This window comes from Cinclus cinclus, chromosome 1 (assembly GCF_963662255.1).
Source record: "Cinclus cinclus chromosome 1, bCinCin1.1, whole genome shotgun sequence".
In the NCBI taxonomy this organism is placed as follows: Eukaryota; Metazoa; Chordata; class Aves; order Passeriformes; family Cinclidae; genus Cinclus; species Cinclus cinclus.
This window is the reverse complement of record NC_085046.1, coordinates 56,916,214-57,060,392: the sequence shown is the minus strand read 5'-3', so window position 1 is coordinate 57,060,392 and position 144,179 is coordinate 56,916,214. Positions and strand designations below refer to the sequence as shown.

At 39.0% G+C, this 144,179-nt stretch overlaps 1 protein-coding gene across 1 annotated transcript; it reads right to left on the bottom strand.

The window, feature by feature from the left end:
• Positions 1-37,322: 37,322 nt before the first annotated feature.
• On the bottom strand, positions 37,323-141,443 carry TNS3 (tensin 3). The gene is made up of 26 exons (XM_062498303.1): positions 141,279-141,443; positions 137,268-137,318; positions 135,971-136,093; positions 134,433-134,497; positions 130,563-130,646; positions 127,285-127,397; positions 125,658-125,718; positions 125,421-125,496; positions 117,439-117,568; positions 116,434-116,499; positions 113,577-113,681; positions 91,218-92,468; positions 80,944-81,116; positions 80,486-80,603; positions 80,298-80,381; positions 59,309-59,480; positions 56,300-56,940; positions 55,585-55,671; positions 51,527-51,655; positions 49,121-49,216; positions 45,601-45,678; positions 43,861-43,938; positions 39,634-39,802; positions 38,589-38,657; positions 38,423-38,449; positions 37,323-37,467 (listed from the first exon to the last, which is right to left on the bottom strand). The coding sequence occupies exons 1-26, from the start codon at positions 141,426-141,428 to the stop codon at positions 37,323-37,325; spliced, it is 4,341 nt and encodes a 1,446-aa protein (XP_062354287.1). The 5' UTR covers positions 141,429-141,443.
• Positions 141,444-144,179: the final 2,736 nt, after the last annotated feature.

Genomic DNA, 144,179 nt, shown 5'->3' with positions numbered 1-144,179 from the left:
CTAAATAAATACAGTTCTCACACTTCTATGATACTGGTTTCACAGTTTGACAATTATTTGTAAAACATTTAATTGTAGACATGTAAATCCCATTCCATGACCTTTGATTTGACCCAGTCATTGGGCCCCATTTGTGATAGTATAATTTGATGCCAAGGCCTCTGTAAACATTTCCATCAACTGATAGATGAGCCATGAAGATTGAGGAAAAATTATTCAATTTTACCTTCAGGCTGAAGGTTATTCTCTTTTGAAGATACTGTTAAATTATGTGGATGTATTTGCTCTCAGAACCCAGAAAAAAATTAAAGCTTGAAGTAACCAAAATTCTCAGTCTTCCTTCCTCTGCAGAAAATGGCATGCTTCTCAAAAGTTGTTCAGTCACATATATAGACTCTTTGAAACATTTAGATTGGAAAAGATGCATAAGATCATTGAGTCCATCTTTAACCTACCACTGCCAAATACACCATTAAACTATGTTCCCTAAGTGTCACATCACCGCATCTTCTAAATATCTCCAGGGATGGTGATTCAACCACTTGCCTAGGGAGTCTATTCTGATGCATGACATTCACAGTAGCCTCTTTATCATCCAAAATGATCTGAAAAATAATATTCATTATGATAAAGTACTTTTAAGTGAAGCAAAATATCTCAATTCCTTGCTCTTGTACAATCTCTCCATAGTAAAGTAGCTGCAAAGCTATAAAGTGTCTTAAAAAAATGTAGGAGAGAACATGACACCATTCTGGAATTTCCAAGTTAATTAAAATTAAGTTAATCATTAAAATCAATGCTAATGAGCCCAGTAATATATCATGTTGACATGCTTATTTATCTACGTAAATCAAGTTGCCATCTTTCCCTTGCACCGTGCACCATACCAGACATATCAGGGGTTTTGGCACCTTCATTATCATACCTATCACAGAAATGCAACCCTTAGAACAAGCTCCTGAAAAGATGTGAGAAATGCTTTAACTTCATTTTTTTTTCAAAACTAGGCAGTTGCTATTACAGAAATCTTAATTACAATCCACAGACAGGCTCTTCCCTTAGGTCCTGTAGCAGGTTGTTCCTGCAAGATATGTTCCTGCTGCAGCAGAAGTACAAGTAGAGGACAAATACAAGATTAGAGGGAAATTGGTAAGGAAGAAAGAGGGAGGTATAATTATTTTGAGTCTGGAGACAGGGAAGTTATACAGGTGTCAGGACATGGAGGGGAAAACCATTCAGAAAAAAGTGCTAATTGCTCCCTAGCTGACAAAAAGTGCAAGGGAGTCTGAAGAGGAAGTGCTTGCAAGGGATAATTCTTTAAAGCAATTAATATATATTCTTCCCAGCTCTGTAATATTTTAGATTTAGCTGTCCCTATATTTGAAATATATGCATGTGTGGAGGATGGGATTTGACTACATTTCAGAAATTATTTTCGTATGTTTATAGAAATTGCGGGTGTTCTTAGAGAGGAAGAGGGGAGGATGTAGAACAGAAGAAAGCAGAGATGTATTATTCTAAAGGAACCTGCCCTTTATTTCTTTGGAAATAAACAAAAAATAGACAGGAGGGGAATGAATAGATAACTAAAAATAGAAAGAAAACTATAAGGCAATAAAGACTGTTGGTTATCCTCACTTAAAAGGGAACACCGAGCAACTGCGCCTCAGCAGCAATGGAAAGGCATACATTAAAAGTAAATTTTTGAACCTAAGCTTCTTGCAGACATTTTGAGAAAAGAAATATAGAATTTTATGTTAGATTACAAATCCTATTCCAGTTTACCGTTCACTGTCCTTTTCAAGTTTTCCCAGATATTTAATGTGAATCTTCCTTGCTGTAATTACATTCTTTTACAGGTAGTTCCAATTCACCAGGGTCTTAAAATTCCTTTCTCTTTGCACAAAGTCTTGGCATATATTAAGACTATTTTTCACACCTTCTGCGAATGCCTTAATAAACCTGTGGTCTTCCTCTTAGAAATGTTACCAACAGGTTAGGGCTACAGCCTTCTTGAAATATGGGAGATCAAAGCAAAAACAAACCAAAGCCAAGAGATAGGAATAATGCCCTAATTATAAAGGGATTTTTAATTTTTCTGTGGGGGGTGGGGATGAATGTTTTCTGTGGTTACTTGTAGTAGCTCTGAGGGTTAGATTTCTGCTACAGGTTTTTAATTACAAATTTAACTAGATTAATCCTCATTTCACCAATAGTGGCTTCAGCAAAATTGTAGACTTCTGTAATTTTAGCTCTATCACTGGCTTAAAAAGAGGTGTTCACTGAGGGGGGAAATACTCCTGTTTGTCTTACTTTTTACACAACTTCCTAAAGGTCTGTCACATCTAAGCATGGTTTGCTAAAGTGACACCATATTTAATACCTACAGAGTACAAAAACTTTCCAGCTCTGGACATAAAATTTTAACATGTGGGAAGGTTGCTATGAACAGTCAGCTGGCCTAGTATTAATTCTTTCAGTACAGTGCACAAACAAAACAAGTCAATGGAATTATATAAATATGTATAAACCAGGAAGATTGGAAACATATGAAACAATTAGTTAACAATTATGAGTAAATTGCTCCCAACACACAGTGATTTCTTCGCTGCTTCATATTAACTATCATGTTGCCAAGTAGAGATGGCAACACAAGGGCCTTGGCAGAGCTTTCTCACAGTTATTTACAGTAAACATAATAAACATCTTTCTGTCCCTTTTTTTCACTACCCCAGCACAAAGAAAATGTACTTCCTGGACTTACTGTGTATTAACATTCTCATTTCTTACAAAATACTTAATTTTATGTCCATTTTTAAGAAGGCGTGAAATCTCTTCTCCTGGCTAGAAAGTGTTTATAATAACCATAGAATATAAAATGCAGCTCTTCATGTCTTCAACATGATTGGTTGCTCAATCATGTTGAAACCTGATGTCAGAGTCTGACTATGTGTGTACAATAAACTGCCAGCTGGGAGGCATTTACTCAGGCCCATCTTGATCTCAGCTAGTAGTGTCGTTGATACCTCTGTGCACCTCTTTTCCTCAACAGGCTTACAGAGTATTCAGTTGCAGAAGTACCTAAAATAAAAGACTCAAATTTAAACTGGAACACAAGTTCTAAATGTTATTCTTGTAGAAATGCTATTGTAAGGTACATGAATATCCAAAGCCTCCAATCCATTATGCACAAGCCATAAGGATAGACAAGGTAAAAAATCATAGACAATTTGGTGGATTTATTATTTGAATATATAAGGCAGGTAAAGAGTGAAAAGTCAAATGACTGAAGCCATAAAAAAGATCAGCAAAGTCTCCAGAAATAAAAAACAGACTCCTATCCACAATGTAACCAGCACTGAATCCTTTAAAAACTGTATGAATTGTCATATGAAGTGAGATTTGATAAAAGATTAATCTAGTACTCATAATAATAATAAAAAATACCATATTGTGTTTCCTAGGGAAGGTTTCCTATAAGAGTTTGAATTAAGTTTTCTAATGAAGCAATTACACACCAAATTTTTATCATATTTCCTATCTTTACAATCTGCAGGGAACATTTAAACTATCAAATTTATGTGACTAAATTAAAATCTTTAAAAAAGGCCATGCTGTATTTGTTCAGACCACAGTTGTATTCCTCTCAGGGGCAATTTGTAGTACTGGAGATATTTACTCTCTAAGATTTTTCCTTCTCTTCATCTACATAAATGCAAAAGTTTCCTGAACCTTAACAACAGTTACTATAAGGTAGTGATTGAATTACAGTTTCTCTTTTAGTACAAATTATAAGTACATAAACAGCTATTTTTGTACATTTTCATTTGCAAGAAAAAAATTGTATATATTTCTTAAGGAATAACAACTCTTTTAAAAAGTCTTCTATCACCAATTAAACATCAGGCAGTAAAGGGCCATTTCTCCAAGGGCAATTGCCCAAAAATAAATCTGTGAAAGTTAAACTGAAAGGAAGTGGTATCATTTGGCAATTTTAGATTTTATACTTACAAAAAATATAACTGCGTATAAAATTAGCACAGTACCTTTTGGAACCATAATACTTCAGACAGAGGAGAAGTTAAGATTTTATGGCAATACTTGGAATGTCTTCTCACAGCATATTTTTAAATGTTTGCCAGTTTGTGCAATGTCATTTTAAAGGAAAACAGAAGAAATGCTCCTAAGTATTTTTATGATCTTTAAGAGATGAGCTGTATCTGGCAGAGAAAGTTTAGCTCTATTCAAAGAGAATGGCAAAAGACTGAGTAATCATTTTTACTTCTTCACTTCCTTTAGATGAAGGGATTTTAATGTGAAAGCCCAAGAATTGTGTTCAGCTCATCTCCACACTCAGCCTCAGAGGAACATGCTACAAACAACTGCTAGACCAACTTATGCTCTCTTCATCCTCAAGCAAGCTCCTTACACCAGAATCAAAAATCTCCTTTCTTTTATGTTTATTTCAGTTAATTTTCCTAAATATGAAGTAAATAAAACTACATCAAAATAGGTTTAGTTTGAGGTCAGAGGTAATACAAATGGTAAGAGTTACAAACCAGACAGAAAAAATAGATTCCAATTTAAATAGCATTCTACAATATGTCTGTATGTCACAAAATATGTCCAGTGACTTGTCATTCATATTCCCTGCTTCAGTAGTACATTAAAGACAACGATTGATGTCTTGGTTAAGATACTTGATTAAGACTGAAAGTGATTACTGTTTTCAACCTCCCAGTAAATCCTGAGCAAGTCATGTAACGTCTAAAAAGTCACACAATAACAACTTTATATCAGCATGTTAGTACATAACTAACTGGAAAACATAAATATTTTGTCCAGTGTTCTGACAAGTCATTCATTTTAGTCTAATATTTCTCGATTGTGTATCTCTCAGAAACTTGGTCCAGTCCAGGTATTTCAATCACATCAGAGGTCAGAATCCTGAACCTTATGATGTCTCATATTATATACGAAAAACATTTTGTGCTAAACAACATTGTGCCAGCGTCAATAAAATAACTATGTGAAAATCGATTTTTGTTGGAAGTCTACTAGTGGCTGTGTATAAGTAACTAACTTGTGAAGAGCAGAAGAAAAGCAATGGAGGCACAGAGGATTTTCACTGGCTAGAAAGTCAATCAAGATCTGTATAGAAATGATGGGCAAATTTTTCCATATCCTTTCAGTATGATTAATGTTCCACTATCTGCCTCGTGACTTGCAATTCTACTGAATGGTGTTGCTTCTTTGAAGAAAACACAAAGGAACACACACTGAACAGAGACAGAGGACCAAAGATTATTTTCTGAATACCTTACTCTAGTATGCAATTACTTAGCCTCCAAGACACTCCAAGATTATCTGATCATTACCACTGTAATAATAGTTGCTTTGCAATATAACACCTGTTGAAGAGAGCACAAAAAAAATGACCATGCAGTTTTAGAAACCTTTTTTCTTTTTTCCACCTTGGCTTTCTAGCTTTATTCTATACATTCCAATATAGGCTTCAGCTAAGATTTGAAATGCAAGAGACAGGACATTTACTGATTCTGATAGCTTGAATGAGATTCTCATGAGCTAGATTTATCTCAGTGCTGCATGCCAATTCTCTTCTAATGTGACCAAAATGGTTTCTTTCAGCCATAGCTACTTTGCTTTGCAAACTTCCCGCTGCCTGCTCCTCAACAGATTACCAGCAAAAGATGGAAGCATCTCCAGGTTCCATAAGTGCCTCTGGTTCTTGGTATTTCCATGCATAGTATTGCACTTGAACTCCAGTGCACAAAGTGCACACACATTGCACAGAAACTTGTGGATGAAGGCTCTTGTTACTGACAACCTAAAATAATTGCAGACTAAATCTAAAAATGACAATTCAGCATTTTCCCTGCCCTACAAAGCCTATTAATTACTATGTTGCTTTCTTCTGTCAGGTAGAGTTGGGTTTTTATAACTGCAGTGAAGAGTGTCGCTGCAGAACAAGTTTTAAATATGTGGCATTGTTATGTATATAAAGCTGCAAGCACAAGAAAATACTCTTTTTTCACTAAACTTCCATAGTTTTTGGCAGTCAGAGTCATCAGCACATCATCAGCACACCCCAGGGAAACAGAGTGGATATCTACTGTAAATAGGAACTTACATAGTTCTTTGGCATTACTGAAGCCATGTGCTATGAGTCTGTTCATTATAAAATAGATATTTACCCATGGGTAAAAGGAAATTAAAAATAACATAGAAAATCTTCTCAGTGGCAAGCAAGAAATGCATACTTCATTAGTCTGTGGCTTCACAAAGGAATACGTACTTCAGTCTACTTAACCTGGCCTTCAAATATAGCCTGATGCCTAACTCCAAATCAAGATGGAGCTCTAAGGCTCAGCTTCCTTTAACCTCTTTGTTTAAACTAATACTGCATGTCTCTTATTTCAGCATTCTGTCACAATTTCATAGCAAGAAAGAAAACAATCAGACACAATACAGTTTTTTCTGTACTCATTGTCTCAGTGAGTTAAAAAATAGGTCTGTACAGAGGACAATATTAATCAACCAGTACAACTTTAAAGAAGCCCGCTTGAGTGCCAATGCTAATTCACATCACATATAAGTTAATTTGCCACAGTTGGGCGTTTTTTAACATTTACATTTAGCTCTGATGGAGCCGAATCAGATAATATCCATGCTAAGCTGTCATTTACATGACAAATATACACTCAGTTCTGCTTTGTACTGTTTAAGAGGAAACAGACACACAAATCTGCTGGCGGTGCTTACCATGTGCTGGTGTGCTCCCTGAGACAGGAGAGGGTCGGGCTATCCCAGGCCAAACACAACTGGTTCCAGGTAGCTCCAGCGGCCCCAGTGCCTCCCAGCTCTCCAGCCTTGAGCTCCACAGGGGAAACACAGCTGAGAATGGGCAGAGCACTGCCCAGCAGGGGGGTGGTGAGGGAAAAAGGAAGAAACAGGAAGAATTAACTTTCCTCAAGTCAAGTCTGTTTTGCCTGTGATAGTAATTAGTATGTGACCTTCTTGTCTTTGCCTTGACCCACAATATTTTTTTCTTATTTTGGCCCCCTCTCCACTTAAGGGCAGTGCACAAAAAAGAACAGCTAGATGAGGATTTGGCAGCCAGGCAATGTCAAAATACATATATTGGAAAACTGATTATCTAATAAAATGATTCTGTATTAAAAAGCAAGGGCTACATGTACACATAGAAACAGAACAACAGGTATTTGCCAGGGTTGCTAAAAAAACTATTTTGTTTTTAAATTATGTGTTTAAAAAGAAAATTCCATACTCAAATAATAGACAAAGGAAGAAACTATTGAAATAAAAGGAAAGGGAAACACTCTACCAGGTTTTAGGTTAAGAGGAGGACTGACACCAACAATTACCAAACCACAAGCCTTGCTGGAGAATCAATATTAGAGAAGAAAGCCATTATTTTGTACTCATGCTCCACAGAGCCAATATTCATGCATAGTCAGAATAAAAGAAGAATGCCTCATGTGATGCTAATGTCTTCCAGGTTTTTTACAACACAGTTATCAGGTCCATACTTCCAGAACAATGATCAGCAAGTATAGATCCATAAGACTAGGGGGAAAAGGACATGTATCAAAGAATAGCTGATTTAAAATTAAATACATGAGGCAATCTTATACTGTGTAACTTGCATAACTAATTCAGATTGGCATGGCTATAACTACTAAGTAATGAATACACCACGAATTAACTGAAGAAAAGCAAGAAAGCTCCCAGTTTGTAGAAAGAAATACGGTATGCATTTAGCTGCTGGACATCCCTATAGTGCTCATTCTGTAACAAACGGGAGGAAGAATTAACTATTGTATTCCTAAATGAAGCTGCTGTGCATAAGTGTCTGGTCAAAAGAGGCAAATGGAATGTCCCAGGCAACATACAGATCAGTAGAGACACATAAATTCCAGCCTCAGGTTTGCAATTGCCTTGTCGGACAGGCAGATGGACTTAAACAAAGAAATGTGATTTGGGAAAACAAGGTTAACAATAAAACAAGTGTTTGGCATAAAAGCAGCTGTATTAAATGTGTTTGGCAGAGAAGATGTGAAGCCCTTACAATAAAGAAAATCTCCATTTTGGGGATGCCCACTCCACTTCAGGCCACAGAACAAGAGAGCAGAGAGTCTTGTATATCTCAGCTGAAAATGTAATTTGTGGAACAATTGGAAAGGGAGACTAAAATACAATAGCTAAAATGCCTTCACTTCCTAGTGTTTGGGAAGGAAACAATAAACATTTCCTTGCTTGAGATTTACAGCAAGATAGTTCATACACTATTTAAAAACAAATGTCATTCTTCACTGGCAACAGGGTATATGGGAAGTCACATAGCAATTTTTATTAACTTTACTGCATATTTTCACTTTTTTTAGAGTGGAAATTATATCCACTATTTTTTTTTATTCTTCTACTAATCATTTTTGGATTACTATTTTACAGTAAGTAATTGTACAAGAAATTAAAGATGGAAAACACATTACTCTCTGCATAGTCTAAAGTTTTCCCTCTCCTTTGAAAAACTGCAGAAATCTCTTCACAGTTTTTCTGAACACTCAATGATTTGGTCAGAACTTTGCTAGGACCTGTTGGCACTTACTGTTTTAATCACCATATAAATGAGGTTGCAAGGGTTCTATGGTAGAGGGCATTATCCTATATATGTGCAGCTACTCAGCCTTCAATGCAAGGTCAGCTCTCAGACTCATACATCAAAAACAAGCCAGTGTTGGCCTAGTCTCACCCTTATTTTTGCAATAGGAGGTCACTGACTTCTGACTCATTTATCAGCTGATGATGATTTGTTTGTTTGTTTTTCCTTGTATTGTACCAAATGTTTCTTAGATGTCTGTAAACTTTGTTTTCATTTTGTTTATGTTTTTCTGGAAAAGTGTTTTCCCACAGAGGTTTCTGAAGCAGTCATTATCTCTCCTTTCCCAGATCTCTGTGTTTTAGGACACAGAACTCAAGTAGCAACCTGTCTGCTGCCAGATGTTGGATATCACATTATGTGTAGCACGAGGGAAAAATATGCCCAGAACCACAGATTTCTAAGAACTTAAGTCACTTATTCCAGGAATAGTATTCCTGGTGTACACCATTCTGAAGCAATGGTCACTGGGTGCTATGTTTGTTCACATATGTTCACAGCATGGATCACAGTACCTCAAGCTGTGTGTTATTAGATCCAGCCAGTTTATTCACTTACTAAGTAATATTTTATGGTTTGTGCCTGGCACAACTAGTCCTTGAAAAGCCAGTATCCAACATTTGTTTCATGTCTGAAATTAAGCAGACCTGTAGGCAGTTCGCTTTCTGTGACATCCATTATGCCAACCAGTACTGCTAACAGAAGTTTAAGGCATTTAACCAAATTTCTATGGGAAGAAAAGAATGGCAGTTCAGTGACAACAAATAAGACACAAATACACAAAACATAAAACAGGTACTCATTTGCTTAGTGTTACAAAAATGGTGTCTGGAACACAATTAACTCATGAATTAGCAATATTACTATGCAACAGTGTCACTTACTTAATGGATTATTTAAAAATTAATCTGATCCCAAAGATTAAGACAGCTAGAATGTCTTTCTAGTTTGTAAACCTTGTTGCTCCCAGCTATGCCTCATATTCTGGTAACATCTGTGTGATAGAGCTATGCTTTTTCAAGAGCAAAATAGCATGCTATCAAGTTTACCTCCCTTAGGTTCAGCTTTGTGACTATCCATTTTGAAGTTACATGGCCTCTGAGGTTACTGTATCTAATAACAAAGCCCTTAGAATAAAGCCGTGATCTTCTTTTCATAATACTCTTTTTAAATAAACAAAATCTGATTATTTCTTATGTACATAGTAAGGGAAAAGAAAGCCAAAGGAAACACTGTTTCACTCAGGAAGTTTACGGTACAGTTAAAAGCTTAAACCCAGTTTTCTGCCAAGCCGCTGTTTTGAGCCTGAACCTCATAGGCATCCTTTCAACTTCCCATTTATAGTCAAAAGTATAGTCTATTTACATACTTAGCATTTATAATACTTGAGTTTGATCCCAGCCACAACTCTCCCCCCACTCCCTCCATGCTGCCATGACCACACAAACAGGGACAAAATGTTTCTTTTAGTTTAAATCAAATTAAGGAATGCTTAAGCATAAATGAGTATGTTTCTGACTTGCTCCAGTGGGATCTGTCTGTGTGGAAATGTGAACCTACATCTTCTCTAATTTGCTTTGGCAAATAAACACCTCCCCTCACATCTCTGAAGAAGCAAGATGTTACACATACCAATCAGATACACTTTTTCTCTGATGCCTTATTGTGCATTAGAGATTTGTTTTTAAAAAATTGACATGGTTCTTTTCCTGTCCTGCTCACTTATTCACACACAATTGTAGATAATTCCTGTGGTAAAGCATTTTTCAAACACTAATTTAAAGTAGCAGCATCCAGTTCTGTTCAGCTACCTGAGGTTTGAATAGAAGGGAAAAAAATTAAAAAAAAAAAATGGAGCAGTATTTGCTGAAGAAAATTAATAAGATAAGGCAAAAGAGGACAAGTGATTCAGGACTGGAATTCACACAACTAAAGCACAGCTGTGTAGCAATCTGCCACCAAGAATAGTGAACAAGATCACGTGCGAGTTAAAACTATGCACTGCCATATGGCAGATTGAGAGAACCTAACTGACAAATATCTGAAGTTTTCTAATTTTTTGCACTTTTGGAATATTTCTATAAATGAAGATAAATGTAACCCAAGGAATAAAAAATGTTACTTCTCTTTCCGAAATTGGGTGGGACTTTGCCCCCACACTGTATGAATAAATTTGAAAAGAAAAGGTTAACTATGAGAAAGTTTTCTGATAATACAAGGAAAATTCCTCATTTCAAAATTGCCTTTCCCTTGTAATCAAATTCCACACAAAGGCTGTCATAGGAATAACCTGACAGCCAAATGCTCACATGAGAGAATTCTTTGTAGGAGTTTTGCCTGGACTCAAAAGCCCTCATGTCTTTAATCTACTGCCATTGCTTTGATTAGCTGTTCTTTTAATCTCAAATTCTGATGATATCAAATTCATGGAAATAGGTATTAAGAAAGGCATGGGGTTGTGGGAGAGGGTTGCTTGCTTGGGCGAATTTACAGTACTCTTTGTTGAATTAAAAATATTTGTATAATGGTAACTTGCTAGGAAATTGTTTGTAAAAAAAAAAAAAATTGTCTGCTGCTTTCTAAGTGCTTCAGACTGTAGACTGCCAAAAAAAGTAGGGGTGGAATGAGAGGAGTTCAGCTGGCTAAAATATGTTCCATGGAAAAAAAAAAAATCTTCATTAAAGCCTTAATTTCTTTTTCCTGTTTAGTTCACTTTTCAACTTCTGGAAAAGTAGTCAGGGCTACTTTCCATTATCTGACCTATTTGTAATGTCCTGGAAAGATCTCTGCGTGTTGGAGGTTAAGATTTTTTCTTTTTTTTTTCCTTTCTCTCAGGGAATTTTCTCCCATGTGTTGTCTAAGAGATGATAACTACGACACTTAAGAGACAAGAGATGTGGATGGGAGGATGGGGAGGGGAAAGGGTGTAGTTTGCTACTGTCTCTTAACTGGGCAGCTTTCTCTTAGGAAGTGCAGATAAACCACGAGATTTTGGCTGGCGGGTGAGGGGCTGGGCTTGGCCCTCGCTCGCTCTCTTGCTCTCAGGATCACACTGGGGACAGGTGGGGTTTTGGTGCTGCCCAGAGGATTTGCTGCCACCACAGAGTTCTGTCCTGCACAGAGCTTCTCCTTACCGTGGTGAGCCTTTGCTCCTAACAGCAGCCATTGAACTGGGATCTTTCCAACACCTGATCTCCCTGGGAAGGACCCAGGGGAAATCCTGACCCCTGAACCCCTCTGGAGGGGACTTCTCCTGAGTGCCTGTGGGAGCCCAGACACCACTGCCCAGCCCAGCTGCTTTCTGCCACTGCTTCAGGCTTTTATTTTTTTTGTTGCACTTTAATCCGACACCCTTTATCCACCGGGACACCCTGCAGCTCCTGCTATGGCTTCAGAATTTTTGCTACACTGTATTTGCCACCCTGGGTGTGCCGGCCTCTGCTGCTCCGAGGTTCCTGCTACAGCCCATTTCACCATCCGTAGGGGCGCCGGGCCCAGCTGCCCCCCGTGAGTTTGTAAAGGAAGCCCCTTTCCATCTCTCCCGCCGGCCGTGCCACCGTTCCCGTGCCGAGAGAGGCAGCGGGGCTCGCGCCACAGCGCCCCCTGCAGGCGCGGAGGAATCATCGCACCTGCCCTGCCCGGCCGGGAGCCACCAGCGCCCCTGGCGGCTGTGACTGGAACTGCACCAGAGGGGAAAGTGCCCGACAGCCGGGAGAAGGATGGAACTGCCTGTGTGGGGTTCTGTTTGTTGTTAATGCTGTAGCTGTTGCTTGCTTGCCTTGTTAAATACGCACACACACACACACAAATACTTTTCCCAGGAGATTGCCCCACATTGAGTGCAAAAAGTATTTGTACTGGTTTAGGGCAAATTCTGGGAGGAAACCTCTGAAGGGGTCCCTCTAGAAAGACAATTCAAATGGCCTCTCCCATCAGTTCAGGAGACATAAATGTCCTTTGAGAAAAGTGGAAAAAACTCTTTATTTAATAAGTAAAGTACCCACAGTCATGGAAAAATGAATGATATTAAACAATTTAACCTCTCGTTGTTCTGGGGATATGCAAATTCAGAGAGAGAATCCTTTTTGTGGGGTGTAGTTTGGCTTGCTCGGTTTCTTATCAGTCCCTTCTGCACTGGAAAATGCCACATCCCTGTCCCTGGTGGGCCACAGGTGTGAGCTCCCGGTGTGTTTCTCATTATTCAGTCCAGGGCTGATCAGTTCCAAGAAAAAGAAAAGCCACAGTCCAGGGAACTTCTCTGCCTCAGTTAGCTAAAAACTACCTAAAAGCAAAAGAGAGTTCTCTCCCACTCCCTGACCATGCTGCAGACAGCACACAACAAGAGAAGAGGAATTCCAGGTGAGTGAAAATGAAGCTTCTGCACACACAAACTGTGCGCCACTACTTCCCCCACCTTCACTCTCTGATCTAGTTTTAAAGGTGCAGAATTTATTTCTGGGCTAAATAAAACGGACGACTGGGAATACAAGCAATCATAAAATCACCCTAGGACACACGGTCACCTGAGGCAAGGAAAGGACAGGCAGGTGGGACTGGGCTGAAGGCATCTGCATTATTGATGGAGCCAGCATTCTCCATCACAGAAGAGAAATAATACCATTCTGCTCATGGAGCAACAAGGCCAAATAGGAAGGAGACTCACTCAATATCACACCAGTTCAACTTTCAGCGCACATTATATGTAAACTGGGAGAATTGCAGAAGGAAGTTCATGCCATTTTATTTGAACTGGACTACCTATCTTAAGAAATACTAGTGGGTCTTTAGTATTTGTGCATAAAGCTAAAAGCATAAAAAGATTAACAAGGCTGAGATTTTTAAAACTCCATGACTACATGGTTCTCTCAAATGGGAAAGTTGCTATTTCTAATGAAATTGTAGGGCACTAACACAAAGATTTTATTCTCCTTCAGCAGTGCAACTGAAAATATCTTCCATTATAGATTAGCAATGGGTGGTAAATATAATGGTGAAAGCTAGAGGCATGCATGGAGGACAAAAGCAGATATTAAGAAAACTATGCATTAAAATGAAATATAGATTAGCTCACTAAATTGAAGAAAAGCTTTAGAAAATAAGACTCTTGTAAAAATCTAAAGCACAGCCCCAACCACATATCAATTTATCACAAAAGAGGTCTTGTTCAGCCTTTGATATAAAAGTAAATCCATCAGTTCCACCAGGACTACAGCCAACCCTGAGGACATGGTGACTATTTTTCAACTGAAATCATTACCTTTTGGAAGTGATCTGTGTCCCAGACTTGTGCATGACGCATACAGAATCAGCAGAAGAACTGGTATGAGACAAAAGTCATTTGAGTCTGGTATCTCAACTGATTTTCAGGTCAACTTTACATGAGTTACTTCACCTTCTTCTTGATATTTACTGTACAATTTGAACACAGGTTTCAGAAATTTGTTGGCTTTATTGTCTTGCTTTAATATATATCTCTAAAAATTACATTCAAACAGGCTCTGCCAAAACCAAATATTTTTCAACATACAGCTAAGAAAAAATTTTATCTTTCTGAGTCCATTGAAGAAGAAACAATGAAAGTGACATTTTCCCCCTAGCAATCTTAATTAATTACAATGATATGCACATTCTTTTTTAATTACAGTATGTCATCCCTGTGCTGATGTATACTGTCCAATTATTTCTTTGTGCAAATAAAAAGATGGATAAAGAATGAATCACTGCAACAAATTCTGAGAATAGTATTTTCAAAAAGATGGTTATCTTGCACACAGGAAAAGAAAGGTGGCGGTGGGTGATAGACTCTAAAAGCTTGTCAAATAAGGGCAAAGTTGAGCAGCTTTAATTAAAATACCTTTTATTGACTTCTCTGTGGTAAGACCATCAGTCTTGGGCTGGTCTCCACCTTACTTGAAGTGCATTTGTTTCTAATGAGGTACTTACACATTACAGTCCATGTTCTCACAGTTACTTTCAAGTGAACTTGGCAGGAGGTGGAGAGTCCTATTGTCACTACACATATAGCATCTGGGGCACATTATTCTTGCAAAACCAACATTCATCTTTTAAAAAAACTATTGTAACAAAATTGTATTACTTTATTACTTAATCAGCTGCAAGAGTAGTAGAGCAGTGGAGAAGACTGGCTTTGAAAAGGAATATAACAGGGAAAACATGTGATTTGATTTGGGGGCATTGTTTGTTTTCTTGTTTCTACTTTGGTATTATGGTAATCAGCTCATTTGCTCTAATCCACCGAATATGCAATCCTGGGGAAGGGCACCCTTTGAAGAACACATTTGGCATTCCTTTAGCTTCATCAAATGCTCTGGGCCAAATCGTCATACTGGCAGATCTTCAGTAGATCTTAGCAAGTTTATATTCAGCTGAGTACTCAACCCAGTTAAAAGTTTGATTAATACCATATTCAGTGTTCTTATACCAATGCTAAGGCACATTTGCACAGAACTATCATTTGTAAAATAGTTATTCTGGGGAAAAGAAAGGATGTGAGTGAATTAATTTTAAGAAGTCAGTATGCACAATATCTTCTGTTTACAAGTAAACAGTAAGACCAACTGCTTCTTACAATAAAGAAGCATTTTGCAATAATAATAATTGCCATTGACAACCCTGACCCAGTTCATACTAAAAGATTAATGCTGCTATCCCCCACAACTGCATTCTACTGACTATTGTACAACTGAAGAATCTTCTCACGGTAAAGGTTTTTGTGAGTCCTCTAGATGCTGCACTTTATGATAGAGTTCTTTCCTTTGTGTAAAAGGGGATATTCAAGCATAAAAACCAAAAAAAATATAAAGTATCACTGGTGCAATATTTTATAATAAAAACCCACTTATTATCAAAGTATCATTTTGAATTACATTAATTGTCCTATTTTTAAGAGCTTTTTGTCTCTTACACCTCAGTCATCTCTTTGGAAAAATAAAAGTAAGGACAAGATTTTAACGTCTGTTTTCATCTCACTGCCTTTTTATTACAATTCCTTAGCCTCTGCTATGTCCCTTTGAAAATGGAATGTCAAATTCTGCATTTAGGATGGAATAGCCAACTCTCTAATCCCATAATATAATTCCTTCATTGCACTACTTCACAAACTGTCATTTCTATTTGCTGTTGCACATTGACTAGCCCCTTCCACTAACCTACCTATAGTGTGCCACCACTGTGAGCAGTCAGACAACATTTACAGCTATCCAAAACGGGAGAGCTGAAACCTCCCTCTGGAGGCTGTAACAACTTCTCTGAAGTACATTGGACAAAATACTGTAGTTTAATGGCTATAACACCATTCTTCCATTAGGCACATGTGAAAAGTAAATATGAAAATTTTCTGTGATTTTCTTTGCTGATGGATTTTAGCTAATTTTACCAAATGACTCTTCATATTTACATAAACCCTTAATGCTTTCCAAAATTTTTGTACAAATAAAGTAATTCATTTTCATGTGACTCATGCTCTCAATATGTTTATCTTCCCTTTTAAGATAAAGATTTTAATAAGATTATACTTACAAGTTGATATCTCCTATAAGCAGACATAAAGAGTTTGTTTTGAGATTATTAAATTTTAAATATTAGGAAGAATAGGAAGAAAATAATTCTATTTTACCTATAAGGACCATTTCAGGCTGCTTGATGCATCTTGCAATTCAACTTTTATGTCAAATCTTCACAAAGAAATGCCCATATTTCTGGAGAAACAATTGTTTAATAACTTTGAAGACATATTTTTGGAAAACTTCTTTCCTTAGCTCTGAGGAAAAAGGACTATTAAGTCTAACTCAATCCAAGTACTTTTCTTCATATTCAAAAGAGACTGTAAATATACATCTCCCAGAAAGTTGCACTTCAGATAGATAGAGATTATAGAAATTATAAAGTAGATTCTCTACCTTATCGAAGAAGCAAGAAAGAACATAAAAGAATTTATTTAATGGACCTGAGAGAAGAGTGAATCTCAGCAACAACGTCAGAAACCTTTCATATACGGAAACTTTCATGCAAATGAAAAATGATCTGTTGCTGTGGCCTTTTCATTATTCATTAAGGTCTAATCCATTGTTTCATGTAATGAGTGGAAATACTTCCACTACAGTTATAACTGGGAAGCAGATTGGGAAAAGCACCTGCAGCCACACTCAATGGGAAAAGCTGCAACCGTCCCAGGAGCAGTAACTGTGCAGCCTGGTTGCCAAAGAAACATCCACTAATTTTACCACTACCAGGAGAGTTTACAGGGGGAGAAACAAGAGTGTTATTCAATTAAGAGTAGTTCTGCAGACATACCTAGATGAGAAGGGATAAAAAAAAAAAAATCTCTAAATTGGCAACTTGCCAAACTACCTTTTTAATCTTAACATTTGTTCCTGTGTTTCCTCTGAAAGAAAAAGCAAGGCATTCAGATGTGGGCCTATGTGGAATCCAAAGAACTTTCATTTCACTATCTAGAGTAAACACTAGAATTGTGCATTGATCCTCAAAAGTATAATCATTAGCAAAATTGTCCATTGGTAGGTAAATGTCCTTTCCTGGCCTGCAAGGCTGAAGTGCAGGGGGAAAAGCATTTCAAGCAAGAGGTTGCACCTAGCATCAGCAGACTTGCACCAATCAGTAGAGTAGCTGCAGACCAGAGGACTACACTTCCTGGGTTTTAAGCTCTACTGATCTCCATTCCAGAACCAATACAAGCCAGCCAAAGTTTCCTTTAGGAACACCAGCTATAAGATCTTGTCTAAATAAATAGATGATCATCTATGGCTCTATGTGGTTTTAAAATAAAGTTTTCTTGGCATAAAAACTCCTAGTAATGGTGATTAAGCCTGTCCAGTTTTGAAAATTATTTATTAAACTATTCTAAAAGTTGCACAAAATACTAGTCTACCTCCTTGTAGCTAATGATGTCATGACTCAGCTTCTGTGCATGGCTGAATGAGCAGCTATAGGAGAAAGTGATCTGACTTATGGAGCTTCCTGGCAGATGAGTAACACATCAAGCAAACAACAGTAATTCTCCTCCAATTGGGAGCTCATTACAGTACAAAGAAAACAAACTTAAAATCCAGGGGAGGATTAGGAAAACATCTTCTAAAGACATTGCCATGGATTTAACAGAAAAGGAGAACAAGATGAGGCAGCCTTGAAGCGGATCTCTAAGGGTCCATTACAAAGATTAATAGATGCTGAATTATTTTAACCTAAAACATGTGTATAGCAATGTAGATGTATAAAAATGAAGCCAGCTCATGAGGCACTGTTGGACAGCTGCAACCAAGGGTAGTTTTTTTGATGTACACAGTATAGCTGTATTTTCACTAAGCAGAGTAAATTCTCCCCTGCTGCAACTTCTCTATTACTGCTGTTTGGGTGAAGTGGAATAATGACTATGTATCTAATACACACTGGTCTGCAGCGTATGAGTACAGCCAAAATTAAAGACTTGCCTGCAACCAGGATATTTGATAGTTTTTTCAGGGTTACTGATCATTCTGACTATCAAATCTGATTATCTTCCAGGCTTGACCATGGACTTGCAGTATCAGCACAAGCACTTTCTGAAAAGCTCAGTAAGAAATGTTACGTAGTAACTGCACCGTTTTTCTCCTTAATTTACCCACAGACTGTACAGACATCTTCTATGAGAGAACCATAGAAACTGTAGGGGTATGGCTTGGACTACAGTGCTCCACTACAGTTTTTTAGATGTGACAAAGCTGGCGAGGTTCCACTCATGCATCTGCATTTACACATGGAATCTATCTTCACAGATGACAGGAGTGAGTGAATAGTAATTTCAATGTTGTGAGCTCACTGTTGAAAAAGCTCATTATTTCCCTATTTCTTCCAAGAAAAGCAACAAAAGGCAGAAGCTGGATTCTTCACAGAAGATTTCTTTACTTTCCACAGTTTTGCTATATAGTACGCGGACGAGGAAGAAAAAAGTTTATGCTAGCCAGGAGCAAGTTTTTATATTTGTAATTCCATACTTAATAAAAAGCACCTCAAAATATTTGCAAAATCAAATGGAAATATTTACTCTGATCTGTGTAGATGGAAAATATCAACATTAGTAGGGAGAAATCAATCCTAAAAAACCTAAATATCAGGTTTTCAAGTTTTTCACAGATTTCCATAATTGTCATATTTAGTTACCATTACTGTAAAGTCATTAGAAATAGTAACTGATAAAAGAAAGGAGTCTTATGCAAGGATATTCAAACTTTCCAATTTCAAGTGAAAGAAGAGACAGTTCTTAATACATGAGAGTTCACAGACGTGTTTATAAAGGCCTGCTTGTACAACTGGGAGCTGGTGTTGCAGTTTCTTCATTTCAGCATCAATGTATTAAGATACATATGAAGATTTTTATTCATAATCCAAATCCCTTATAATTTCTGGATATTCTCATGGGAAAAAAACCAAAACAAAAAACAAACAAACAAACAAACAAAACCCTTAAACCCACCCAAACCCACCAACCCACAAAAGCTACAAAACAACCCCAACAAACTATGCTACAAAATCCTCACCAGACAAAGCAAAAAAGTTTGCCTAGGGAACACCTATTAGGAGCAGATTTGAGCTGATTTCATGGAAGCCTTAGGACATTAGAACCACATTGTGGTTTTTCAATGCTAACTACACATGAAATATGCAAGTTCATAACTGGTTTCTAATTGCACAATAGAATACAGGCATTTTAGAATGACATTATGCACAAATTTTGCTAGAAATTCACTTACCATGTGTTATTTTCACATAACTGTAAAATTAACTGAGAAATGAGCTATACTAATGTCTTAAAGAAATGTCTGTGTCAGGATATGCTGATGTAGTCCAGGAGGGAGGTTAGTGATAAAGCAGGTAAGGGTGGTACGCTGTCTCACTCACAGTTCTTCATATTTCCCTCTGGAAACTTCCAAGTTTAATACTGAGCAGCAGGAAGGAGGTATAGAGAGCTATCAGAGGGGCCATGCTGCGGATGTGGAGGTACAATTCCCAGGAGAGGGGCACCAAGAAGTCAGTGTTCTCCCTGGTAGGTTTCCACACCCAATTCAGGTACTCTTCATTGCCCACATTCACCAAAATCATCTCTATCATTTCCTGCATTTTAGAAACAAATTGGCACCGTTCAGTTTGAACAGATGACTTCAACTTTAGAAGAAAACAAAGATGAAGAACTTCCAATGTTCAAAAGAACCATCTCCTCCAAGGATACTGACAGACACAATATGTCCCTTGTTTTCTGTGGAGCAAAACGTGTACATATCACTCCACAATCACTCTGTGTAATCTGAACAGCATTTAGGAAAGTTCAAGATCAGAGAATTAGTTTTAGACGCTCAAGCTGGTCTCAGGCCCTGTACAAATGCGCCATCTGCTGGGCAGAAATTTTCAGATAAATCACAGGAGGAACCTGGGCATTTTGGGAAACATTCCAACTACCGCTGCTGAAAACAGAGATGAAAGAGTTGACAGTGCTGGGAGGTAAGGGAATACCAGTTAACCAGCCTGACTCCACCGTGAAGAATTTCTTCATGGCTGCTTAATTCCAAAGGCCTTTAAGCAAGAATCAGTGTCCTTGAAACTCCTAAACACAATTCCAAGTACTTCCAAGCACAAATAGTAAATTAAATGAAAAAAAGAAAAAAAATCCCAACAAAGAGCTCAGTTTCCATCCCAACCACTCTCTCCAAACTCTGTTCTCTAAACAATAATAAAAGCAGATTCTCCCAAGGAAATGAGCCAAAATAAACTTGAGCACAGCAGTAATTTGATGGCAATTGGGACTGTTAAGAGTTCTGAAATAAACTTTGCTTTTGCTTCTGTTTTGCTTCTGGTCAGACTCCTTAAATTTTCCAGGCCTTCACTTCCCTCCATTTCAGCATATACAAAAACATAATACAGTGCACATATATGAGTATATAAACATATAATACACTCATTCATGATAGCTTTGATTCTGGAAATCTTTGGTTGGTATTTTGGCTATTTAAGGAAAATCTAATTCTGTACAAAAACTAGGCAAAATGACTTGCATTCTCCTCACAGATCTAATTAAATTCTGCCAAGATTTTACCCATGTTTACAACTCATTATGTCAATCATTAAGAAACCAGTGGAAGGTAAGAGAACCCATTGTCTTTCCATTCTCCTGAGCCACCTGGTCATTCTACACTTTACCCAAACTCTTCACTGAACATACCAGCATCCAGCAGTTAAATCCACATTTTGCTTGCTTTAAAACTAACTACTTCTGAAACTCAGAGTTCCTGTGAGTTAGTGTCATTTCTGTAAGAGCAGATATCCTTCTCAGACATCCCCCTTATGAAAAATTCTAAGAAAAGGAAGAATAAGGTAAAAGTTCACAAACTGAGCTTGACTATCAGATACAGATGTGTTCTTCTTGTCTATGAGAATGCAGGAGAAAAAGTTAACCATGTCATCTAAGACCCTTCTTTACACAAAGAAATTTTCTGTCTGCATCACATGTCCCTGAAACAGTAGCCCGTTTCTGTTCTAACCCTTTTTCTACCACTAAGCTGTCCAAGATGGAACGAAAAATTCTCCATTCCTCTAGACAACTTACAGCTGTCACACAATAGCTGTGTTTTCAGTGTCACATCCTTAAGTACTTATAAACATGCCACTGATCAAGTATCTAAAGTACAATCCGCTGCTAATAACAGCAGGGAGGCCTTTCAGTTTTAAGCATAGTTTTTAATGAGATATTGGAATCTATGCCCACAGCAGAAATAGCTATCACATGCACAGTCTAGTAAACTGAACAGGTAAACATACAGATATATGCATATAAATTACATATTAATATATGCATGTAAGATTGCTTATATGGCAGCAAAATAATATATTAAAATTATTTCTTTGGCATTGTGAAATTTATATTATTATATGTATATACACACACACACGTGCATATAAATAAGACATATACTTATGTATATGGATGTGTATTAAAGGTGTTCAGATAACTTTCCCTGATATATTCAAGCAAGTCATCAGCTAAGACAATAGTCATATCTTACTTCAAAAATGCTGCTTTTAGGGTTATGTGCATGCCTCATGCAGGGAATATTAAATTGGCAAGAAGAGACACTAAGGATGGCACCAAAGCTGACTGTAGCTTGGCTTCAAACAGCTGTCAATCAGGCAAGTAGACATAAGCAGATTTGGCAATAGGAAATAAAAGCATTCTATTTCCTGGTTTATATATATGTGTCAACTTTCTTGCTCTGCAATAAAAGCATCACAGAAATTATTACAAACCTACTAAAGCATTTAAGCTCACACCCTTGCTTAGGCCAATTTAACCCTGCAAGGAAGATGCAAGTGGGCTTTAGAGTTCTAAAACATGGAATCTTAGAACAGACCAGGCTGCAATTCATCTGGACCAACTTTATTAATGGGAAAGAGCCATGACGAGATTATCTACAACCCTATCCAACCCATCTGAAAACTCTCTACCATATCCCTGGGAAGGTTGCTCTGGTTTACTCCCTTCTTAGACATGAATAAAAAAAAAACAGGAAAAAAAAATAAGCCATGTGTCTATGCCAGTCTAGCAATGCCTAAAGCATAGGCATCTTACCCACTACCACAGCAATCCTACAGGCTCTAGCTGCAGGATCAGGGTTCACATTATGCCACAAGCAATTTCCAGACACAGAAACTGTGCAGTTTTGTGAACCATTTCTTAACTTTCCTTTTTTTCTAAACTGCATATCATTCAAAAAGTAATCTTTTCCCCACTTCACACAGCCTCCTAAGTGCCTTAAGAAGCTAATGCAGGCTTCTTAGGACAGGGAGAAAAAAAAAATAAAACTATACTTTAATTCCTTCATTTTTTCCTTTCCCTTTTTTTGCAGGGGATTGGATAAGTTAAGGAAACATTCATGTCTGACCATTCTGATATCACTCTAGCACCACCCCAGACTTTAACTACTGGGACCAAAGCCCCTTCACAGCAGGTAGCTTCAGCAAACCAAAAGGTGTCCCACTTGACTCCCTACACACACCTCTCTCACACAGTCAGACAGGTTTCCCTCACCACTGAGCCCCAGATTTCCTGGAGCACAGTCACAGAAGTCTGGTTCCTTTAAGTCATATAATCATGGTGCAGAAGCAACAAAACAGCTTGAGCTGATGACTCTGGGAAGTGACCCCAAACAAAGGGACCTCTGGACTTTTGTGTCCCTGGGGTCTGTGGACATCTTCCTCACACACACTCACTTCATGCCCTTTACATGTGCCTCTTGGCCGTGATAATTTGTCTGGGGTCAGACCTCTTTGTTTTTTTGGCTTCTACAGAGTCCCTTAGTGACTGCCACAGACACCACACGCCCCTCTCTGTCTGGTGCCCTTTGTTAGGCAAACAGCCAGTGCCAGGTCAGGGCTGGTGGCCAGGGACCATTTTCCCCCCACCCAGGGTACAACCCACAGCTTGCACTGCAGCTGCTCACAGAGCTGCCTGCACTGGGAGTATTCCTCAACTCTGTAGCCGCCAGGTGTGTTTTTTTCACTCTCCTGTCTTCCTAGATACGCTTTGCCTACCAACAAGCACTGAAGTGCTTATGGTGTAAGGTTATTCTCTGGGGACTGCTCCCCCTCAGCAGCTGCCCAACATGCAGCATGCCTCGCCATTAGATATCTGGTCAAGTGTTTGCATGATTCTTGCTGTTGAGGGACACCTGTCTGGCTCCTTCCTCACCTTTGGTGCCTGCCCTAGTCCTTGTGGGGTCTTTGCCTAAATGGCAAGCATGACTGCTAGGATACAAAAGTAAACACTAGGAAACCTCCAGGGCCAGGGCCAACAGCCCCCAGATGATCTCAGAAACACACATTGTCACATACAGATCCCAAACTGACTCAGATATTTTATTCATCCAAACTACCCAAAACTGCACTGCAAAAGACCATGTGGACACCCCACAAATATATTTTCATACAGTCAGACAAGAATGTCACATTGTGGTACATTATCAGAGCCATAATCTAGCACACAGATCTGGTATAATTAGTTATCTCCATACTTCTAAATATGTTCCATGAGATGCGCATTTGCCACTCGCAATTCTTATTGATTGTAAAAGTCAGATGATTCTTTCAATCTTATCTAATACAGATACAGAAACTGATTCAGCAAAGAAATTAAGTTTGCTTATTATCTATGATTCTCTCTCCATACAACAAAGCACTGAATCAGAAGCTTCACTAGTCCATGTATGTATCTTTACATACATAGGTGGTAAAATAGTTGTTATTTTAATTGAACAACCAGCTGCTGAAGTAATATACTTATGAAAATCTTCACTGGTTTAATTTTTACTCACATAAGTGTATTTTCAGATTTTATTATGCTAACATTCAGAAAGCAATTGCATTTTTTCAAAGCACTAACATAATCTTTAACAAAAACTCACAGTAATTATTCCAAGACTTTTTCTGTTTTTAAACATTAAGATACGCAGCTATGCATGACACATTTCATCATAATACATACGCAGACTTTTATATATATCTTAATAAAGACCTCACTTTTCAGTGCCTATAACATTTAGATTTGGAAAGAATATGTATCGGCAGACATTGTTTTTCCTAAATAGTTTTTTGAAATACACAATTTCATGGCATGTCCAGCATTTATAAATTATTATCAAGACTCAAATACTAAGGCTTTTCACTGAAAATTGGAAAGCTATAACCTTTATTTTGAACAAGAAATAAAAGTGAGCTACTAACTTGATTCCAGGTCTTGAAGCCTTAAAAACCACAACCAACAAATGATGGCCAGCTCTTCAGAGAAGCCCAAGAGACTCAGCAGTACTGATGGCTTCACTGTGAAGAAACTCAAGTTTTCAGGGGTGAAACAGAATCTGTATAATTTACCTGTGGCACATAGGGCCCATTTTAACACTACAGAGGTGGCAAAGTACTTTACTAGATAGACTGGATGTTTCACTAGCACTTAGAGCTTGGGAGGATTGGCATGGGAGGAAGGGTTGAGTCTTTTTTGTTGGTGAGTTGGGCTATGAAAAATGTAACAACTTACTGGATAGGGAGCACAATAGCTGTTGTATGCAAATGACACCAACTCCTGAAGTACTACAGCTCAGCTACATTCTATATTATAGGCTCCTCAACAGGTGGAAGCGAAGTTCATCTTGGATCATTGCTTGTAGTAAAACTCAAATGAGAATTGAAAGATCTTTTATATTATTCTAGTAAAGTAAAGGGGAAAAGATTCTTCACATCATGATGGGAAATGCCCGGAATGAGAAAATTTTACTTCAACAAAAAACTGTGAGGTCATCAAAACGCTTCAACTTCTATCACAATTGTTATGAGGAACAACAAGACAATATTGAATCCTGCTAAGGTGAAATTTGATCATCTTCCAGTTTCTTATTTTCCTATTTCATGCACATACGGGAATAGACTATCTCAGCTGGAAGGGACCCACACTGATCAACCAGTCCAACTGCCTGACCACGTCAGGGCTGACCAAAGGTTAAAGCATGTTACCAAGGGCAGTGTCCAAATTACTCTTAAATGCTGAAAGGCAAGGCCAGGCATGACCAGGTCTCCAGGAGGACTGTTCCACAGGGTTTGGTCTTGGTAAAGAAATGTTTCCTTACATCAAATCAAAATCTTACTGACTGAGACAGCTTTCAGCCATTCCCAGTCTTAGCACTGTGTACCAGGGAGAAGAGATCAGCACCTGAGTCTCCACTACCCCTCCTCAGGAAGCTACAGAGAGCAGTGTAGTCACCCCTGAGGTTCCTTCTCTCTGAACTACATAAGCCCAGTGTTCTTAGCTGCTCCTCAGAGAAAATACTTGCCAGTCCCTTCCCCAGCTTTGTTGCCCTCCTCCAGATTAATTCAAGAACTATCACATCCTTTTTATATGGTGGGTCTCACACGATATCCAGTTGTGAGACTGTGCAAACAGTGAATACAGCAGGATAATTGTCACAGTTTTGGAGACAGGCACATGACTGAACACACCGAGATCACACGACACAGCCCACATTTATTGCTGCATACCCTCTTCTGTAGGGGGTTCAAAATTCCCACACTTTAACACCTGATTGATCAGTCTCAACACCCAGCTCACTGCCCAATTAGTCTGTCTTCAGGATTGCATGGGATTGACTGGGGTCCCTGCTTAGAACTCAAATCTAGCCTATCATTGTCTTACCCCGGGACTTGTTCACTTATATTTTCTTATGAACTAGGCTGGTCGAGTTGGGGTCTGTTATGGCCAATTTTATCTGTGCAGCTACATACCTGCTGCAGCTGTCAGACATAATCACCTCTTTGGACTGACTGTGTTTGATGCATGCCAAGACATGGTTTGCTCTCTGGGCTGCCCAGGCTCACACTGCTGCATGATATTGAGCCTGCTGTCAATCAGCAGTCCTAGTCCCCTTCCTGCAAGGCAGCTCCCCAGCCACTCCTCACTCAATTTAGACTTGTTCGAGTGCTACGACACCCTAGGAGCATTTGGGCTTGTTAAATTTATTCCTTTTAATCACTGTCCAATGCTCCAATCCCTCTGCAAGCCATCTTGTTCCTCAGGAGTGCCATCAGCACCTCCCAGTTTGGAACCATAGCAAACACTGAGAGATACTGAACAGAACTGGCCCTAGGATTGATCCCTGAAGAACACCGCTGGTGACCAGTCACCAGCCAGATGTGGCCCTGTTCACTGCAACCCTTGAGCTCTGCCCTTCAACCAGATCTTCACCCAGCACACCACGAACCCACTCATCCCACAGCTGCACAACTTGTCCGAAGAACAGCCTTACCATGTGAAGGTGGAATTCGTTCATTCATTCACTGAATGCATTCCTTATTTATCTTTGCTTTTTCATGCAGCTATTGCTTTACCTACTAACATATCTTTATCAACTCAACCCAACCCATGAGTTTTCCCACTTTCACTCTTCCAGATCTCTCCCCCATCCCACTGCAGGAGAGTGAGATGGGGTTGTCACTACTTGCATTGCCAATGCCACTCAGCAGGTCCAAGGTCAGCTGAGGAAGAACAGCCTCCATTCAGACAAGCTCTGCCTTCTCCATGTGTGTCCCTCCTCCTGTACCTGCTGCTGCCCTTTGTGTTGCTCCGGTGTCTGTCACAAACAGATAAAACCAAGTAGAAAAACAAAGTAACAGAGCTGCTCAGGAAACCTCCATAGGGCTGTGGTACTGTGTGCTGCATCACTACAGCTTTGTGTCTACATTATTTCTTCAGCTGGCAAGAGGTCAGATCAGGAGGAAACAAAAAGGCAAAAAAAAAAATAGCATTTCTATTTATTTCTATTTTTCACTGCACTTTGACTTGTATTCTCATAAAGGTCTCAGACATGGCTAATTACATGAGAAGCTGAGCTGTAAGTTTTAAAAATAAGCATGTTTCTAACCCTGAAGAACTTCTGGAGGTCTAGCACCCAAGAACCCTGAAAACCACGAAGCAACCTTTGGGACATCTTTCCTGATTTCTTGAGTATTCTTTGCAATTTTTCATTTCTCAAGGTCATTTTTTGTTAACAGGGAAAAAGGATTTTTTTACATTTTCCTTAATGACCTGTTTTTGTCTAGATCTTCCACTTTTCATGTTTTTCCTGTATTGCTGCCCTTATGTATACTTAAATTTAAGGTAAATGAAAGTCTCAACCACCTATACTTTAACTAGACTAGAAATAAGTATTAAAAAAAAAAATCCAATTAAATTCCCATTTATTCTCCCTGTTCGCAATATCCCACTTCTCAAAACCCCTAGATCTAGTTCTCCAGCCTCCTTTTTTTCCAAGGCTCACATTTATATGGTTTTTTTCATAGCACACCATACTGCTACCTTCCTCTCTAGACATGTTGCTCTTCCTTTCTCAGTACAGCCAAAAGAACCTTGTGGATAATTGGGAAGATTCTACATGGTTTTAAGAGCACACAAGTTTAAGGACAAAGACTGCAAAAAAAAAAAAAATAAAACAACAAAAAACCAGCTCTGGAATGTTCCAAATACATACAATCAGAGATACAGACAGGTCCAGAGATACTAAGTCAACTCCAGCTACTACAATTAAGTATAGGAGGAATAGGTAAAAGTCATGATTTTTTGGACACATACCCTTACAGCTTTACCCACCTAAGAAATCACAAGTCACATATTTATGGCAGTATTAATGATCATAGGCATTTGCCAACAACTACTTGTCTAGTTTAAAGACAGAAACTTGAGACTGGATTTTTACATGCAAGCATCTACCATTTTAAAAATTATTAAGCACCTCCCTAAAACAAAAATAAAAATCATCAAATCAGGCCCTGATTTTACACTTTTTCTCTTTTACAGTGATTCTGTGATTTCAAACTCGTGGGATTTTTAAAATATTTCCAATAGTTTCTAAAAATCTTACCTATTACATCTCAGCAACATCCTGCCTCAGCCTGAAAGTACACACTTAAGATAGTCCTACTGTGAACACAGTGCTTTTAAAAAGCCTCTGTGTGTTGTGGTTTGACACTGGCCCAACACCAGGCACCAACAAAAGCCACTAGCTTGCCCTCCCCTGCCACAGCTGGGCAGAGAAGAAAAAAATTAATGAAAGGTTCATGAGTTAAGGACCAGGAGAAAAAAACTTCAAGGGCAAAACAGGCTCAACATAAAGTTGCAAAGTGAATTTATTACTAACTAAATCAGAGGAGGACAATGAGAAGTAAAATAGGCCCTTAAAACACCTTTTTCCTCCTAGCCCCTCCCTCCTTCCCACTGACATTGCAGAGAGTAAAGACATGGTGGTTTTGGTCAGTTCATTACCCAGATCTTCTTCCACTGCTCAGGGAGAGGAGTCCTTCCCCTGTGAGACTGTGGGGTCCTTCCCATGAGACACAGTTCTCTGTGAACTTCTCTGCTCTGGTTCCACTCTCATGAGCAGCAGTTCTCCCAAAACTGCTGCAATGTGGGTCACTCTTCCATGGGGTGCAGTCCTCCAAGGACAGGATGCTCCAGCCCGGCAGCACGGGGCCCCCTCTCTCCACTGGGTCTCCCACTGGATCTCCCACTGGATCACAGCCTCCTCCAGGCTCTGGTGTGAGCACCTCTCCCACAGGCTGCTGGTGGATGTCTGCATCCCCTGTGGATCCCCGTAAGTTGAGGGTGGATCCCCATGGGCTGCAGGGGCACAGGTGCTTCACCATGGTCTCACCACGTTCTGCAGAGGAATCTCAGCTCTGGCACCTGGAACATCTCCTGCCCCTCCTCCACTGACCCTGGTGTCTCCATGTTGTTTACCTCACATGTTCTTACCTCCTCCTCTTCTCTGTGATGCCCAAAAGACAGGCTGGAAATAAATCTCCATAGGCAGATGTCTATAGAGCAGGTATTTGTCTATTGCAGTGCTGGTGGTGAAGGGGATATCTCTGCCTAACTCACCCACCTTTGACAAGTGCTGTGGTGCATTTATACAGTAAGTATTGCTCAGTGTCACTATCTCACTACAACATCATCACGTACCCACCACAACTAATTCACATAGCATGAGCTCATGGTTATTAGATAGTTCTTTTGCACTGTGCTTGCATCTCCCCAATTCAGGGCTCATTGGGGGTCTTTGATGAAGTCTTCCAAGGTCTTCTTCTGAACTTTTCAACTTTGTCTTTGAAGCATGTGCAGTTATGGTGTTTCTTGGTCTGTCTGGTCTTAACTGGCCTAAATTCTTTGTTTTGTGGCTAATTGGCTTTGCACTTGCCAATTTTTCATTATACTTACCTGTCTCTAAAGCTATCCACTTGGTGAGTTTTTTCTTCTTTTTTTTTGTCTATTCAGCATTAAGTAACTAGTTAACCATATACTAGCCATTACATTGTATGAAAAGTTATTTATTTCAGGTTATGAGGCACAGAAGTCCTAAGTTATAGTAAAGGTGACTAAATATTACCACTGAAGAGATTCAAACCATGTTAATTCCATTTTTTACTGAGAAACAGGTATGGCTATAAGAAGTAATACAGAAAAAACCCCACAAATTTAGATGTTCTACAATTGGTGCGAGATCAAATATATATTCGGCAGGAATAAATTCACATACAGGTCTCAGCGCATGTAGTTATGCCACTACATGATCAGTACCACATTTAGGGATTTTTTTCTTAATTGCCTTGTGAAAAAACATACTGACACATGTTAAGCCACATTTCCTCATAAAAATCCTTAACAGACTTCTAAGTGCTATTTCAAATACCTCATACCTGTACTTGTTATGGAAAGAAAACTGAAGTTATTTGAGTGCTCCAACAAGGAAAATTATTTCATCTAGCAGTTACTTTCAGGGGTTGTTGTCTTTTTGTCAGTTGGAGCAAAACATGCTTATACATGAGAATATGACTCCAAGTTTGCTGTAGAACTAGGTTACACAAATGCATTTGAACTATTTTCATATGCAGGGAGAAATCTGTGTGCCATGAAGCTTCCTGCTGAAATCTGAGGGCCTCCTCTCATCACTCATATATCCTAGATATAAACAATTACCATGTACTTCAGTGGGAGCTTCACATTAGCTTGCAAACAGAAAGCTTGAAACTAGTACTTCAATCAGCAGAGTTTTGTTTTTAAAGCTGGATTATTCTACTGCAGTGATCACAAGCAGGCAGGTCTCCTGGGCCAATTCCATCCCACATTTTGATTTCCCATCCAGACAGCATTTCATCCAAGTTTGTTTTCCTGTATTTTCACTCATACCTGCTATCTGCTTTACAAAAAAATCATGACTTGTATGTAATACAGGTGGCAACAGAAAAAAATCCATAAATCAGATTTAATTAGACTGGATACAATGAATATTGTAGATATTTAAAACAAAATTTGAGGATAGTATGTAACAGAAAGTCATTGTTACATAAAAAGCTAGTTGTTCTTTTTAAACAATTCTTTGAATAACTCTACCAAAGACATTAGAAGATTTTAACAATTATGATAATGTATTTTAATAATTGTAAAGACTTAGTGTTTTTAAAAGGTCATGCAGAAATTTGAGGTGAATCCACTTGTAAACACTACTTATCTTACTGTAAAGGCACCAGTGGTTAGCTGCAACCCGGGACACCTTCCATAATACACTACCAAAATTGTGCACCTAGAGAAGAAATCTTCACACGGCAAAGCGCCACCTTTCTGTGGGTCACAGAATCATAGATTATAGAATGGCTTTGAGCTGGAAAGGATCTTAAAGATCTTCCCACTAGATCAGGTTGCTTAAAGCCCAATCCAACCTGGCCTTGAACACTTCCAGGGATGGGGTATCCACAGCTCCTGTGGGCAGCCTGTTCCAGTGCCTCACTATCTTTTGACTCAGTTCTAAACTTAACCCTCTTTCTGTTTAAACCATTATTCTGCTACCCATCATCCAATCACTACAATGCCTGATAAAGAAGAGTCCCTTCTCTTCTTTGCTGTAGGCCTTCTTTAAGTACTGGAAGGCAGTGGTCTCCCTGGAGCCGTCACTTTATGAGCACAAACCATCCAAATTCACTCAAGCCTGTCTTCACAGGGGAGATGCTCCAGCCCTCTGACCACCTCCATGGAGTCAGCATGGCTTCATTAGGGGGAACTCATTGCTGATCAACCTTCTCTGATGAAATGACTGGCTTGGCTCAAGAGAAACCAGCAGATATTGTCTTCCTGGACTTCAATATGGCCTTTGACACTATATTAGATAACACCCTCATAGACAAGCTGTCGACATAGTGTTGGGGGGTTGGTTCTTCCCCTTTTCCCTCTGTGGAATTTTCCCCATTGTCATGCTAAGATACCTGTTGACTGGGCCCAGGTGGCAAGGGGGAGGGGAGAGAAGAGGGAAACCCCTCCATATCCAAACAGCTGAAAGAGCAGACAGAAAGCTCTGGCTCATCCCATTTCCCCCACGGAGTTTGGATGAGAAGGACGATCGCCGCCTCCATCCCATCCCTGCCATCCCAGCGCTGGGAGCCATCCTCACTGCTGTCGGACCCTGCCCTGCTCCCTTCTCGCTGTAACCTGCCACCATCCAGCACTCTGCTGAGCACCAGGATCCACACTGTGAGCGGAGGGCTCTCTCTCCATCTCTCTCTCTCCCCCTGGGACAGCGCTGCCATCACCCCCAGCCCTCCTGCAGCTCTGCGGGACCCGACTGCCCCCAGCACCGGGAACTGCAGCTCAGGGAAAAGGTGCCTGCAGCCAAAAAACACTGGGACTGAGTTACTGTTCTGTTTGTGGGTAATTTCATAGCTGTTGTTGTTCTTGTTTGTCTTGTTAGATACACTAGTAAAGAACTGTTATTCTTACCCCCATATCTTTGCCTGAGAGCTCCCATAATTTCAAAATCATAATAATCTGTAGGAAGGAAGGATCACATTTTTCAGTTCAAAGGGAGGCTTCTGCTTTCCTTAGCAAACACCTGTCTTTCAAACCAGGACACATAGCTAGATGGGCAGACAGCAAAGTGGACTGAAAACTGCCTGCATAGCTGGGCACTGACAATGCTGACGAGCACTGCAAGATCTAGTTGGAGGCCAGTAACAAGTGGTCTACCCTAGAGGTCCACACTGTGTCCCGTCCTTTATAACATGTTAATCAATGATCTGGACAGAAGATCAGGCAGAGTGTATCCCCAGCGAGTCTATCAATGACAAAAACCTGAGCCTGTGGAAGCTGTTCAGCCTGGCAAAGAAGGCTTGGGGGAGCTCATCAATGTGTATAAATACAGGGAGGGTGCCAGGCTCTTTCCATTGGTGCACCATAACAGGACAAAAGGTGATTTGCACAAACTGAAACTCAGGAGGTTACCTCTGCATATCAAGAAACACTGTGACTGTGACTAAGAACTACCACCAATTGACCAGGGAGACTGTGGAAATTCTACCCCTGGTGAATTTAAGCTGTTTGGACAAATGTCTCTAGATGTCCCTCTTTAAACAACAGAGCTGGACTAGATGATGTCCTTAGGTCCCTTCTACCCTCAACCACCCTGTGATTCTGCAAATAATAAAATATTAAAACAAACATTTGTACATAGTGAGACACTAAATGTCTTCAAAGGCAAGGAACAGTTCCGGTCTGATATCCATTCCAATGACATGTAATACAAATCCCTTCTCAGTTTTTTCAGCAAGATCCTTTAATTCTCTAAAAAATTCCCCTTTGCCCTCTGGTAGTTTGCCAGATGTTCTACGTCTCCAGCAAGCTTCCTGTTTCTGACTTTGGGTTTCAAAAATTTCTTTGGCTATTTGCCCTTGTAACTTCCTTTGTCCACACCACCTAATACAGTTTACAGTACTGTAACCTTTATTCTATGTATCAACAGCAGAAGCAGATGAGGGATTTACTCTGCCTGCTAGGCCACGTTTTCTTGTTCCAAGAGTTTTCTAACACAAACATTTTAAAAATTACAAGGTAGCAGCTCTTGCCCCTTTTATGAAGAGTCTGGCTGTATACTTAAAGGTCTCTCCAAAGAAATTACATAACTGACAAAAAACAGCCTTTCAAACACAAAAACACATAAAGGCCAAGTGCTGACTTGTTTAGTCTTGCCAAAAGAAGACTGAGGGACACAGGGGGAAGCAGATCTCCTGCTATAAATATCTCAAGGAGACAAGAGTTATTCATACTAAGAGAACACTGGCATAAACTAGTTGTGAATATATCTAGGATGAATTCTGAAAGCAGATTTTCTTACACTGGAGCAAAGAGACCCCAGAGCAGCCTTAAAATGCACCCAACAGCACCACACATACAAAATGGCATCCAGGTTCAAGGACAAGAGTTTAACAGGAGAGACTGGAGTCTCAACACATTAAGATCCATTTTACTATTGCATCCTTGTCATCTGCTCCACATTATAATTCGTTCTAATCAAAGACCAACACTGTTCTTGAGTAACTGTCACTTTACAACCATGCATAAACCTCACAATGTCCTGTAGCGGTGAACGACAGTCAAGTCCATTGAATGAAAAATTCCTGCCAGTGTATTTCTCACAGAAAAGACATAAGCATGACATACCAGAGTTTATCAGGCTCAGAAATAATCCTGATAAAGCATCTATACAACTCAACCTTCACTGCGTGTCTGGTGCACTGACTGTACCTGTTTCAGCCAGGGGCTAAATTTCTCACCCCCGCCTCTGGAAGGTTTTCCAGTGTAGAGGCACAGTTAAATGGTTACAATACCTCAGAGGATGATACCATATTCTTCCTTCTTACACTGAAACATACAATGCAGGCAACAGATACTTTTATAGCCACAAATTAACTAGAAAAATCATACACTCTGACTTGAACCACTAACACAGGCTCATGTAAAGTCCTTGAAAGAAATCTCAAACATTTCTTACAACTAAACCCCAGCACCCAAATTATTCTTAATTCATGAAGAAGGTTTTGTTTATTAGCTGATTTCAAGTGCCAGAAGATAACCTTCATTCAGAACAGACTGCTCCAAGACATCGTGAGGTGGAATTTCACATTTGTAATTTTATTATAATCTGAAAGAGGCAGTATCTGAAGAGCAGAGAAAATGACTATACAAAGAATTTATAGAAAATTCATTTATATACTGAAGACCTTTAGATGCTTCTTTACAATTTCAAGAAAAAAAGTGAAAAATTACACTAGCAGGAAAAACCAAGAAAGAAACATTAAATATTTAATGATACTGCTGGATACAGTGAAACCGTTTAATTCAAAATTTGGCTTTTAGCATTTTTGTAGTTTAACACTGTATGATTACAATAGTATATTTACTAACCACATTAAAAGGAGTCTGGCTAAATGTGTGTGTCAACTCGCTGCCATTAGTTATGAAATTGCATATACACATCTACCAAAAATCTTGAAAGAAAGTGCTATATAAAAATTAGTCTTGTATTTTCCATGAACATGTAAGTTCCATGAACATATTTCTACACAGACTACATAATGGTACATACTGAACTATCTTGCTTTGTGCATTTTTTAATTCATTAAAAAGCAAATGCACATGGCAACATACCATCCAAAGGAATGCAAAATAGAAAATCTCCCTTAGAAACAGGGTAACTTCTTTTTTCCCATTTATAAAGTAGAGCTAAACTCCCAGAAAATACCACCAGGAGTGTCAGCATGCAATCCCTCATGCTTTTAAATTCAGAAGACCTTGAGAAAGTACAAGGAATAAAAAATAAGGTCCTGAATGGAAATGACAATACACGGGAAAAAAAAGACATTTTATTTTCAGCCCAAAGGCCAACACTTAGTGTCTAAGAAGACACACTAAAATTTATTATCTACAGAAGTGAAAAAATATAGTAAAAAACCCCTCCTCATTTCAATTCTTACAACACATCAGATTAAAATCTAATTGAGACTTAAATCTGCTTGAGATGTCAGCTGAAGAAATTCCCTGGGCTCCAACAGGTGATGAGATTCAGCAACTGAAATCTTTGCACACCAAAAGAATCTTAAAAGAAAACTTGTTCTCACATTTTATAAAAGGAGCAAAGCTCCTGAAAGTAAGAACTGCATTCTTTTTTTTTTGGATGGTACATAAACACTGTTTAAGTAGTATACCTCTGTGCCAAAAGAACAGAATAATATGTTACTAATCAGAGGTACTTGCCTTTGTTGCTTCAATGGTAGCTCTTGAACTCCGCACTTTGTATTGCTTCAGCCTTCTACAGGTATCCAATGCCCACTGCTACTAACAAACCACTTTCTGGTCCAAATACATTAAACTTCAAATATTTCTTCTCCCTCTCTCTTCCTCACTATCTTCCTTTTAAAAAGCATAAAGTTATTTACACAAAATTGGTAGTTACACAAATAATTTGGTAAAACTTCAGCTATGGTGACTGAATAAGGTTTAACATGATCCTAATACTTCAGGAAATACAAAGAGAGCTTTAAAAAAAACCAACATATTTTTTACAAGACAAATGTAGTTCATACTGGTGGATAAAAGGATTAAAATCTACAAGTGGATAAAGTGGCTCATGTATCAACATGCAAAATACAGAATGTTATTTTATTCTTCAGGTTATTAATATAATGTTGACAGCCACACATGAAAGAAATAGAAGCAATGAAATTTTTCAGCACTTGCCACACTAAAGTTGCATTATAACCATCAGTTCTCATGCAGGGGTCTAGTACTGTTCTTTTTGGGTGAATGGGAGCTACGCAGGAGATCTCAGTGGCTTACTGCCCTTGTGCAGGCTTCCACTGTAACCTACTGTATCAATTTTCTGTAAAGCTAAATAGCATTTTCTTATGCATTTCAAATATCAGTGTGTAATGAAAGATAAAGAGATATGTGCAAGTGTACATGTGGATGTAGAAATCATGACATAAATGCTCTCAAGAAATGGGACAAAGTAACAAAATAAATTCCACTCACTTTCAGATTCCCTAAGTCAAGGAATAAAAAATCAAACATAGCTCCTACAGACAAAAAATAAAGGTAAAAAATACTCAAAACTGCAGCGAAATAATGGGGTAAAATACTCCATAAATATAACTACATATTATGTAGGGGATTAAAACGGTATTGCAGAGACAGAAAATGGGAAGAGTCTTGTCACTGCAAGACAAAAGACAAAATACCAGACTATTGTCTTTATCAAGGCACAGGCTACACACACATTTACTTACACAAAATAGTGTTAAGAGGTAAAGATCAACACTGATCTAGATTAAGAATTATCTCTGACATACCAAAATCTGAGATCCACTATAAATAATCTCTCACCGGTAAAACTGTATAAATTATACAATCTTCCTCTTTGTTCTTCCCTCATTTTTATCATGTAATTACTAAAATGCTTAATCTTCCCTGCTTGGTTTTCTGTATTAAAAAACATTTACAAAACCCACCTAATTATAGCAGATTTTCACTTTTTTTTTTGTTCTGCCACTTCTGCTCTATTGAAAAACTTTCAAACTAAAACAGCTCAGCCTTCTTAACAGTAAATACAGCCATTCCTTTCTTACCAGAAAACAACATGCACAAACCTTCTCTTCACATACATCGTCTCTTTTTTCCATTCAGTTCTCATCACAGATCACAAAGACATAGGGAAGAGCAAATAGTTTTCCTCCGATGATCATTCTCCTAAAAGCATGTTTGCAAGGCCTGTAGCTACCATTGATGCAACCATGGCAAGTGCCTTTGTGAAGGTTTTACAAAACACTTCCTGAACAGAAAAGCAGCGCAATCTATTACTTGTGCTCCAATAAATTGTGAGAAACAGCATATGAAGCTACATTAGAAACCCGTCAGGAGAAAAGTTCTTCATTTATGCTTCATTCAGGTAAAGGCTATGTGATTTTGGGTGGCACCCAGGTTCTTTTGTTTTGTCCTGTGATATAAAAATGAAGAAATAATGCTTTGTGAGGCACTTTGAAATAGAAGCCTGAGCACTCACAAACACAATACACAGATCACCCTCTGCTTTCCTTTTTGGGAATGACAGTATTCAGACATTGTTGCTGAATAGCCTTTCTCCCTCTCACAGTGATTTCCTCTGGTGATGTCAGCGAAGAGCTCTGAATCAAGGATGGAAAGGCATCAGATCTTCTTCTGGGATCCAATCATGACCTTTGATACAAAGTTCACAATGGCACTGGCAGGTTGTTCCGGATCATGCTCTGCAAACAGGTGGCATACGTTGTCTGTGGCACTGCCTTGCTTCCTGGCAATGAACCCAAACACTCTGCAAGGGCAGCAATCACAGTATGTCAGAGAACTGACAGATAGGCATTGCCTCACTTCATATAACAGAAAAGATACTGCAGAAACCAAGCACACAACCAAGCATACATAGCAGACTTCTCTGTTCTGATGGACAAGGCTCCACATGACTGTTAAACAGAGCAGTCCAGATGGACCCGCCAGCTCAGGAGAGAATCAGGGAAAGACTGTCCCCTTCCTTCTACTCTGTCCCTATGGTATCCTGTACTGTTTGCTGTCAGAGACATGCTGCTGACCCTGAAGATGTATTTAATTTGATGCAATACTGCTGTTCTCTTACCTAGTTTTGGGGGCACATGGTGTGGTATATCGGGGATTGCCCAAGGAGATGATTTTGACGGCCAAACACCTTGGTGGACAGAGTACTGGAAAATGGATTTAAGCCATCTATTTCTGTTCCTTTCCAGAAACAAGTGCTGAGCCTCTCTGTTTCTTTAGATTAAAGGGTGACAACAATGTTTGCTTTCAACAGAAAACACTTTGTAATCCACAGGTGATCATGTATTTATGCCACACAGTAGTATTACAAGGAGTGTTTTCATCTATGTACCAGGAGAGCAATTTTTTCTAAAGCTATCAGTCTAAGTGAGAAAAGCTCGCATTAAGTCTTGCTGGACAGGTGGAACACAAAACTGAGAGGCAAATATCTCTAATGTCTGAAACCATAGTAAAATCACAACCCTGCAGTCTAAATAAACCATGCTAGTTCTAGCTCCAGACTTCCCACCACCACTCATCACATAACTGGAGAGGTGTAGATGAAGTAACCGATGTCTAATTACAAAGGGCTGAGAGACTTTTGTCTCTGAACATCTGCTTTCCCTTCCACATCTCAGACAAAAGTAATTTAGAAGACCATGAAACTGATCACTTTCATTATATTCCTAAAACATTCAGTTAAAAGAGACTCCACTTACTTTGCAGAAAGGCCATCTTTCATCCACCTTGTCCATTAAGAAAGCAGTAAAAAAACATAGAATGGAGAAATAAAAATGAAACCTCTGTTAGTTTTGGTTTGTTTGTTGGGGTTTTTTGGTAGAACAATCCAAATAACATACTAAAAATACTGCTTGTCATACTTACTTTCTGTCTTGTGGATCCAAAGCACAGAAAAGAACAGTGTTGACTGAATAATGTCGCCGAAAAAAGAGTCTGGATAGGAAGCAATAAAAAAAATTTCAGAAGGAGTAAAGATGCTTAGAATTCTATACAATAAACTAATCTGAAAAATAAATTATATTCAGTCTTAATTTAATACAGACAATACTTTTTGCTCCCTCTGAGTGACTTTGAAAGCCACCTGAACTGCACCAACCCAATAAATACATATTTAAAACACTAACATCAAGTTTTTGAACAAAAGGAAAACTGATTCTAAAGCTAAGAGCTAGGAATATGAAATGTATTTTTTCTAAAAACTGGCCATTTAGATACTGTTTTAGTGGGACAGACAACTTTGTGGAAATTGTGAATAATCTTATCATATTACATTTCAAAATATTCACACTCCTAGGCATTACAATTAAGGTAAATGTTCCGTGATCTGCTACAGATGACTGCAAACCCTGCAGAATGCAGAAGTCTGGCACTTCCTTCTTTTTAACCTATAATGAATTGCTGTTGTCTTTCGTTATTGCAATTTTTCTAATTGAAAGAGTTTTTGGTAGCCAAACTAGCACTTAGAACAAAGTAAATACAAATTAGATTTTTATCACAGTTTTTTACAGACTATCCAAAACCCTGTTTCAGATCCGGGAGATACACATCATCTGCTTAAGTCAGCTCTGTTCAGTGATACTGGTGAAAGACATCATGAAGATAAATTATTTCACTGAACAGGTTCAATATCAAATGCTAGCAAAGCCATTACTTTCCCTTTTTATGAGAAATAATAAAAAATGTCGTATCAAAGTGACCTTCCAAAGGTAAAATACGCCAGGTGGAAATAAAGTCCAAAGCCTAAAAAATACATTTTCCTGTAGTGCAGCCATCCAGTCACCATCATTCCTATAATCCTAGTATCCTGAGACAGAGATTGAAAAATATAACTAGGAACACCAAATCAATACAGGCCAACACCTGACAGGAACAGGGCCAGATATTCTCTTCCCATCCTTCTTTTGCTTACTTTCTTTGATTATCTGTCAGTGTGATTCCCTGAGCAGACACCTTGAAATGGACAACAGTTGAGATAGGAGAAGGATCTTGCATCAGCGTCAGGCTCAAGGCTTTCTGTACTGCCTGGTAACCTGTCAGGGACTCCATCTCCACTGAATTCAGGTACCACACATTACAAGCTGTAATGAAATAAAAGAGGGGAAAGATTTTGAGAGGTCATAAGCCTTTTGCTCTCCCTTTGGTTTAAATACCTTTCTATCAAAGCCAATGACTATACTTATCTATTACCCATAGATAAGCTATAGAAATTTAAATAAATACAAGACCAGAGAGCACACTTGTAGGTAGTACTGCAACAAAGGCATTCCTGAAAGAATGGGGATATTTTGCATTTAAACTCAAATACATCAGCCAGTAAGAAAATACACATTTGCAGCATACATTCACACATTCTACAGTTTTAAATGTTTAAACTATATTCAAAGGAAACCATTCACTTGATTTGCAAGAAAAGAATGTTCTCATACCAAAAAGAACTGAGGATTATTTACAAAGCTCATTTCCCATTAATTCCATACTGTTCTGTATGTTTAACCATTTCAGGGCAAGTAAAACAATTTCCACACTGATAAAAATTACTGACATGTATTTTTAGGCCTTTTCTTTATTTTAGCATGCACTTACTTCTAAAAATACTATTCCTCTTCTAGAGATATTAGCAACTTCTGAAATACCTCTATAAAATAGATGCTCACTGGTTCTAAGGCTACCAAAACTTTTTTTACATAGTTTCATATCAAATCTGCAGTGAGCACTAGGAAACTATGTATTAATATTATATAGCATTATAAAGTAGTACTATTCTACTGTATAATACTACATAGTACAGTGCCATCTAAATTAATAGAAATATTCACATGCTTACTATGGGACTGTGGTATAAAGTCAAATCTACAAACAAATTAAGAACAAGCAAGAATGATTATGTACATCCATAGTTAAACACTAGCACCAAGAGATTTAATGCTTGGTAAAAACACTTGTGTAGGAATCCAGGACAAAATTTATAACTCTGTCAGTTGATACATACAAATTACCATGGCTACATTTCATTTATTTACCAGTTTCATTTGCCTTGCTGACATTACTATGAAAGCAAATATTAAATGAAATCTAACAGTTTCACTTTTTATTTAGCTATTCTCTAATCTGCTTTAAGATTTCCCCTATGAATAGCTACATAAAATTATACAGCTAGACACTGGCACTTTCAAAACAACCAAGTAATCATACACTTAAAAACTTCATAAGCCTAAGTTTTATTCTAGCACAATGATCAGCCCAGTAACTTCAAGCTCTGGAGTAACCAGTGAAAGAAAGGATCCTGAGATTTCATTCATTTGATTTGCAAGTGTAAAATTTCAAAAATGTATCTGTGCATTGCTGAGAAAGTTGCAGTAACTTTTGTTTGTATCAATTACAATACATGCACAGAGGGACTTAAGATGACGAATAGCAACACAAAATTGTAGTGAACATTCCAAACTCTCTTCTTCTCCCTTGGTTACTGTGTATGGTTGGTACAGATCTAAAGCACTTCACTATCCCGTGGGTCTTTCCCCAGAACAGGAAGCTCCCCTCCTTTCACAGCCACAGACATCAGAGTCCCTTCCTCTTCTGCCACACAGTGCATTGCTGTCAACAGACTGTTTTCAGGTTTTGTTTCTAAATGAAATTTCCAAGCATTTTATCTAGATTGACCTCAAAGTGAGAGTTCAAACAACTGTTATGCAATACAGTAGATTCCTTTGCTTCTGAAGCACAGAAGATCATAAATGGAAACTTCTACGAAAGTGTTGCAAAGTGAAAACACATCAGCTTAAAAAGGAGAGGAAAGCTAATGAGAAACACTGGAAGATTTCTCATTCAAGAACATCATGCATGCTCTGACAAGGTATCAAGAACAGTAATCCTGGAGAAACCATACTCCAAGCTAGAATAAAAGAAAGACCTTTTGTTCAGTGCAGCTGCCCTGCAATGCTGCTGCTCTTCTCTTTCACAGGAGACATTTTGGAGCACATCTGTGTCATCAGCAACAGCTTAACAATGCTGCTTTTAGACTGGCAATGTCCTGTGCTCAGAATGCTTAGCTTCTTGTACCAGTGTGAAGAGAAATTAAGAACAGCAATTTATTTGAGCAGAAAATTTTGCTGCTGAGCAGGAAGATTAATAAAGCAATGTGTATTCTAGGGAAAAGCCTCTTATCGGTGTGATTTCTAGTCTTCCACTGTCAGTGTCTACAAAGTAAAGGATTTCTAGTCAGCTTCAGCACTTAGAACCTGCAAGTGTTCATTAGGTGTTTCAAGTAGCTATGGAAAATAATCATTCTAGGAAAACACATCAGTTTTTGGTTGTGGAGTGAGAGAAGTGTGGGTATAGAAGGGCAGGGAGAAAGTGTATCTGCTTAAAAGTTTCTTTGAAAGGACTCAATTTACATGTTTTGAGTCTGCACTTCAGTGCTGAACTCCATACCTTGAATGCTTCTGTGACTGGAAAGGGACCCCTGACATATCAAGCCAAAAAAAAAAAAAACCCTCTAAGAACCTCTCATAGAGAATTTATCTATTTAGGTTCCAAATCCTTGTTTACAAACAACAAAAACAACAAAATAGGTTAAAAAACAAATGTATGAAATACCCTAAATGATCCATTATATGACAGCTCCCATAAAGGCTTACCCAGTTAGTGCCCCAGCTGAAAAAAAGAATTTTCTTTTTCCTTGAAAAGCATTGTCTGAGTAAGGAGAAACCAATTATTTCTTGGAAGAAAATATATGCCCCTTTTGATGGCTTTTCTAAGAAGTAAAGTTCTACAAATATTAATTTCTTTCCCTGTTGGCTGCAACAAACACGACCAGTGAGCCAACACATGCTTACTCGCAGCACAGCCTCAAAAAGGTTTGCCATTGCCTCAGCCACGCATGCCTGCTCAATTACAGCACTCTAAATGGTGCTTCAAATTTTAAAGTCAAAGCAGATTGCTGCACAAGCAAGGAGCAATACTCTCTCCAGAGCTGGTCAGCTTGCCAACAGCCCCTTCAGAAGTGCTCTAAAATGTGTGAGGGCAATGAGCCAGCATTCTTAGAAATGCATGCTTTGCCACAACACTCACTTGTGGATCCAGTGGTAGGCTAAACTCAAAAGAAAGTGACAAATGTAGTGTATTCTGGTGCTCTAACAGCAGTAATTGGGTGGCTTCTGGGGAGAATGCATAGCAACCTGAAAACCAGGGACCATGGGAGGACATGGGCAGGATCCCCTGGACACACCCACTGTACAGCAGAATAACACAGTTGGTCACATTTCTACTAAGGACAACTTTAAGATTCTGCAGGTGTACTGAGAGTGTTGCCCAGTATGGTGAGTTAGGACACCACCACACTTTTCCAGCCAGGCTGTTTAACTAGCTCTCTGGGTCAGCTGCACACTAAAAAAGCAAAGAAGCAGCAGAGCACACCACTACACAGGGGTTACAAACACCCCAGTTTGAGAGCCACGCAGATGGTAACAGTGCACAGCATCACATCAATTGGAGATACCCAGGTCATGGTTCTTCTGTCACATCAAAAATGCTGGCAGTAACACAATTCAACTTGGCAGAATGGGTGCTGCACTGTGCACAAGAATCCATAAAAGCATCCAGCGGAAACGACATATGACATTTCCTAATGACATGCAGCACCAAAAGTACAGAGAACTGTTCTTTAATATATTTTTTTCAGACTGATGCAATAGTAAGTATTTTGCAGTGATATGAGTTAACTGCAATGATGAAAACTTTACCCTAACTCAACACCTTCTTAGCTGGCTTTTGCAGACCTCACACATAGTTCTTGAACCTCTGCAACCACAGGTCAAAAATACCCCCTTAAAGTTCATTGGTTATGAAAGCAATGTCCTGAATAAAAAGTTCTTGAAGTATCCTACATATACCCCATGTTCTCATGAGACACATGACTGGAAACCAAACACAGGGTTGTACAATGTAGGAGCTGGGTACAGAAAACAGAAAAAACCTGGTACTTATCCTCACAGTGCCCTTTACACTTCTACCCAGCACAATAAATTTAACTGCTACCTTTACGTATCATTTAATCTAGTGTAAACTTCAGCTTCTCCCAACCTGTAAGATACCAACTTAGGTAACAGTCAAATACAAGGATAAAAGTTCAACAGACCTGCACCCTGTTTGAGAAGCTCCGCAGCTGAGTTTGCAGCAGTTTGTGGAGAAGTTTCTGCTATCTCCTCCAAGGGATCTGCAAACAGAAAACACTGTCTATGTCATGTATGGACTTAAATCAACAAATCAAAGTCCAGTCATGTATAACCTTAACACTTTTAACTGTGACCTCACCTACTGGAAAACTCTTTGCCAGAAACATGAAACCACCTTTTATCTGCAATTACAATCATTTACGTAGGTTTGTGCTGTATCAGTATTTTTTGCCTCGAGCACTGCAAGTGCGATGTTTAACCTTTATTTCCTGACAATAGAAGACATAACGCAGGCATATGCTGGAGGGACTCACATGATGACATATTAAGACAATACTTATAGCTATATTCCCTCACTACCACCTGAAAATATCTTGGATAGTGTGATTTTAATTATCTCATTTGATTTGTATAATTTACACTAATTTATACAGAAAGACTTTGTGCTACCATTACCATGATGAAATCAATTAATTATATTTTGATTCAGAGGATGCTTCTTTTTAAGTTGAAAAAAAATCTAAACCATTAAGACAGCAGTGGAATGTTTGCCTCCCAGTTGACTGTTATAAGCAGTAAGAAAACTGTCCACCAACATGTTATTTCAGGTACATAAATGCATGTAAAAAGATCTCACTTACTGCTGCATTTAGCATGAGGCATGCAGTCTTTGAATATAATCACATGAGGAAGAGAGCCATAATAAGAGTTTGTGACACTATTCATATGGCTTAGAGTTACAGTTATCCAAACATTTTAAATACGCCGAGCACTGTATCCTGCCATTAACTACAGAACATCATCTTAAAATGCATGATCAACTTGGATTAAAAAATAAATCCAAAATACAATTTCACTGTGGTATGTTTATTCAAAACAAGGTAAATGTTCCAGTCCTGCACTTCTAGAATAACAGAGTAAGTTTTCCACACTGTTTTGCCATATAAATGCATGAGATCTTGTCACATCTACCACAGCATATTTTTGAGCTAAAATGGTTTCAATGATGTATTCGCATAAATCAAATGCCATGTTTGTACATTAACATATGGTCTGTAACAAAAGTTTAAATGATTCAAAAAACCCTTTAAAGTCACAAACTAAAAGAACATTTAGTATTTCAATAATGTGCTGTGTTAACTTCATGTGGGAGAATATCAAACAACTGAATTACTGGACAAGCATGAGCATTTTGGTTTTGTCTTAAGAGTGGTTTATGAAATCAGTATAAACAATATTAGAATCGTAATCCCATGAAGCAACATAGGCTTTTTGATAATTTACTTGAATAATATTTGAAACTTTGCAAGTTGCTGCACTCTTCCTGCCAGTGTCACACTGAGGACACCATCTACTCTTTATCTACTTGTCCTTTTGCTATCCAGACCGGAATGAGTGGTTAAACTTAACCATACACTGGCATAATGTCAAGACTAAGAAGTACATTTGTCTTCCCACATGGTAAATTACTGCATGGATTTCCATGATGAATATGTTTATGACTGGAATATCACAGTATCAGTATGCTCACAATCACACTTTGGATAAGAGTCATCACCAATACTGAAGACAACAATACAGCTTCCTCTTCGGTACATTTTTTGCTTAATCTCAACTTGTGACACATTCATCTGCCTTCAGGCACTGACACTTTGAAGCAAAACTTGGCTGGCAATATCTCTTCTGAACTTCAACAAGCATACCTCTGTCTGGGATGAGGAGCTTGCAGGGCAATGCCAGTGGAGTGATGGAATGCTGATACACTAGAGCTGTCAAACTCCCTGTGGTCAGAAAAGTAACAAGACACACACAGTTAACTTGGTAGACAACAAGAACATGCAAGTAATGTTTGCTCTCAAGTATTTTATAGACTAAGGGCCCCCTCTGCTTCCCTTTAAAAACCTCTTGGGACCTAAGCCAAGATCTTCTCAAACTCATTAATCACAATTATTTTTTTTCTTTCTCCCTCTTAAATACACGGCTTAGATCCTAACCTAAATGTCTGTGCTTCAAATGAAGAAAACACAAAAACAACAAAATCACTAACGTAACAGAAGTCAGTAAATTCCTTTCAATTCTCTTAACTTCTGTTGCATTTATTGTAGTAAATTCTTATGAAGGTGGTAAGAGCGTAAGAGGTTGCTTGTGCTACATGATGAAGTAAAAAAACAAGCAAGTTCTACTTCTCAGTGACCTAGTCTTCATCATCTAGTGTTCTCTACACACACTTCTCTTTTGTACTTCTGAAAGTACAAAAGATAGTCCAGGTAAAACCTCTTCCATTCGATGTAGCAGTGATGAATGGAGCATTCTCTATTAAATGATTCTTCTTTTCTATTCAAAGTCACTCTTGCAATTTGGTCTTGGCTTAACTGAAGTAATTCAACATTAGTTATCTTTGATACTAGCATGCGAGACTATAAGGAGCAAGAGGAAGACACAGTATTCATCAATCTGTTTGTACAAAAAGCCATCCTTCAATCCCATTTACTAACAAGCAGCAAACATAACCATGTGCTGGAGAAAAATCCCAGTACAACCAAAATCAACCTCATCTTTACAGTCCATCGAAAATTTCTTTGAAATGGAAAGGTGACCCAGTTTTACAAGGGTCTTACAGAAATGCAAAGACTGATACTATTAGTCCATCACGATCTTACCCATAAACATGTGCAACAGTGCCTGTTCACCTACTTTGTGAAGCAGTTTTGAGGCTGTGTCCTGGGTTACAACGTGTGGTGTAATCAAGCTATGTATTCTACTCCCATCTACACAATTCTTGACGTGATGTTAACCATGGGTCATTTTCAACAGCTGCCCTGGTCAAACCCAACCCTTCAGACTGCAGGCTGGGTTTTAGATAAGGGAAAAGAGGTAAACCCTGCAAGGCAATGTTTCCTGGTCTTCACAATTAATTCAGCCATAGTAACTACACCCATCCTGAAGGGGTCATCTCTGCTCAGGGGCCATCATGGACTCAGTAGCCCGAGCAAGAATGGATGTCTGCAGCGACTCAAGAGTATGACATAATTCCATTGTGAAACTCCCCACCCTGAAGGAGGTACCACGTGAACCTGACTGTATATCATCTGGGGTTTTGAGGACTTGGGGCACCACAACCATTGCTCAACAGACCCAGAGGAGGACCAGACCTTTCACAGGACCACAGCTTTCAACAAGACTGCAATCATTACTTCAACCAGACTGCAACCACTGATTAATCAGACTGTGAACACCATCCCGACCAACAGAGTATGAGGTTGTACTTTGTGAGTTTAAGCTAGTTTTTCTGTATCAATGCATTTACTGTAATATTTTTTATTAAACTGCATCTCTGACCTGCTCTCAAGGTATTTCTGTGGGGTTCACCTCTCACTGTAGTTTGTTTTCAAATGCAGCTGTGCACAGGCTATACACATGGAAAGACTAGATGTTCAAACTAAATGACTAGTATGGCTATAGACATGCCTAAACAGGTACTTCGAGATTGAGGTAGGAATGGACTACAAATTCTCATTTAAGATAATCTCATGCCAAATACTGATAAACTTCAATCCACCTTCATTTTAAATACGATTTTAATTTCACATCTGTTAATTTTATGGCAGATGACCCTTTCACAGGTGTATTTGGCGTATGTAACAAGGCCTGTAACTGGGGGTGGGAAGGCTGCAGGATGACCTCTGGGTTGAGTTCAGGGGCTTTTCATGCCAAACACAGCCTATTCCAGCAGACCCACTGCAGGGCATCTATGGAAAAAGGTTGTTGAAACACAGCAGACGGAATGCCATGGATAGAGGAGGAGAAGGAGATGCTCTGGGTATCCAAGTTGCCATCCCCTACCCTGTAGCCTCTGGAGGACCTCACACTGGAACAGATGGGACATCTTCTGTGGTCGAGTGTATATGCTGAAACAGATTCTTTTCCTACAGGATGGCAGCCTATGGGGAAAGCCCACATCCCAGGAAGGAAAAACTGAGAGAGGGATGAAGCAGCAGAGGAACTGTTCTGTAATGACCATAAGCCCTAACATCCACCGCAGTGGGTGTGAAGAGTCTGGGAGGAAGCAGTGAAACTGAGCTTGAAAAAGGAGAAGTAAAAGCGTTACTTAATATTTGTCTTTGTTAGTCATGTAAAGGAAACTTTTCTGTCTGACCATCTAGGAGCCATTCTGGCAGTCACTCTTGTACCACCTGAGCTGGTACTCAAAGCTCCTTCACAGCTACACACCCCACACTTAAAACTGGAGGTTTCCTCACAAGCTCAACCCCAGGTTTCCTTTAGCAGAGTCTCAGACTTCCAGATCCTTAAAATAATTAAATTTTGGTGCAACAACTTAATAACAAAATAACAGCTCAAACTGGGTGCCTCCTAGGAGAGTCTAAGGTAGGAAAGTCGGGTTGGCTGCTGCTTTGTCTCTTGAGTGTCTTGTCACATGGCTACACAGGTCACTGGCTCCTTTGTTATGCTAAGGGTCAGCAGGTCACATCTCTTGCCTGGGACACCCACAGATCAATCTGCAGTTTCCACTTTCAGCTTGCAAACCCAGCTACATTCACTGAATGTATTCCTCAACATCTAACTACCTGAGTATTGATATTAATTGGAAAAACATTAAAATAATTTCCTGTGAGCTGAATTTCTTTTGCCCTGTAACTGGTTAGCACCTCCTTGTTATCTCAACCCCTAAGCTTTCCCTTCCTACTTTCCTCTCCTACCCCAAATGAGTGGAAAGCAAATGAGTGAACAGCTAGGTAGGTCTTTGGCTATTTGTCATTACAGGTATTGCACTTCCAGCACATTACATTAGGTAGACTGACATAGCATAATGTGCTTTGTAAATATCTCACTCTGGAGTCATTTTTAGCCACCATTTTTAGCCATTTTTAGTCATTTTTATATGCAGCACAAATATAACACAGGACAAAAGGTCTTGAATCAATTAGGATGGTTAAGAGTGATTTAGCTCAGCTTTCTGCAGCAACACTGATAGTGGTAGACAAGTTGCACTGTTTGAAGTGTGGTCATGTGCATCTGTGCTAGAGTGCCCTGCACATCTGCTTATGGTAAATGTGTAAAAGGCTCCTGGAACCTTGGGATGGGTTCCTACAGAAGTCATCAGCACTCAAAGAAAGTAGTCTCTCATTTGTATTCCATCCAAGTCAGCACTGGCAAATGCCAACTGTTTCCATTTTCTCTGTCCCCGTGATGCACAGTACTTACCAAAATATGGTTCATTTGGGCATCCTTTCAAGCGTACCCCCTTCTGAGTACATTCAATCAGAAAATGCCTTACAAGTTCATTTGACAAATCTCCAACTGCGTTGAAAAAGAAAGCTCATGAAAAGAAGCAATTAACGGACAAGTCTCACAAATGAGATCTTTACGAAGCAGTTTTTCCACACTACCACCATATGTTTTACATACAAAATGCAAAGAATACAATTAGATCGACTCTGCAAGCTACGAGATGTATTTAAAAGGCCATTTTGTAAAAAGCAAATAAGCAAACATCTCACTTTAGACAGCCAGAGGAAATGGGTTTATATTCCTAAGTGACTGACATCCAAATATACACTGGTGTTGAAAAATGTCCTAATATGGTCCCAGGAATAGAACAGAAACAGGAACAAATATGGTCCCAGGAACAGACAGGAACAGAAATTTGGAAAATGAATGGTTAGAAATTTTGATGCACTTGCCCATTAAAGAACTTGTATCTAAAGTGACACGGAAGTATGAAAAAATATTCCAATTTCCAGTGATATTTCTGTTCACCAAAGTTCTCCAGATGAAAATAATAGATTTAGCTACACAAAGGTAGTGATGGCAATTTTCTCAGTGAATTTTTACGTTTCCAAATGTCTGAAGTTTTATGCTAAGTCTCTGCTCCTGAAAACAAACATTTACATGAAGCACTAAGGTTTCACTAGATTGTAAGACAGTCTCAGTCTCAGGAATCTCAGACAAACCAAAATTGTAGAGTTGGATGAAAATAGGAGATTCAAAGTCTAAGAGACATCTAAAAATTCCCTCAAGATTTAGCATTATTTTAAACATAAACATATATACGTAGATATATAATTAAGACAACTTAAATATTTATTTAAAGATGGATTCACAGTATTTCATACCTGACTACAAAACAAATCCTTCTCCTAAACTCCAAAGGTTATTTCATAGCAATAGGACAAAGTTATCAAACCATTCAAACCTCATCAAAAGAGCTACAAACACATGTGCTCCCTTTGATCTATCAGGTAATACCTCAAGGTTTGACTTTCAGGCCAGTACAGATGAATGCATTAATATGGACAGCAGAAACATCTACACAAGCAAATATTGCATTGATCTCTTTTTCAAACGGCTTACTGTTTGCTGTTATGTTCTCACCAAATTAAAAATAAATTACTACAAGGTATGTGGGAAAGGGAAGCCTGGAACAAGAAATGCTACAAGAATCTGAACCAATCTGTGCCTATTGGGATTTAACAGTGGAAACCAAAAAAACTAAGTATCATGAAATGAGAAGTGGAAGAATGCTACAGTCTTACTACTACTAACATAAACTGTGGCTTAAAGGCTGGTAGTTATGCTTTCATGTCTTCCTGGACTTCACCAAGGATTTTAAGACTACTAAAACCACCTACAAACCACTTTCAATTTGCCTCCAAGTTCTTGCTATCACCACCCCAGTACACCTATGTTGAGTTCATTAAGTCATTGGAGTGGTTCTGCTGATGTTTTTATTGGCAACAAAAAGCACTACAAGACAAGTTGTTACTAAAAATTGTTTCAAGACACCAGATTAAAACACAATCAAACTGTTACTGTAATAAACTGCTAACCTTGCCTCAGTGTAAGCAAATCCAAACCAGAAGCCAAACAAAAAACCAAAACATCCAAAACCATGCTTCCATAAAAACAGCACTAAGAATAAATGCTTTCCTGTAATCTTAGTTGCTTACCTCATCAGTTACTAAGTACCAATGAAACATAATAAGCTTTGTAAAAGAAAAACAGCAGCAGTAACAACCACTCCACTAGCCTTGCAGTAGCACAAACAGAACCAAGAACACTACATACATCAGCTGCTGAGTTTCCACATACCAATTAATGATTTCTGCATGTTCTTCTCATTTTATTTTTCACAACCATCAGGCACGAGTTATATATGGAGGAACTGGAGCTGACAGAGTAAGTATATAAATCACCACTTCTTTTAAACAAGTATCCTTAGTAATCTCTTCAGATTTATATCTGAACTATAACTGTCTCAAAATGAAACTTTGGGATCAAAGATATTCAGCCCTCCAGCCAAGTGAAAACTTTATATTGTAAACTGTAAATCAAATGCAGACTTCTGATCGCTAGGGAAGACCAATTGTTGACATGACACTGATTTTTTTATTAGGTTGGCGAGGTACAACACATGCACAGCCACAACACAAGCCATGGTGAAACCATATAGTACAGCAGGTATCATATCCAGTCTCATTTAACAACACATCAAATGTAGCCTGCAATTCCAGTTGCACTTATCAGAAGAGGGGAAGATTCCAGGAGATTGCTACCCACCAATAAGGACTACCAACTACATATAGCTTGTTTAATAACATATAGAAGTACCTTTCTTTAACTGCAGCACAGAAGGAGGTGGTGTGGCAACTTTCATTGCTAGGCCATAGGCTCCCCGGAAAGAATGACTGTCTCGAACAATGAAAGACCCAGGTTCTTTTTCCTTGAGAACAGCAATGGCTGCAAGGGATTCCAGCAAAGAGAGAGAAACAATGAGAAATTCAAGAACAATGCACACACTCAAAAAGTACAGAAGTGCAAATGTATAATGAATAGGACACCAGAAGAAGTAAGATCTTCTCTATCCTCACTGCTGTACAACAACATACAATCAAGCATATCCAGGGGACCTTGTCCAAATCTCACAGATACTTATTTCAAAAGAAGCCTGAAGTACAGACCCTGAGTTGTACTGATTTTTTAAACTGAGTGCTCAGGTCCCACCAGAATTCCTACAACCAGTCCAAGAGCAAGTCTACTTCTGCTTAGATTTTGTCAATTTGTTAAAAGACTGCATAGCTCTCTGTAATTCCCACACTGACTAGACAACACTGTTTTTCACTTCCTATTCAGCCTCAACAGGCAGAACAGATTAGCTTTCATCCACCAACAAGTTTTTGTGCCTGCAAAGCCACCTTACTGCCTTAGGAGTTTTAAAGCAAAGGAAGGAATGTAAGGGTGTATTTTGCTCTTCGACTTTGAAATATTTTCAATCCGTATTTTGGGATCTCTTCTGAAAGTGTAATATGAAGTCCTCTCCAAGAGAAAACGCAGGGAAATTGCTGCTCCTTTTCACAAGTCAGTTGCAGACTTCGAAATCTAGTAGCCCAAAATTTTAAAACTTACTTTGAAAACAGACAGAAGTTAATCTAATGATTGATCTTAATAAAATCTTTGTACTCTGCTTTCTGTCCTCCCCCATAAACTTTCCAGAAATACTTGTGTATACCAGTATACTTTGTTTCTAGAATTTCCAACCACCAGCACGCCTTCAGAGAAACCCTAGAAAAACCCCAAAATTTGATGATGGACTCCTTAATTGAATGCTCTCACAGAACAAGGATATTATGCACATGGGGCACAAAGGCATATTTTGCAAGGCCTGAGCAATGTTCACAAAGCAAAAGTTATTTTCATAAAAAAGGGAAAGTAAAAAAAAATCAGAAAAATGCAGACATAATTATCTCTTCTATCAAAGTAAGTAAAGCAAACGTGTATGCATTCTATTCTCTTCATCTGTCAGATGGCAAAGGAAAGAACCTTTTATCACAACAGCATGTCTTGTTTTGAGAGGATAAGGATGAATCAATTAAGCAGTACATAACACCTCTAAATACAAAGGGATTCAGTAATAATTTGTCACAGGAGCAGTCTATTAAACACAAGGAAAGAAGAACAAATTTTCCTCTTCTCAGCAACAGCACCTTAAAACACTTTTTAAAAGAAATTTTACATCAAGGATAAAAAGAGGCTTATTGAAAGGTTGAGAAGACTATTGTTTCATTGTTTAAATTAGTTAGGTTTAAAATTACTTTAGATCTACTTCCCTTTCTGGACACACATCAGGTCAGGTATTCTTCTGCACATTTAAAGACTCAGTTCTCATTATGGGTGGTAAGTAGATAAGGTGAAGGGGACTGGAGCAAAAGGGCCAGCAAGGTACCATCCAAAAATGAATGAATGTTGTTTTCTATAATCTTTATTTCCCTGGCATCATATTTACCACTACACAACAACATCCTCACCATCTGAGAACCTAATAACTAGACATACAGTAATTCATCATTTGCCAATAGCTGAAGTTCACACTATTTTGGTTCAGTATGAACATCCTTCTCAATGCAGAACTAGTTAGTAATTCTTCCTCTTTGACAACCACATTTTTAAAAATCCCAGTTTAAAATCCTGCCTTATCTCATTAATCACAATTCACTACAGTTGACTATTACTGTATAAACACAAGCACAATCAGACCAATTGCTTCTGGAAAGTGCTGTCAGAGACTGAAATGTTACAGTTTCATGGCTGAAACACTGTTACAAAAGCCTTTTGCCCATTATGGCAAAAGTGTGAAATGAAGCTGCAGCAACAAAGCTGTACCACCAAAGCCCATCCCCATCCTGAATGGGACTCCTGCCAGAAACCCTGAACTGTGAGTTAATCTGAGAGAACTGGAGACAAGACAGAAGTGACACTGTTTTTCAATCATCTCAGATTTGAGAAGAAATGGATAAGGCTGGGGGAGAAGGACGCATTCACAGGAGGGCCAAACTCAGCAGATGTCCTGAAAATCATCCCTAGCTTGGCTTTGGGGTGGAGGCCATAGCCCACAGGCTTATCTGCAGCCAGTTTTGAACAGACTTCTCCCCAGCCAAGCAGGGAGGAGGAGAGTTTTGAGTATATGACATGACCTCTGGTCAGAGGCAGTGAATATCCACCCTCCACTGCACAAACTGGCTCAGCTTTCAAACCCCCCAGCCTGGGAAAGCCACATCCACAGGACATACACAAGGGGCAGCTGAGGAAGTGTCATAATCTATCAAAGATCCCCAAAGCAGTTCCCAGACTCATTCTTGACACCTTGCACCACAGCACTACACATCATACAAACTAATGCAACTGATCCAGAGCCTTCCGAGGTACAATATCAAACCTGTCCCCCTTCAGGGGAGGTACCTGGATATTCCTACCTGGTCCAACTTCTATTAATCTTGGGACCCACCAAGGGATGATGTATTTCTACATAATCTGTTCCTGTCACTCTTCTTATCCCCTGACAACCTCTTTTTCTATTTCTTTCTTTCTCATTTATTGTTAAATAAAATACATCAGTTTTTTGGTATCAACTTTAACCTTGCTTGGTTTTAGTCTCATTTCACAGAATATTCCAACCTGAAGTTTCTATCCGCAATCCACAGAGAGCTCTTTGCTCCTCTATGATTAGTGGATTGTAACAAGCACCCAGCACACCTATGTACATACAGTTGCAGGGACAGCGTTTAAGTTCACAGAATCATGGAAGAATGGCCTGGATTGGAATGAACCTTTAAGATCATCTACCTTCAATGCTCCTGCCATGAACGGACATTAGGCCAGAGCCACACCCAACCTGGTCTTAAACACTTCCATGGATGTTGGGCATCTTCAGCTGCTCTGGGCAGTCTGGTCCAGTGCCTCAACATCTTCACAGTAAAGAATTTTTTTCTAATATTTAATCTAAACCTACTTTCAGTTTGAAACCATTTCACCTTGTCCTGTCACTACAAGTTCTTCTAAAAAGTCCCTCTCCCATGTTTCTTGTAGGCTCCCCTCATGTACTGGAAGGCAGCAATTAGGTCACTCCGAAGCTTTCCCTTCTCCAGACTGAACAGTCTCAATTCTTCCAGCCTTTCCTGATAGGAAAGGTGCTCCATCATTCTGATCAACTTGGTGGCCCTCCTCTGTACTCACTCCAACAGGTGTGTCTATGGCTTTCCTGTATCCCAATGCAGTACTCCAGGTGCTCAGAAGTATCCATTTTCACACAGGTAATAAAAGCTTTCTTCAGATCACTGAATAATGCATCTACATATAAAAGTACTGTATCTGTATCATACATCATAAAGATGTTGTTCCATGGCAGTGACCTTTAAGAAATAATGTATGTCACTTGACATTGAAATTCTGGCTACAAAATGATTGGTGGGTGAGGATGCTTTTGTGGTGACCTAGCTAATGAATTATTCTGAGATCATGTCAGAACAGCACACTTACACTCAAAAGGTTTCAGAGAGCAGACAGTTTCTTGGTATTGTTTCATGCATATCTGTCATTTGAAAATCTGAAGCTTCACAACAAAAAGCATTTGCAGCAGCTACCACAGGTAGATCTATATTACTTCATCGTTAGTTCAGTTTGGCTAATAATTTGTTTGACTGAGTATTTTCCAGGACTGTTTAACTGTCCTCCACATTCAAATTCAGCCTTTCAACAAAAGAAACTAAGAGGGGCTGTCTGTGGCTGTTCTAGGTTTTGTATTTCTTTTAGAGATTGGGTATGAATCTAAAATCTATACTTCACACTAGCTTTTTTACAAACGGATAAGTCAGAATGTGGATCAACTGATATACCTTGTTCTCTTGAAATGTCTGGCTTATACCAGAACTTGGATGTGTCCTGAACAAATTTTACGGTCACATGTTTATCAGCTGTGTTTTCTGTGAAATAAAAGGGGAAAAAAGTCAAGAATTTTTTAAAATACAGAAACGTTTCTACTTTTCTTTCCAACTTTCAATCACCACAATTACTCAAAAAACTCATTATTAGGACAGTTTAGAGAAACTAACCTGTTTTAGAATCAGCAAATATAATAACATACACTAAGATTCTGAAAGCAGGTTTGAAGTTTCATTTTGCAAAATCTATGAAGCATTAAAAACTTTTAGTTATAAAGCTGAATTAAACACAAACTTTTCAACAGAGCCCAACAAACACACACATATATTTCTAACTTTTCCTGGCACAACTCTCAAAGATGCAGAGAGAAGCCCTTTTTAAAAGAAATTGGACTCAACACTGATCCATTGTAGTCTGACAGCTGAAAAGGTAGGCTGTCTAATGGCTGACTTCTAGGAAGCACAGGAAGTAATCTGAAGCCTTGTTTTCTGAATAATGCATCCAAAGACAGTGAACTGGCAACAGTTCAACTGGAAACAATTAAGTCCTCTGTGCCATTTTCATTCCACTACTTTTTTTTCCCCTTTCCACTTTTAAAACCCCCAAAATTCTTTTTATAAACTCATATAAAATCTAATGTATTTTGCATTTCTCTGATACAGAACCTACCTGGCACTGGGGAAGGGCTTAACATTTTTGAGAAATCTGGGAGGACATTTGGGAAGGGAATGCTGATTGTGCTTCCACTGTGAGGACTAGAGAAGCCACTTGAAGAAGGTGATACAGAGGCAAAGGAACGCTCCCCTTCAGAGGACCTCTTCTTCTCTGGAAGAGGTGGTTGAGCATGTAGGTTCCCTTCATGGTAATGTGGAACTGCACTGTTCTGGTTGTTGTGTCCAGGGGCCACTGTAAGAAAGTTCTGTGTCAAAAAGTCATTGTCATCAGCACTTGCCACTGATGAGCTCGGGGTTTTAGACGTGCCAGCATTGGCTATGCGAGTAGCTTGTCTCTCCTCTCGGGGGGAACTCCTGTCCCTGGTACCCATGCTGTAGCTCAGGCAGGCACGGCCACTGCTGCTGCTATCATGTTCTTGGTGTGGCTCTGCTGATGAACTCTCCAGGTTGCTCAGGGTGACAACTTGCAGTCCTGGAGTTTGGAAATGAGAAAGGAGAGAGACATCCTGCACAGCACTTGAAAATTCAGAGGGCACGAGGTAACCTCCTGGCTGCCTGGTATTTCCCATTGAAAACTGGGTCGACAGGGAAGCATTAGAGTTGCTTTCAAGCCAAGGACATTCTGCTGCAGAAGAACTGTCAAAAAAAAAAAGCCAAAAAAAATGAACACAAAAATAAAACAACAGCCTAATCATTCCCTAAAGATGCTACTGTACAACCCATACTTCAGTGATCGTTGAAAGCAATGAAACATCACACCCAGGACAAAAATCTCAGGGTGCTCTTTGAAAACACGCTGGACCAGGTAATGCAGCTGGACCAAGGGATTCCAGCCTTTCCCTGACCAGTAACTTCTTCAGCATAGGTCATTATGTTCTGCCTTATCTCACCCTTATCTCAGCCCTGTTGATGGGACAGTTTCTGAGTTTGCACTGTAAACCAGTCCATTAAATTAATGACAGCTAAAAGTACTTCTCACTGTTTGAGAGGGTTAGTTTTAATATGGATCAGTTTAGTGAGGTTGTTTGCAGCATTGCTTCACATACAGTGGTCCTGATGAGCTAAAGTGCTACCTGAAAAATAGCAGTAGCAAGCAACAATTTCTTATGCCAAAGCTGCATAGAAGTAGAGGTTAATGGAAGAAACCTCACACGGCCATACCAATTCTTACATGCAGAATGTCTTATGCTCACCAGAATAAAAATTTTAAAAAATGGGCTGAGGAGGTGGTTATACACCATCATACAATAAATCAGTAACTATGATAATGGTAAGAACACAGTTCACAAGGAATAACTTCCAGACCAGGTCTATTTTAATACAATTTATATTTTTTTAAAAAAAAGGAGGCAGATCCAGTGGTTAATTTATTTGATAATGGAAAAATTCTGATTTATAGAATTAAGTATTTCAACATTATATTTTTCTACTGGGTAGCAATTCTACCTGTCCAAGTAAAAAATAAAAAAATGTCCTTCCAAACAAGAGAAACTAAGTTTCTTATGAAATCATCTGAAAGAAGTTTAAGTTGTCTCCTTGTTTCTAAAAATGAAATGCCCTTAGGCTGTAGCTGGAAAATATTACTAATATTACCAAACCCAGGGAGAACAAACTCACTGGGAAACGCAGTGGGAAAAAGCTGACATAAGATATAGATAGATAGATAGATAGATAGATAGATAGATAGATAGATAGATAGATATAGATCGAAAAATAAAGGATTTTTAATTAAAAGGGACCTATGGAAATGAATGCCAGTAGATTTAAACAGCTCAAATTAGAAAGGCCATTAAAGAAATGGAAGGTAAGCAAATTAAAGAAGACATTGCAGCAAGAAAAAAACTCTAGAGCTGTAGCTATCTTCTATGTGAAATAAAAAAATTAGAGAAAAAATATTTAGAAAGGAACAAAATTTTCTAGATAAAGTCTGAAGTAGGAATGTAAAGTTGATAACAACTGAATTGCCTGGTAAGCTTTAGTACATATCCATTTGTAATTGCTACACTGCCTCCTCTGCAGCAAATACCAACGTATTTTGCTCCACCTTACGGTTCACATTCACAATCACAAAACCAAAACATTCTTTCACAGTCTCAGAACTGATTGAAAATGAAAGCAACTAGATTAGGAGATAAATAGGTAACAACATATTTGAAGTACACTATGACACTTTAACCAGAAGTATTCCCAAACACTTACTGTGAAAAAGGAGCCAAATAGCCAAAAATGAGAATAGGATAATTAGCTAGAAAGGAATGTTTTTGCAGAGTGATAGAAAAGGTAACTTCTTCAGCTGTAATGTACCACCTTGTCTACTGAGTAAATATAGCATACAGCTAGTAACTGATAATGCATTGTTATGGTCTTCTGAACATTCTAACAGTAACTAGGGACTCCTTGCTTGTTTGCTGTTTCTTGTCATTTCTTAGTTTTTGCTGTAAGCTCCTCTAGACAAGGACTACTTTGTACCTTTATACTATTCACGCTGTTATCCAGAGCCTTACATGTTTACCACAATACAACTATAAAATAATAAAATTTCTAAGACTGCTGAGCAGTTGAAAGGGAATCAGCTATACACTACCAAAGCAAATCTACTGATATTTTACTGACTAAAAACATATTATCTGCACTGAGAAGAGTGCTCCCTTTCTCTCATATACAGCTTATTCCAATGTGAAATTTCTTGACACAGCTTTAAGTAAAACATCAGAGAAGCCAGTTAAGCACAAATAAAAATACATGAGCTTGTGTTAGCACAAATAACATCACTGAGCTATAAAATTCTATTTATTTTTGTCTTCCCATTTATCTTCAATGCTCACAGAAAAGTCACACCTGTGTGTATGCATCAAAATCCAGCTGAAGGACAACATCAACATTAAATGTCACAGCCTACCTCAAAGTGCTTCATAAATGGTCTGCAATGAAGATGCAAACATAACATTGGCTGGGAACTATCATTATGAGAACTAAACAATAATGCAGGAGAATCTTTTCCTACCTTTCTGTCCCTGGGATAGGACTGCTACTTGCAACAGTACATGAAGACGCAAAGCAGCGCTGAAAGGAGGGATCAGTCTGCATGTTGGCCCTCAGCAAAGAAGAGTTAGTGCCCACGGTGCTGTCAGACATCACCATAGAGAGGTTAATGGCTTCCGTGTAACTTTGAGATTCTGCAGCAGAGAAAACAAAGTAAATGGAAATTTAAAAACAACATGCATTTTTATGAACCTAGTACCAAAAAAAAAGTGTTCATAAAATGGTCTGGTTTTCTCTTAATAAGATTATAAGGAAGAGATTTTGTTTGTTTGAGCAGTAGTTATTATTTCACAAAATTATGTTGATTGCTGAAAAAAAACATCCAGCAGGTCAAATAGCAGAGGCAATACAGATTACAGAATTGCTACACTCAATTGTTTGATCAGTTCTTCAGAACACATTCTCTAGCCCTAAAGACGAGAACGGACTGTTTGTTCCAAGATATTTTGCATTTCACAGTCCACAGTGCTAATCAGGTATGTCTAGTCAAGTGCACCATTTGCACTTAAAATACCAGTAGAAAATTGGGTGTCCTGGTCCCAGCCACAACAGAATTAATTTTTGCAGTACATAGTAGGGGCATGGCCAGGACATGGAGTTATTGTATACCCCCTCATGTCACTGCTTGGGGTGGGGGGAAGGAAGTCCCTTCCAGGGAGAAAGGGTCCCTTCTGGTTAAGAAAGGTGGAAGGAACAGTGAGGTGGTGGTGGTAGCAAGCTGGAGGGTCTCAGGGTGGGGCCCACTTGCTGAACAGGGCAGGGGACCTGATGGATAAGGACACAGATGACACTGAGGTACTCACGACTTTCTTCATATCAGTCTTTATCAGTAAAACAGACCTTTGGGAACCTCAAGCCCCTGAGACCACAGGAAAAATCTGGATCAAAACATACCCTCAGTGGAGGAGGACTAAGCAAATGAGAATTAAAACAAACTGGACATATCTGAGTCCATTGGGAACTGAGAGATTGAACACACAAGAGCTCAGGGAGCTGGCTGATATCCTGCAAGACCACTCTCAATAATCTTTAAAAGGTCTCAATGACTGGGAGAGATTCTTAAGAAGGGAGCAAGTATCACTCATTCGTCCAAGAAAGGTATGAAGGACAATCCAGGGAATTGCAGGCTTGGTTAACCTAACCTCAGTCTCTGGAAAGGTGATGGAGCAACTAACCCTGGAAACCACTTCCAAACACATGGCAGAAAAAGGGGTTATTTTGAATAAAGGGGGAATCATGCATATCCACTGAGACAACTTTCTTCAGTAAACCAGCTAGCTTAATGGTTATGGGAAGATCAGTGGATGGTCCTTATCTTGACTTCAGTAAGGACTTCATAGCGGTCTTCCATATAATATCCTCATAAACACACTGACAAAACAAGGCTTAGATAAGTGGAAGTGAGACCTTATAAAAACTGGCTGAGTATCTGGGCCCAGAGGTTTGTGATCAGCTGCAGCCAAGACCACTAGAAGGCAAGTCATAGCATTATAGCCCAGGGCTGATACTAGGACCAAGAGCCTTCAACATCCTTCATTAACAACACTGATAATGGGATAGAGTTTCATCAGCAAGTTTTGCAGACAACAGAAAACTGTGAGGAGTCATTGACAAACCAGGTGGTTGTGCTGCTATTTTCAAGTGGGAAAATGGGACAAAAGGAATCTTAAGTTCAACAGGCAGAAATACAAACTCCTGCAACTGAGAAGGAATAATCTGTGGCACTAGCACACATTGGGCGCTGATTAGCTGGAGACAGTCCTCTGGAGAAGGACGTGGTGGACCTCATGGAGAATGAGCCGACCATGAGCCAACAATACAACTCCATGCCAAAGGTGGCAATAGTACACCAGCTTGCATCACAAAGTGTTGCCAGCAGGTCAAGGGAGGTCACTGGAGATCCCTCCTCCCTGCTTAGCATTAGAGGCCACATATGAAGCTCTGTGCCTGCTTATGGACTCTTCAGTACAAGAGAGACAGGGATTTGCTTGAACAAGTCCAGCACAAGGTCACAAAGACACCATCACCAGGACTGAAGCATCTTTTATAGGAGCAGGGGCTGAGTCCCAGACAGCTGGGACTGTACAGCCTGGAGAAAAGAAAGCTCGGGTATATTACACTGTGTATATAAACTTGATGGGAAGGCACTAAGGTGCCTTCTGTTCACAGGACGAGAAAAGGACACAACTAGGGTTGAAAGTTTAGCAGCACAGAGCAGCACATGGCTTACCTTGTTGTGTTGGTTTTGGCCAGGGTAGAGTTAACGTTCTCCACAGTGGCCGGTATGTGGCTGTTTTGGATTTGCGTTTAACACAGAACTGATAATGCAGAGATATTTTTGTTACTACTGAGTAGGGCTTACACAGAGCCAAGGCCTTTTCTGCTTCTCCTACTGCCACACTGGCAAGGAAGCTGGGAGTGCATGGGAGGCTGGGAGGAGACACAGCCAGGACAGGTGACCAAAAAGGACCAAAGGGATATTCCAGACCACATGACATCATGGTGAGTATACAAAATGGGGGGAGGAAGGGGAGGACATTTGGAGTGATGGTGTTTGTCTTCCTAAGTGACCATTACATGTGAGGGGCTCTGTTCTCCTGGGGATGGCTGAACATCTGACTGCCCACAGGAAGAATTAAATAAATTCCTTATTTTGCGTTGCTTTTGTGCATGGGGCTCTTGCCTTCTCTCTTAACATGTCTTCATCTCAACCCATGAGTTTTCCATCTTTAACCCTTCCAATTCTCTCCCCAATCCTTGGGGTTGGAGAGTGAGTGAACAACTGCATTGGGATTGGCTGCTGGCTGGGTTTAAACCATGAAACCTGAGCAGCTACAGTTTTCAGGTGTGACTTTGTCCACACTACACAGACAAATAAGCAAAACAATGGTAACCTTTATTTTCTAATAGCCTGCAAACAACATCAGTCACAGGTTCCTAAACTGACTGAAATATTTCATATGTTCAATAGTATGTTAATTATGCTGGACATAAATACCATAGGATACAGTTAGACAGTTGCACTTAGATGAGGAATAATGTGGACGCTACTACTTCAGAGCTTTATACAGCAACAGTTTCACCTCATTTTTGAGAGGTACGCTTAAAAAAAAGTCAAGCTCTAATGGGGATTACATTTAATTATTCTGTATTTGTATTAAAAAGTCAACACCTCATCATATAGGTCCAGACTCAAACACACTGTTTTCCATGACAGAAGACTGTAATACTACAAATGCTATCATCTGAATAGCTTAATTCATCTGTATAGTCCTACTGACCTCAACATTGGCAGGACTGAAACCCAATAAGATAATCACAGATGAAACAATCTCCAATTACTGTCTCTTGAGTTGATATGTTTCCAAAGAATAAGAGAAGGGGGAAAAAAGGAACCTGAACCCAAGGAGTTCAGGCAACAATACCATTCCTACAAAAAGTTAAGATCACACTAATGCATCTTTTCCATAAGCAAATCTTCCTAATGTAAAAAGTCACTGAAAACAAGTTAAAATGAATATTGTTTTCCCTTCAATTCATGGCAGAGCTTGGTTCTGCTATTACTTGAATGAGAAGTGTGCAAGGTGCTTAAAAGATATGTCTGAGACAAGAAAATCTGCATGTTAGAGCTCTGACTATAAACCATCTGAATTCATCACATAGCACACACTGTACATAGTTAACATTTAACTGGATGAGGGAAACAGAAAACTGCCTTTTAAAAGAAACTGTCTTTTAACTATACCATGACTTTAACTTTATTCGTAACAGCCACAGAAATGAAGTTTAAGGAAATACTGCAGAATTGTTTTGTGTGGAAGAGCTACAGAAATCTGAATCTGTATTTATCTCCCAGATCAGCTACATTACAGTCATCCTTATACTGGTGCAGAGTCAGAAAAGTTGGCACAAACCCACATTGGTCAAGGTATGCTGGTCAAATTGACGTACATATGAAGATGACTAGAGCCTCCCCAGAAACACAACTTTGACAAATCTCCAGAGACCAGCATTTGACAAAGTATCTCAAGTGCAACAGGCATCTCATGTCTGCACATGAACTTGCCCAGGTATTTCCCAGTTACACTGCAGGTTGAGATGATTCTGCTTCTGAATATGAGAGATTAATGCACTCCCCACAGGAACAGAATTACAATCCCAAGCTTATCTCATATGCTTTCTTGTTTTCATGCCTCTGTGTCTGTTCTCTTGATACCAGACTATACAGGGGAGTTACGGGAATCCAGATACCAGGAGTCTGGGAGTAAGGAGGGGAGTGGCACCCCTTCTGAAATAGCTTAAAATCTCCCACTCTAGTATGATCTCAACTACATGCATAAGACTTAATCTAACGGATTTACACAGCAAATTCCACTCCTTCTTCCACAGCACTTGCTTGAATAAAGGGACCAAGGCTTGGTTCTTCCCTGTTCCAGGCCTTGGATTGTTGCTATTACTTTTAGAGCTGCATACACTGCAGGAGGGAAAGACCACTGCCATGCTCACAGATGCACTTCACACCCCACTTTCACAGGTGTAAAATGCTAAACAGAGTGAAAAGCCACCGGCAGCCAGGCATGTAAACTGAAGGAAAAAACACAAACTCACAACTCTTCCCAGGTTAGAAACAAGTATATCTTAATGGAACTTCCCATGAAAGTTCCCATGAAAGCCTTGTTTTTACTTCAATTAAAAACAAACCTGCTGGATATTTCAGCTATGTCCCTTCATTGTCTGATGCAGAGTTCACTGGTGAACTGTTAACCCTCTATCTCACTGAAACAATAACTCTGCAATTTCATAACTTCCACAGAATTAACTAGCCTGGCGTATCTGACAGAAAGCAAAGCATCAGTGCTTCTTGGTTCAGGCCCCTTCCATGCCATTTACAGCTGTGAAAACACTGACAATGTAAAAGTGCAGCTCCCTATTTCAAGAAGTGACATGACAAAGCCAGGATCATTCAAGTTTGTATCTTTTCACGCACACAGCTCAGGCCTACATTTACTATCACTGATCATCAACTTTAAAGGCAGGACCTTAGAAAGGAGCTGGACTCTTTGTACCATACACTACCGAAAAATGACATTAAGAAAAAAAAAAAGAATACTCATTATGCCAACATGCAAGGCACAAAAATATCCAACTCACTCTTCTACATGGCAGCAACAGGTAAAACCTGTAGAAGTTTCAGGCTTTTTTCAGTTGTAAGCAGAAACTGCTGGATGTGCCAATGACACAGCCATATAAAGTAAGATCTTACAGATTAACTGGTATTTTAATCCACTAAAATGGTTGAAACAAAGAAGAAAAAGGAACCCACCCCCCCACCACAAAAAAAAACCCAAACCCACCACAAGAAAACAAAAAAACAGAACAAAAAATACCCAAACAAACACAAAAAAAAAAGAAAAAAAAAACACAAACCAAACCAAATAAAACCTACCAAAAAAGAAAAAACACCGAGTAGCTCAACCTACACTGTGGTCCAGATAAAAGATAGGTAACAAGATTCCTTTTCTTTTCTTGCAGCAGCTGAAGGGCAAAATCACCTCAGGCTTTTAGAGTCAATCATCCAAAAACAGCAGGGAAGTAAAAGCAGTCATTTCACTAGCATACCTTGTATTTTAGTAGGTTCTCATACATTTCAAACTTTTCAGTCCTTTTCATGAGAAGGTGACAGTTAATGTGGATCGTATCAGCTTGAAAACTCAAGTCGACATCCTCAGTTATGTCTTTTGGGGAAAGGGAGCTTTAAGTCAGTGTTCTGCTTCCAAAACGCTGAGCTCACTACCTCACAAGTATCTGAGGCTTGTATAAAAGCCACATGGACAGAGAAAATAATACTGCTCTGAAATAAGCCAAAGTAATGCCCCACTTGAGCTAGTTAAAAAACTAGCACTTTTCCAAGTCCATTTGCACTGTGAGATTCTTACGGGCTATCAACCTTCCCATTCACTTCCTTGCTTTTCCAAATACAATGGCGCCAAAACTAGTTAAGAGAGACCAAAACTCTCTCTTGCTTTCAGTCAAAGTATTAACTTTACTGAAATTCTGACCTTATAAACTTGTCACATTTTGCTTTCAATTTCACAAAAATACAGTGAACCAAATTATTCCCTTTTATGAAACCCATCAACTTTGGTCACACTTCCTTCTTTTTCACAGCATGTGGAAATTAATAAAGGATACTTAAAGTCTTGCCTTTCATAACTTCAGATGCCAGGAAATGGAATAACTTTATTGTGTCTTTTGCACAGCACATGCTTTCCTATTCAACCTAAGTAGTTCCACTTCACATTTAGAAGTACATGTCATATACCAACACAGAGATGCCTGCAATTCCCACAATTCCCAAAAACCCATCAATAGCAAGCAGAGAAGATATAACAGGATTTTTCATGTCTGTGAAGGAAAAGACAAATTACTATTGCTTGAAGATTCTGCTAATGCCTGATTTGAGTGGACCAACTCTCTTTGCAAGTAATCAGTCAGGATGAATCTGGGGCAAGTCATTAAGACAGTGGCTCTAGCATCCAGGTATTAACCTCTCTGCACAAGAAAAGGACAGCTTCAGTTGCTTCATCTGAGAATAATCTCAGCGGAATATGTACTACACGCTTGAATATTAGAGAAAATACAACAATGGAATGTCTGACAACCTCGGGAAAAAAAACAGCACATCTGGAGAGGCAGTAAAGTATTTCTCACACACATTTATTTGGTGGAAGAAAAAACACATTCAATAGTTAGAACCCAAACTGCTAGTAATTAAATGTAATGCACACTACAGTACTGAAGGGTTTTAACTTCATGGAATTGTTTATCGTGTGCATTTAGAAAACGTTCACTGTGTTTTGGGAGCCTTTCAAATGTATTTAAAATTTTAAAAAAGTGATTCTTGCCTTAAGCCCTAAAGAGAGCTGTAAATCATTCATATGGCCCCTTGAGGAAATACTTGGCACAGAAGCCCTCCCCAGGAAGCACTAGGTGAGGAAGGCTGGCACTTCACCACTGTCAGGGGAGACTCTGGCATGCCGGCAAGATGCATGACAGAAGTGGGAGTGTATTTGTACATTCCTGTGTTCTGCAACTTCTAGCTCCCCATAATAGCCTGCCAGTAACAGCCAAACACAGCCTCTGAAGTTATGCCAGGTGTCAGCTTATCTCCAGGCAACCACAGGCTGACACAATTAAATGCACTTACCCTCTGCCCCCTCTCCACATCGGTCAGAATCAAAAGGATGATTTACCAGACCACACTTCACCCCGCCCTAAAGCCCTAAAGCTTATACTATGTGGCTTCTTTTCTGAGTAAATAGCTAGATCGTTTTACAGGTAACTTGGTATCATACATTCACGAAAGCACCAAAATACAAATAACTCCCATTTGCTGAACAGAATTACAGCATCTTCAAGAATCAGAACAGCATCGACAGAAATACAGCATCTTCAAAGCAGTAAAATCCTCATCATGACTTTCTGAAAGGCTTTCTTATACTAATTAATTTCATTCTCCCAAGTAGTACCAGGGGGAAAAAAGAAACTTCCCCAAGGACTAAAGCAATCAGTTGCATACGACCTCTCATGTATTTTAAAAGATCTTGCAGATGCTGTGTTACTGACTTTAAGTAAGCTTTGCTATCTTAGGAATGCAAATCAGCTGCAGGGGCATGCCCTCAAGGCTTCCAGATCACATGTATCATAAAATGTGACATTTATTAAAACACTCCTTAGGAGAGAATCACCATCAGTACACAGTGCATAAACAGGAGAACCCCTATTCTATCTCTACATACAGCAGGTCATTCAGTGGTGAAAAAAAAATCAATCCAATAAAATGATCAGAACACAATTATTAATATGTCTACACTAAGTTTACACAGCAAATCAGCAAAATGGCTTTAGAGACAGACAATTCCATTCTTATAATGGTTTATCTCGTAATGGTTTATCTCGTAATTCAGACATTCACACTGCTGAATATGACAGTTTTCATCAAAACGTAAAATTAAATTGCATGTTTTAGAGAAGAAAAAAAAAGAACTTAAGAAACATGCAAATGGTACTTTCCAATGAACGGTAACTTTTTTCCAGGCAGAATGCACTGAAAGACCAAGCACCTTTCAAGAAAAGAGTAAAGTATCAGCCTTGTACTCCTAAGTTCATAACCCATTAAAATTGCTTGAAAGGTTGGAGAAGCAGGTCTAAGACACCTGTGCTGAACTGAAAAGTGCCACTCATGTCTACTGACAGATACACCGCAAAGCCAAAGGAAAGGAGGCAAGGGTGAAGGTAGAGGAGACAAACTGAGTAAAAGGGACAGAGCTTGGGCCTGACTTTCTGACACCTCTGAGAAGCAAACATGAAGACTCAGTGACATTTTCTATTTTGTCTTATGACCCTATATACTTTTCCTAAGGTGAATGAAAGGGAAAGAAGGAGTTTTAATACCCCTTTTCCTGTCTCAGTCCAGTTCCCTGGTGCCACAAGGAACCAGAGATGTCCCAGTATGCAGCTTTTGATGTCTGAGGCATATTTGCCCCATAGAGGATACGGAAGCAATCAAATTGATGTTTGGACCTTCCATCAAAATTCTCACTTTGGGCCTGTTCTGCTGTGAAAAAATTCTGCCTAAACGTGACAATCTTCAGCCTGTTCACTTTTCTAGTCGTTGGCCTGCAACAAAACACTGAACCCAGCTCACTGCAGGCTGAATAACAAAGGTGAGGGCTGCCTTTTTGATTTTCAAGTAGAATAGCTAAACCATTCTATTTTAAAAAAAAGGAAAAAAACCAATCTTTTCAAAGACTGCTTTTAATAACCTGGAATTGAAACTCGTAAAAACCAACTCAGGTCAGTTCATCTTCGGTATCACAAAACATATGACCGAAAAGTGAAGCTCTTGCATCTTTTTACTTGGTTTGTCTCTCAGAACTGTGATTCAGTAACCCTCCTTTCAGGGTTGCAGTCTTTACCCAAACATGTGTTGCTACTGCTTGAATAGAAAAATTGTCTGCATTAAGGCAATAGGAACCAGGCTCTTTATTCTGGTGCATCCCGTACACATGTACCAATAGTTAACTGCTCTAAGACTATAATACTTTAATGGAAAATACAGATCTGAAGTAAGAAAGTGAGAGTGTTTTACATGTATTACACCAATACACTGTGTCTTGGATGCACGAATTAGACTAATTACCCTTCCAGTGCTAACAGCACAATAAAGTGTTTTTCTCATTAAGCAAGAAAGCAGAAAAACTGCCATATTCCTCATTTAAGAAAGAATCCTGTTTACAAAATCTTACACCTCTCATATTTTTGAAAAGAAAAAAAAAGGACTCAGCCTGGACAATTTTTTTCTACGTAGACAGAAATGATGGATATATACTCCAGGCAGCCCCCATTTCTTCTACTCTGTAAAAGACCCACCACGACACACGAAAAATTACGAGGTTTCCTCGGCAAAAAAGCTGCTAGACAAAACTCCCGAGCCCTGCCTCACGCCCTCAATCATTCCTCGGCGACTGCAGAAAACTCTCACAGACACAACTCCTCGTCCGCAAACCTTCTCCGTTTCTGCGTGGACTCCCAGCGTTGTTACACGACTACAAAAGGCGCAACTCTTCCTCCCACTGGACTTCCACAGCGCCCGCAGCAGCAGGAGCAGGCCGCAGGCTCCGTGCGCGCTCCCAGCCCCGGTGGCCCCGTCTGAGGCGGGCTGGCTCCAGTGAACTGCGCCGCCCGGGGTCACGTCCCGCTGCCGCCGCGGCGAGCGCGACCAGCCGCACGCAACACCGGCCCACAATACGAGTTCTCAGACTTAGGAGAAAGCACGGAACAGGGGCGCGGGGAACCACAAAACCTACCTATGGAAGCCATCGCGACCGCTGCTCTCCCACGGGGCTGTGCGAGATCGTCCTTCCCTCCTCCCTCCGGGACGCACGCTGCCCGCGGCTCACCGAGCCCAGGCACCCGGGCGCGCCGCCCCGCCACGCAGAGACTCGGGAAAAGCTATTCCCTGCATTTGCCAGCTCCCTCCGCTCGCCCTCGAGTGTCGGAACTTCACCACTAAGTGGATTCCAGCGTCTGCGGCGAGAGAAGCACAGGCTCCCCCGTCTCGGTTCAGCCACCCAGATGAAGAATAGCCGGAGTTCACTCCGTCCAGACAGAAAGTAATTCCCCGATAGTTGTTAGATTAGGCTTCCCGCTGGCTCTTCGGCTCGACTGCCCATTCCGCGTATGCCTGCTGCGCTGACTCCACCTCGTTTGGGATCGCCTCGTTGCCCCTTTCTTTCCCCGCCCGGCTCTCGCCGCCCCTCGCAGGCAGAGCTGCCCGCGGGTGCCGAGCGGCGCGGCGGGGGCGGGGAGCGAGCGGCCGGACGGGGAGCCGGGGCCGCTGGGGCTGCGGGAGAGGCCGTGGGTGTGGTGGTATTTGCTGGATTTTGGGGGGTTTGGAGTGTTGAGGGGGCGGGTGCTGTTGTTCTTCCCCCCACCACTTCGTTTGACCTCGCTTACTTGTTTCGTTCAGAGATGCAAGGCGCGGAACCGAGGATTGTCATATTAGAGCTTTTTAATGTTGACCAAAGCCCAGCTACTCTCTTACACCAAAGTGGCTCAACACTCGGATAAATTTAGCATCCAGAGCTCTGAATAGAGTTTTACTCGCTTCCCAAGATCACAAAACACGTGTAGCCTTACTGTGTTGCATTCAACATCCCCCGGCATTGTTCTGAGCAGGTTTTATTTACAGGTCAGGAAGACGAGTGGAAACACTGCAGCTCCACAATGAGCAGCACATTTCCTTTCCAGATTGTTCTTCAGTGCCTTTTTCTGAAAGGATTTTCTGAAAGGATGACTGCAGGAAATTGCTAGATCTAGACAGAAATAAATACAACCATTTAAAACTTTCCCAGAATGTACTATTCTATTGATTTCCAATTTCTACTGGCACCATGTTTTGAACGCATGCACTGAACCGTTTTGAGAATATTAAAATACATGAGCTGGCTTGCTAATAGAGATGAGTACTGGTAAACTAACATTTTGCTTTCTTCCACGGACCATAATGTAACTCAAACTATTCCTTTATAAGAATATTCATTCCTACCACTGTTTGCCTTCATAGGCATTTGCCTTCATGCTCCTATTAAACGCATTGCATAAAGATTTGCAACTCAGAAGAACCAAATAGCAAAGGTTAGTTGTGATATACACCATATTATCAGACAAAAAGAAGGGAAAATCCTTGCTACAGGGTCAGAAGAGGTTATTATACAGCAATTCTGAACTGACATCAGTTACTCTGAATAATTTATTATACAACTTTGTGTAATAATACAACACTTTGTCTTGGATGCTTCCTGGAAGAGCCAGATGCAGTCAAACACAATCTTCACACTCCTATAAACAAGAATGATTAGACAAAATTTGTCTCCATAGAAAGCATCCCTGTCTCTGCATAAAAAGCACTGTAATCACAGGATCTTTGGATATCTCATTTCTTTCCTGATCTTCAAATCTTGAAAACTTTGCTTGTTTGGCTATTTACACTTGCTTAATTAGAAGGGAACAAGAACAGTAACCTTTAACAAAGAAGGTAACAGTGGACTGAGATGACATATGAAGATGGTTAGTTAAGTAAGAAACTTATTTTCCGAAGTATTATAAGGATATAACGTAAGCAGAAATCATGTAAATAGAAGTATTAATACATTTGAGTTTTGTCAGCATTTATCAAATTCACCCTTTCTTAAGATTTTTTTTTTTTTTTCATGGATCCTTCTAACAGACTCAGTTATACTTAAGGGGCTACTCGTCAAGTAAATCCCTCTGACATGGACAGTTAATAACAAAAAAAGGGCACATAACAAAAATCTCACTTTTTACTTGTCTTTCTGTCACAAATTCAAAGTTTCAACCAGATGATATTTTTCTTCTCAAAGGAAGAAAGAAGTCTGAAACTCTAAAGCCAGAAGGTAGAAAGGGCAAGGCTGATTGTACAGAAGAGTTAGGAAGGGAAGGTGGATGTCTCAGGTGAGGAACTGATAGGGTTTAGGTCAGCACAGTGTGTAAGATACTGCCATCTCAAAAGGAGAAAGTCTGTTATTTGGCAAGAACTGTTTTCATGGCTGTTCCAGGCACAGCACAGCAATCAGGATCAGGTCATTAAATCTCTGCCAGGTGGTACCAGTGTACAGTTCTTGTGATATAGTACATAAGATTCCTGGTTTGATCAGAAGCATTACCACTGCAAAATCTACCCAAAATAGTTTAAAATTTAGGGCTTGAATTGTAAAATGCACCTTTCTCCAACAAGAACCCCTGAAGCAGAGTGGCTATGCTGTGTCCTTCATGAAAACTCCACAATTTGTGAAGGAATCTCATGTGTTTCCCTGCTACTCTGGTGATTGACAGAAATGTGGGAGTCAATGTCAAGTAGATTGCTCATTTCAGAATTTATCTACAAGATGCCTGAATATAAATGCCTTTATGAAATAACATGCCTAACTCAGGCATAGAAAAACACAGACATAGGGGAGAACAGCATCTTGAAAAATGAAGAGCAGTATGACCTTTAGACTATAAACAGTTAAGTGGAACTGAGTGTGTATTTCCTCTCTGTTCCCACTCAACACTGGAAGGTCTGTCATTCTGAAACTGCAGAATAACTTTAACTTGTGAATGCAGTAGGCAGACCCTCCCAGACACTCAAACACAGAATCATTTTAAAACTGCATTTTTAAAAAAAAAATGTGTTCTCACAGCTATACTTCAATTTTTGGAGCTTTCTCCTACAGCCTTCCCTCAAACTACATGGATTACTCTGGCACATCAGTCATGAAGTGCTATGTCATATAGTAGGAGGGCTCACCCTAGAAAAGTTGAAAAAAAATCATAGAAGCATAGCAAGAGCAGTAGTTGCTCCCATGGTTTTTTGTTAATTTAACCTTTTCCAGACAAAGTGACTACTGACATCTCAAAAATGTATGGTATGCACATGCACTGCAAACATGCAACCTCAGGTATGTGTAAAAACAAACACATCTGCCAGGCTGCCTGCTCATCCAATCCTGTATTTCTGTTAAATTGTTTTTAAGTTTCTGTAGTGGCTTATTGTTTGTATCTTCAAAAGCAGCAAATATTTGTGATGGATTTCTCAGCTTCAGATGATTCTGGTTTTTATCTAAGTGTAAGATATTATTCATTTATATTTCAATATATAAAAAGATAGCTATCAAATGACTGATTTGTGTGGGGAAATTCATTACTTTTTCCCATGGAAAGGGAAGAAAAGAGAAACCAAACTCTCTGCAACAGAATGTCTGAAAAACCTCTCAAGTAATCACTTTTTCAGTGGTTCTTAGCAAGAAAATGAAAGAGGAAAAAAACAAAACCAAACCACCACCAACCACCAGTGTATTATCAGAATGGATTTCAAATTTAACTGAAGAGGCACATATGCTTTGAGATCATGATCAAGCAACACTGAAATATTGTATAAACATATTTTTCCCATGTAATGTTTGATTATATAAACAACTTTTTTTTTAAACTTCAGAAATTATACAGCTTATTTTAATTGCCTGAATTTTCAAATTTTTGAGGTCTCACGGATACTAGTGAACATAAGAAACTCTGTTCAACACCTTTGGAACTGCCATCATCTTTTTAACTAATAAATGCATATTCCAAGTACAGCAGTTATCTTGGATGGCAAGTATTTAAAAGAAAACAAAACACACATACAAAAATAAACACCAGATAATGCTACTGCTTTCTCTCAACAGAAAATGCCTTTGGACTAGAGCTCCAGGAAGGCTGAAAGTTGCAGGCCACACAATTAAACTTGCAGATGTATTGGTTCCTGAATCAAACTGCAACAGGCAATAATACGTGTCTTATGCAAAACTTCAAGTTTTTTCTCAGTTACTAAATTCTTTTGAAATAAGGCAGTCGTTTCATTTTCAGTTCAGAGCGGTATGGAAGTTAGTCAAGACAAAACAAGTAAAATACAGACTGGATTAACATGTGGTGCCCCAGTTAAGGGAAGCACTTACAGGATGGGTGGGTTCTTGATGAAGAACCTATCAGCACTTGCTTGATTTAATGCCACTATGAGGGATCGAGGATCAGTCACACTTGTTAAGGTATCATTGATGAAAGACATAAAACATGCCAGAGACTTTATACAGATGTCCCAAGCTAGAAACCTTATTTCATATGAACTCCTGTAGGAAAACTCCTTTGTCACAAGAACTGCCATTCCTTTAATGCAGTTCAACATTTGAATTCAGGACAAAATAAGTAGATGAGAAAGTAGAGGCTCTTTCTGTATTTAGGGTCTCCACCACTTGGATCCTCATTTCCCTGTGAGAAAACTTAATTCACATTTGCTGTTTTAGGCAGAAGACTCCATATAATTTTTCAGAAGTGTCTTAGTTCAAATGGATAATGCAGGCAGTGCCAAGGGACCTCTGAGAAGGCCATTTCTAGGGGAACAGTCTCAGTCCTCTGATTTACTTATCCATCAGCACTTCACCCACATGGAATAAAAAGCCATCCGTTAAAACAAACAAACAAACAAAAAAAAGAAAACCAATGTAAATACTTGGACAGAAAATTAAACACACAATATAAAACAAAGTCTTTCCAAATCAGTATCTGATTCTTTATCCAAAGCAGTTTTAACAGGGCAGGATATGGCTTAAGGCCCATTCTGATCTATGATCACAGTGTTTCTGTCCAGATGCAAATCCTGCTACAAAAGCAAGGGGGGTAAGAAGAGGAGACAGTGAATAGTTTCACATCTCTTCAATGTAATCTCTGAAGAATCTATCTTCTCCTTTTTTTTATTTTTCCTTCAAATCCTTCAGTATTATAGAGATGGAATTATATACACATGCACTACTAGACTATGCATTCTGCTAGCACAGTATTTTCCATGACATCTGTAGCACTTGAATTTTTCTCATGTTCAATGTGATGTTCAACATGTAGGTCACAGCAAGACCATGTCCCTTTGCAAAGTTTAGCTCGGGGAGCTGTAAGAACAATTCATCATGAAGTATCTTTGTCTTGACCTAAGCACCAGACTTGAAGAATTATTGAGTATGTGATCAGATACAACACTGGCTACAAAACAAAATGTATTCATGTTCCAGAATATTTTATCAAGCTAGAGTATCCAAAACCAGTGGAAGAGAGAGTATATTTTACAGAATGAGTTTTCTTATGAAATCCAGTAACAAGAGTGGCCTATTTGGTCAGCTTTAATGTATCAGCCAAAGAAAACACACACTTAAATTGTCCCACTGGTTTATCATCACATCCTATCTGCTATGGACTTGGCACACCCTAGCTTTTTATATTCAGTTATGCATAATTATATTCCTTTCTCCTCTGAATCAATGACATATTAGAATCTTTACTGAGTGGCCAAAATATGTACAGATTTTTTAGAGTTTTATGGAGAAACATGTAACATAGCTGTAAACAAATCCTGCCCATATCTAGCTAGCTAAATGAATTAAACTCTAAATCATTTCATCTCTGAAACTTCAGAAAGTTAAGTAGTGTAGACTGGGAGAGTTCCTCCCATGAAAATCTTGGCCAAACTGAGTGGAGGGGGAAAAACAGCTCAACTGGCTGATTACTAAACAGCTCAGATGTAGACACTTATACTGTAAGGATTTCGGTTAATACCACTCAGTAAAGGCAGGCATAGATGACAAGTATTTTAAATTACTTTCAGTTTCAATTTCATTCCACTGTTACATGGTATTTTCCACTATTCAGATTTATATAAACTAAATTAAATAGTTAAGCTTTTCAGCACATGAGATGGAATACTATTACTTCTGCTGTGAATTTGGACTAACAGAGTGAAATCACTGATAGTAAGTGTTGCTTATTTCTCCACAGGCCAAACAAATACAACATTTCCATGGCTATATTTGAAAGATATGTTAAGAACTGTATTATAATTAGTGGCACAAAGGGAAGGAAATCTGTGACAATGAAGACCTGAAAACATATCATCTCCAACCTTTCTGCAATAAAAACTTTTTATAAAGATTAATTTTACTGAGCTGAATGTCTCAATGAAGTAACCCAGAAATGCAAAAGTGTGGTATATCATAGTACAATATATTGCCTTCAGTGCTTACAGCAATCAAGAAGGGGTCTATGAACATTTATGATTTTGCTTTACAGCATTCCAAATGCTCTTTCTGGAAGCCATCATTAAGTTCTTGCTGGTAAAATCCCAACACAAGATCCAAGTAATTTCCTTCTTGCTCCTGAAGCCTATGGAGGCTTCTTATACACTAGTAAATGGTGCATTTTATAATAATTAAGAAACATTTGGTGTTTGATTATAAAAATATCGTGTAGATGAACACCGTATTCAGCCACGACATAAACATGTCAAGGGCAATTGTAGGACAATGGAAAACATAAGAGAAATCTGGTGTATCTACTTTGCTTTAAATCATAAATTTCCTTTCTCTACTTGTATTTTTTATTTTTCATTGATAGCCTCAATAAAAAAAAAAACAAATGAAAACCCATTAAAATAAACAAAACATCAAAAAAAAAAACTTGAAAGCAAAAACTGAAATGAAAATGCACCTGTTTCCAGGAGGACAGAGCTTCTGATAACCATCCACTTAAGCAGATGCATTGATGCACAAAGCAAATGAACCCAGATGTCTGGAAAAGCTCATAACCTTTTACTTGCTTTGGACATGTATAGCTTACAGGTAAGATATATCTAAACAGGCAAAAGGAGGAGAGAAATACAGGTATAAATGAATATTATATGAAAGCTTTCACATTGTGGAGAAAGTTTTTACCCATCATAAACAGGGAATTTTTCCCTTTTACAAAAGTTTCACTTTTATTCCCAAACTGACCCTCAGTTTAGAACCTTAACATTTTTCAAATCACAAAATTAAGCAGCATGTATCATTTCCCTAGCAACTCAGTGACTGGAAGAAATCACAATCCTGAAATAACAGTATGAAACCACAACAGTATAAAATTCTAATCAGTAATATAATTATGTAATAATGAGGCTGTCAGGTTGTGGGTTTGCCTTACAATACATTAATTAAATATTCATCACTCTGCTGGATGATGTAATAGAGTAAGTCTGTGTTAGTCAATGAGGGGAATTTAGGACTACAATGTCTCTGTAAGATAAAAACTGAGTCTATATGAGAAAAATTGTGGAAATATTCCAGTGCATGGTCTTGAAGAGTTCCACAATGGCATGAGGAGAAAAGTTGTCCTTTTTAAAATTTTTAGAATACATGCAGCTCATACACAAACTTGGAGTACAGCACATAGGCTAAGCTCCCTGGAAGAGATGAAAAGGCAAGGCTTTACACACAGTTGGAAGGCTCAGAGATTCCTTATACTGGCAGCAGTGTTTTCACTCCATCATTTGCACTGCTTGAACTGCACAAGTCTAGTTAGGGCGTTCAGAAAAATGGAAAAAGTGACATCACGTCTTCTCTTTGTCAGTACATTGATAAAGGATTATAGACAATCCTTTCTTGTTCCACAGACTCCTGCCTTCTGTTGCAAAACAGTGCCCATTTGTGAATGCAGACCTTCTGCAAAGTTTCATCTGTGCTTGGACCAGGGCTGAAGAAGGGGCAGTTCTTCTCATCTAGCCTCAGGGGTGGAGGGGCAGGGCAGCTAGCCAGCATTCAGTCCCCAGGCAAAGAGCTTGCTACACTTTTATTTGTTACTTCTATATACAAAAGGGACTTGAATTAGCAGTCTGCTGTCTGAAACAAAAGAGCCTTTGTAAGTTTTAAAATGGCCTACAAATAGTGCTTCAGTTTCTTCACTGATATGTGGGACTCTCCCTTCTATGGAATATTCATCAGCTATTGTGAAATTCCGGAGAGCTGTATCTAAATCCTATATGGAGCCGCCTGATTTTTTGAGGGGTATTTATAAAACTAGCCAATTTATAGGCCACTAGCCAATTTATAGACCACTTAGGTTTATCTCAAGAAACAAGTGTCTTTCAAAGATAATTCAGAATTAACTCTGTGGCTGCTGTATTACTTTCAAGCTATGTAAAGTGAAGAAAAGGGCCATGAAACCATGGCAGCAAGTGATCACTGGAGCAGCAATGCTGAGAAAAAATTTACTGCATGCATACAGACTGAGGGAGGTTAAATTTACACCTATTTGATTAAGAACAAGGCTCTGAAAAGAAGTCCTGCAGGCAGGACATCTCCAATTAATGTACAGGAAGAATGAAGAGTTAGGACATAACTAATGTAAAGGAGACAGACACAGAATACTACTGGACTGACTTTCCCCAGCAAAGTGGTTTTACCTGGAAAGAAAATTAAGATTTCTAGGGATAAGAGAGCTCAGTTTTATAACACTTTATTAAAGACAGTGTCCTTAGGTAAACAGGTTAAAAATTTGATGCATTCAAGATACTAGATACACCGTTTACATGAATAACTTAAAGAGAGAATTTTATAATTTTTTATACAAAAGGATTGGATGTCATTGCAATTCTTGACTATAACATACACAAAACTGTGTATTTTTTCTATTAAAATATATACTTTTGTGCTTTTCTAAAAGCATAACAGAATGCCTTGATATGGTAAGTGCTAACTACACTGAATGCTATTCTCCACAAGGAAACAGGGAGGAAATAAAACAATAATACATCTAGATGACTGGAAACCAGGTTACAGCATCCTCACTAGCAACTTAGAAAGCATATAAACAGCAAAGCTGAGATGCAGAACAAAGTCATTTTGAATTCAAGGGTGATCTGAACTGAGAAAAAAGTGGTAATACCTTAATGGCAGAAATTAAGACTCCAGAGTCCGTTGACTCAAAAGGCCTCATGCTGCTGAAAATTTCTGAAGAAGTCAGTATGTTTCCTGACTTTTACCAAAATAAGGATCATGTAAGCATTTAAAAGAAGAGCTAGGCTGCAAGATAAAGTACTAAAAATTGAGGCTGTTAAGAACTCTTGCAAAGTGCACACTCTTAAGAGTTACCTTTATAGCATGTGCGTTAAAGCAATCTCAACCACAGTAACAGCTGTGTCTGTTCCCTTCAGATTCTTGGCCTCTTCAACCCACAAAACATAACTCTTGCTCCAGGCATGAATTAGGGATTGGTAGCAGAAATAAGAACTTCTTGCCAAAGAAATCAGAAGACATGGAATTAAGTAGATACAGCAGATACTTAGTGTAGATACAGGCAATAACTATAGTAGAAGTGAAGGGAAAAGAGAAAAATTTAAGCCATTTAAAGTATGATTCTTATTTGTCTTTGGCAGTAGAAGTTTCTGTGCTCTGATGGGAAAGGCACCCAATTAACATTTCTGAGAAATGCTTGCAAACAGGTATCTTTAACTATGTTTTCTAGCTGACCCACCTCATACACTTTTAACCTTTAACAATTAACACCTTTAATGTCAAAGTACATTATGCTTACAGCCAAAACCAAAGCTGCATGGAGATGAGCGCTTAACCTGCAGATTTCAGTATGCCTTGAGCTTAATTTTGCATTTAGAATTAAGTAGGAGAATCAAAATAGAGAAATACATTGAAAGCCAAATATTTTTCCAGGGCAAGTCTTAGCTATAACAACATAAATAGAAACCATAGATCAACCTGTAATTGATCTGATGAAGTTGTCCCCAGGAGGATATCTGCCACTAATTACTTAGAAGGAGGGAGGACCATGAAGAGATGTCTTGAACTGGGTAAAAGATTTTTCTATAGCTAAAGGTAATTTTATTCTGTGTTGATGTTGTTTGCTTTTGATAGCTATTAAGTGAGGGAAATTAAACAAAGGGGTTTGTTTTTTTTAAAGTTAGAACTGAAACACTATTATTGCATCAAAACCCATTATCAAATAAATTTACTGAAAAGTCTACTATCAAGATTCTCCTGGAGAAGACAGTCATGGCCTAGGCAGTAAAACTGTATTAGTACACATGAATTTTCATTTGAACATCATATAATGCATAAAATGAATGCCTGTGATTTTTATTTAGGTTTTAAATACATTAGCTGGCTTCCTGCTATGTCTAGCACTTTCTGATGCAGTCTAGAAATACTGTTTTCTTTTAAATCCTAGTGTTTTCAAATACTTTTGCACAAAAAAGGTGACAGGTTAACAGTAGCTTAGGTGCTAAGTAAAAAGTAAAGCTGCTAAGTAAAGCTGCTTAGCTTTTAGTAGCAAAGAGTTAAGGCATTGAAAACCATCCTTTATTATAAAAAAATCATAGCTAGATCACATTAAATCTTTAAATATGTAATCATCTACTACCAACTACTTTCCCATGGTTGCACATTTACAAACTGTATCATGACCAAAAAAAACACCCCAGAACATCCATTCCTCTGGTTAAGGATCTCCTTGACTTGAACACAGCTACTGTTAAGCTCTATTGTCAGCTTGACTTGCCTGAAAAAATGCCATCACAGATATCACCTGTCTTTCCTCAGACAGAGACAAAACCAGCTTAAAAATCACAAAGAACTCAAGTCTCCTGATAGTAGTATTTTGACATCATCAAATATCAACAGAAAGACTGAAGAACGTTGAAATCATGCAAACAGATAAACAGAACAAGAGCAGGACAGCCTTAAACACTGAGCTGCATTTCCTCTTATTTCTGTGAGGTAGCTGCCTAATTGGTCCTACACTGGATGTGAACATGGGACTCCCTGTTGGCAGTTAAAACCTGGAAGGCGTTAAGTATTTCTTGGACAATTCTTCATTACTCACTTGTTTTTTGCTGTGATTAAAATAGGACTGCTAAAATCCATTTCTAACTCGTACATCTAAATTCACCATTTATATGACCTATTTATAAACCACTGTTGTGTTAGTTTCTCTCATACACAGTTCCTTTTCACAATATTTAGGAAAGAGGGGTACCTTACCAGGAGTGGTTCTGTACAACTCAGATGGGCTCCTGACCTTTTGACTGGAGGGAATCTGCTGATGGCATAGCGGAGATGTTGTCACTACGAGAGAGGGAAAAGGGCAGTTTCTCTTCAGTAACAGCTAAAAGGTCAATAGTCCTATTTAAAAAAAATAAATTATTATATACAGACAGACATTTTCTTACCGTATGTCATCTCTGGTGACAGGGGAAAAGCTGATGTGAACGTGACAGCTTCGTTTGCTTTTTTTATTGTGGAGAAGATTCCCCCATCTACTTCATCTTGGTAATGCACACCAATCATCTAAGAGAAGACACAAAAAACCAAAAGTAGTGTAATAATTCTCGCTTAATCCTATGACACATTAGAGCATTCTTCATCAGATTACAGTTTTTTTTGTAATCAGATACAATGTCATCTACTGTTCCAGCAGAGAGATCTTGGAACACTGAAAACATGCAAACACAGAATAGACAAGAGCCTCTTTAAACATGGAATTGTATTTATGAGGTACATGCAGTTATTTGTTCTTATCACCATGATGCAACCACCCAATTGCCTCACAGCAATTTTGGACACAAAACATAAGACTTCCTACTGGCCGCTTGCTTCAGTACTTAGTGAAAAATGCTTGATTGTTTACCTCCTTGGTTTTCCCTCCAGCAACTGGTGATCCTGGAATTACAGCCTGGTGACTAGCAGGAGACTTCATCCATGCACACCTGTTATATGATGGCTCTCCAGGAATATCATTGTCATACTGCCCAACACTTAACTTTCTGAGCCTTTTCCCTGCTGCATCACCATCTTGCATACCTGCTGCTGAAAACAGGAAAGCTGATCAAGAAACTGTTTTGGGTTTTTTTCAGTAAGAACTGTTTAAACAAACTTCACTATTGTGTCTGTAGTGATTATAATCAAGAGTGCTCAAACAGTTTTACAAAACCACATATGTGGGGAAAAGGTGCTAGTGCAGTCCTTTTTGTTCTAGAGGAGTAAGTTTCCCTTATGCGCTCATCCTTGACGCGATCACCCCCAGTGCAATCGAAGAGCAAGCCAGAAGGGGCCGCTACGGGCACTCCAATGAGAAGCCGCTCTTGCCATTTCTGACACACAGCGGCTCTTGGCAGAAAAACCATTGCTGCTGTCCAGGGCTGCCTTTTCCCCCCCCTTTTCCCTCCCAAAAGCATATTATTTTTAGTTAAAACAGATCCTGACCCATATAAACTCAGTTCACGGTACACCTTTTGTGACACACATAGCAATCACACTTAATCACAAAAAAACAAATATTAGCTACGCACAGAAGCTGTAATCATTCTGAGAAACAGCACAGAACAGTAAGCTAAACCAGCAGAACTATCCCGGATATTCAAGGATATAAAGCAGTATTTGTTTCCAAAGACATTAAAAGCAGGTCACTAGATGCAGAGCTGTGATTAGCAGGATTTTATACATGGTCATCAACTCCCAACAGCAGGCACTTCCAGATTACTCCTGCAACAACTGCTTTTTCTACCCTTCTTAAGTCAACAATAAAGATCAGTAGAACTTACTGAATAGCCACAGAAACAACCACATGCATAGCAACGTTTCAAATACTCCTCTGAGAGGTTCTATAGTTAATATATATGCAAAAAGATCTTTGAGAATTAGCTACTTCTCTTAAAAGAGCTGAGTATTTCCATAAGAAGTTACTTTAACTGCTTGGTGTCATTTAAACCTTTACAGTAATTTCCAGCTCTAAGTATGTGCTGTTAAAGCACATCGCCTACACACCCCGATCATGGAACTGTAACACGAGGAGTCCAGAGTGTGTCCTTCATCTGAACCAGCAGGGGGGCTGAACCAGCAGCTTGTGTAGAGAAAAATAATAGCATACACCTTACACACACACCGATTTCCTAATCCGAAGTAGCTGATAGAAGCTAAGCAGCACGCAGCATAGGTGTCTGTGTTGCAGAAATTTCACCTTGATAACACCACAAAATTATAGAGCATAAACACACAAATACATTTCTGTATAGTGGAACAGTTTTTATTCAAGCTTGAAGCAGAGACAGGGATTTCAGACTAAAATCTATGGTACTTTAGTGATTCTGCATTGACACATGTATGTATCAATCTGAGTACCTTGCAGGCAAGTAGTGGCTTATCCTAAAAAGTATTAATAATTCTCTTGTTAAACTACAGAATTAGACACTTACAAAAATCCATCTCTGCTAGCATCAAAGCCAGTGTGATAATAACTACTATTGAAGCAAATAAATAAATAAATAAATAAATAAATAAATAAAACCATGTTAATAATTTTTGAAAATTCCACCAATAGGGTTAAATTTCAGGGTCCAAATAGAGCCAGTTATTAATTTTGTCAAATATTTATAAACCTAGCACATTTTGAAAATTACTCAACTGAGATTCTGTTTTTATGGTTGCTGCAACTTTGAAAACTCAAAACCTTTTAAGCGTCCATATTTAACTCTTTTTCCTTTGACTTGAATCTTTATGTGTGGTCTCTCATTTACAGAAAGAGTATCTTCTGAAGACAATATAAGCAAACTAGATGCATCACTCAAGACTTGAAAACCAGTAAAGGACATGAAATAACAAATATCTTCAAAATCTCTTATATGATACTAAAGTCATGGTGAATACTACTGAAATTGGAGACATTTAAGAATGTAGTCTGAGTTCATACTATTCCAACATTTACCAACTTTTTGCATTGGATTTCTTTTTTTATTTGTAATTTCTGTAAAGAAAAATGAGTGGGAATCACTACAGAATCTCCCACCATCTGAAAGCAGACACTCCCAGTCCCACCACTTCTGCACAGGAGGCAGTAGGAGCCAGGAACAGCATATGAGAGTTTCACTCCATCTGTAACTAAGTTGTCCTGGTGTAGAGCAAATATGGGAGGAAATTTCCAAAGGGGTCCCTCTAGAAAATCGATTAAAGTGTCCCCTCCCCCAACTGGTTCAGGAAAAGATTTCCTTGGAGAAAAGTGGAGAAATCCTGTTTATTTAACAAGTATTCACAAGCATAAAAAATGAATAATATTGGACAATAAAACCTCTTGCTGTTCTCAGGAGATGGCAAATTCAGAAAGTCCTTGTGGGGTGCAGCTCAGCTTGTTCAGTCTCTTATCAGTCCCTCCTGTACTGGAAAATGCCATGTCCCAGGTCCTGGTGTGACACAGGCATGAGCTCCCAGTGCTTTTCTGGGTTTGCAGTCCAGAGCAGGGCTGATCAGTTCCAAGAAAAAGAAAAGCCACAGTCTGGGAACTTCTCTGCCTCAGCTAGCTAAAAGCTAACAAAAAGCAAAGGAGAGTTCTTTCCCTCTGTCTGTCCATGCTGCAGACAGCAGTCTGTGAGAAGGAAAGCTAAAACTCTTATCTTTACGTTTTGAATACAACTACCTCAGACATTCCACCACTTCTTCTCCCCCCTTCACTCTCAGATCTAGTTTTAAAGGTGCAAAACTTATTTCTGGGCAAAAAAGACAAATGTAGATACAATTCAGCATCATAAAGTCACTCCAGGACATCAGGTATAGACAATTTATTTCAGAATATCTCTCTTAGTTAACACAGCCTTGTAGACTACTTTATGAACAAGAATATCTATCTTTTGGATGGGTGAAAACAGACCTTTAAAATTTAATACAAGTTTTACTTGTCACACTGATGAGAAGATTTCATCATCAATAATGTTGATACACTTATGAAGCTTGTAACTTGCATGAAGTTAATGCAGTCCTCAGAAAGCTACAAACAGGTCTGTCTGGGGAAATGGACATTTTCCTTAAATAGACTGAATGTATTTTACATACCAAATTGTCATCAGATGCTGGCTAACAGAGGGGAGAAGCTGAGCTGATATTTTTCAGTAAAGCTTAAAGCAAATAACTCAAATCTAAGAGATTAAAATTAAGTGAGGGCATGAGCAAAAAAAAATAGTTCTTAGTTCATTAGTTTCAAAAATGTACTTCAAAGCCACCTCATTTAGTGTAAGAGATGTTTTAGACTTACTAATTTAAAAGGAACCATTTACAGTGTAATGTGTCAGTTGCCACGACTTCCTAGAAGTTACAAAATTAATTTTTGTTCTTATAATTTAGCTTTGGCAGAGCTTCATAAATATCCCAGGAGCACATATTTATTTATTTGAAAGCATTTTGTATACTCTCTCTCTTTTCCCATGTGAAAAGTAGTTTTTCCCTACAAAAGTAATTTTGTTTTCCCCGATGAACAAATAATAACACTCCAACGGACTGGCATCAGAGCAACATCAGGCATTTACCTCACCAGACGATTATCACTATGCAAAAGCTACAGCTAACAGAAACATGGCCAGTGGTTAATCATTGTTTGGTTTCTTTAACTGCTTAGCTTCCCCCAACTACTGCTGAGAGGTATTTATAATTATTGGAAAGAAAACAACACTAAGCTTAAAATCTTGTCTCCTGTGGCTTGTCAATAACAGTGCTGTATCTCATTTATCAGCAAATCATCCAACTAGTTGCAAACATGATTTCTTGTTATAGCACTGAAATACACGTCTGACCTTGTAAAGCTGATTTTAGTAATTTGAATTTCAATCATCAATACTTCAGCAACAGCTAAGATAATTTTCTCTGGATATAGTTTAAGCAGTGTTAACTGTATTATTTCACAGGCAGCTTCTTGCTTACTTAACTTCCTTTATTGCCCAGCAGGATTTTTGGAATCTGCAATTCATTTCAATTCTAGCCCTTCACAAGAGGGTTAGAATGGATAACATCTATACAGTCAAGAAAATCTGACAAACTTTTAGGTGGTTTAAGAAAATGACATATTGTTTGAGCAAACTAAAGGAAAACTTACTAGGATGTATGCTTCATCAATCAATCAAGACAATTTAAACTGTGCAGATAGGCAAGCTGGAATTCCTCACTATGTACAAGCATGTTATACACAGAGAGGAAAAGACAAAGTGCTTACACTTCAAGTGAGTTTTTTATCACAGCTCCAACTGGTGTGGAAAGCTATCATGACATAAGAAGCTCTCTACCAGTTCTACACACACAGCAATAAAATGCGGGCTCTGTTGTCAAGGGAACAGTGAAAATTTCCACTGTTTTTCCAGTGTCCCTTTCACAGACCTCAGCAGAAGTCATGAAGGCTGAAATAACACTGGGGAGAGCTGTGTTAGCACTGCAGAAATTCCAGATGTCAATGCCTATACAGCATTTTAAAAAGACCTATCAATTACTGTGAAACAAGGAGATTCAATCCAACATGAGGCTTAAGAATGCAACAAGGAAAAAGCCAAGTCCATAAGTTAACTTCTAATAGAGGAGCATTCAGGGACTATCCCACATACTAAAAATGTTACCAACAATACCATCCAAACTAAAAGCGATCTCCTTCTCTGCCACCATGTATCTTCTACAAAGTCTAAGATTTTTAAAGAAGGCTTAGGATCCGTGATCAAGCTTTCAAGACAGCTTTATGCTTAAACCATAGCAAATCTTCTTTAATAATTTAGAATCAGCTTTACAATCAGTATTACATACTGAAAGAAAAACTATGTTCAAAGACAGCAAGACAAAATTTGAGCTGTGGTGGAAAAAGGATAATCAAATATATAGCCAGTTGAAAAACAAAAACACAGAAAATTCTGAGTTGAAAGAGACCCAGCAGGATCACAGAGTCCAAATCTTAAGTGAAGTACGAGGACTGAACCAATGACCTTGGTGGATTTGTGATGCAAGTACTAAACAAGGATCCTGATATGCTCAAACTTTCAGACTCCGGGATCTACAAGAACACTCTTTCAAAGGTATCAATTAGACCAAAAGCCAACTGTGATGTGCCTGTGATACATTCAATGCCTTATCCTTTCTAAAATGCAACACATAGTGCTGCTGAAGTCAGAAAATTCCTTTATTCTTGAAAAATACCCAATAATTAGCAATGATTAACAAAAAAACTGGTTTTTATCCAAATTTTAACAGCTAGTAGACTAGGAATGTAAACTCTTTATAACCAATTAGTCTAACAAGCAAATGAAAAGGTCTAAACTCTATCCCAAATTCAAGCAGACCATCAAGCATAGGACACGGCAGCTTTGCAGGTCTGTCACTTTAGTTTCATAGCCCAATTACATTATGCTAAGAATAGGGAGCAAGCCTGGTGCAAAATCCAAACTGGTATCTCCAAACCCTTAGAGGGAGTTCATAATGATGGTATGCTCAGGCCCACATGCTGAAAATTACAAAATTGATAAAAATTTGTGGAGTAAGTACATGACATAAATTTAAAAATTTTGTGCTACTAAATGTAACTAAAATTCAATTTTCAACTGTAGCTAAAAATTTATTTAATGCAGTTTAAAAACAGACTCTAGTTCAGTAATAACTTAAAATTTCAATTTCTACCTTTAATTTACCTAGAAATTCAAATTGTAAAATTCATAATTGTAAAATTAACTCCAAAGTCAGGTACCAAAATTTTCCTGTGCAATGGAAGCTACAAGTTTTGTAGTGTATTGTACATAGAAATAAGGCAGGTACGAAGTTGGACAAGCTTTATTTCACTCTAACTTCACAACTTTTCAGAGGGACTGTGCTTACCCACAGAACAGCAGAGTAAATGGGAACATCTGTAACAGTTCAATGCTTTTCAAAGGTATGCAAAAAGGGTTTCTTCCTCTCTCCTTTGTCTGTAGAGACACTGTAATATGATTTATGATACTGTATCTTGGGCCATCTCCAAAGGTTTATTTTTGACAGAGGAAAGATCTGTGAAGGCATTCCAGACATGTAATCAGATGCTAAGCCACCTTGCTTTTATTCATTTTGCCTTCTTTTTTTTTTTTTTCTTTTGAGAGAGGTAGGCTTTGTTTAATGCTCAATTCTGTGTTGAGCTGATAAACTCCAAGCAAAATATAAAGCTGTATGAATTGTGTATCTGTGTTGTTCCTACAGTAGGCAACCTAGGGAAGTTTTGAGAGGGTAATTTCAAATACCTTAACTCATGCATGAAGAACTAGAATTACCTGAGAGCAACAATATAATTTCAACCTTATGGAAAATACAGTCCCCCTCTTCCTCATGCTGGCAAATTTAGATAGAAATGCATCTCTTGGTCACAGTAATTGAAACAGGCTGCCCTAAAGACTGAATGCTTGTGTTTTTATGTGTTCTGCCTTCTCTTGATCACATAATTCCTCACTTGCATCTAGTATTTTTCTGAAGATGCAAACTGTTACATTTTAACAATCAAAAGATGGGGTACACAGATGAGACATGGGTGACAATCATGGCAGGCTATAATGAAAATGGGTAAAAAGTTTTCAGTTTTCTACATTTATTAACAGATTATTGCTTTTACAGTTTTGTAGGTTGAAGCAAAACATTGATTTAGCTTTCTTTTTTTACTGAATAAGCATAAGCCTTGTGGCAGAAGATGTCTGATTAGAGAAAATAAGTCTTACAAATGTATTTAGCAGTAGACTGAGGTCATGTGTTATTAGGTATAAAAGAATGCACAGAGAGTGAAATAAATAGGGAACATAAGGCTGCAGAGAAAAGCTTATATACACATAAAAATTTCTTCATGCTAGAAACATCCTGTATTTTAAAATTAAGCACTACTGCAGAACTGTGTTATTAATATATGGCAGCTTCATTCACTACCAGAAACTCATCTCTGCATAACTCAGCTCAGGTAAAAAATAAAAATTTGAGAAATCTTAATAAGCAGTGCAGTGATTCACCTCTGATGACAATGAAGGAGAGAAAAGGTCATCAGCTATTGTTCTGCATGGTTCATAAAGATATTTCCTAGCAAAAAGAAATTCAGTGATCCAAAAACGCTAAGCACTTAACACAAGACAACTTCAGACAGAACCCAGAACTCTGCTGCATGGGCAGTGAGTAGTTTGTGCCAGGTTGACCTATGCTAAGGATACATATGTATAAAAACATCTAGGAAAAAGCATGAAAGGACAGGTGGTTGCCTATCTATCAGTCAGTGCAGAACCATATGAGCAAACAGAAGCAAGAATGCACCACAATGTACATCCCAGATAACACACATTTCATTCCTTTGCACATTCTTCTGGGTTTGCAGGGCACTGGATACATGCATACGCCTTTTAGGGCATATATTTTCTGCGCACTCATGCAGGATACCAGGTAATTCCACCATCTTCCCATAACACGACCCTCAAGTTAGATGCACACACACCATGCATCACACTGATCCCATTCACTTCCAGCACTGGTCACTCCTCGCAACGGAGAGATCCATGCAGAATGTCTCATTCGTCCCATCAACCTCACTCAGACCATTCAGACCTGATCTGCCAACTCCCTTTATCACAGGCTAATTCACTCTATTAATATACTTGTTAGGTCAAGGACTGTTTAAGTCACAGAGTATAGAGCTCCCTCTAAAACCTGACTTGGTAACATCAGCCATTGTGAGCAACTGTTGTTTTTTCTTACCCATTATTAATGGCTATTTCTTCATCCCCGTGGCAGCCAGCATTTCTTTGTGCTATCAGCTACAGCTCCTGTGATGCACTAGTTTCAACAGCTAATTAAGTGCCTTGGATGTTCCCCTGCTTATCCTAATTATATGAAATTCTACAAGTTTACTCCAAGGTAAGATAAACCACATTAATCACATTCTGGTGTACGGCCACTCCTCCCAGCTTTATGCATCAGCAAACTTGCTGAGGAGGCACTCTACCCCTTCATCCAAGCAACTAAAAACAAGACTGGATTCAGACTCCTGAATAACAGGCATCTGTAAACTGTGCCACTGACCACAACCCTCTGCAACCTGACATGCAGCCAGTTCTCAATCCAGTGATTCTGAACAGTGGTGTATATAGGGTCAAACATTCCAGTGCTCTTCATTCCTAACATTCATTCAGGTAAATTGCTTTTTCCCCATGCTGGTTTGTGCACACCAGGAATGAATAAATATATGATTCTGTATATTTCAGTGGGCAAGTCCAGATATGCAAATAAACAAATTCTACAGCACTTAGAAAATCTGTAAGTGCTAGTGACCTCCTAGTCTCAAGCAGGGGTGGCAGCATGCCACATATATCTGCTGTTTTACCTCTGGAACCCTGAGTAGTTTTAAAATCAAGCTCTTTCCAGTATAAACTGGATGTTACTTGCAGAAGTCGGGAATGGAACATTTTAGCACTTGACATAAACACAAACTTAAAAAATTATTATTGTTCTAAAGCTATACAAATTATTTTTAAAATTTTGTCTAATTAGGGCTATTCTTATGTTCCTGACTACTAAGGTCTTTGCTCTTCTACTGTGCCCTGATACCTCCCCTCAAATATCCAGGATTTTAAATGCTGCCTATACATTTATATTTTATTCCCTTAAATACAGAAATTCCATAATATAATTCTTTAAAATAAATCCTCTTCCAGATCATTCCCCAAGTAGAATTATTTTACTCGTCTTTATTTACCTGATGGTAAAAATGGAAGCGAAATTACAGTGACTCCTACTTCCTTTGAGATGACCAGAATCTGTGAGAAAATTTCAAGTATCTCTTTTAAGCTTCATCTATTCAAACACAGAACTGTAAAAGGTGGCTTATTCTATATTTCTTTATCCCCCTTCACTAGATTTTCTGTATATAAAGAGAAGAATTCTCTCCTGCTGGAAAAATCTCAATTTGTCCATCAGCTAATAATTTGGAAAGATTCAGGAGAATTACAAGCTAATGCCACGAAATACGTTTTGTGTACTAAAAATAAGCAGCAAGGCATCTCATATTTATTAGTCATGGATTTTTTAACTTCTTCAGTCCTCAGTTACCCTCCTAAACACAGAACTGTGATTTCACCTTCCCTGTAAGAATCACCATCCTTGATCACACAGGCCTGCCCATGAACAGACAGCACACATTAGTTAGTCATATTCATCACTGAATGGTTTAGCTGAAGCAACTCATTTGTGTCAAGTGAGGCCATGGGTTATCTTCTGTCATGTTGGCTAATACTCAGTCACATCCTGGGGACACAAGCAAGTCTTTCATTACACCATGACTGAAGACAAGAAGTAGAGGAAGAGGAAGATGGAAGGGGAGAAAAGGAGGCAAGGGCATATGTTTTGCCAGAGAAATTAGACCGCATAAAAGTTTCAAACATGACAGTAGGACAGGCGAAAGCTTATTTGTCACAAATTTTAGGTAGACCATTAATAATAGGTTTAGTGGACCTAGCCAGAGGCAGATTACTGATCCTTTTGCAAAGCTGTTAGCTCTAGTAGCATTACTTAGGCAACATAGTCAGCAAGTATTGCATATTTTATTCCACCAGCTGTAATCACTTCAGAGTCAGAGGTAACAAGCAAGCACTGTGTCTTGTACATTTTTAAACAAAAAACTTTCCAAAAAAGCATGTCTTAAAATACTTTACTGGCAAATATTACATTATTTGTGAAACCACTGCATAGAAATTTAATTCCAGCATCATTACGCTATATTTGAAGATAAAGTTGTTGGAACTTTTTCTCCTAATTTAAATGGAAATAGCAATAATGAAAAACGTACACCACCGATGTCTTCTAAAAATGCCACAATGTACAAATTCTGCTCCCTTACAGCTTAAATTCACAGCAGCAAAAAAATCCCAACAGATAATCTATAACTGGTAAGAACTTGCTGAACAGCACTTTTTTCAAGCAAAAAGGCGAGTACCTGCAAAACTCAGTTATCTTACTTCAATCTGATTCCTTATCTTGGAAGATTACATGAAAAGGGCATCAGAAAGAATCCCTCGATAATCATCGTCAAAGTTTTAAGGAATGATCTGGGGGTCTTGCTGCACCATATAATGAACACAGATGCTAGAAAGAACATTATCTTCAGAAAGTATTACAGCTTACCATGTCCGGAGGGATTCCTGTTTGTGACCTCTAATTTGTCATGGAAGCCAGAACTACTATTCATATGTACATCAAGGCTGTTGAAGCCATTTACTTGTTTTCTGTCACTGGTGAGAGTGTTAATGCGGGTTGGGATAGGTTCAAATGTAGGGTCTAACTCCAAGATCAGCCTGTTCAATTGTTCAATAGACTGATCAATATCCAAAGTTGGAGAAGCTGCTAAGTCCCCAGCATTTTGTCCTAAATCCAGGCCATTTGTGTTCCGCTGAGGCATTTGCCTTGACTTAAAACTGTCAGCACTTGCATGTTCTTCAGCTTCTGCAGCACCCTGTGTGCTTCCTAGCCCTCTCTGCACAGCATCTCTGCTGCTAGAGCCACGTGTTGGGGCATCTGGGACTTGGGACTGGCTCTGGACACTGCCCAAATTTTCCACAGTGCTATGAATACCAACTCTAATTTCATTCTCTGGGGCAAAACCATATTGGTGAGCAGTGACCATCTGCTGCTGGCGTACCCAGGTCTGAGTGGAGTAGTTACTTGGGCCATAGGCTTGTGGATGGGGTGAGACAGAAGGATTCTGTTGCAATTGTTCAGTTGACTTTGGCTCAGTGCTTCCAAATGATCTCTCATAGAAGGAATCCACACCAATTCCCAGGTCTGCAGCAAAAGCATTGTGATGCTCTTCCCCAGCATTACTTCCAAAGCCATCTGAAAGAAGTGAGTTCTGACTGCTTTTGTGGCAACTGAAGTTCCCTAGGTGGGTGGAGTGCTGCCCTTCTGAGGAAGACAAAGTCCCAATGCTGTCCACACTGTGAAGGTCATGATTAGGCATTTCGTCATCCAGAATATCAGTCTCCCTGTCCTTTATTTTGGTGACTTCATTCATGCTGACTTGACCTGGTACTATGTGGTGAGTAGCACTGTATTTGCTTTGAGCATCAGTCATATTCTTGGTGGTGCTGACAGAATCCTCTAGACCAAAGCCACTAAGTAGTTGGTCCAGTTCTGCCTTTTCTTGTGGGCTCAAACCCCGTTTACCTCCTGGGACAAGGCGTTCCTCAGTCTTGTCTGTTCTGACGGAAGCTGTGGAGTGTCCTGAATCACTACTGACAGACAGGGTATGATCACTGTGATCAGGACTGCCTGTAACATGAACACCCTGAGCAACACCAGGGATGTTGCTATCTGAAGAGCTCTTCTTTCTCACTTTTGCATACAGACTGCCATCAATGGGACCTTGGGTATGCAGCACTGTGGAGATATAAGCAAAAATGAAAGGGAGAGATAAGGATGAAGCATCATATAAGGGCTTTGACTAGTGTCATGCCACCAATATTATTAACACTAAAGGTATTATTCTGCAAAACCAAATTGACTCTTTAACCACAGCAAATACCAATGACACTATCTTCTTTAATTTTACAACGCTTTTCTTGATGGAAATACAATATGCCTTTTTTAGCTCAAGATCAAATAAAATCCTCTCCTTTTATGCTGTTTTGAATGCATATTTACAGCTCCACAAACTCTTCATACTAATCCCACTATTGCAGTACTAGAAATTTGAGAGGTAGCTACTATGTGTTCCATTCAGAGCAAGAATGGTAGAAACCTACCAGCAATACTTGCCTTTAAAATCTGTATTTTGTAACTATTATACTTTAACAATACAATGATTTAATATATAAATATTACAGACAATTTTTACTTGATGGTATGACTATACTACAAAGAATAATTTTCTCCTTTTTTTTGGTGGTGCAAGGAAACAAGCTTTTAATCACAGCTACAGTCCTTGGGAATGTACATAAAGCCTCTTCATAAAGGAAGGCGCAAGTAAATGTTAAGAGTATGACATTTCTACATATATGGAGGATCTGGTATGCATGTCATGTTTTTGTTTCAAAAAAGGACTAATGAACTTAAGTGCAAGTCTCCATGGAAGTAACTGTATTTGTCTTGCTCCCATCTAACACATCACACCTAACACATCACACAGGTTAGACCAACATGAGGTCAAAGTACAGCTACTGAATTTTTATCAAGTGCTGAAAATGTGCACAATTCTATTTCTCAAGAAAAGTTTTAAGAATAAATATGTCTCGTGTCTGTAAAGCCAAGAATGTAAAGTAGTACCACTTTCAAAGGACGTAAAATGCTCATTTACCAGAGTATTTATTTTAAGCAGATAATTCTGAAAAACTTTTTCCTACCCATAGTCTGAGAATGGTTTGAGATTAAGAAAATTAAACCATTGTAATTTAGGAACGGGCAGACTTTTCTCAAAGGTAACCATCAGCTTCATCTGCTTTAGTTCCAGAATCAACTAGACAATTTGCTCTAATAGACAGCTGCCTTTCCAGGAACCAAAAAATACCATTCTACAACATAAACAGGTAAGAAAGAATGAAACTCAGAACTCAACAAAAATCCAGCTGCTCTGGAGGAGCCTGGATATTCAAACGTGCAGCTTCTAATTGTGAAAATAAGATGCCTATTGCACATAACAAAACTAATTTCTAATTTGCTTAGTTTCAGAAAGCATTCTTAGATTAATTTAGAGTTTTTTATATTAACTATCATCATAAAATATATCATGGAATGATTTGTGCTGCAAAGGAACCTTAAACATCGACTAGTACCAACCCCCTGCCATGGGCAGGGACACCTTTCACTAGACCACGTTGCTCAAAGCTCCATCCAACCTGTCCTTGAGCACTCCCAGGGATGAGGCATCCACAACTTTTCTGTGCTGCCTGTTCCAGTGTTTCTCCACCATCTACTCTTTATATCTTATCTAAATCTCTCCTCTTTCAATTTAAAGCCTGTCCTGTCACTACATACTCTTGTAAATAATCTCTCCATCTTTTCTGTGGGCTCCCTTCAGGTACTAGAAGGCTGTAGTCAGGTTACCCCTTTTTTCCTTTCTAATTTCCAGACTAAACAAACCCAATTTTTTCAGCCTTTCCTCACAGAAGATAAGGAAAACCATCCATCCTTCCAAACAACTAGGAGGCCTCCTCTGAGTCTTGCTTCCTTTGCTGGGGACCCCATAGCTGTATGCAGTAGTGCAGGCAGGATCTTGCTATAGTGGAGGGAGAGAATCACCTCCCTCATGCTGCTGCCCACACTACTTTTGATACAGGCCAGGTCATATCTGGCTTTCTGGGCTGCAAGACCGTGTTGCTGTGTCATGTCCAGCCTCTCAACCACCAGCACCCCCAAGTCCTTCTCAGTAGGGCTGTTCTTGGTCTGTTCATCACAGATACTGGGGGATCCCTCAACCCAAGTGCAGCACTTTGCACTTGGTCTTATTCAGCTATATAAACTATAAATATATTCAACCACAAATATATTAAAGCTTTATACATATATGGTTTGTTTGTTCATAAAAGTAGGACAAATTAACTATATAAATAGTACAAGTCTACAAAATACAAGGGTTTTCAGTTGTTCTATTATATAACATCTTTATTTCATATTCTACTTTTGTCTTAAACATATTTTCTGAAACAATTTTAGAACACCTCTGCACTAAGACTTTTGGATTTCACTTTACCCTAATCATCATCCATGTGTTTCCCAAAAAAGGTGATAACCAACTTAATCGTAAAAGCAAAGCTATGGATATAGGCAGGGAACAGTTTTGACAAAAGAAGATGAGAAAAATATAACAGCAGCGAAAAATTTCATCCTTTACACCTTGCTAAACAGTGGTATCGCAGAGACCTTATAAATTCAATACCTCATCTTCATGCACAACTCAATCCCTGCTACCATTTTTTCCAAACAACACACTTTAAAATGCAGGAGTAACACAGCTGTGAAAAAACAAGATCACAACAGAGGTGACCTAAGAAATGCTGGAATTCAATTAACTAAACCAAAGAACCACTATCTTTCAACCTGACCACTCTTCCCAGGGGCTGTTCCAACTCTCTGAACTGCCCAGGCTGAAGCCCAATAACATTCCCATGCTGAATCTGAATTATACACACACACACACACACAGAGCCCCCAGTATCAGGGACTCTCTTGCAACTGAAAATCTCAGAGCAAAGGTTACATGTATATTTTCACTCCCCTACCGGACACACAAAGAGCAACTTATTTAAAAATTAGGACCTGCAATACTAACACATACCAAATTTAGTGAAATCCTCCAAAAGCCTGTGTTTTCCTGGAACTTCCCTCCTTGAAATCCAAATACCCAAAGGCAGGCTTGTGAGTTAAAAATATTTCAGTCTCTAAGCCTTTTGACTTGTCCCAACAGCTACCTGCTGTCCATTCATCACTTGGGAAAACATACACAAATGAAACTGAGCTAGGGAAACTCATACAACACAAATTCAGCAAGAGTTGTTCTGATCCAGTATGCCTGAACAGAAAGATGATTGCAAATACACAAACTTTTCCAAATTGTACCCTTCTTCATGTTGCAGCAGGAAACATAACAGAAGATCTGGATTATCTTTTATCAACCTCATAAATAAATATTTTTGCCTTTAGGCAAACCTGGACAAGTCCTGAGCTGCATTCTTTTAAAGTTAAATCTTTTTTATGTGTGCTTGTCTTTTCCCTTCTCCCTCTCTAACAAAGACAGGCCTTGATTCCTTACAAACTCTTCCTGTGTAACTCCTACAAAATCCATAGAAAAACACATGCGGTTTTTATTTCCAGCTCTTGAACCACAACAAAGCTACTTACCTCTTTACTAGGCATGACCAGGAATTTTCTGCAATAGTCAATCACTGGCTTTATATCAACTAACATTCTCCAAGCAAAACTCTGCACATAGGAAAACCCAAGTTAGGCCAAATCCCCGAGCTTAAAAAGGCCAGAAATGTCTCTATTCCTGCTGCTTGAGCTGCAGTGACTGTTTCTGCTCCTGGAGGTAAGTAGTCTTGTTAAAGAATCATGAGACTTGTATCAGCCAGAAAAAGCAAATGAAAATGTAAACACAAGGGAGGAGCCGGAGGAGGCAATCAAGTTCAATGAAATCAGAACTACTGCAGCTAAGGGGGAGTGGAAACATGTTGGCTGAAAAGGTAATTCAGTATAAAAGCTGTTCCCTTACAGTGGTTCTTTTCACAGTCTATTTCAATATCCAAACAAAGTGAGTGAATTTCAGTTTTTACATCATTGACATCATTCTTCCCAAAATAAACAGCTGCTAGAAAAAGTTGTTCTCCTGCACTAACCAATCAGGCTAGACAGTCATCCACACCTTCAAGAATTTCTGTACTACTAAAATTCTGAGGCAGGAAAAGCTTTCTGGAAATACTGTAGCAGTAAAACTTTTATCTAGCAGCTGCTGCTCTCAAGCTCCCAGATCCCAGAAGGCTTTACCTTCTCCATCTCTGGAATGAATCACCTCAAACCAGGGGAAGTGAAGCTGTAAGCTCCTCCTTTAGTAACAGCTGTATCTCACCATAGAGCATCCCACAAACTTCTGCTCTAAACATTATTCCAAATCTACACATGCATTACCACCAGACAGCTGTACCCCTGGACAATGCTCATCTTCTATTTCAATGCTGTCAGCACTTCAGTGACTTCTCAGTTGAACAAAGGATAAAAGTGGTTCTAATATCCCCAAAATACATCTACCTATGCATTGCTTATGTAGGAGTTAAAAGTTAAGTTCAAACCTAATTCAGAAAGTATACACTTTTTGGTTCAAGTGTTGCTGTTCTTACAAATTAGTAAATGGTTGCACATGAAACAAGTCAGGACTCTGATAAAAGACACAAAGCACACAACACAAGGTATGCTAGCAGTACTTTCCCAGAATCAGAGAACGGGCTCTCTCTTTTGGGACGATACAGAACTGCTGTTAAATTGGAAACATCCCACATTTTCCTCAAAGTCATGAAAAGGAACAAGTATATTAAAAACTCCTAATGCAAACTGATGAGTCTCATTTAAGATGCAAACTTAGTTTTAATCTCACTGCATTTTGCTTCTGTGAGGAAAAAATCCCAGCTGTTTCCCTTTCTCCAATTACAGGCCTCCTTTGCTCCTTCATAAGCCAGAGCTCCATGGACATGCCAGTGATTTTGGACCATTAACACTGAGCATGCTTGAATACAGGCTGAGGCTCAACACTGATACCTGCACTTAGCTAGATTACCAGAAGAAACACAGACAACATTAAGAGCAGGTTGGGGGTTGGTTCTTTCCCTTTTACCTCAGTGGAATTTTCCCCATTGTCATGCTAAGATACCTGTTGACTGGGCCCTGGTAGCAAGGGAGTGAAGGGGAGAGAAGAGGGAAACGCCTCGATATCCAAACAGCCAGAAGAGGAAGCGGAAGGCTGGGTCTCCCCCCATTTCCCCCGCGGAGTTCGGTCGAGAAGGACGATCGCCGTCTGTGTCCCATCCCAGCGTCGGGAGCCATCCTCACTGCTGTCGGACCCTGCCCTGCTCCTTCTCACTGTAACCTGCCACCATCCAGCACTCTGCTGAGCCCCAGGACCCACACCATGAGTGGAGAGCTCTCTCTCCATCTCTCTCTCTCCCCCTGGGACAGCGCTGCCATCACCCCCAGCCCTCCTGCAGCTCTGCGGGAGACGCCCGCCCCCAGCACCGGGAACTGCAGCTCAGGGAAAAGGTGCCTGCAGCCAAAAAAACACTGGGACTGAGTTACTGTTCTGTTTGTGGGTAATTTCATAGCTGTTGTTGTTCTTGTTTGTCTTGCTAGATGTACTAGTAAAGAACTGTTATTCCTACCCCCATATCTTTGCCTGAGAGCTCCCTTAATTTCAAACTCATAATAATCTGTAGGAAGGAAGGATCACATTTTTCAGTCCAAAGGGAAGCTTCTGCTTTCCTTGGCAAACACCTGTCTTTCAAACCAGGACAGATTTTGGCCGCCCAACGTGGGGCCCGAGGGCATTGAGAGGAAAGGGTGAAAAAGAAATAACAGTTCTTGAGTTACCTCAGTTTTGTGTTAGGTGGCATCATGTTGTCCAGCTTACCGTGGTTTGGGCTCCATGTGGCCACAGCTTTATCTCTCCCATTTGCAATCCCTTACTTGAACATGGGTCCTATAACTCAGGCTGCTGTAACTATTATCCAGTTCCTTTTGTGAGCTGATAACGTGAGAAATTCATGGATTTTTAACTTCCTCTGGAAGGTGGGCACATGGATTCGGAGCTATCACACTCTAACTGTATGTTTTTGGGGTTACTTTAATAATGGTACATACTGTGAGGATATGACACCAGGAAAAATTTTGTCCCAACCCCTTACACAGTTTCTTGGGTCTGCTCCACCAGCTTTTGAAGGGTTCAAATCTCTTCTAAGTAGTAACAATATCATACAGTGGCTGACATTGCTAATAGGCCTTGTAAACCTGTTCTATTTAACATTCTCAGATGAGGGGAGATTGACTTGGATGACAACCCCGATACGTCCCCAGAGAAGTAGGGATTGTGCCCCACAGCCTGACTCTGCCCCTGCCACAGAGACTAAGGATTCTGCCCCGTAGCCTGAGCCTGCCCCAGAGGTTAAGGATGTTGCCCCTGAGCCTGATTCTGCCCCAGAGCTCACCTCAGAAAGGAACCATCCAGAGTGGGTGGGGTTTCTAGTGAAGGAGATGGGCCAAATGCTGAAGGAGTACCTTTCCCCAGCTCTTGAGAAACTCTCCCTCTGCCTTAAAGAGGGAGAACCTGATGGTGCAGCAGTAGAACCCACAGATGTTACATCTCACCAGGTTCCAGCTGAACTGCAAGGGAACTCACAGCCAGCAGTAGTTGCCCCTGTGGAAACTAGAAAGTCTAAAGTGAAAACAAAGCACCTGGATAATAAGGACCAGAAAGCAGGGCCCTCACAACCAGCAGGGGAGCCAGAGGTTGAGATCGTCACAGAGTCCCTGTCATACGAGAGTCTCCGTAATCTGCGTAAAGATGTTGTACGAAGGGGCCGTGAGGCTTTTACAACGTGGTTACTGCGGGTCTGGGACCTTATGGGTACAGGTGTGCAGCTGGATGGTACTGAGGCAAGGAATTTGGGACCCCTAACCCAGGACTCAGGTGTGGATCACATATTCGTAAGGGAACCAGGCCCCCTTTCCCTCTGAGAGCGGCTTTTAATGAGTGTAAGAGAGAGGTTTGTCCATAGAGAGAGAATGCAGGAGCACCACCATAGAATGTGCTGGAAGACCGCTGAGGAGGGGATCCAACAGATGAGAGAAGTGGCAGTACTGGAGATACTCTTTGGGAGGGGTGGACAACATGACAATGACCCCGACAAGGTCAGGTGCACAGGGCAGATGTTGTGGAATCTGGCACACCTGGGGCCATCTCAATACACCACATTCACTGCAGCCATTAATGCTGACACCAACCACGAGACAGTGGGTTCTGTTGCCGATAAGCTCAGAAATTTTGAGAGTATAATGAATGGCCCAATGCAGGCTCAGGTCTCTGCTGTGATTAGGGAACTCAAAGAGGAGATGAGAGAGATGAGGGAGGAGATGAAGAAGGTCAGTGCAGCACCAGTGCGAGTCACAGATCCCAGAGTTAGAGCCCAACGTCCCCCGGCTAGGGATAGAGGATACACCCCACCAGCTGACCTGTGGTTCTTTCTGCGTGACCATGGGGAAGACATGAGAAGGTGGGATGGGAAACCCACTTCTGCCCTGGCAGCGCGGGTGCGTCAACTCAGGGAGGGAAACACTAACCAAAGGAGCTCCACTAAAGTGAAGGTAGCCTCAACTTCCCATAACCAAGATGCAGGGTATTACAAAAGGGAGGATGATTTGTCAGATCCCCTTGAGGGAACCTCCAACATGTATGCCCAGGAAGGAAATAATAACCAGTGCTAGAGGGGCCCTGCCTCTAGCCAGGGAGAGGCACGGGAAAACCGGGTCTTTTGGACGGTGTGGATCCAATGGCCTGGTACATCAGAGCCACAAAAACATAGGGCATTAGTTGACACTGGTTCACAGGTCACCCTAATACCATCAGAACATGTGGGGGAAGAGCCTGTTTCTATTGCTGGGGTGACAGGGGGATCACAGGAATTGACTTTGCTGGAGGCTGAGGTGAGCCTGACTGGGAAAGAGTGGCAGAAGCATCCAATTGTGACTGGCCCAGAGGCACCGTGTATTCTAGGCATAGACTTCCTGAGGAATGGCTATTACAAAGACCCAAAGGGACTCAGGTGGGCTTTTGGAATAGCTGCTGTAGAGGCAGAAAACATTAAGCAATTGAACACCTTGCTTGGACTGTCAGAGAACCCATCTGTAGTGGGACTCCTGAAGGTGAAGGAGCAGCAAGTGCCAATTGCCACCTCCACAGTGCACCACCGGCAGTACAGGACAAATCGAGATGCCGTGATCCCCATCCACAAGATGATCCGTGAGCTGGAGGGCCAAGGGGTGGTCAGCAAAACCCACTCACCCTTCAACAGCCCCATCTGGCCTGTGCGCAAGTCTGACGGAGAATGGAGATTGACTGTGGACTATCGTGCATTGAATGAAGTGACTCCACCGCTGAGCGCTGCTGTGCCAGACATGCTGGAACTCCAGTATGAGCTGGAGTCCAAGGCAGCAAAGTGGTACGCCACCATTGACATTGCCAATGCATTTTTCTCCATTCCTCTGGCAGCAGAGTGCAGGCCTCAGTTTGCTTTCACCTGGAGGGGCGTGCAGTACACCTGGAACCGACTGCCCCAGGGGTGGAAACACAGCCCCACCATCTGCCATGGACTGATCCAGGCTGCACTGGAAAAGGGTGAAGCTCCAGAACACCTGCAATACATTGATGACATCATTGTGTGGGGGAACACGGCAATGGAAGTATTTGAGAAAGGAGAAAAGATCATCCAGATTCTGCTGGGAGCCGGTTTTGCCATCAAGAGGAGCAAAGTCAAAGGTCCTGCCCGAGAGATCCAGTTCCTGGGAGTAAAGTGGCAAGACGGGCGGCGCCAAATCCCCACTGAGGCCATCAATAAGATCACCGCGATGTCTCCACCAACCAACAAGAAGGAAACACAAGCTTTCCTAGGTGCCATAGGCTTTTGGAGAATGCACATTCCTGAGTACAGCCAGATCGTGAGCCCTCTCTACCTGGTCACCCGCAAGAAGAACGAATTCCACTGGGGCCCTGAGCAGCAGCAAGCCTTTGCCCAGATCAAGCAGGAGACCGCTCATGCTGTAGCCCTCGGCCCAGTCAGGACGGGACCAGAGGTGAAGAATGTGCTCTACTCTGCAGCCGGGAACAAGGGCTTGTGCTGGAGCCTTTGGCAGAAGGTACCTGGTGAGACCCGAGGCCGACCTCTGGGATTCTGGAGCCGAAGTTACAGAGGGTCTGAAGCCAACTACACCCCAACAGAGAAGGAGATCTTGGCTGCTTATGAAGGAGTTCAAGCTGCCTCAGAAGTGATTGGCACAGAAGCACAGCTCCTCCTGGCACCCTGACTACCAGTGCTGGGGTGGATGTTTAAAGGGAAGGTCCCCTCTACCCACCACGCCACCGATGCCACATGGAGCAAGTGGATCGCCCTCATCACACAGCGCGCCCGTATCGGAAACCCAAATCGCCCTGGGATTTTGGAAATAATTACAAACTGGCCAGAAGGTGAAAATTTTGGTCTTGCCGATGAAGAGGAGCAACAACAAGTGACCCGGGCTGATGAAGCCCCGCCATACAACCAACTGCCAGCAGATGAAACTCACTACGCTCTTTTCACTGACGGTTCCTGTCGCATCGTGGGGATGAACCGCAAGTGGAAAGCAGCCGTATGGAGCCCCACACGACAGGTTGCACAAGCTACTGAAGGAGAAGGTGGATCAAGTCAACTTGCTGAACTCAAAGCCGTTCAGCTGGCCCTGGACATTGCTGAAAGAGAGAAGTGGCCAAAGCTTTACCTTTACACTGATTCATGGATGGTAGCCAATGCTCTGTGGGGCTGGCTGGAAAGATGGAAAAAAGCTAACTGGCAACGTAGGGGAAAACCAATCTTGGCTGCTGATGAGTGGAAAGACATTGCCAGTCGGGTAGAGAAGCTACCCGTAAAGGTCCGTCATGTAGGTACCCATGTCCCCAAGAGTTGGGCTAATGAGGAGCACCAACACAATGAGCAAGTAGATCAGGCTGCAAGGATAGAAGTGTCACAGATAGACTTAGACTGGCAACACAAGGGAGAGTTGTTCCTGGCTCGATGGGCCCACAATGCCTCAGGTCATCAAGGCAGAGATGCTACCTATAAGTGGGCACGAGACCGAGGGGTAGATCTCACCATGGACAGTATTTCCCAGGTTATCCATGACTGTGAGACGTGTGCTGCCATCAAGCAAGCCAAGCGAGTGAAGCCCCTCTGGTATGGGGGGCGGTGGTCCAAATATAAGTATGGGGAGGCCTGGCAGATTGACTACATCACACTGCCTCAGACACGCCAAGGCAAGCGCTACGTGCTGACCATGGTGGAAGCCACCACTGGGTGGTTGGAGACCTACCCTGTGCCTCATGCCACTGCCCGCAACACCATCCTGGGCCTGGAAAAACAAGTCCTTTGGAGACATGGTACCCCTGAGAGAATTGAGTCAGACAATGGGACTCATTTCAAGAACAGCCTCATAAGCACCTGGGCCAGAGAACACGGCATCGAGTGGGTGTACCACATTCCTTATCACGCACCAGCGGCTGGGAAAGTGGAACGGTGCAATGGGCTGCTTAAAACCACCTTGAAGGCACTGGGTGGGGGGACTTTCAAAAACTGGGAGATTAATCTACCAAAGGCCACATGGTTAGTGAACACCCGAGGTTCCACTAATCGAGCAGGCCCTGCCCAGTCTGAGCCCTTGAGAACACCAGATGGGGACAAGGTTCCAGTGGTGCACATGAGAGGTATGCTAGGAAAAACTGTTTGGGTGAACCCTGCCTCCAGCAAAGACAATCCAATTCGGGGGGTGGTTTTTGCTCAAGGGCCAGGGTGTACCTGGTGGATCATGCAAAGGGATGGAAAGACCAGATGCATACCCCAAGGAGACCTTGTTTTAGGGTGAACTATGTACAATACTGTGCCTGTATCTGTAACTGTATGGATGTCTATAATTTGAAGATTTTAATTTGATTTGGCATGATGGTAGGGGAAAATTCGGGGTGGATAATGTTGAGGGTTAGTTCTCTCCCTTTTTCCCTCTGTGGAATTTTCCCCATTGTCATGCTAAGATACCTGTTGACTGGGTCCTGGTGACAAGGGGGAGGGCACAGGAGGGAAGAGAGAAACCCCGCGAGATTCAAACAGCCAGAAGAGGAAGCGGAAGGCTGGGCCTCGGCCCATTTCCCCCGCGGAGTTCGGACGAGAAGGACGATCGCCGTTTCTCCTCCATCTCCGCCATCCCAGCATCGGGAAACCACTATCGGACCATGCCCTGCTCTCTTCTCTCTGTGAACTACCACCATCCAGCATTCTGCTGAGCCCCGGGACCCACACCGTGAGCGGAGGGCTCTCTCTCCATCCCTCTCTCTCCCCCTGGGACAGCGCTGCCATCACCCCCAGCCCTCCTGCGGCTCTGCGGGACCCGCCCGCCCCCAGCACCGGGAACTGCAGCTCAGGGAAAAGGTGCCTGCAGCCAAAAAACACTGGGACTGAGTTACTGTTCTGTTTGTGGGTAATTTCATAGCTGTTGTTGTTCTTGTTTGTCGTGTCAGATATACTAGTAAAGAACTGTTATTCCTACCCCCATATCTTTGCCTGAGAGCTCTCTTAATTCCAAAATTATAATTATAATAATCGGAAGAATCACATTGTTTTTCAGTCCAAAGGGAAGCTTCTGCTTTCCTTAGCAAACATCTGTCTTTCAAACCAAGACATCCTATCAAAAGTCCAGCTTCAGGAAACTTCAATAATTTGCAAGTGTAGACTCCAAATTTTGATGTTCAGAATTCATGATTATTCTTTCTAACAGCTGAAACAGCATATACACCATGAGTCATGGCATTTCTCTTACTACACTGCTAGGCTTTCAGCAAAAATTAGTTATGTTAATCAAATATAAAGCAGCAGAAAAACACTGATGGCTCTACATGGTTGCTGAAAACTGTACAGAACCACAGTGAAAGGCTTAAAGTGGCTGTCTAAAAGGTCAACATAATGAATTTACTCCTTTATTTAAGTATGGAACATGTAGTTCCACAGTATTGCCATTTGTAATAACATTGCTCCAGCACTCCATGGCACAATAAATTGATCTTCAGGTGTTTCTAAGTACATACATCAGAAAAGGAAGTTCAACATGTATTTTTAGCAGAGCTCTTTGATTTTCAAACTAATTAATTGAACTAAAAAGGATTTTGCACTGGGACTCAAAAGACTTGTCATTTATTTTCAAGTAATAGAGAAATAGTAGAAGCAATATGGGGTAACCTTATAAGATAATTATAGTATTTATTTCTTGTAAAAAATTTGGAAGATAGTCTACACACATTCAACATAAGCATATACTAACATAACAAATTATGTGTGTCTGGTGGGAAACTTCTACTGTACATATATGACTTTAAGAACAGAAGTTCTTCATACAAAGAATATTTTATGCGTATTTACTGAAAGGAACACAGGGAATACCCTGACACACAAACGTTTAGATGAGCTTCAGAAGTTTAGCAAGTTCCATAAACGGCTAACAGCTTACGCAACATTCTTCAAGGCTGAAATGAGAAAAGCAGTATCTAGCCTGTACTATTTGAGAGAGAGCTCGCTGCTCTGGGCTATGTCAGAAACTCTACAGATCCCTCTGCCTGGGATTCCAAGAACAGAGAAAACATAAATGATAAAAACCAGCTGTCATAATGCAACTTCTACTTTCACAGTTGGAGAGAGCATGTCCGCAGTAAGAAATAGGATTGGGTTCTGACAAAAAAAACTTCCCTCTGCTTACTTAAACTTGCCTCCATCTACTCAGTCTGGAAGGAGTTCAAACTAGTGCTCTTGTTCAGCATTTGGATTCTGCCCATGTTTGAATGCAGAATCTAGAGTAGATATGATAAATACGCAGGAAGACCTGCAGTCCACACCATCTCTCACTTTCCTCTTATTGCACAGCAGTCTGATTCAAAGCTGTCTGATGTCCAGGAAAATCTTTGCAAAGAACTTAAGCCTTAAGCAAAAGGAATCACAGATAAATATTTAACACTTAACAAGTGAAACTGCCAGAGCAGGGATAGAGGTGCCCAGGACAGCTTCCTGGGATGAACACATGGATAACAAATTGTACTATATCTAGCAAAGTTTCCCTTAACATTAAAAAACAAGCAAAGCACTAGAGCTGACTACACTGAAGGCTGTTAATGTTATTTGTACTGAAATTCTTCTGTCGCTTAAAAAAATATGATCTCCTGGTCTGGAAGAATTTATTCAACCACAATTTACTATCAGAAGTGCCTGTGGTCTATACTGCTAAAAACCACTTACAGAGTATCAAGCTTTACTCTGTACCTATTGTTAAATGTAACAGGCACCTTTTCAATATTCAGACATTAAAATATAAAGCTGTGGTACTCAGGAGAGCTAGTCTTTTATTATGCTCTTTTCCAAAGTCAAATCCACCACCACATATATGAGGAGGTTCTTCATGTACTAACACCATCTTGGAAACGCATGCAAGGAAATAAAAAACCCTCTCTACATATCACAGTTTGCAGAAGATGCTTCCTGCAGAAGCCTTTCCTCAGTTCTTCAGTAAGGATTCAATGGCAGAAGCTTAACACACATTGTTTAATTAACCAGTGTTCCAGACACTGAAAAAATTGACAGTTACAGGATAGTCCAAATAAATCCCAGCATGATAAATTTGCTGAAAGAGCTCTCCTTCAAAAACTAGCACTTGTCATAAAACCAAGCCTTCCTGACCAAAGCACCCCCATAACAAAAAAACACATTTTGAACAAGCTGTAACCAGAAACTCATCAGGCCTTTATAATCTATAGAACATTCTTGCCAATGGGGAGAAAAGTATGAACATCACAAAATTATTATCTTATAAAAGGAGTGTTGCAGCTGAAACCACCAAGCAGGACCAAGAGAGTCACAGGAAAGAAGCGTAGCCAAAAAAGGAAAGGTGCATGATGTTAAAAGACCAGCAAAAGGGCGGAAATTACCCCCAGTCAGAACAATATGATTACTTTAGGATTAACCAGAAAAAGGATTTCTACTGCTTCATGGTGGCCTAAGAAACCTGTCTCTTGTTCTGTAGTCTTCCCAGAGATTTGTCACTCGGCAATCATAATGAATTTGGTACCTTAATTCCAGTTCATTCATGCACATGCAATGATTCTGTGACCTCTTATATCATGTACAAATGGCATCATGACTGATAATGCCCTCTATTCACATTTCTTTTGTTTACCAGACTAAACACTTACATATACATATGACGCATAATGTACATAGTTAAGTGTATGCATGCTCTGGTGCAGACATAGAGTGGGGATTTAATTGCTTCTCCTTCTGGTCTTAGGAAAGAACCAAATCCTAATTTGTACTAAGGCATTTTGGATTGCTTTTTCCTTACAGTTTTAATCTCTGATGCTGCCATGCTAATTTTACTATCAAGCAAGTACAGCGTTAAAATATATCCGATACGTTTAACATCAAGAAGGTTATTTTTCCTTGTCTAATGAAGCTAAACAGGTGAGATGCCCTATTGCCTTCAAAAGGAGGAGGAAGAGTTGTTCAGGAAGCAGGTGCAGGGGAGGAAAACGCCTGTGGCAGAGGCTTGCCTCTGATGCCTTTTTCAAGCTTACCTAGAAACAGAGGCCAGACAAAGTTCAAAGAATAAAAGCAGATGTATTTACTGAAGGGCCTTCAGGAACATCAAGGGTAGATCAAGCCTCTCCAAGGAGCTACACCCAAAATGCATGATGGTCACTAGTTTTTCAGACAGATGTAAGTTTGGTCTATTTGCATACCAGGGGTTAATCCTCCAATTACAGTTTCAGGTAATAAAGTCATATTCCCCCAGTTTGCTCCCCCCCAATTCACTTTTCTTTATACTTTTCAGGACCTGAGGCTGTGGTGTGTCCTTGAATTTCAGGCCTAGAGGAATTATTTTGTCTGACCAAAATGTGTGGACAGTAGCTAACACTTTATATGGAGTTTATATGCACTAATGCAGTACAGAACTTGAAAAATATAAAAGCTAAAATCTTAAGGCATCACCTTTTGTTCAACCTAGTTCATTAAACAGGTTGTAAAATTGGGTGAGGAGGCTTCTCCTGTCATATCTATACATGGGAAGAGATATTGATTTGGACATCAATGTCTAAATTAAAAACATTGACAAACACAGATTGTAGCTGACATGACAAAGAAACAGGCACATGCTAAAAGATAAATACAAACCAGCTGAAAAACCATATAACGTAGGCAAAGACAGACTTTGTTAAAAGAGCAGTGTTACATGGCCCCTAAGTTAATGCTAGTCACAGTCACATGTGTTACCTTCCTCCTAGTTTCTGCAATCTGAATCTGCTGTGCTGAAGAGAGAGGTCTTTTGCGCAGAGAACTGCAGAGAATATTTAAATGTTGCATAAACTACATTAACATCTATTAAGCCACTCAAATTTCACCCTATGGTCTTTGGGTTTAGAAGTGTAATGAAAGCTTTTTACAAAGGGCTAGTTAATAAATCCTTGGGATAACAACACTGCTTATTATTGAGACAGGACAGAAATAAATTGGAGAATATTAAAATGCTTTTTTTTCTTTTGAAAGCAAAAAATCAGCTCTGCAAGCTTGGATGTATTTGAACAAGTGCAACCTGTGCTTCAGATAAACCTGTGCACTGTTAAAAACATGGATACCAGGGGGTGTGGAGACAAGTGTTCCCAGAAATGGAAGATGTGAATGGAAGAATAGTGACAGGCAGGAGGTTCATGGAAAAAATCCAGGGGCCTAGGGAACCCTGGTTCTAATCTCTTCTTGTCTTCGAACATAAGACTTTCAATATTTAGATTAGAACTATTCCTCTTTGGCCCTCAGCATTTTGGGGGAGATTCTCTTTCTATCTAAGTTTAAACTCAGCAGAACTGACAAATGATGCCTAACAAAATCACTGTCTCAGGGCACTAAGTAAAATGCACAATTTTTCTCACTTCAGAAGCTGTCTTATCAATATGGCTATATGTTTAGGTAGAAGGAAAAAACTATTTTTCAACAGAAAAATACCTGGACAGGTCAAGTTCTGGAGCTCAGCTTACCACTTAAGTACACACTCAAGACTTTCAATGAAGTGTCCAGTATATCTTATGACATATTCCTAAAAGAGACAAATTCAATGTTTCTAACATACAAAAGAAACCATTTCATATTATTTTTTCTCTTGACTCTTTGTCAGCTTCATGATTAAGGGGACTAATTTACGTTGTATCTGTTAAAGAAAAGAACATACAGAACAAGAAATAGAAGAATTACGTTTTCTCTGGGAAAAATCACTTAAAAGCAGACACTCTACAATGTTTCAGATACTGTTTCAAGCTTGAAGCATTTTATAGTGTAAATTTGTATCTCTTCTATAGGCTTCTCTACTTTTACTGTCAAATAGAGAAGAATTGCTAGAGGACACCTTTTTAGCCCTACCTTCTGCCAAATTTCTGTTTGTCTCAAAGAATACTGCATCCAACTGGTGACTAAAAACTTAAATTAACATTTATTCACACTAGGAATTTGCCCTTCAACTTCACTCACCAGAAATAGCATCAAAGCTTCCGTTTTCTTTGGTAGTCATCTGCATTCCTGTTAAGGTACCAAAACCAAGCAGTTTTCCTTCAACTTTTGAGTTTTGCAATATAGAAGGGGCCCTCTGGGAAAAACAAGTGTTTAACAACATAAGAGGGCACGTCCCTAAGGAACAGCTATTTACTTTGGGTTGAACAGGAGAAAAAAGTCTCAGTAAAAGTCAAACATTCCATCTCATCACATGACATGGGTGCATACCAGAACGTTGGTTATTTACTGCCTCCATGGAAACATTTATTGCATACATGGAGACACTTCTCAGATACTTTCCTTTATGAGAAGAAAAAAGGCAGGAGCAAACCAGTTTATAAATATTTGGCAAATTTTGGCTGATTGTTGTTGAATACACTTACAAAACCCTACAAATTTGGAAAGCAACACTCTTGAGATATAGGAATTTGGATTCACTCAGCCCTACCCTGTTTGGATTTTAAAAAAAAACATTTTTTGCCAAAGCTGTTTCTGTTCTATTTGTCAAACACCCCTTTACCAAAGTAAAGGTACTTTGCTGGGAAACAAACAGCAAGGCTTTGTCGGAAAAGAAACTTAAGTATCTGCTTTGCGAAGACTAAATCAAAGTCCTTCATTTGACATTTTAAGCAATTCTAACATGCACATGTGCTTCTCTTTCCACAGACTGTAGAACTGGAACAGAAAAGAGTGCAGAGGCAATTAGCAGTTGTTAAAATAAGTGAAATGTCTTAAAATGGAACACTGAACAAGAACCATGTGTATTTCTGTTGACAATCCACTGAATTCAGTCAAACTAAAACAAATACTATTTTGGCCAACAATGAACTTTAGGTTTACCAGTTTTATTTATTTTTAAAAAATTAAAATTAAAATCCTGTATCTCAAGCAACTGAATGTCAAACACACAAACAAGCATATTCTCTCTAGAATAATTTTAGTGTGCTATCACGATAGTTAGAATAGACCTGAGATAAAGCAGTCAGTGCAAAAGGAAGAGTAGCATTTATCTGTTCTACCAGTAATTCACTTTTCTATTAAAATGAGCTTATGTTCTTTATCAGTATATGTTATTTTAATATATTTTTATTTTAATATCTTTCAAAATTTTGATTTAATTTTCAGAACACTTCAGAGCTCAGGCTTTTACCAGGATCCACTGGCAGGTTTCACATAAACTGATGGTTCCTATTCAAAACAGATTTGCATTTTCAGCAGGAGGGAAGTATTTAAGAACAGTATCTCTTATGCACTATGCCAAGTAATAATCCTGAAAATTATCACTGTGAACTAAAAATAAAATCCTCAACAAAAGAAAAGTTAAGCCTTTTTACCATCTACCTCAATGCCTCTGGTTTGGGGAGGGGGGAGCTTTTTTCAATACTATTTGTCATTTTGTATTAGAGAGAGACTTTGGAAAATACGGCATGTATGGCCACAGGTATCTTGCTATTTTGCAGCAAATGAACAACCTTTAGTAAAGTCATACACATTTATTGCATCATGAATGAGACTTTAAAGAAAAAATTAAGAGTCCTCAGAAAGATCAAAAGTAAATTCTGTTCCTTTCTATCAAAAAAATCCTTCCTGACTTCAAAACCACAGGAAAAGCAATGGCAACTATGTCAGACTTCTACGTGGCAGTAGGAAGAGCTGGTTCTTTTGGTCCCAAATACTACGCTTAATTGCATACTTTTAAATCAGTGTAACAGAAGTTTCTGTGCTAATGTACTGCCCAAGGAGGATTAAGTCTGATATAAATTGAAAATTATAAATTTAATATAATTTTTCATCTATTATGGAGGACCACTTCCCACGGGATCTGAAAAGAAACACTATTTATAAGAAGAAATGCAAATAGTTTATTGCTTTCCAACTGTCAAAATTCCTTAAGAGTATTAAGAATGAAGGATAATTCAGATTGCAAACTGCCCATACCCTGGCTATATTCAACACCTATGTACACAATCTTATTAATAAAGGATTCAAGATAATTTAAAAGGCAATTGCTTATGTCTGTAATACTGTCTCATGCCAGTAAAGTAAGAACATTTGGGTATATTTTGCTATTTTCCTGTCCTCCCACCTTTTATTCTTTTGGAAATAAAGCCAAAGAGTTGTACCATTTCAAGAGAGATACTACTCTCTTATTCACTTCTAATTTCTATTTTAACACAGCATCTTGGAGACATACATTTCATGCACCTACACTGTAAAACAACTTCTGTTCACAAGGCTCTTCCTGACCACTTTGGTAAGGAATTTCATAGGCCCACATTTTTTGAAATTAACTAAAAGGTGTCTAACTGTAATATAAGAACCATCTGTCACACTGACATCTCATACTGTTCCTGCTGAAATTCCTGTGGGAAAACAGGTACAAGTAAAACCATGAAGACCTGCTCCTACATAAGACTAGGGGGTTTAACTTAAAGCAGAACTGAAAAAGGCGCTCTGTACGAGACCTCCCTGCACCTTAAACATACCACCACTGTTACACACAATGTACCATGTATTGCACCCTAATATTTTCTGAAGTACAGAGAAGATTCTCTCTCAGACTTCAGTATTAGAGCTAAAGACCTCATATTCTACGTTTTTTGACTTCAATCACATTCTGGATGTGAAATCAGCATCTCCTTGCAGTGGTCTCTCACGTGTAGAGAAAAATAGGATGCAATACACATTTTTGTGTTTTTAATGCACAAGCATGTTACTAAACATCTACACAAACCACAAAGAAAAGCTTATCCTGCCTGGTGTTTATAAATCTTACACAGAAGATGACCTAACTACACTATATTTACCTTATGCAGTAGACTAAGCTCAAACTTGTGTTAAGCAAAGACCCCATCGTTATGGAAAAAAAAAAAAATATATACAGCTGTCATCTGTGTACGTGCTCCTCATGATCTTTTGCACAGCCAATGCAGAGACATCACCCTGCCTGCAATTCCCTTATTGAATATCATAGGGTAACAGTCTGCCTCATAAATATTTACTTAAGAAAAGAATAACAAGATACATCTATTCTTATGGTATATTTTCTAGCTTCAACTCAAGTGGGTATTTTTGCAGATGGACAATGAAATTCTCAGTATCTATGCTATCACATTTCTGTTTTATCTCAGGTAATTAAAAAAGTACCCTGCACACAAATTAGATTAAAAAATCTATTAAATAGCACATATGACTTCTGAACAGCAGGCAAACAAGTTAGTTGTACTCGTAAGTGGTCTCTGACCAACTCTTATTGAAGACATGAGAAGCATACAGCTCTGTATCTTCCAACAGAGTGCTGCCTGCAAGTTTATCTCTGCTTTCAACTTCCTGTACTTTTGTAGTTACCTACAATGCAATGCACAAGGATGGGAAAGTCAAATCCATCTATCCAATAAATCTCAGCAATTTAAAAATATTTGACATCAGTGCATTGGTTGTTGAGGTCTAGGTATATGCAAAGGAAGGGGGAAAGAATGGCAGTGGGAGGAAGGGAAAGGAAACATAAATTATATGGAAACCTCACCGGTAGGAATTATGACATCACCTCCAGTCATGATTCAGTCTCTCTGATGTTGCTCCTTCTAAAATACACTGCACAGTCTTATCCAACTCAGAATCCCTATGGAGTGGTCTACCTGCCTCATGGAATGACTGCTCTCTCTCCACCCTCTCTATTCCCCCAGCTTTCTGCAGATTGGAGTCTGCTGTGCATTAGGAAATACTCTTATTGCAAGACTGAGGCAGTGAAAAAAGGTCAAGCTTCCAGTAAGTTTCTGCCCTCATTGATGTGGTCACTAAATGGTCAATGCTAAATCCAGATTATAAAAATCAATTGAAACTGTACCTAGATAGCAGCTAAGTATCCTAGCTTCATGCATCACTCATTTGATAACAGATGAGCTGTAAAAACAAGAACTTTGGCATATATTCAGTACCTTATCTCATGTTTTTACTTGTAACAAGTCAGGCTTGCATGTGCACTGAGGTTTGCAGACACAGGTGTAACATTCTGAGTCCTTACATGAAAACTACATCCATTAAAGGCACAGCATTCACGCAATGAAAACATTAGGAGAGCAGTCACACTTGAAGTCAGAATCTGAATGCAGCTACTGGAGGTTTTTATCTTTCGTACATGCCATCTGATTACAGAAAAAATCTAAAAAAAACTTAAAACTGGTACGTTTACGAAGGAAGATGGGAAAATAGGTACATCCTCTACTGTTTGTTTATCAACAGCCTAGTGCACCTTCTGAAATACTCCAGACAACAAAGTAACCAAAAGCTACAAAGTCACCATATAATTTTGTGGTTTGGAAAATTCTGTCTTAGAATTCCAACTAGAAACTTTTGAACAAAGAAAAAAATTCTCTAGGCAAATTTGCAACTAATAAAGTAACTTGTATCAACCATTTGTGTCTCAGTTCATTCTGTGCATTGACAGGGATCTCACGTTACTACTACAGCTTTCTTTTCCAAATTAGAACCACTAATGCTAAATAGGCAAGGGTAGACAGCTACTTCACACATCAGTAAAGTGGTATTAGCTTCAAGCAAATGAGGTCTCCTTTCTTCTTTCAAACACTCTGGAACAGCTGCAAAAGGCTTTGCCCTGGTCTAATGTGACAAAATTACTCACCTTCCCCATCAGGGCTCATATTTTCATAGGAGTCCCAGCGTATTAGTGGGTCCGATGTATTGTAATCAACTATTACTCCATGATCATTCTGAAGGTGTTCACATCCTAAAATGAAACACATGTTTGAGACCAAAAATTATCATTCACATATGTGATGATATACACACACAGATGTACATATGTATGTAGTCTTCTGACAGACGTTTGCTTCCTGGATGACAACACCCTATTCTAAGGGTGTTATACATTCTGAGATGTAAGAAGCAGCAAGAGGGGAAGAAAGGTTAAATAATACAGTTAAAATAATAATAAAAAAGCTTAATTTATCATTCAGAGAACTTTATCTTGAGCTTTTTGATTATAATGTAGGCTGATAATTTGGATCAGTTCCTAAATACAACTAACACAGATGATTGGCTCAGTCCTAGAGTGTCAGACATGATAGAGAGCTTTTGAGAATTAAACCATAAGTATCTATAAGGAGTTGACTTTAAGGGAATGATATAATTAGAATTTGTTACAGATTTTATTCTGATTCGTATCAGTTATCGTTCTGATACCAGAGCAATTTATCACTAAGGATGAACAGCTAAAAACTGTGACTTCATGTCCCTTCCAGTTCCCCCAAGGTGGCAGCTCTGCAGAATCTGAGATTAGACAGATGGCTTTCTATGTGTTTTGCTGCATTTGAGTATGCTCTGCCTAACATAACTGGAATTCTCAGCAGTAACCCATGTTTTTGTACCCTTAACAAGGCATTAAATAATGTTCAGGTTTTAAATGAATACAGTGAGGAATTTAGGCATAGTCCAGTGATTCAAAAGCAAAGCACAGGCATCAAGAACTCATGACTTTGAACTTGGCTTTGATACTGATACAAATCAAACAGTGCCTTTTCTCTTCTGTCTAGATTAGGGAATAAAGAAATCCTCAGTTATCAAACCTTTGGCAGTGTCTGCAAAGCAAGTCCTACTGTAAACTTTTCTAAAGCAATAGTATTATGCACATACTGTGGCTTTTAAAACAAAAATAGTTAGAATTAGGACAAGATGCTACGGTCCTGTACCTTTATGTACAGCCTGGAAAGAGCCATCTGTAGAGAGTTTCTGTGATGACATCTGTCACAAGCCACATTTATAAACTTTATTATAAAATATTCAGGGATCTCATATTCCTGACTGCATTCTTTCTTAAAAAGAACTGCATTCTTTCTTAAAAATATACCAGTCTAGTCATGCTCTAGAATACTATGTCCAGCTACAATCTACAGAATACAAGAATTATATTAATAAATTGAAGCAAATTCAGGGGAGCATGACCAGAGTGGTCAGGAATTAAAAGACTTTCCCTGTAAGGAAAGGCTGAGGGGTCAGGGCTTCTTCAGTCTGGAGACGAGAAGGCCTTGACAAGGAGCTGACAGCAGCCTCCTGAAGGCTGTAGAGGAGACAGCCATATTGGAGCAAGGCAGAAGGAAAAGAAACAGGCAAAATTTGAATCTAGATAAATTCAGAGTCAACATAAGGAAAAAATAATTCCACTGTGAGAACAGTCAGACATTTGAATAGCCCACCCACTGAGGCTGTGATGTTTCTGTCCTTGAAGTTTTTCATTATTTGACTGGACAAAGCTCTCAGCAAACTGCTCTGATCTCAAAAATGAGACTGGTTTCAGCAGGAGGATGGATTAGTGATACCCTATAGTTATTCTACAATTCTATATTTTCAAATGTAGAAAACTCATTTTGCAGAAATTTTAAATAAGTATTTCAAGATGTCACTGAAAACCAGGAAATAAACTCTCCAACCAATTCATAGGTTAGAAAGCCAACATTACTACCAGCACTGGCTGCATGGGGATTCCTCCTCAAAGCACGTACCCCCAGTAACCTAACAGACCAGGTTATATTCCTCAAACAAATACATACTCATCACATTTCCTGAATACATGCATATATGCTTATTATTTCTGTGGACTTATTTGGATATGGTTCCAGATTTTCTGATTAATTGTGACTGTTACAGCTGGTCTGAGGCTGCACAGATAATTTGGCCTAACAGACACTGACTAGACCAGCCTGGTCCATTCAATAGTAGAAATAAGTCCCCAGCTATGAAAGTGATTGGCTGAACTCGAGCTCAAGCAGGGGATCGCAGCCAATCCCGCTGAATCAGGAATGCACCTGTACCATTGGCCAGTGAGCTGGGCAGAGCTAAGACCTTTAACCAATCACGTTTGTAAGCGCAGGGAAATCGCAGCCCCTGTGGGAGGGGGCAGCATCAATAAACCACGGCTGCTGCTGCAGGAACTCGGGGCAGCTTTGTCACATTCCTGTCTCCAACACCAGCAACAATCAATCTTTTCTCTTCGAGAGCATTTCAAACGTGGTGATGTCATAATGTATGTCTCTTATCATTCCTTGTTCTGATAGATGATCCTTGTTCTCAAAACTAAGATCTCTACTAGTACATATTCATCACAAATGTAAGTAAATAAAGAAGCATTAGCTGGCACAAGACTTGTTAGTCACAGATGTAGAGAATTAACACGAAGTCTCTGGTATTTGTATTAAGCACTGTATGACGCAAAATGAAGCATTAACCACAAATACAGTTATCATATACTATTGTGCTAAAGTCAAAGAATTTTTCCATGTCTTCCCAGACTGCTACATAGACTTCTTTATTAACTTTTCCGAATTTAAACCACTAACTAATATATTTTAATGAAAAAGTAAAATTTCACATTTTTTACAAGAGAAGTGGAATAAAAGAGGAAAAAGTATTGGGTTTTTTTTTTTAAATGCATATTTCAGTATGATTTCTTTTCAAATTAAGCATATTTTGTTCTCTATGCTCACCTTGAATTTTCTCTGGAGTTTCTGAAAACACTAATTCCACCTTGCTGTAATCAGGGAAACGGTCATCTGAGAACAAAGAACATGAGCAAGATGTTTGCCAGGAGAGTACTTTCAGAGCACTCAGAAATCAGAATTCTCTATAGCTATTTATACATGCACTGCCATGACTCTTCCCTTCCCATCTGCAGCTTAGCGATCTGCTTTTAAAAGCCACATTTTTTGTGCCACATATTCTTCAGAAAAGACCACAAAAATGCCAGCTGAAGTCAAAAGCAGAAGAGATGTACAGTTCCTAAGCCTCTCTCTAGACAGTAGACAGACATGCCTTATAAAGAAAACACGCCCAGGAAAATTAAAATTGTTCCTCTTATTGAGTAAACCACAATACTTGACCACAGAACTTTTGGTAACCTTATGTTGCATGTTGCAGGAAAATATCCTTGATTTTAGTTTGCTAGTAATATAGGCTGAGGAAGTTCCAATCCTACATACAAACACAATAAAACTGACAATGTGATTTGGAAAATATGAGGACTAGTGCGACACATTTTCAAGTGTGTATGAAAAATCTGTGTCCATTCTTGGATATTCTGAAGAATATTAAAGGATTCAGACTATTTCACAAACACATTATGACTGTTTTCACTAGCCAGAAAAGGGAACAATTCAGCTCATTTCCTTCAATGGTGACTAAGAGAGTCACCATTTAAATGAATGTTGGTTGTTTTTATAAATGTGAGTGAAGGTGATGATGACTATGTAGGAGTAGCTGAACTATTCTGACAAGTTAACTTGCTTGAAGAGCTTTTCCTGTCATTTGGGTTTTGCTGGTGTCACACACTACAATTTAACTAACTCAAAGCAGTCTCCCTTTCCCCAAAAATTAAGGGTTGGGGGGGGAGGGGGAAGAAATCTTTTGAAAACACATGCTGAAGAAGATCATCACACGCACATGTTTTTACACCCGCACATATACACATCCAAGCAACCACAGAAGACAAGTACCTTTGTTGGCATTATCCAAATCTTCTTTGCCAAACACCAAGCTATATCCTTGAATAGCTCCAGTGTGAAACTGAAGGCGAAAAATCACATCACGAGTAGCTGACCTGTATTTTTTGTGGTAACACTTCATCTAGAAAGACACAGCAACACTGTATGTCAGAAAGTATTTTCTTACAATTCTGAACAAATGTGTGTATATATTAGTTGCTAATTAAAGTAGCCACAACACAATTTATTGTAGACATCTCTGATGTTTCAGCAAGTAGGATATGCATTATTCAATCCTTTAAGATTACACATGCCCAAGGCAGGATACTTCTAGATAGGTAAAAAATAATAATCACTATTTTCATGGTTATCAGTCACCTATCAGTAGGTTATGAGCCAGAATCACAACATGTGGCACTACAATATTGAAATACTGACCTGTATACAGACTTCTTCCACACCAAATTAATGAATTTCAGCACACCCATTTCAAAATAAATGAAGAATATGAGGACTTCTTCAAAGCAAGCCTGCAAGCTTACTATATCTATTTTTTGACTTGTAAAAAACCTGCTCTAGTGATGACAGGATCTCATTTTAAGTTACTACAGGAAGTTTATAGTAGTTTTGACACCTTGGCTAGAACATCGAACTCTACAAAAACATCTAGTATGAATTTCAGTGCTAAAAGTGAATACAACACCTATCCTCTAACACCAGCATCCCCCTTAGATTAAACCTATGGATGTTTTACCTACTAATTATCTGAGTCTACTGTAATACAAAGGCACTCAGCATTCTTACAGGAATATATAAACATTCTGGACTAAAAATTTTGTTATACTATCCTGATTATATCAGGATTTTTTTAAAAAACAGATATTAATGAAATGCATTAAAAAGAAAACAAATAACACTTTTATTAAAGTCAGAATAAGGAAAGCATCCTAGATAGAAAATGCCAAATGACTGAAGAGCATAGAGCTATTCAAATGAAGTAATGCAAGAAAGATGTAGGAGCTCACAAGGGATGGTTCTGAAAGTTGGGGTTATTAACTCATAGTTATGAAATTTTTCTCACTACAGAATTTGAAAAATCTAACATAAAATATTACTATCTAGCCTTCATTATAGTAACCCCATGACATCCTAAATTCCAGAAGTTAACCAGCACTAACCACACACCTGGCACACAGGACAACTTCTGAAATATTTCATCCCATATAGCAGAAATGTTTTCTTTTCAAGTATTCTGTATGCAAATCACATATTCCTAACCCATTATAAGGGCTGGGAGGTTCTCTATGCATGCAATCTCTTATTTCATCTGAAATCAAGGAGATTGTTTGTTTCTTTGTTTATTTGTTTTAAGAGAATCCCCTGCAGTATATTGGCAATACCAAGTAAAGTAGTATTTGCTTCGTTTTTAAACAGTGCTTCACATGCACTAAAAGGAACACTGTATACACATCCCTGTGTATTAAAGGGATCTAATTCCTTTTACTCCAACACAACTACCAGCATCACTTCCCTACTTTAAATACCGAAAATGTATGAGTAACAGTTTGACTGCTTGAGTCAATAAATAAATGCTTAATCTCCAGTATGCCATGCAACTCTGTAAAGGCAAAACACCATCACAAATGATGAAAAAGGCAGGTTTGCCCAGAAGCGAAAAACAGACAGAAACAGAATTAAGAGAGCCCTTATGAGAGATACTAGAACTAATTCCAAAATGTAGGACTGGTATGAAAGTAACTGTGATAACTCCATTTAACTGTATTATGTGATCAAAAATAACTGACAAAAAAGCTTCTTTAAGTTTATATACATTCATGCACTATTTAAATTTTGGCTTTGCAAAGTTGTTGGATTTACTCAAAATGTACTGTCTTTCACATAATCTCATTTATTAAAATGCAGAATGAAAGAAGGAGTTCCTCCTTCTTTCTACTTTGTAATTCAAAGTACCAGCCTTGAATTTTATCTAGACCAATTTAAAATGAAATAATTAAAAATTTAAATTAACTTAAAATTAATTTCATTTTAGCCCTAAGGAACTTACCTACAGGGAATTGCAAATTTCAATGAAAATCTGTCGTCTTTTACAATCAGGAATATTTTACCTCTATACCCAAAGACTGAAAATATCTTTTAGTGCTCAGTTTGCATAATAAGCTTACAGTGAAGTCTAGGCATAACTCTGAATTCTGACTCCACTACCTTTTGATGCCATAATCAAGAATTAATGCAGGCCACTGTAATGTGCTGGAAAATTCCTATATCCATTCGCAGATGTCAGTGCAGCTTGTCAACAGCTGCATCTGTTCTGTATAGCCATATACTATTCACAAGCTGTTAACAATTCCCTAAAGCTAAGGCAAGAAAGGATATTTTATTTACCTTTAAAAACAAACAAACATGCATTTCAAGTAGTTAAACCTTTTGGAATTGGAGATGCAGCATCTTAGAGATCATTATTTTTGTCCAGTATCAATGAAGTTTTTGTTCAGACGATAAAAAAATATTCAGAACTGAAGTTTTGGTTTAGGAAATACTGAAATGCTGAAAAAGACACTGGTTTGTTCAGAATTATCTCAAATAATAGCATGAGATTAAGAAAGATTATCTCTTTTAAAATAATGAATTACTGAAAAGCTACGTGCTTTTCTTTCGTTCTAAAATCTCATTTGAGATATACTGAGTTTATCTCAGACTGATTTCTGTTGTGATCTATTCCATTTCCTTAGGCACTAACAGTCCTTCAAAAAGTAACAAAATCTTAATTTGAAGCTGTCTTAAACTTTCAGAGTATGTCAATTTAAAATAGTATATTTAAAAACTGTTTTTCCATTTTTCAGTGAAAGAACAAAAGAACAATATACAGAACTGAATGGGGAGGGAAGATAAAAAAAAGAATCTAATACCAAGGACGCTTGTGGTTTAGGAATTGTATTCCCCAATTCAATGTTCCCACTGAAACACTTCAAACCACAAACCACTCGACCACACCTTCTCCCCTGCAGCAGGCTGAAGAGGATTGGAGGCACAAAAGGTGAAGATCACGGACTGAGATTACAACAATTTACTGAAAATAGCAGTGAAATAAGACAATGAACAGTAACAGCAACAATACTAAGAATAGAGTATACAAGAAAACAAGAACAACAAAAAAAATTAACTAATCACATACAATTGCTCAGACCTCCCACCCACAAAATCCCCAACAGTGCCCAACTGCTCCTTCCACTATGCAATCTGAACCAGAAGGAAGCCCTTCCCATCCCCCAAAAATGAAACATGATGGTATAGAATAACCTCTGTGTCCTAGCCATACCCCTCCTGGCGACTGCAAAAATTAAACCCGTCCCGATCAGGACCAGGACATTATCCACCCATTATTCTATGCCATCTATATCATGCCCAAATCCCACACCTTCCAACTATACACACACACATACACATACATATATATACATACACATATATATGTATGTACATACACACAAACAAAAGCAGAGGTATCATTTCCATAGCTACTGGCCCAATCCCTCCAAGATGTCTGCTGAGTTCATTCAATCCAATACTGTGAGTTCCATCTGTCCTAGGTGTCTTCCAGGGCAGGAGGGCTGTTTGGGTGTTGGGTGGTTGCAACAGGAGCTCCTGACTGGTGTATCTGGAACAGTTCCATCCTCACTGTTCATGGCAGTTATGACATACAGTGCAGTGTCATTCAGCAACCAACATTATACAGTTTATTATTACTGACTGTTCTCACCCAAAAATCAAATCCCCTTGAGGTGCACACATTTTCCTGTACCTCTGCATTACACACCAAGTGCACACAGGTCCTTGAGTAAAAACCCATGGATAGGTTTACCTTTGCTTGAAGCAGAACTAATTCAAACTCCCTTCCCTAACAAATTTCTCATGCACGACAGGGTCTTTATTCCCTTCTGCAGTATGTGGAGGTTTTGATTAGGCAGAGCCAGCTCAATTGGTAGAGTTCCAGTGTTAACTAACCCAGTGGCCTTCACTACATCCCAATGTTTGAAAGTCCCACCATCCACTGTTTTCAAAATGGTTTTTAACAGTCCATTGTAATGTTCAGCTTTCCCAGAAGCTGGTGCGTGGTAAAGAGTATGATACACCCACTCCATACCATATTCTCTGGCCCAGGTGTTTATACGGCAATTTCTAAAATGAGTCCATTTGTCTAACTCACTTCTTTCTGGGGTGTCATGTCTCCACAGGATTTGCTCTTCAAAGCCCAAGATGATTCTCCTGGCAGTGGTGTGAGGCACAGGATACATCTCCAGCCATCCAGTGGCTGTTTCCACCATAGTAAGAATGCAGGGCTTGCCTTGGTGGGTTTGCCTGAGTGTGATGCAAACAATGTGCCAGACTTCCCCGTATTTATGTTTTGACCATTGTCCCACATACCACAGAGGTTTTACCCACTTGTCCTGCTTGACTGCAGCACATTTCACAGTTATCTGATAGAGCCCATGGTTAAATCCACCCATCGATCATGAGCCCATCTGTATGTTGCATCTCCTCCCACATGATCTGAGGTGGCATGGGCCCAGCAAGCACAAAATAATTCACTCTTATGTTGCCTGTCCCGAACCACCTGAGACACATTAATCATGGCAACTTGATCATTTGTTGCTGCAATGTTCTTCGGTAGCCTGACTCTTCAGTATGTGTGCATTTACATGTAAATTTACATTAGAAGTACATGAGATACTTTTGCAGCCAACTTCTCTATCCAGGTAGAAATGTTTTGCTGCAATTCAACAGCCCGGACAGGTTCACCTCTGTGCTACCATTTTTTCCACCGGTATGGACACCCCCACAGTGCACCTGCCACCATCCATGAGTCAGTGTACAGATACAGTGCTGGCCATTTCTCTCATTCAGTGATATCTAAAGCCAACTGGATGCCTTTCAGCTCTCTGACCTGACTTGATCCACCTCGATCCACCTCAATAGCTTCTGTGACTGGTCACCTAGGACTCCATACAGCAGTTTTCTGCTTTCATTGTATCCTTACAATACAGCAGGCACTGTTGGTAAAGACAGCATATTGCTTTTCACTTTCTGGTGCTGATTATATAGGGGTGAAGGTGAAGTGCTGAGGTTTTCTCAGCACTTCTCCTGGCTCTCTGATGTTACTGCAAAACTTTTTCCTTCAGGCCAGTTTGTGCTGACTTCCAAGATCCCTGGGCAACTGGGATTTCCCATTCAAGCTCAATGTGTGATAAGCACGATTCATTCCATGAAGCACCAGTGGCATGTGCGAAACATCCTTTGAACATCCAACCCAGCACTGGTAGTTGAGGTGCCAGGAGGAGCTGTGCTTTGGTGTCAATCACTACTGAAGGCAGCTCAAACCCCTTCATAAGATGCCAGGATCTCTTTTTCAGTAGGGGTGTAGCAGGCCATGGATCCCCAACTCCAGAACCCCAGGTCTTGTCCTCACGTGTCCCTGGTACCTTTTCCATACACTCCAGGAAGGACCATTCTCCCCAGCTATGGTACAGAGCACACTTTTCACATCTTATCCTGTCCTGACTGGGCCAAGGGCTACTGCATGAGCAATCTTTAGTTTCACTTGTTCAAAAGCTTCTTGTTGTACAGGACCACACGTAGAAGTCATTCTTCTTCCAGGTCACTTGACAGAGAGGCCTTACAGTCTAACTGAAATCTGAAAACCACATCCTCCAGAAACCTAGGAAAGCCTGTGTTTCCTGCTTGCTCATTACATATCTGGGGGGGGGGGGGATATAGCTGCTACTTTTTTGACCACATCCATTGGAATCTGAAAACACTCACCTTGTCATTTTACTGCTAAAATCCGAATTTCCTGGGCAGGTCCCTTGACCTTACTCTGCTCTACAGCACAACTGGCCTTCAGGAAGATCTGGATTATCTTCTTGCCTTTCTCAAAAACTTCCTCTGCTGCGTAACCCTACAGAATTATGTAAACAGTGTACTGCAAGTCCTCTTCCCAACCCCAACGTACACATTCCAGGACAGGGATCTCAGTTGCTTGGCTTCATTATCATCTGTTTTCATATCAGATGGGCCACAATATCCCTGCATCAGACCAGCTATGTCACCAGGGGCTACCTAGCTGGTGTCTGAAATCTTTACCCATACATTATAGCTCACCCCGGGACAGGTGGTTTTCTCTAGCCCTGCTTCTTCCTCTTGTGGAGTCCCCTACTGCCTCTTCATCCCTCATTATGCCAACTGATTCAGTCTTGGATTTCTTCTTCTATATGGGATAAACTGCTACCAGCACATGTTGTTCCCCTGGTTCAGCTACAGTTTGAGTGGTCACAGTACCTGTTGACTGCTTTCTGTCCTTTCCTCTGAGGGTGCTGTCTGATAATGAGCAATGTCCACTAAATAGCAGCCAGAGCCCAGCACACTGCATAACTTCATGCCTCTCTGGAACTGCCAGACAGAGCATTTCTTCTTTTGCACGTTTTATCAGCTCAACAGAGTCTTGTAGTTGCTCAGGGGTGAACTTACAAACCATTAGAGCACAATAGTCCTTCAGAAGTTGGCCCATTTTCTCCTACCTTCCATGCCACTCAAGATGACCCACCCTCAGGGCAAATCTTGGAAAGACCCTCCTAAAAATCTCCGTAACTCTAAACGTGGTGTGGACCAGACTGAGGAGAGCTGGCAGACCTAGCATAAGAACATGCTTTCCTAAACATCCAAGGGGAATTCAAGAGTCTCAAAAACTGTAGTAACAGGTCAAAGAGAAAAAGGAGGTGAAAAGCTGGGGAAAATCATTCTCCCTTGTTTCCCCACAAACTGGGTATGATTATTAATGGACTCCCAAAGGTAGTGCTGGAGGTAAGGGCAGGAGAGCAGGACTCAATCCCAAATGACCCTCATTATCCTTGATGTTACCAATGTTACCACATCATAAGCTGGTATCACACAGTACATCAACAAAACAATCCTGATCCCTCTCCCTGATCTGAAAAATATCTTGACAGTTAGGTACCACACCACCTGGACAAATCAAGCAACAGTGTGACCAGTGGCTCTGGACCTAATGCAACAAAATGCTTGAAATCTGTTTCCAACACACTCTGGGCAGACATGTTGCTATCCTAACCCTTCAATGCCCCACACTGGGTGCCAAATAAGGCTAATTGTGGTTCAGGAACAGTGTTCTCCAATATGTTGTTCCCACTGAAACTCCAAACCACACACACTGCTCAATCACTTCCCCTCCCCCTCTCCCCTGCAGCAGATTGGAGAATTGGATGCACAAACAGTAACAGCAACAATAAAAATGACAGAGGGTACAAGTGAACAAAACAATTCACACAGACAATTCACATATGATTGTTCACAGATGTCTCCCCTTCCTCCTCATCCCTACCTCCCAGAAACTCCAGCAATACTCAAACACTCCCTCCATCATGCCACCTGACCAGAAGGAAGCCCTTCCCCTGTCCCTGAAAAATGACATGAGGTGGTACAAAATAAGCTTTGGGTCCAAACCGTGCCCCTTCTGGCTATTGAAAAATTTAACTCTATACTCGCCTCGGACATTATCTATACCTTACTTGGTATCACACTTTTTTGAGTGCCAGAACAATTAAGAATTACTTAGGTATTTTCTTTATAGCAGGTAGTTTTATAATTGTGCACACTGCCTGTCAAATTATAGGACAAGATATTTTAATACCAAATTACAAATACTCCCCACAGTAATCTTTATAAAGAAAAGAACAACGCAGGCCTTACTGGACTTGGTTATGCAAATGAGAATGATCAGAGCAATTGTTTTGAAAACAGTTTTCTCCTAAAAACCTTCTTGTTTGAGTTTTACAAGAGTTTTTATTCCCATGAATCTGGCATTTCATCCAATAATTTTTTTTTATAAGAACACAAAACAGGTTGGAGACTGTAAACTAAATATCATGTAAATAGATTTTCATTCCATACAATTAACTCACCATAATATCCCCCTTCAAAAGCTGGGCAGGGTCTATAGCAATGCAGATTCGATTTTGATTTTCTGACCCTATGCTACTTGACAGGAGAAAAAAAAATAAATAAAATACATGGTTTAAAGACACAAAAACACAAAGCAAACAACAAACCCACAAACAAAACTAAAAAGGCCATGCAATTCTGCAGTCATGAAAATTAAAACCTAAATTCAAACACAATGGAAAAAGCTTACAACTTACTATATTCCAGATGTATAAACTGGTTGCATAGCCTGGTATAACTTCAAAAAAGGCCGACAAGCTGAAAAGCCAACAAAAAAGAGTGCTTTGTAATATTCAGATGCAGGAAAACAATTACCATTAGGAAACTTCATGCACATCCAGAATGAGGAAAACAGCACACAAATGGTAATGCTGGACTGTCAAAATATCCTTCAAAGCAAAATTGGCTGAAAGGTATTTATTTTTTATTGTATTGCAGACTAGTTCAGATTTCAATAAGAGGGACTTTAAAGGATTCTAGTAAGGAAGGAAACAAATTCTGCGAGAAAACAAAAGTATTAAAGGAAGAATGACAATGGCTAAAAGAAAGCAAATACTCAATACAAAAATAAAAACCTTTTCAAAATAAACAAATTATTTGATCTTCAGTTTTGTTTCAAAATAAATAAGGCGCTTAAATTTCAACCTACAACAAACAATATCCTAACTTTATTAAAGCAGTTATTTTAGAAATAAAATCAGACTAAACAACGACAATATAATCATTGCAAATTCATTCTGATTGTATTACAAAAAAACAGTGCCATTTTACCTTCAGACAATAAAAATGCAAAACACAAAACTGTTATTTAATCATAAATCATTAAGACCTCTAAGTTCATCAAGTCCAACCATAAAAGTTGGATTCCTTTACTGTGCTCTAGCACATCATTTCATCATTTTAATTTTAAAGCCACTTAGGATTGCAAGCCACATTAGTAGCACTGGTGAGGCCACACCTCAACTATTGTGTTCAGTTCTGGGCCGCTCCAAGAAAGGCACTGAAGTGCAGTAGTGTGTCCAGAAAAGGTCAAGGGAGCTGGTGAAGAGTCTCCACACGTGTCCTATGGGGAGAGGCTAAAGAAGCAAGGTTGTTTACCCTGGAGAAAAGGAGTCTCAGGGAGACCTTACCACTCCCTATAACTGCCTGAAAGGAGGTTGTAGCAAGGTGGTAGTCAGCCTCTTCTTCTGGACAACTAATGATACAATAAGAGGACACAGCCTCCCTCAAGCTGCACAGAGAAGGTTCCTTCTGGACAGCAGGAAGAATTTTTTCACTAAAAGGGTTGTTAAACCTTGGCACAGAATGCTTCAGGTGGTGGAGTCACACCATCCCTGTAGGTGTTCAAGAACAACTGGACATGGCACTTAGTACCATGATCTAGTTGATAAGGCAATGATGGGTCAAAGGCTGGACTCAATGAACTTGGAGGTCCTTTTCCAAACTGAACTATTATGTGTAATTCCGTAAATATACCCTATCCAAACAAAACCCAATCTCAAAATAGAGATTATAATTATTTCCCAAAACAAAGAGTAAATGGCTGTGAAACCTGACCAGGTTTTCAGATCCTTTGCAGTAACAGGGACCACAACAGTTCAGAGATAGGCAGATATGAGTAGCATCAACTATTCATCTAACAAAGAACAAGATACTGATTTCACCTGCTCCAATTTTTACTCTTAGAATGCTTTTCTTTTGGTTACTTTATTTGGAATATTTAGATGGATATCAAGAAGATATTAATACTATTTTGACATTCATGCAGGCTTTCTAGAAAGTTCCAAAATCCTACACCTGAATAGGAAAAATTAGGTAATTTACCTCCCCCAGCATCTAAGTTTGGGATGCCATGAAGGATAACATAGTGCAGGAAAAGAGGGGTTGCATTCATTTTCACAGATCCAGATAGAAGGCCACTTAAGAACTGCACATATCTGAAAACAAAAAGTTTATCTGAATTATATAAAACCACCAATACCAGGGACATACATTATTTACACAATGGTATTTCCAGATTATGAGTAATGAATAGCACTGTGACAATGTACATAACTCCAAAATAATAATCTTCACAAAACAGTATGACAAGACTCTTTACCACTGTATTAAATCCATGGCTGTTACACTGCTATAGTTGATATCTTTATTTTAGTTATTTACATTACTACTCTAAGTAAGAAACTAAGTAGACGAGACAGTTGTTTTGGTACACACTCCTAGTTACAACTGTAGTCTTTGATGTCTTTCACAGCAGCATGATATGGGTCCCATCCAATTTACAGTGAAGTTACTGTCATTAAAGCAAGACCAAGAAGTGCCCTTGTCAGGAATCTTAGCATTAAGGGCAATGAGGTCAAATAACATCTTCATAATCAGAAGTGATCTCATTCAGCACAAAACAAGAAGAAAACTACCACAGTAGTATGAAAATTATTCTATTTCTGCGATTTAATATGTGGTTTGGTCACAAAGTCATGAGCAAATACATGCAAGTAGACATTACTACAGTGTCTTTAATTTTTCCACTGGGTTTGAGTCCCTTTTTCTTCCACGCCTATGAGAAGACCTTCATTTAACTTTATTCTCAGGAATGTATAGAGAAAATCACCTCTTTTTCACCTTTATGAACAGATTTCATTAACTGAACTCCTGGTGACACCACAACTAAGGATATCCTGCCAAGAAACAACAGCTTTGCTACCCCAGAATGGGGGCTGTGCTTTAAAATAGGTTTCATTTCACAGAGAGCTTGCAAAGCTCAGCTTATTTTAAATGTTAAGAAAACGCAACTTTGTTGTTGTTGTTTTCTCCTTCAGTCTTTCTGAAAAGATTTGGTACATCAAAAGCATAAATTTTACAAACTGACATACCTAACATGACAAAGAAAACAATGTGTTAAAATGTTTTGCCAGTGACCTCTCATGACTTTAATAAATTAGTTTATTAATATCAGTGTGAACATTTTCTCTCTACCAGCTTTTAATTATTAAAACAATTTGACTGAATTTTTGAAAACCTTTCTCAAGGCAGTGCACTTAAGGGGCCTATAGACAGTTGTTTTATTTTTAAGAATAGCATTCAAAGATTTATGCTGAAGGTTTATAAGATCTTTTTTTTAAATGAAAGGTTTCTACCTGCATTTCTCACTCAGACAAATCTTCAACTGCTTATCTCAGAATGTATTCAAAATAGATCTGTGGATCTGTTGTAGATCATTGTTATAGTACCCAACTAGCAGTAGGGAAAAGCTAAGTGACTTAATGGCCACTATTTATTTTTATCTGGACAAGATTTAGTGGGGAAAAGGTTTCAAAATGTGAAAAATGGGTGTATTTTCATATTTTACAATTTTGAGATCCACTTAAATTACAACCATTTGTACATCAACTGGGTTTTAACAAGGATATCACTATTAATTACCCAGCAATGGTTTCAGAGAAAAAGCATATTAAAAGGCCACTGACTGATCAGAATGGGAACAAGGAGTATAAAATTATCCACAAATATTAAGAGAGCTGGTTTTCCTTTCACTGCAATACAATTAGCGACCACTGCCAGGCCAGGCAAAGGTAGGAGAGGTGAGATTTGGGAGAACAGTTCTGACAAACAGTTTGGTAAACCACCTCTGTTCTCCTGAGAAATGACACTCCAAAGTATGTGTATATGTCAGGAAGATGGTAAGGGCAGCACAAGTTCAGTACTGGTGAGCAAAGATGTTAACTCCATCAGTCAAGCAGCAAACTGAGCATCTCTCAGGCCCTCCCCCTGCAGTTACCACCAGAAGAATTAAGCAAGTATCCTTGAAGGGTGTGTAGGAAACAATGATGCAACCATTTATACCCATTTAACATCTAGCTTTAGGGCTCACATACAGTTTACTTAAGTTAGTAGCTACCGAAGCTTCCTGTCAACATGGTTGAAAAACTGCCCTGATGCACAATTCACAGACTGTTGTGGAGGTTCCTGGCTCCCACTGAAATATGCCTGCTGTCTAGGACTTCTGGATGGGAAGATTAACAATATCTCTTTCCTTTTGCTGCTATGGTTCACACTTCTCTGTCTGATAGGCAGCATTCTCAAATTCTTATTATTGAAATACGATACACGTATATGCAAGCAAAAAAACTGAAACAAAAAAGGCCAGTCAGCTTGTACTTATGAAAGTTTATTTCAAGTCTAACAGAATGTTATGTTACTATTCTTCAAGTTAAAAGGAGCTGTGCATGTCACCTAACAGGTTAAAAATGTAACTGGTAAGTTTTTATTTAGAGATAAATAGAACCAAACACTTTACCCTAGTTGCTACTACTAATTTCCTGTTTGAATTACTCACAAATTCTTATACTTTAAACAACCTATTGCATACACATGGATTAAGACAAAAAAAACCCCAGTAATTACCAAACCAAACCCAGATGATGTTTTATATTTCTAAAAGAGATTCACCTATATCACAACTACTTATCTGACGGATATAAGTCTCTTTTGGCATTGAATCCTTCAATTACCTGCCATCAAAAGAAGGTACATAGTGAACCCCAGAACTATTCACTTTCCAAAGTGCTATTACTTTGAATCCTAACTCAACCTTTGTCATACAGGCAGACTGAAAAGGTAACATGTCCAGATAAACACAATGAATATTGCATGCTTTGACAAACACTTACTAGCACAGACATAGGGCAAGTGCATAATCTGCAGATCCTCTAAACAAAAGGTAAAAAGATCTTTCTTGCACACTAATCAGCACACTTTCCATACTCATCATTATGCCACAGAAAAATGAGTTTACTGTAATCCTGGAGCAATCAAGATTGTGACATCTCTTTGTTAACAAAAAATGCAGTAAGAACCCATTAAGACAACAGTGTGGTAACAAAAGTCTTGTCTATCTGAGACCATGTGCAGGAACTGAAGAAGAGATTTCATCAATCAAAGAATATTAACATAAGATGAAGTGCTGAGAATTAAGGAAGCACTGGAGGATCTTGTGGCAATAGCCTTCACATAGCTGGGGAGGGAGTAAGGGATGGGAGCAGAAGATAATTTCCTATTGACATAAATTAGAATAATTTATAAATTAAAAACAAATTGAATACCTTCTTTGGGACGGCTGCATTAAAGCTGAAACTTTATCATCAAAGAATTTCTTCATAGCAAATCTGTCTAGAGCCTGATCAGCACTGTCAAGAAAGAGACACATTATTCTGTATCAGTGTTAACTTGAAAATTCAGCAGGTTACTCCTTAAAACACGCAAAAATATTTGGAAGAGAAAAAGGAGGGAAGTAAAGAAAAATTTCAAAAAGCAGCACCTAACTAGCAACTCTAGTTAATTTGTACATTGTGGACAATGATGTTTATTCCACTGACACCTTCTCATTCAACACCTTAAGATAATTTCCTTCCTGGGCAAAGCACCTACTTCCTTATTCAATTAACTGAATTGCATACTTCCAACATGAATACATTGAAATCAGAATGCAAAAAACTTTGGTAAAGCCAAATAGCTCAGGCTCCCTAAGGAGGATACTTGCATAATTTCTTGAACGTACCACTGCAGAGCTCTCTCTATAAAATACAAATTTATTTTCTTTTTCAGAAAGAACTGGAGTACCAGGATGAAAGGTCATTTAAGCACACAATAATTAATTCAGCCTTTGTTTCCTGTACCCTGAGCCATCAAGGAAGAGACTGTCTTTGAAAAATAACTATTTTACATCAGACAACCACAAACTCTTCAAACACACAATCAAGGAGCAACATATTCCAAAAAATATATTTTCTTCTATTCTCTATCCAGAATGGCTCTTATGTGGGTCTTTTTTTAGGTGAAGAAAGGCAAGAAACTACAGAAAAAAAAAAAAGACAAAAAGGGCCAAAAATCAGTAAGATTCCTGTTAACCACATATGCCAACTAATGTGCTATGGTGATTCTTTTATATCCCAAATAAAAACTATGTGTCTCATAACAGATGTAGTTCACAGTTTTCGTTTACATCAGAACATAAAAGATCTGGAAGTTCCAAAATACAAAAACACACCAGAACCTCAACTTTAAATTCCATAACTAGTTCAACCTAAATGAGTTCAGAGGGAAAAAAACTGTGCAAAGTACACATATGCATATCAGGATAAAAACTATATGTATGCCTTCCAAATATTTATCAGAAGATGCCAAATGTCTTGACAGGGTGCTGGATCAGCCTATAAAGTCAAACCTTTTCTTGGTGGGTGTTAAAAATTCCATAGTGTGTACTTCAGATACTCTTGACCCAAAATCACTTTTTCACCCAATCCACCATATATCTTCACTCACACTCCCGTTCAGAATTTAGGCAACCTATTCCCAACTGCCAAAATCTACTAGCACTTTGCTTGTTAAAATAGAGTTCACCAACAATTGCAAAGAGCTCTGTTTGACCTCATTAGATCTGATGACACGTTATTCTTTCCTAAATGAGAAAATTTGATATTACAACATATGACTAAAGGGGGGGGCATCAATAAGGATTTTTCATAGAATCGTAGAATGGTTTAGCTTAGAAATTACTTTAAAGATTATCTTGTTCCAACTCTCCTGCCATGGACAGGAGACCTGTCACCAGACGAGGTTACTCAAAGACCCATCCACCCTGGCCTTGAGCACTTCCAAACACGGGGCATCCACAGCTTCTTTTGACAACCTGTTCCAGTGTCTCACCGCTCTAACAGTAAAGAATTTATTATTTCTATTTAATATCTAATATAATAATCTACCCTCTTTCAGTCTATAGTCATTCCCCCCCTTGTCCTATCACTGCCTTACTTTGAAAAAGTCCTACTCCACCCATCTTGTAGGCCTCCTTTAGATACTGGAGGACTACCAGAAGGTCTCCTTGGAGTCTACTCTTCTTTCAGACTGAAAAACCCCAACCCTAATCCTTAGCCTGTCTTTACAGCACAGGTGCTAAACTTAAATTCACAGGATTTCACTAAGCCTAGATTTTTCTGGCATGTTGTCATGGTTTAGGAATGGAAGTAACAAATTTAGTGCTCCTACTAAAGCTCTCCAAACCACACTGCTGCTTGCTCTCTCCCTCCTCTCCCCTCCCCCTTCAGTGGGACTGAGAGGAGAATTTGAGGCACGAAGGCAAAGATCACAGGGTTTGATCTTTGAATGACAACAATTTACTGGACACAGAAATGAAATGAGATAAGAAAATGAACAGTAACAAGAATACTAACAACAGAGGGTAGAAGAAAGCAAACATTATTACTGCTCAAGGTGGAAACCCCCAACAACAGGCAATGCTGGATGGCTCCCTCTGCCACACTTCCTCCCTGGAAGGATCCCCTTCCCCCAAACCCTAGCAATGACACCAGGTGGTGTAGAATAACCTCTGGGTACTGGCCACACTCTCTCAAGCATACTGAAAAAATTAACCCTGTCCTGGCCACACCCAGGACACCTATGCATGCTGACAATTAAGAACTTTCTTTAGTGTGAACATTTTCAAGGTCTCCTAAGTACCATTTCAGACACAGTAGATGGCACCCTTAACACCAGCACCTGCAGTAATTTCTGCAACGTTGCTGTGTACCATTTTCAAGAGTCTTGATAATGCTAGGGATATATAAATCCTATCTGGGAAACACCCAACCTCATTCTTACACAGAAAAGTCAGGTTTTGGATGGCAGCTGCCAGATATCCAGAAAGTTAAAGAGGGCTTCCAAGCTCACTCCTCTTTTGTAATTTCACTGGACAAATCCTGAATTTGTCTGGGGTAAAAGGTGATAGCTTTCATTGCTGGGCTTAACAATACAACACGTGAATGTGACTGTAATGGTGTTATTAAAATGTATTTATTGCATGTACCACCTTTAAGGATGACATAATACTGCAACACTGAAATCACACCACAACATCTGTACTACCCTCACTTGACAGTTTTTGTCATTCACAATACTTCTCCACAAAACATGAAATTGTGACAAACACTGAAGCAAGTGGGTTTTTTCTTATCATCTGTTGTTGTACACAACACAGTTTCTTGGCCCATAATTACCTATAAATTTGCTTTACCCCAGTGAACGCAGATTATTTTCCAGGATTCTAGTTTAACTGACATCCATGAGTAATTTGCCATCAACCTCTAGTGATTCAAGACTTCATCAACTACAGTAGTGGATCAAATCTATTACTGACAGGCTGCTGGGAATTCAGGACCAATTTTGATGTAACCATGGCATTTAGAGTGTATTCTTATTTTAATAAATTTATGTATGTATATAAATTTAAAAAAAAGGAAAAACAACGTGATTAGAAACCAAACCAAAAATCTCAAAAAAGCATTTCTTTTTTTTAGACCATTTATCATACTGAATCTTTTTTATATAAATTGTCAATTGCCATTTCATAATTTGAGCACTCTAAAATAAACAATTAAAACCAAATAATCAGACACCTACTGTTCAAACTGAGTGCAAAATAAAGTCTAGATTATTTCTTACACTTCATTCTGCATTTGGATCAATGTCTAGGAATTCCCTGTTCAAACACTGTTTCCAGATTCTAGTAACAGTTTTCCTTAAGTACTAAAGGAATAATTTCTCACCAATTCAAGAGGCCACGTGATGGATGTGGCAAATATATAGGTTTAATAGAGTAAAGATAGTATCATTACATAAAAATGGTTTCTTGCATAGTCTATCATTCATCTGAACACATCCTTTAGAAAAGGTTTCTGCAAATCAATAAAATCTCAGTTTCAAAGGGACATTAGGCTGTCACCTAATCCAGTCTCCTGCTGGAAGCAGGATTACAAGAAAACTATCATGAAAGCAGACTCTGATAATAAAGACATGCTACAAAACTCTTTGAGAAGAAAATCTGACAAACAGTAAGCTGACAGACAGTAATCAACTAAAAGGCATTTTTCCCAATGTTTATTGTAAAACACCACACAACATGCATTATTCACACTTACCTTGCAGAAACATAGGTAAAGTGCATATACGATGATATGACCACACCTATTCTTCCTTTTCCTCCCTGTATTAGGAAAAAGGCAATGATAACTTATATTATGCATTATTGGGCATTATTTTACTTAAGACCCATATTAAATACAATTTCAAGGCAAGTGATTCAGAGTGCTTTTGCTCATGCACCCTGTGTTGATGGAAAAGTGGAAAAAATGAGCAGCAGCTTATCTGTCAATGTAAGATGGCTGACAAATGAAAAAAAAAAAAAAACTAAGTAAAATATTGTATGAACCACTCTAATTTTGTATTATTTTTTCCAGAGATCATTCACATAAAGTCTAGACAATGCTGCAATTCCAAGGAAGAAATGCTATAAAATACCTATTTTAGAAAGAATAGGCCTTTCTGGCAGATTTTCACATTTTTACCTCCCCAACACCTGAGATTTATAGTAACTGATTTTCTATGGATAATTTATGTTCTAAATGTTCTAAAGTATTTTTAAATAAATTATATGACAAATGCGAATTTGTCAAATTTATGCTTGGTAAAAATTTAACAAGCAATTATTAACAAGTAATTCTCACAGATTTCAAAATATTTTCAGTCTCTCAGCTGATAGTAGTTTGCTGTATCTATCTCTGTGGCTGGAAACCTGTATTAGCAAAAGGCATTAATCAAGAATATGCACTATCAATTTTTATAGTATTTTATACCTAGAAATTCTTTGTTCCCTTTTCTTTTGTCCTACATATGGGCCATTCTCCTGGCTGCATTCCTGCACCCAGTAAGATTATGAGTGTTTCATACAATAATGACATTCTGCCTGTAAGAAATTTGGGACTGGAGACTAACAACCTGACTTGAAGAGAAGCTTCCATCCCATTATCCCCTTAATTTAGTTTAGAGTAACATCTGCCAGTGATACAGAGATAGGTTTGCCTCAAGTGTCATGAGCACAGCTACCAACCCAGCTCTGAATTAATTTTATCCAAATTTAACTACGGCATTTCTTTATTTCTGTTTATTGCGAGCAAGCAGGAGGAAGCAACATAGCACACTGGTGGCTTTGCTCTAAGGCACTGCAATGATGCTGTCAATTAAAACCTTTCAAAAGTATCCAGAAGATCCTTAATGACCTAATTTCCCACAACCACATACAGTCTAAAGAGATGATCTATGATACAGTGCATATCCTTATCTGGCAACAAAATTCACATGAGTGCCACAGAACATAGAGAGTTTTCTATCAAGCTGGAAAAACCTCAAACTTCTAAGTACACCTGCAGAAGTAACAGTGACTGAAGGATGAAGTAACATCAGTTCATACTACACTTGAAATAAAGGCTAGGACTTCAGTCATAAAAACTAAATCTTTAACAAGCATGGAAGGCCAATGGATTTAAGCTTACTTACATCAACAGAACATCTGGCCCCTGTTGTCAAGATTGAAAACAGATCCAACTCTGTATTTTTTAAAACGAGAAGAGTAAAGGACAAGGTTTTTGAAAATTAATACAAACTCATCCACTGCACTTACTCTGCAATGGATCACCACCACGTGTTGAGGATCATTGTCCAGCCAGGACTCCATAGCCTTGCAGATGGTGCACACCTTATCAAGAAGTGGAGCATGGAGATCAGGCCACCCCACATCCATAATCTGCAATTAAACAAGTAACATTTATGAGAGACACCTTGATCCTAGTACCACTCACTAAAATCTGGATTCAGATAACTGTCATGGTTGAAAGTCTCCACAACTTTTCTCATGTCAAATAATCATGAAATTCAATTGTCATGATGCTTACAGGTCTTCTAAGTGGAAGAGGGAATTTGTTGTTTGTTCAAGCTACTAGTACTTCTATAAAAACAAATAAACAAAAAACTAGTTCCTCCTCACCCCATCCCAATCTCACCAACCACTTAAAAGTGACAACATTTCTGAAGATCTTGATTTCTTACAAGATTTTTCAGTTAGAATTTCTGGTATTTTAAAGCAGTAAATACAATCATGATTAGAACAAAGAACAATTTTTGATAGTTTTCACTTTATTTTCAGTTTATTTCCTTAATGTGCAAAATTATTACAGAATGTCAAAATTTTGTTCAGCTTTTCTATTCACTACACAATACAGTTCATTATATGCATATTAACTAACAAAACATACGCAATATATACATATTATGCATTTCAACATATGCCTAATATTAAAAACCCATCTTCTGTGATCAATAAAGCATGCAAAAAGTTAAGATTAAGAGGAGTTTTAGTACTTTCCTCAGGTAGCTTATCTCTGTAAACCTACTTCTGTAAATACACATCTGTGCTACTTTGTCTGGCCTTGTAACAAATGCTGAAGTGTACCTGCACACCATTTCTTACAAGAAATAAACACATCAATTGGTGAGAAGGAACAAGAGTCAGACATCAATCATTCTGTCATTCCTTATGTCTCTGTTGTGCAGAGAAGCAACTACTCAAAGACAATACAAAAGGGAAGTCCTTTTTTGAATCAAGTTCACTAGCTTTAGCTCACTGTACATTACAGCATACAACCCCAGTATCCTGTGACTGCACAAAAAAAGTATACTTGAATTAAAATTTGCATCACCCAATAGAAGTTTTTCAGAAGTCACAACAGGCTTCTGATCCTGTGTGTAAAGTCTAAGAAAACAACAGGAATAGTTGTGTAAAACACAGTTCTAACAGACACAAAACAGAACTTGAGAAAAAATAAAAAGGCATGGATGTGGGGTATTTTAGTATCTTCCTTATCAGGTCTTTTAACTTGTGTTTAACACTAGAAAGCTATGTTACGGAAGACAACTGTTACCTTTGGGTTAAGCTTGGCAAGGTCATACCTCTTTTCAGAGAGGTTTAATACCTGTTCAGAAAGAAAGAAAAAAGTATTAACTATCAAGACTCTATAATTTATGTACTAAATAGATATATTTGAAACATTAAAATTTCAAGAAACTATAATGATATGGTTTCAGGTTTGCCCACTGTTCTACTAAACTAAATTAACATTTGACATCAAGTAGCACTAGAGAATGTATTTTAGATACTCAATTATTTTACAATAAAACAAAAGCTGAACTTAAATGTACATTTTGAAAAAGGACAATTAAAATTCTACTACATCTTATTTATTTCACATGGCTTTTAGTCAGAGGTATACTGAGGGACCTGGCTACCATGCAATATAATCCAGAGCACAAGAATTAACAATGAGAAGTCTGGGAGGGTGGTGCAGTGTTAAATATTTGAATTTGTGTGCCTGACAAGAAAGCATTGGTCTGTCAAAACTTTGCAGGGAAGATACGACATATCTATTTAACTATATCTTAGCCTATGAGATCTTCCAACTGTTCTGTTAAACCACTAAATAGCAAATTACCCTTCACTTAGTGCTTGATAAAGAATAAATGAAGAAATAGACTGCAAAATTAACAAAAGAAAGCAGTGACTCTTTCATTAGAAAGTGCCTTAAATTACTATCAATCAATAACAAAAAGCTGAAATACCATTACTCAAAACAGAGACAATGCTAATAAGGAAGATTCACAGTGTGGCTATTTCACACCCCAAGTTACATACAGATGGCATAATCATTCAAAAAGTCTTATTAATTATACTGAGGGAAAGGAATAAACAGGTCATAAACACGAGAAAGAGTCAACATGAGGTAAGTCCATTATACAGTTTTTTACTGCCCAAGGACAATTTAAGAACCCTTTTCTAAAGTGTAACACTCTTCTAAAATATTACCATTTTGCATTAACCAGCCCTCTCACCAGCTGTCTTAAGCAAAGAAGCCAAAAACTGAACAGGTTAAAGCAACTACAGCACTGAAATACAACTTTCCTTCTATCCAACTATCCTTCCTGAAATACAAACTTAATGGAGTGGTGCAGTTCTCAGTACAGATCTTAATACAGAATTCTTAAAACAAGTGCTAAGGCTATATTAAGAAACTGATTACCTAAAATCTTCCACAAGAAAAGAAGGGTTATTTGACAAAAACTTTTCTATTCATGTCTCTTATTGTATTTATACTTAAGAAAAATTTAAAATTCCTGTGTGTCAGGATACAGTCATGTTCATGATGGGTATTTGTCACTGCTGGGTCAGACACCAAACTCAAAGATGGTGTTGTACCCAAGTCCCTGTCAAGCTACAGTGATCACAATGAGATACTCAGGAATCTCAACAGTACAGAACAGAGACCAGAAGGCACAGGAATCAACATTTCACATACAATGCAAGACATCACGCAAGTCTTTGAAGAGAAGTACATGGTATAAATAGATGCCATTGTGTGTTGTTTTTGGCTGGGGTAGAGTTAATTTTCTTCACAGTAGCTTATATGGAACTATGTTCTGGATTTGTGTTGAAAATAGCATTGATAAAACAGGCATGTTTTCGTTGCTGTTGACCAGTTCTTACACAGTGTCAAGAGCTTTTTTTTTCCCAAGAACCTTCATACCACCCCACCAGTGAGTGGGCTGGGATGCACAGAAGCTGGGAGAGGGCACAGCCAAGACAGGTGACCCCAGCTGACAAAAGGGATTTTCTATACCATATAACAAGCTCAGCCTATAAGCTTAAGGAAGGAGGAAGTGGTGACATTCAGAGTGGTGGTGTTTTGATTCCCAAGCCATCCTTCTGCACTATGAAGCCTGGCTCTCCTGATGATGGTTGAACATCTGCCTGCCCACAGAAACCAATTAATAATTCCTTGCTTTGCTTTGCTTGTGTGTAAAGCTTTTGTTCAACCTATTAAGCTCATCTTACTTATCTTCTCATTTTTACTCTTACAATTCCCTCCTCCATTCCACTGGTGAGGAAGAAAGTGAGCAGCTGTGTGGGGCCAAGTTACTGACTGGAATTAAAACATGACACAGTGGAAGATTAACTGAATCCTTTTTGGTCCCTTTTTGGCATATCCTAGGTCTATTTACTTATATTTTTGGTACAAGAAAGAAGAGCATTAACCTCAGCTTCTAACTTTCATTGTTGGAAAAGTCATTTTTCTTCTGGGAACCAAAGCCTACAGGGAATATTTTTTTTAGGATATCAAATCAGAGAAAAATTTACTGTAAGCTATCTCTCCTTTTATATTTTCTTTTGTTAGGCTTTTATCTCTCCCTAAAGGACTCTGGTCTCAAATTGTCAAAGTATAATCCTATACTGTTAGAGAAAATTAGATACTTAGGAGTTTATTTTCATGCTCTTCATAACAGACTCAAACAGGAAACAATGTGCTCACTCCTTTCACTGTAGTGAAAGGAAAATTATTCGATAAAAAATTACGAATGCATTTGTAGTGTGTATTCTGTTAGCTGAGACCCTGATCCAATAAAAGAATAGAATTGCTCCCATCAACTTCAGCAGGACTGCTGACTGGCATACCATTTTGTGGAGATATTGGGTTGGTTTTTTTTTTGCTGATATACATGTGCCTCTTGAGCAGGCTGAGGAGATATTCAAAACATGAGAAACAAAAGGTAGTTTCGAAACAAGCTCAAGTTTTGTCATGCTATCTTATAAATTTGCAGAAACACATTTAGAATAGATGGCATCAAGCTTTCTTTTTACCAAGACAGCTGATTTCCAAAGTACCCATTAGAAAATAAATTGATAAATAGAACAAAACTAAACAACTATGTTTTTAATCTCAACTCTGCAAGAGAAACTGACTACAATCGCTCTGAGAGACAGACAACACAATCCTTCTCAGACACTAAATCAGATTTACCATATATCAGATTTTTGTAATACAAACAAGTGTTAAGAGAGATTTAACTGGAGAGACTACAAACTTACACTGTTATTGCATGGAAATGGCCAGAGAACAGGTGAATTTGAACCTATAAAGCTTTACACACAGGTCATCTTCAAACTATTGCTATTTTGTGACTTATAAGCTACCAGTGCCTGATGGAAGGGATGCCAAGGGCACCAAGGCAGCATGCTGAGGACATCAGTCCACATAACAGGTTCGGTCTGGATCATAAAGCACCTGTGACATCTCAGTTTGTGAGAAGATGATAATGTGTTTAAATCATTAGTGGAATCTCTCCAGTAACTAATTTCTACTGTGAGTAAAGTTCACATTCCTGAAGTCATGGATTTAATTCTAACAGTTTACACACACTACCTAAAAAGACAGTGCAAGAAAAAAAGTAAATAAAATACTGGCCTTGTTTTAAATTCACCTTCACAGAACAAGCTGAGACAATATATGCCATAGCACTAGTCAGAAAACAGCACCAGAGATTAACAGCTTGTTGTCAACATTTAAAAAAAATAAATCTGCACACAGAGCTCACTATACATTTGCTTGACTTCCCATAGAAGACTAAAAGGCACGAAAAATGCACCTAGAACAAATTAATGAGAAAGAGTTGGACAGAACACACCAACAGCAACCCTACTTCAACATGCTGCCTTCACAAGTGAAGACATGACAGTGAGAGACTTTCAGATACCCACCCGAGAACCCAGATGTAGCTCACTGCTACAAAAGACCAACACACTGCACATTGCAGAGTGTGTATCTTTTAAGAGCATGCCTTTTACAATGAAAACTGTCAGTGCAATTATTCTTCAGCATTTGACTATGAGTTATCACCACAGAGACTGCACTGCCCGAGCAAAAAAAAAAAGTGTTTTCAATATCTAGCAGCTTAAAACACTACTGAAAATCTTACACTTGCTTACAAGGCTGTTAAGATGGACCAAAGAGTGACTTTTATATTATAATGGTTTATGTGGATATAAAATAGTCATCCTGCACGACAAAAGAAGATGTGTCACAAATAGCTGATCTTACACTCACCAAATAATTATCACCATGTTTGGATTTGAGCATTCGTGTTACTTCTTGTAGATTGTGGAGGTAAGTTTCCTCAGAACAACCAGCAGGGAAGGATACAGCAATAATCCGCTCTGTGATGTAAGTGAGGTCAAGTTCATAACCTTCCTCCATAATGTGATCCAAGTCTGCACTTCTGGGAAGAAATTAGATGTGGCAGTTCAGAGCAATGAAGCCAAGAAGAAACATGGCATATTAATGACAAGAAGTTGCAACTTAAGACTCCAACAGCCAAGCATCATATGTATCCAATAATTTCATAACAGTTACAACTCATTAAATGCCTACAGAGCTCAAAATATTCAGTTCAGAGCACAAATGGAGCTCTTCACCAGAATTCTTCACAACAAAACTGTAGTGAAAAAAATCTCTTCAACCTATAATGTAGAAAAGCATCAAAATTAATACAAGCAATTTGTCAAATACTACCACAACAAATTTGTGAGTCAAATAGAAATGTATAGGTACTTCTGTCCGTACACATCTCTCTGTAGAATTCTGCAAATGCTTTACAAATTGGAACCTTGACCAGTGATTGGTAAAACACTGCAGATCTTGAAGCCTGTTCTGAGTAAAACTGAATTGAATCTAAAACCAGACCCCAAAGTACAACAGACATGAATGTAATTCAATTAATTTCACTAGTTAGTCTACAAATACTTATCTTTCTTTTCCAGCTGATGAGCACAACTGTCCTTCTTAATAAAATATCAGAAGACCAACTCGGTAAATATGCCTAGTTGTTTTCTCACAAAGGCACTGTAAAAATGGTATTTGTATAGCAGGTCATATCTTGCAGGAGACTGAACTCATGGGAATCACAATCACAAAAAAAGCCTAAATCCACTGCTGCACCACATGACACTGCTACCTAAAACAGGAAATAAATACTTGCCGTGATACTTTGTCACAACTGAAAGAGGAGCTCTTCAAAGCAGTGCTGGAATTCTGGAACAAAGCAAGCAGAGAAATCAATCCAGAACCTCACTTGCTGTCACTGATGTCAATATTTCTACCTTTTTTCTTCATTTATAATTTGAAAGACTGTAACAAGAGGATACAAGAGGATCACTGCCCTATGTTTTGAGTGCAAATGCTGTGGTTATGCCCAGGTTTTCTCTAACTTTATACTACCTCTTCCAACTCACTACTGCCAGAAAAGTGTTTTGTGACTTTTTTTTTAATGCTCTTCTTGGTAACTGCAATAAGATTAGAGAAAACACAGCAGTCTTTGAGAATACGTAAATTGAATTTTTGCATAAACCTGCAAAAGCAAGCTCCTCTCCACCAATTTTCTTACAATGATATTGAAATATATACTTCTATAACAGACTCCTGAGAATTTAGTCCTGAGTTTATTTTTGTAGTTCCATTTGTTCAGGAATAGTAACTATGAATGAAAGAGTGCAAAAACATTCTCCCTCAAGAACCATAATAACATAATTTGTCTCACCTAATTGTAGCTATCTCAAATTTAAGCTCCAGTTTGACCGTCACCCAAGTTCTGTATGTAATAAACAGAAAGAGACAGCCAGAGGGGGCAGTATCCCTTCCTGCCAGGACAGGTTTAAAAAGAAAAAAGCCCTACAAAAGGACAGCTACTGCCATACACTGTTAAAATAAATAATATTATTCAGTTGACATTTAGCTGTGTCTCTATATTTTTAGCTTGTGTATATCTTATTCTAATTTTAATTCATGTATTTTTTACATTTTTTAATTTAGCACTTAGGTATGCATATGTTTTGATACAGAAAATCAGAAGTTCAATTTAATACCATCCATCAGTAAACCAATAAGAGAAAGAGTACTCCCTCCTCTCCTTGCCCTGAATTCATACTTAATATACAGACATATGCATATAAAAGCTTATTTATTAAGGGTTAGAGCTGGAAAAATGATACACCCTATCTATTTTGGCTACACACAAGTATTCCCAAACCAAATAAACTGTGTTTGAGTGGAAGACTTAGAACTTTCCATAAAATGATGCTGTGTATCAAAATCTGGGAATAGCTAGGACATATACAAGTATGAAAGTGGCATATTTTCTTTCAAAATTTTGGAAAGTGAACTGTTCTGGCAAATTTTAAAGCACAACTGATGGCATAAAGTGTACCTCATGTAGGTGTTTGGTCCCAGTTTTGCTAGTTTCTGTCTTTACTTAGACAACTGATGATGCAGAAACTTCATGGTATTTTCAGCATCTTTTTACCCAATCCCTTCTTAGAATTTTAAAGGCTTTAGATAGTATACCATGGGTGCCAAAACAAGTAAATAACTATAACTGAAATTCAAGACATAGTTTTTGGTGTATTTTGTTTTGGTTTTGTAAACAGAAATAAATTAGAAGCAGGACTCTGCACTTCCTTGGTTTCTGTTGGTCACAGATGTATCCCTTGCTTAAGAAGTATTTCTGCCATTTACTAAAAATTTAATAACTAAACTGTCATGTATGCTGAATAATCAGACATTTAAAACAGCTTATTCTGGTAAGAAAGTAATAAAATCATTCTCTATTTCACACTGTTGTGCCATATAAACTAGCATAAATCGTAGTAGCATTCAGTGTATAAGCGTATGAACAGTAATATAATGCAAACCACTAGCAAAAAAAATTAGTAAGATATATATTTATTGTATTCACGCTGTGCCACCAAACCATCAGAATACAAGTTTCCCCAAACAGGATTCAGCAGCACAGGGCACACCATCCATAAAGGCAAATCATCTCCTTCCAAGTGAAAATAAATAAATGTTGTTTTCTGCTTGCTACACACTGGAGGGATAATGGCAGAAAATCTGACTAACCTTCCAAGACAGCAAATGCCACCTGGCATAACCCAGAATAGACAATTACAGAGA

Bases quoted from the DNA above. Each gene is read 5' to 3' on its own strand.
- TNS3 (XM_062498303.1), bottom strand. From the start codon at position 141,428: ATGGAGGAAGGTTATGAACTTGACCTCACTTACATCACAGAGCGGATT. The intron at 137,319-141,278 runs GTGAGTGTAAGA...CTTTCTGAACAG, and splicing joins AACATGGTGATAATTATTTG to GTATTAAACCTCTCTGAAAA. The intron at 38,450-38,588 runs GTAAGTATGACA...TTAATGGACAAG, and splicing joins TTGGATCCACAAGACAGAAA to GTGGATGAAAGATGGCCTTT.